The sequence below is a fragment of the Salmo trutta genome, chromosome 40 (assembly GCF_901001165.1).
Source record: "Salmo trutta chromosome 40, fSalTru1.1, whole genome shotgun sequence".
In the NCBI taxonomy this organism is placed as follows: Eukaryota; Metazoa; Chordata; class Actinopteri; order Salmoniformes; family Salmonidae; genus Salmo; species Salmo trutta.
The window spans coordinates 16,138,033-16,267,657 of NC_042996.1; the positions used below are offsets into that span (position 1 = coordinate 16,138,033).

Below are 129,625 nucleotides of genomic sequence, written 5' to 3' on the forward strand. Positions count from 1 at the left end.
CCAGGGTCCCTGCTCATCTGCATGAACGTGCCTTAGGCATGCTGCAAGGAGGCATGATGACTGCAGATGTGACTAGGGCAATAAATTGCAATGTCCGTAGTGTGAGACACCTAAGACAGCGCTACAGGGAGACAGGACGGACAGCTGATCGCCCTCGCAGTGGCAGACCACGTGTAACAACACCTGCACAGGATCGGTACATCCGAACATCACACCTACGGGACAGGTACAGGATGGCAACAACAACTGCCCGATTTACACCAGGAACACACAATCCCTCCATCAGTGCTCAGACTGTCCACAATAAGCTGAGAGAGGCTGGACTGAGGGCTTGCAGGCCTGTTGTAAGGCAGGTCCTCACCAGACATCACCAGCAACGTTGCCTATGGGCACAAATCCACCGTCGCTGGACCAGACAGGACTGGCAAAAAGTGCTCTTCACTGATGAGTTGCGGTTTTGTCTCACCAGGGGTGATGGTTGGACTCGCGTTTATCTTTGTGGGAATGAGCGTTACACCAAGGCCTGTACTCTGGAGCGGGATCGATTTGGAGGTGGAGGGTCCGTCACGGTCTGGGGCGATGTGTCACAGCATCATTGGACTGAGCTTGTTGTCATTGCAGGCATTCTCAACACTGTGTGTTACAGGGAAGACATCCTCCTCCCTCATGTGGTACCCTTCCTGCAGGCTCATCCTGACATGACCCTCCAGCATGACAATGCCACCAGCCATACTGCTCGTTCTGTGCGTGATTTTCTGCAAGACAGGAATGTCCGTGTTCTGCCATGGCCAGCAAAGAGCCCGGATCTCAATCCCATTGAGCGCGTCTGGGACCTGTTGGATCGGAGGGTGAGGGCTAAGGCCATTCCCCCCAGAAATGTCTGGGAACTTGCAGGTGCCTTGGTGGAAGACTAGGGTAACATCTCACAGCAAGAACTGGCAAATCTGGTATAGTCCATGAGGAGGAGATGCACTGCAGTACTTAATGCAGCTGATGGCCACACCAGATACTGACTGTTACTTTTGATTTTGACCCCCCCTTTGGTCAGGGACACATTATTCCATTTCTGTTAGTCACATATGTGGAACTTGTTCAGTTTATGTCTGTTGTTGAATCTTATGTTCATACAAATATTTACACATGTTACGTTTGCTAAAAAATAAACGCAGTTGACAGTGAGAGGACGTTTCTTTTTTTGCAGAGTTTATATATATGCCTAATAGCCAACATGCTTCGAAGGATGTAGGCGGGACGGCATGGTTCCAACTGTACACTGAACCGGTGATGTGCGTGCGAAATTTACTACGTTCAAATTAACTGCTTTTAATCGTTTTTTCACCAACAATTAGTTCAAATGAAAACAACCATTGCATTGTCGACTGGTTTTTAGAATAACATTATTATAAAAAAAAGAAAAAAAAAGACTTGCATGTGTCGATCACCACCCACCGAGAAAGCATGGTCCCCTCTGGTTCTCCTGCATCATAAGCAGCATGTATATTCAGACACAATTTGACCTTACGAGTACGAATGCTGCTTCTACCAGTTCGTAAAACCACCCAAAAACAATAACTACTACCACGTGACACAACACTGCTGCTGCGTCGTTCTCCAGGTCTTTGTTTTCCGAATTATTGTGCGTCAGTGCGCAGTGGGAAGGTTCCAAACCCACGGCCGGACTGTAAACACACGCACATTTCAGAGAAGCTGGTTGCTACCTACTTTTGGGAAGTTTATTAACACAAGTGTTAATTATTTAAGGATAGAAGACCTGAACAACAGTCCATGCATGCAAACAAGTTATAGAGTTGAACAATATTGGAATGGGACCAGAGGCATGTTTGGCGCTGAGCCACACACCCACCTACCACTCAAATGTCACTCACAAACGAAACCCAAAATATTTTACTCAGATTGTAATCGTAACTTGATAAAATAAAAAAAAGGTTATAACACAACGAAATGATTAACTCTTAGTCAAGTATTCTAGCCTACACTGTTTGCATTGAAGGTTTTGTTGATGCGGCGGTATGGTGTCTTTTGAAAACGAAACCAGCCTAGTCTACATAACGTATTGATGTTATTTGAAGAAAATAAAAATCAAGTAACTATTTTAAAACAGTGTAGGTTAGAATTGTGTTGCACAAAAACAAAACATTTGTAGGACTCTAGTCCTGATCAAAGAATGTGAGCGTTCATTGTCACTGGATGCCAAGCAGAAGAAATGAGCGCCCAACACGAATACCATTTCCAGGGTTTGTCATTCGCTGACAAAACACTGAAATAAACATTAATTAACTCAAAACGTTTAAAACAATTTAGAATAAGAAAGAAACGTTTGAATGGCTTTTTAGAGATATTTAACCATGTTAAATAGCCTACATCCTCGAATAACTTCAGGCATACTGTGAAGCTGGACAGACAGCCAATTCTATTTCAAACAAAGTAATGTCCTTACCTTGATTTATAGTCAATGATGAACGAGTTGTAATAGTTATACAAAACGTCTTTAGTAATCTATTTAAACTCATGTAATAATGAATACACCATTAGCGTCCACACCGTTCGGATGTTGCCGTTTTACTTGTGGGTCTGGGGAAAATCTCAATTGTTTTAGCTCGCGTCCTCTCTCCACAACTTGTTTTCAAAACCCATTGGAGGAAAATGTCAGAGGGGCGAGACCTCTGGCTCTCTCATCCAATGGGTTTTGAGAAGGAAGCGAGGACGCGAACAGGACACATTTGAAGTTCTCCCTAGGAGTATCCGAAATGTTTAGGCATGCGCGTTTGGCAACTCCACCATTTTCTGATTTTCTTCAATCAAACCAATTTACATACGGAACCGAAGTTTTGACTGCGTCTGCATTCTATTGCCCATACAAGGAGGGGAATTAGGCGGGAAATGGGGGGGAGGAACCAGTTGAAATCTGTGCGCTGTGAATCGAAGGAGGCGTGACTACTCCAAAATACAGTGCCAGCATGTCTGTAGCTAGACTACGTGGAGCACATTAGGTCGTTTTAACAGACAATTTAGTCTATTTTAAACAAGTAGTAATAATGCAATAAACACAACATTAAAAAGTTATTCAGCTAGAAAACATTCGTAAAATAACAGGTCGTACCATGTATGTAACAAGAGTTGTTTTGGTAGTGAAACAGGAATCAGAAGTTGCTCAATGAGTAAAACGTATTGTTTGTCATTGAATTCTCATGAGGATCATATGTCATCTCCACCCATAGAGGTGATCTCAGTATCACAATAGACAAGTATTTTACCCGAGGGCTGGGCGCACACACGACACTAGCGGTTCTGGGGGGGGGGGGGGCAGTGCCCCTGTGACAACAACTTTGGACCCCCTTGTGGCCCCCATAAATGTGGAGTATGAAATAATTTTTACATAACACATTTTTGCTATCATTCTTTTTTACATATTAGAGACAGTTGCAACGATGATGATTATGAACATGGTCTTTTGCCTGCTAATGCCTGCAATGCAGTGAAGAAAACGATATGACAACAATAACGTCTAATGTAACTGGCCCCTCTAACAGTACAACTGGCCCCAGCTTGACCCACCCAGTTGAAATGGTCTAGAACCGCCACTGACACATGAATCAAACATATTGAGCAAGTTTTTAATGAAGTGCATCATAAATATCAGAACAGTTATCATTTACACGGACATAGATGTCCATTCATTACACGATCTCCTCCCACTGGACATACAGTTTACACATGCACTTGTAGGAAAGTTAAGGTTCCATAGTAGCACTGCCTACCTAGTAAGGTTAGGACAGATATTCCACCCAGCGGGGGACAGCGTTTGTCACAGGTTCATGTAACATAAAGACAGAAGTACAGTACAACTGACTGAGTCTAGCTGTAGTGGTGTGTTAGGAGAAAGTATACAGCTAAGTAACAGAGTACACCACATGCAGTAGCACTTTAGCAGATGCAAAGAGGGACCCCATTCTCTCTACACTAGACCGACACTTTGCTCACAGCTACGCGCTAAACACCTCTAGAGTCGATCATCCTCCTATGTTTGTTGCTTCTTACACATACAGGAAGATAGGTTTTTTGATTTTTGGAATCCATGGATACACAAAACAGTAGGAACCTAGTAGCAGGACCAAACTGTGAATGTTATAGAAGGAAAGTCACATGGATCAACATGCAGCATGTAACTTCCAGGTATTTCACAGGTGGCTCTTTGCCCCTGTCGCGACCAGTGTCTCAAAGTTTCTTGATTACTACCACAGTTTATAGGAATAAATACATCAAATCAGGACATTAAAAACAAATTTGCGGTCCTTTTATGCGTTAATACTGGAAAAGTACTGTGGTCAAAACAGTTAAAAGTGATATTCGGAATCTGTCAGTTTTCCCTTTTGGTTGGGTTCAAATCTATTGTCTGGTCATAGTTAGCCTAACTTTAGTCAACATGTATTTTGATCACCCTTTTTAGTACACATGCATAAACACCCTATTTACACTTGTTACAGAAATATAAGAACATGTTCATCAAGGTTAATTGAAAAAGTGGCAAGAGATCTATTTTCGATTGAAAAATACAACCAGCTAGAAATAGTCCCAGAAGGAGTTAACAATCACCAGAAAATAATCACTTATCATAGGAAGGTTTGAGGCATTTATGATAAATACATCATTAGGGGTTGTATGTATAGGTTCTTATTGCAATTGTTTAATATTCCAGTGTATTTCACATGTATCACATTAATAAGGGTCTGGAACATTTCTATACCACACAGAGTAATGCAGAGTAAGTGTCCATTTGAGATCAACAAATCGCACGCACGCACGCTCACACTCACACTCATGCACGCACGCTCACACTCACACACAGTGCATGACAGAAACCAGGATGAAATTGAATACATTGACCATTACGATTTCTAATATAAAAATAACATTAGGAGAGAACACATACACTGAGTGTACAAAACATTATGAACACCAACTCTTTCCATAGACTGACCAGGTGAATCCAGGTGAAAGCTATGATCCCTTATTGATGTCACTTGTTAAATCCACTTCAAATCAGTGTAGATATGAAGGGCAGGATACAGGTTAAAGAATGATTTTTAAGTCTTGAGACAATTGAGATATGGATTGTTTATGTGTGCCACTCAGAGGGTGAATGGCGAGACAAAATATTTCAGTTTATTTTAACGGGGTATGGTAGTAGGTGCCAGGCACTCTGGTTTGTGTCAAGAACTGCAACGCTGCTGGGTTTTTCACACTCAACAGTTTCCTGTGTGTATCAAGAATGGTCCACCACCCAAAGGTCATCCAGCCAAATTGACAACTGTGGGAAGCATTGGAGTCAACATGGACAAACATCCCTGTGGAACACTTTCGATTCCTTGTAGAGTCCATGCCGTGATGAATTGAGGCTGTTCTGAGGCCAAAAGGGGGAGGTGCCCCAAATCGCAATACTAGGAAGGTGTTCTTAATGTTTTGTACACTATATAGACACACACACAGTTTGAAATAGGGTCAGGTCAATGCCTGTAATTTGTTTGGAATGTCCATGCAACCCTAGAAAAGTCCCTGCCCCCCTAGGAAAGACCTCTCCAATTCAGCGCAGTGTTTGTGTCCACCAAGATCTGCTAGCCAATCACAAAGCAGAACAAAGATCCAGCCCAACACAGTAGGTGTTTCTGGAATGAACCAACATCCAATCAAAAAGCTGCATTGCACACAACTCAGTGTAGTGCTGAAAGCAGATGAGTCCAGTTTTTCTTTCCATGGTAGTCATCTTCATCCAACTGATGAAGTTTCACCCACAGATATTCCCAGTGCAGAGACTATGGAGAGGCAGCAGGGGCAAACAGTCACTTTCTGTTTTGGTTTCCTTTCTCCTGGCCTACTATGACCCACAGGCATGCTTGCTAATGCTAACACTAGCTGAAGTTGGAGCAGGATCCAGCAGACAGAGATGGCAGACAGGCAAAGATAGGATCTCCATCACACAGGCTAAAAGTGTCCATTGAAGAGCTACCTACAGTGGGCTACACACATCTAGCACATAGGGAAACATCCACGGGTTTTCTTTAAAAACAGTCCCTTCTTATTAAATATCAAAAAGGATATTTTCAAAACCACAAGCTATGTAATAATAATACTGCATCATCACTCATCAATGATTCAAAGCCCAAGCTTCTGTTCTGAAGCAGTGGAATTGATTGCTTTGGTAGCGAACCGTCTCTGGTCTCTTTATAAAGTCCTCAGTCTTTACTTCCTCCCTATAAGACTTTTCCCAGAGTGAATCAGCTGAAGTCGACAGTGAAAGGGCAAAAGGGAACAGAGCAAGGGTTTGTGGGTAATGTAGTCCTGGACCCCCCCCCCCCCCCACAGGCTGTGTGGTAGGGGTTAAAGGTCGATGCCCTTGACGAGCGAGGCCTCCAGGGTGATGGGGAAGTCGTGGAGAGTCTGCAGGACAGCGATGAGAGCGTTGACCGTGGTCCGGTCCCGCAGCAGAGCAGACTCCTCGTACATCCGCTGGATCACTGGACACTCCACCAACAGAGGGAGCCACTGAATCAGCAGACGATCTCTGCAAAGCGAGAGGAGATAATTAGGAGTATGTTTGCTAAACATTTGGTTCCATGTCACCAATGAGACTATTTAGAAGTGTGATGTTGATTCCCAATACAGACATCTAGATGCTTTGTGCCAATAACAACTACAGCTCAATTTTTTTATTTAACCTTTAACTAGGCAAGTCAGTTAACTTTTTAGTGAGAGGGGGTAGTATTCGGAAATTCAGATGAATGACGTGCCCAAATTAAACTGCCTGCTACTCGGGCCCAGAAGGTAGGATATGCATATTATTAGTAGATTTGGATAGAACACACTCGGAAGTTTCTAAAACTATTTGAATGATGTCTGTGAGTATAACAGAACTCATATGGCAGGCAAAAACCTGAGAAAAATCCAACCAGGAAGTGTGGAAATGTGAGGGTTGTAGTTTTTCAAGTGATTCCCTATCCAGTATACAGTGACTTAGGGTTCATTTTGCACTTCCTAAGGCTTCCACTCGATGTCAACAGTCTTTAGAACATTGTTTCATGCTTCTACTGTGAATGGGGCGAGAATAAGAGGTCCTGGAAGTAGATGAGTGAGAAAATGACATGAGCTCAGTGGCGCGCACTCCTGTGAGAGTTAGCTGTGTTCCTTTTCTTTTTTGAAGACAAAGACAAAGTAACCTTTCAGTTACTGGCCCAATGCTCTAACCACTATGCTACCTGTCGCCCCATCTCTGTCTCACTGCGTGCGAGTTGTGCCCTCACCTTGCCCCCAGGCAGACAAGCAGCTGGAACTTGCCGTCCTTGCCAATGTTCCTGGGTGAGGAGTTGATGGCACTGACATAGTGACAGAGAGAGACACAGGTCAGGCCCAGGGGCTCAGCAGTCTCCTGCATGTCCCCCATCTGGTCTGCTGACTCCATGTAAGCCACCGCCTTCTCTGTAGCGGGCGAGAGGAAGAGATATGTTAGGGAGGTGGGGGCAGAGGAGGAGAACAGGAAGAGAAGAGGGGACATGGAGGTAGGGCCTACTATAGAAGAACTTTGTAACAACTGCTAAAAAGAGGTTTATAAATACATTTGATTGATTGATTGATCTAGAGAGTATGTCAGGGGTTCAAGCTCCATTATATTTGAACCTTTGATCTGTGCAAGTAAAGTGCTCTATGGAAACCATAATCTCATATCCTTTATCATATCAGTCAAAAGCTGTGTTATGAATATTAATAAAAGGATGAAGCAGCCGTTTCATATGACCGCTAAAGCAGCTACCTGCGGGGTTACTTTGAGTATCAAAGGGACTTTTTAAATGGACTATTTTATTTCCATTGGGGAAGTACAGTATGCGATATCCTAGTTTTCACCACTAGAGGGAAGCCTATTACATAGATCTATAATCATACCATAAAGATGGATAGCGGGTGCACTTTAGCACCTTCATAGAAGAATAACCCCACAATCCATCTAAATGTATCATACGCAGGGAGAATGATGTGGTATTTCTAGGTTATTCCACTAGATGGAGGCAACGGTGTGTAGGTAGGCCACTCACCCACAAAGTCCCAGACAAAGACAGTCTTCTGGAAGAGGCGGGCGGACTTGAAGCCGTTGTGGAAGAACTGCTCCAGAGCCCCGACCAGACCAACCTCCCCACACAGCAGGATGGTCAGACTGCCCCTCTGGAGAGAGGGAGAGAAAGAAAGAGAGAGGGAGAGAAAGAAAGAGAGAGGCAGATGTTCAGAAAGAGAGCTTCCGCATCATTTCATTAACCTTTGAGACTTAAAAAAAGGTACCAATTGTTGATTCTCAAACAACGAACATGATGCAACACTACCCTTTTGAAGCACCAATTAGAAACAGTGAAATGTTCACTTGAAATCAACATAACATTCCCTTTATTCTCATATTCCCCCTCACAGAGTTCACCAGCATGTGACAGTGGAGAGCATTTATACAGCACTATAAAGGCCTTTTTCCTCCGAAGGCCCTTACATTAGCTGCGGCTAATGCTATACTATACTATTTCTCCAGTGAAAGTCATGTAGATGCTGAGTTAACGGCTCTCTCCAGGGGTTTAGACTTGTTTCACTTTCATCAGTTGTATATACGGGATACGCATGGTATACATCGTCCAATGAAATGCTTACTTGCAGGTTCCTTCTCGACAACACAACAATAAGAAATAGTAACAAATAATAATACCAACATAAAGTAAATGGCTCAGTAGAATAGAATATAGATTTTAGCATAACCATAATACAGGAAGGCACAATTTATAGCCCAACACGTACACGTGTATTGGGGGAAGTGTATAAATTGAGCAGAATAATAAGTCTGGTAGCAGCAGTTGTGATATGTGCTAAAGTGTAGAGAATCAGACCAGGTGGTCAGTCCAGTTCAAGAGTTCAGCAGTCTGATGGCTCGTAGAGAGAAACCGTCTCTGAGCCTGTTGGTATCGGACCTCATTCTCCGATACCGTCCGCCTGACGGTAAGGTAGAGAACAGCTCGTGGCTGGGGTGTGTGGGGTCTCTATCTATCCTATTGTTGCTCTGACAGGGGTCTGTTAGTGACTGGGGCTACGCGCCAGCCATTTAGACATTTCCTATTACTGCATGAACTTCCTCAATAGAAACACCATTATAAACAGAGCCATAAAACAGACTCACATAATGAACACTGCCACTTGAGTGAGTGAGTGAGTGAGTGAGTGAGAGAAGCTGGAGGGGAGCACAGAGAGAGTAATTCTACAGAGAGAAGAAGAGTATATTTAAAGAGAGAGTGTGCAGACAGGGGGTTGAAGGGATTGTTAAGCACTAGAATGAGTTCATCGTGTTCATAATGAAAGAGAAACAGCATCTGCTCTCTGCCCTGACATAATTCCCCAGACAGAGCAACTCAGAGACTATTAACCTGCCAGATGAGGAGAGTCAAAAACTGATTATACAGACCCTTCACTGTCTGAACTCAAATGAACAGATTCATTGGAGAACATGCAGCAGGTGCTTGTTATTTTCTTCTCTCAGGTCGGTCTCACACTTTCTCTAACACACACACACACACACACACACACACACCTCTTTCTCAGGCTTGTGGAAGTGTTTGCAGATGATGTTCACTGCCTCGCCGATGGCCTCCTGGATTTGAGCTGAGGTGGGCTCTGCAACGGAAGAGACAAAAAGTGAATATCTATAGTTATGTCAACAGTAAATCAGGTATTGGTCATGTCATGTCATGAAGGGATGTTACTCACTGTATCCGCGTCCTCCCATCGAGGTGATGCTGGAGCGTCTGGTCTGACCCGGCGAATGCTGCATGTCGGGCGTGCGACACCCTCTCCCACAATCCTCATCTGCGTTGGGCAACGCCAGCTCACCAATCAGAACGCGCTCCAGACTGCCGTCGTCCACGCCTTTGCCAAGCCACCGCCCACACGGGAACTTGTAGGTGTGGCCTGTGATCTCGTTGCGGACCATGACACAGTCCACCAACCATTTAGCCAGCAGCCCAGAGTTATCATGACCCAACTGGACTGTAGTCAGCTTACCCAGGTTTTGACACTATAGAGAGAGACGAGAGAGAGAGAGAAATCAGCATCAAGATGTCATGTTTTTTCTATGTTAATTCACAACGATAATTCAGAAATCATTTGTTAACGACAACAGTATGACTGTTAATTCTATAACTATGCAGTGTAATCCTCTATCGAATCTAGTCCTACTTATCTAGCCAATTGATCAACTAAAAGTCTACATTAGACCAATATACAGCCAATGACAGGTGAGAATTCCTACAATATGCCCTTGAATGCCACTTAGGAGAAAGTTGCGTCCCCGTTCCAAACCCTTTAGTTGAAGGTGAGCTTGGTGCATTGAGTGAGATTTGGCATTGGTCCTGAGGATTCCTGGGTCCTGAGATCCTCAAAAGGTTCTACAGCTGCAACATCGAGAGCATCCTGACTGGTTGCATCACTGCCTGGTACAGCAATTGCTCGGCCTCCGACCGCAAGGCACTAGAGGGTAGTGCGTACGGCCCAGTACATCACTGGGGCTAAGCTGCCTGCCATCCAGGACCTCTACACCAGGCGGTGTCAGAGGAAGGCCCATAAAATTGTCAAAGACCCCAGCCACCCCAGTCATAGACTGTTCTCTCTACTACTGCATGGCAAGCGGTACCGGAGTGCCAAGTCTAGGACAAAAAGGCTTCTCAACAGTTTTTACCCCCAAGCCATAAGACTCCTGAACAGGTAATCAAATGGCTACCCGGACTATTTGCATTGTGTGCCCCCCCCCAATCCCTCTTTCACGCTGCTGCTACTCTCTGTTTATCTTATATGCATAGTCACTTTAACTATACATTCATGTACATACTACCTCAATTGGCCCGACCAACCAGTGCTCCCGCACATTGGCTAACCGAGCTATCTGCATTGTGTCCCACCACCCACCACCCGCCAACCCCTCTTTACGCTACTGCTACTCTCTGTTCATTATATATGCATAGTCACTTTAACCATATCTACATGTACATACTACCTCAATCAGCCTGACTAACCGGTGTCTGTTTGTAGCCTCGCTACTTTTATAGCCTCGCTACTGTTTTTCACTGTTGTTTTTATTTCTTTACTTACCCATTGTTCACCAAATACCTTTTTTGCACGATTGGTTAGAGCCTGTAAGTAAGCATTTCACTGTAAGGTCTACACCTATTGTATTCGGCGCACGTGACAAACTTTGATTTGATATGCATAACATCAGCATCATGTCAAGGAAATGTCAATGTAATGCTGAACTACACTAAGTGGCATTCAAGGACAAACACATAACTCTTCATAAATCTAGAACACCATCAATACACTATAACCAACAGACAGTACCCAGACCAACCCATCGTTGATGAAGCTCTCAACCCAGAGAGAGAGCTGGGTCGTATTCATTAGGCCACACCGTAGCAAAAATGTTTTACAACGGATAACAGAAAAAGGAGTGTTTGTTATTGGACAACTTCAGGTAGACCCTCCCCTGTTTCAGTCAGTTTTCTTCCGTTTGGTTCCGAATGAATACGACCCTGGAGTCTATGGTACACAGTGAACATTGGGTCTGGGATGATCCAACTGGGTCCGGTGGAGAGGGGGAGGGAGGGAGAGAGAGATAGGGAGATGGCGTTTCTAACCTTGAACATGGCGTCGATGTGAGTGTGTGGCCTGAAAGCAGACTGGGGGAGATGAACACACGTGTTAGGACATGATGGACAGCATGAGTGGGAGAGGATGGACTTGGGTTGCTGGTTTCTAGTAGACTACCCTTCACCAGGCTACAAACCAGGTGTGTACCCAAACCACCACCATTGTAGCAAAGCTCCTCTAGAGAGATGCTCTACAAAGCTATACTGAATAGTTAGCCATCACACAAACTGCTCACAAAGCCACAAAGAGCTACCACCCAACACTAGTGAACACGGCACCACTCAGATCAATAGAGACTATAAAAAGGCTCAGTAGGTAGAGACATGCACTTCCTGTGAGGAAGGAAGTAGGAAAGAGGGGAAAAAAACGAGAAGTCTGGGTCCATCCGCTCATTGTGCCCGGCAGCATCTCACAGAGTTAACTACTATTCAAGCACACTTCCAATATCTACCAAGTGGAATCAGCTACATGACCCCAACTTCTAACTCATCAACCCTGGCTCTGAGGGGAAGGTATCAGAGCAAATAGTCACGCAAAGATGAATGAATGGATAAATGAACGAGTGAATGAGATTAGTAGTAAGTATGGAATGGTAGAGAGTGAGTTAGTCAGTCTTCCGCCTTATGAGACCATGCGAGATCATGCCACAAAAAGGGAACAGTCGTCCACTTCACCCCAGTGGGCACCGAACAATGACTCAGTGACGTTCTCAGCAAAACCATCAATCAATGCTGATATAACCTTGCTGCAGAACGTCACAGAGACATGAGAGGAGGCGTGGGGGCCCTGGCTGTAGGGTCATAGTTCAGACTCACATCAAAGGTCATCTCCAGGACGTTCTTGGTGATCTGCCTGACGCCCGAGTCGCCCAGCTCACCCGACACACACACCCACGGGTTGGAGGTCGTCATGGCGTTGCTCAGCTTCTTGATGGGGATGATGACAGCGCGGTACGGGATCACTGCAGGGACAAAAAAAAAAAAAAGTATTTCAGTTCAACACAGAAAGAATAAATGTATTCTTATTTTTATAGTAAAAATATAACTAGGGCAAACTGAAATCAGGGACATTTCAGTGGCTTGCACTGCTTTAGAGTAATAATTAATTTATGAATTTTACTATAACAAATGATCCCAGTTTCCTCTAACGGCAGGCAAGGGTTCCAGAGAAAGCAAACCCAGGGCTATTGATGATGTGTGTGTGCGCGTGTATGCGTGTTAGAGAGACATTTTTTTTATGGTGCTGATCAGTGCAAACTGCTATGTGAATAATGTAATCCTGCTCTCAATCTTTGATTACATGTACATAGCCTCATGCTTTACTCAGGTTAATACCGTCTCTGCCATTGGTCCAAGTTAAAGTCCTATAAATCTACATTAACATGAACCTCCATGGAAAACAGTGATCGGCCAAGGCAAGCACACCAATTAGGACTCTCCAAAGCCTACCGTCCATCCCCTCCCCAGTGGCTGAGTGGAAAGGTTTGCTGTTGTTGACTTGTGGTAAGTTAAAGTGGTTGACTTGTAGTTAAATTGTTTTAGCTAGTGCGCGGACTGATCGAGGTCGGTCAACCGTCTTATGATGTGACTGTTCTGTATAGGTTGTGGTAAATTAGTGGTTATATTATGGTCATATTGAGGTTGAATTGTGGTTATGTTGAAGTCCTACTCACTGATGGTGGTGAAGACACTGGTGAAACAGAAGTAGTCGACAGTGTTGAGGGAGAGCAGGTGAAACAGGAACTGCTCCTTCTCCTCCTCACAGCGCAGGAAGGCGTAGCGCTTATACAACTTCCTGGAAACAACACAGCACACACGTAATACACATTAACCATGGCTTAGACACTGTCGATGTGAATAATATTGTGTGTTTATGTGTGCGTGCGTACTTGGTTAAGGCTTGGCGGGACAGCAACTGTTTGAGGTGTTGTGAGAGCAGCTTCTTCTCCAGAGACAGACGGATCCAGGCCCTCGCTCTGCCCACATCCGTCTTTATCGCCCCCATACTCTGGATGTGCCTGAGAAAGGGAAGGAGGGAGGAGTGGGGATGTGTGAGAGAAGGTGAGGTGGTAAGAATAAAAAAATAAATAACAGCATATAACAAAACAAATTGTTGACTTACATGGATAAAGTTGGGAGATAATACCATCTAACTATGTAACATCGTAATGTACAGGTTCAGTGGTGGGGAATTCGTACCTCATATCCTGTATGACGGACGCTCGCAGCGATGGCATCCCTATTGACGACTCAGACTTTCGTCTCTCTGGACCGTTTGACACTGTGGGAGGGAGAAAGCAGCACACACACCTCAGCTTTGGCAGCGCTCCCATTGAAATCAGATGCCACTGGAGTGTGAAAGGTCCGTAGATTAATTTTAACACAGGAGTAGAATTTCAAATGGAGTATTTCATGGGATTCATTGGCTATGGATAGTGTGTGACTGAATGGATTGAGGGTAGGAGGCACATGTGTTTTATGTCAATGTTGTAGATTAAATGGACCATGTAAGGTGTGTGTGTGTATATATATTCTGCTCAAAAAAATAAAGGGAACACTTAAACAACACATCCTAGATCTGAATGAAAGAAATAATCTTATTAAATACTTTTATCTTTACATAGTTGAATGTGCTGACAACAAAATCACACAAAAATAATCAATGGAAATCCAATTTATCAACCCATGGAGGTTTGGATTTGGAGTCACACTCAAAATTAAAGTGGAAAACCACACTACAGGCTGATCCAACTTTGATGTAATGTCCTTAAAACAAGTCAAAATAAGGCTCAGTAGTGTGTGTGGCCTCCACGTGCCTGTATGACCTCCCTACAACGCCTGGGCATGCTCCTGATGAGGTGGCGGTTGGTCTCCTGAGGGATCTCCTCCCAGACCTGGACTAAAGCATCCGCCAACTCCTGGACAGTCTGTGGTGCAACGTGGCGTTGGTGGATGGAGCGAGACATGATGTCCCAGATGTGCTCAATTGAATTCAGGTCTGGGGAACGGGCGGGCCAGTCCATAGCATCAATGCCTTCCTCTTGCAGGAACTGCTGACACACTCCAGCCACATGAGGTCTAGCATTGTCTTGCATTAGGAGGAACCCAGGGCCAACCGCACCAGCATATGGTCTCACAAGGGGTCTGAGGATCTCATCTCGGTACCTAATGGCAGTCAGGCTACCTCTGGCGAGCACATGGAGGGCTGTGCGGCCCCCCAAAGAAATGCCACCCCACACCATGACTGACCCACCGCCAAACCAGTCATGCTGGAGGATGTTGCAGGCAGCAGAACGTTCTCCACGGCGTCTCCAGACTCTGTCACGTCTGTCACGTGCTCAGTGTGAACCTGCTTTCATCTGTGAAGAGCACAGGGCGCCAGTGGGGAATTTGCCAATCTTGGTGTTCTCTGGCAAATGCCAAACGTCCTGCACGGTGTTGGGCTGTAAGCACAACCCCCAACTGTGGACGTTGGGCCCTCATACCACCCTCATGGAGTCTGTTTCTGACCGTTTGAGCAGACACATGCACATTTGTGGTCTGCTGGAGGTCATTTTGCAGGGCTCTGGCAGTGCTTCTGCTGCTCCTCCTTGCACAAAGGCGGAGGTAGCGGTCCTGCTGCTGGGTTGTTGGCCTCCTACGGCCTCCTCCACGTCTCCTGATGTACTGGCCTGTCTCCTGGTAGCGCCTCCATGCTCTGGACACTACGCTGACAGACACAGCAAACCTTCTTGCCACAGCTCGCATTGATGTGCCATCCTGGATGAGCTGCACTACCTGAGCCACTTGTGTGGGTTGTAGACTCCGTCTCATGCTACCACTAGAGTGAAAGCACCGCCTGCATTCAAAAGTGACCAAATCATCAGCCAGGAAGCATAGGAACTGAGAAGTGATCTGTGGTCCCCACCTGCAGAACCAGTCCTTTATTGGGGGTGTCTTGCAAATTGCCTATAATTTCCACCTGTTGTCTATTCCATTTGCACAACAGCATGTGACATTTATTGTCAATCAGTGTTGCTTCCTAAGTGGACAGTTTGATTTCACAGAAGTGTGATTGACTTGGAGTTACATTGTGTTGTTTAAGTGTTCCCTTTATTTTTTTGAGCAGTGTATATATAAGTGTGTGTGTGTGTGTGTGTGTGTGTGTGTGTGTGTGTGTGTGTGTGTATGTGTATATATATATATATATATATATATATATATAAAAAAGTGTGTGTGTGTGTGTCTTACCTGGTGACTCTGCCTGCTGCTGCTGCTGCTCCAGTTTCTCCTCTCTGGCCTGGTAGTGCAGCAGGTGGGACCACAGAGCTGACTTCCCCTACAGAGGTCACAGTCCAGAGGTTAGAGGTCAACCCACACACTGTTAATAGCCAATACACTCCCTAATACAATAGCTAATACATTCACTAATACTGCTAGACTATAGATCGAGGATTACCAGTCAATAAGCCTAATGAAATAGGGTCATATGGATTATAACACCTGATTAACCAAAGTGTTGGTAGACTGACCTCTCTGACCTATAGCAGGTTCTTCCAAGTAGAGCACTGAGCATGAGAGTGGGTTTATATTGTAAATGCAATGTTGTCATTACAATAAAACCTGATTAATGAGAGAGAGAGAGTGTGCATGTATGTGTGTTTCTGTTCAGTGCATGTGTGTGTATATGCACGTGTGTGTGTGTCTACAGACCTGTTTGACCTGCAGGCCGTGGCTCCAGATCCTCTCCAGCAGGTCACAGAGGGAGGCGATGAGAGTGTTCTCCTCCAGACCTGTGATGTTGGCCTCCCCATGACCCAGCTCCACTGCCTCCCTGCCCATCTTCTCCACCAACATACGCTTAGTCTGGAGACAGGAGACACAGAAACATGGTCAACACAACATGACCCCTACACATAGGATACAAAAAACATGTTTGTAGACAGGACCAAATCCCCTCGTAACATGAATACATTAAACACAAAATTGCACCGATATACAGTACCAGTCAAAAGTTTGAACACACCTACTGATTCCACGTTTTTTCTTTATTTTGGCTATTTTCTACATTGTATAATAATAGTGAAGACATCAAAACCATGAAATAACACATATGGAATCATGTAGTAACCAAAAAAGGGTTAAATCCAAATATATTTTATATTTGAGATTCTTCAAAGTAGCCACCCTTTGCCTTGATGACAGCTTTGCACACTCTTGGCATTCTCTCAACCAGCTTCATGAGGTAGTCACCTGGAATGCATTTCAATTAACAGGTGTGCCTTGTTAAACGTTTCTTTCCTTCTTAATGCGTTTTAGCCAAATCAGTTGTGTTGTGACAAGTTAGGGTGGTATACAGAAGATAGCCCTATTTGCTAAAATACCATATTATGGCAAGAACTGCTCAAATAAGCAAAGAGAAACGACAGTCCATCACTACTTTAAGACATGAATGTCAGTCAATCCGAAACATTTCTTCAAGCGCAGCCGCAAAAACCATCAAGCGCTATGATGAAACTGGCTCTCATGAGGACTGCCACAGGAGAGGAAGACCCAGAGTTACCTCTGCTGCAGAGGATAAGTTCATTTGAGTTACCAGCCTCAGAAATTGCAGCCCAAATAAATGCTTCAGAGTCCAAGTAACAGACAAAATCAACATCAACTGTTCAGAGGAGACTGTGTGAAATCAGTCCTTCATGGTCAAATTGCTGCAAAGAAACCACTACTAAAGGACACCAATAATAAGAAGAGACTTGCTTGGGCCAAGAAACACGAGCAATGGACATTAGACCGGCGGAAATCGGTCCTTTGTTCTGATGAGTCCAAATTTGAGATTTTTGGTTCCAACCGCTGTGTCTTTATGAGACACAGAGTAGGTGAACAGATGATCTCTGCATGTGTGGTTCCCACTGTGAAGCACGAAGGAAGAGGTGCGATGGTGTGGGGGTGCTTTGCTGGTGACACTGTCAGTGATTTATTTAGAATTCAAGGCACACTTAACCAGCATGGTTACCACAGCATTCTGCAGCGATATGCCATCCCATCTGGTTTGCACTTAGTGGGACTATCATTTGTTTTCAACAGGACAATGACCCAAAACACACCTCCAGGCTGTGTAAGGGCTATTTGACCAATAAGGAGAGTGATTAAGTGCTGCATCAGATTACCTGGCCTCCACAATCCCCCGACCTCAACCCAATTGAGATGGTTTGGGATGAGTTGGAGCGCAGAGTGAAGGAAAAGCAGCCAAGAAGTGCTCAGCATATGTGGGAACTCCTTCAAGACGGTTGGAAAAGCATACCAGGTGAAGCTGGTTGAGAGAATGCCAAGAGTGTGCAATGCTGTCAAGGCAAAGGGTGGCTACTTTGAATAATCTAAAATCTATTTTGATTAGCTTTTTTGGTTACTACATGATCCCATATGTGTTATTTCATAGTTTTGATGTCTTCACTATTGTTCTACAATGTAGAAAATAGTAAAAATAAAGAAAAAAACCTTGAATGAGTCGGTGTGTCCAAACTTTTGACTGGTACTGTACATTGGATACACACAGCAACTGCAACCACAATATATTTCACCTGTACAGACTCACCTTCATGCGACACTCCTTGAGTAGTCCCTCTACAAACTTCCAGTTGGTCTGAGCGATAACGGCAGGTGAGAGGTCAGACAGCTTGGGCTGACGGAGGTTCTTCCCCAGGCTCCGAGCCTCTTGCATGTACTTCTGATGCAGACAGACACAGAGCAACAGTCAGTTCTGTCTATAAAACTCTACACCCAATATGAACCATTACAGGTGGATGGAGGGACATTTCTCAGTTGGGTCAAACTTTAAGAGGTTGTGTAAGGGTAGGGGTGATGGTAGACATTGATCAGAGAGAGGACTGCGGTTTTGTACAGTCTTGAATACCTTTTAACAAACATTGGGTTGTGGTGAGGGGTTATGTGCTTGTAGAGAAAACAAGACAAAGTGAAAATAAAAATGTTCTGTTTTCTGGTAACTTCTCCACAGTGTTTTGAGGCGCTAAGCCCATTTCAGTGACACACTGGTGAGTTCAGTCTAGTTGACTTAAATTGGCTTGAGTCTGAAATGAGTCTGCCGTCTTAGAGTTTGTATCCGTTACGATTCAGTAATTCCTTCCTTCATCTCTCTCCTCCCTACAGAGATCATACAGTAGATACAGAACTGTAAAAGGGTGGGAGGAGGAGAGATGAGGGAAAACAAGATCCTCTGCAGAGCCATGACTCACTCTCTTCAGTGCTGTTGACTTTAACTAATGTAACAGGCACATGAGTGATCTATCAAACAGAGCCACTGTGTGTGAGCAAGCAGGGATTGTGTGTGTGTGTGAAGCAGGACTGGAGTGGGAGCCGTCTTGGGGGTAGGGGTAGTTTTTAAAGGGTTAGTGGGACGGTCCGTGAGGGGGTCCATCACTCCTCCACGTACCAGGCAGCACTCAGAGGCAGACTTTTTTGGTGGTTTGAGAGGCGGGGGAGACGCCTTGTCCCACTCCCAAAACGCCATGGAGTTCTGCAGGACTAGACACCCCTCTACCTGCTGAGAGGTGGTACGGCCCAACCCCAACACACAGGACCCACAGAAAAGACAGGAACGAGAAAAGAAAGGAAAAGCACCATGCACATGAATGCACAGGACATTCAAATAATAGAAAGAAACTAAGAAAACAAAAGTAGTAAAAGAGAAAACAAGCTACAGAAACAAACATGACATCAGTTAAGACGGACAGGCTTTGAAAACGGAACAAAGCGGAGAACAAGCTCTCAAAATAAATCAAATAAGAAGGAACATAAAGGCATGCTATGGAACCAGAGGAAGAGGAGGAGGAGAGAGGATGAAGAGGGAGGGATGTCTGTGTCGTGTCCGTACCTCTTTGAGGTCGTTATCTAGAGTCAAGTGTTCTGTTTGTTGTCTGTGACGGTCTTTCCTGCGCTGAGCCGTAGCGGTACGATTGGACCACCTGCTGACAGACACAACACTGTTAACCGTATAAACATTTATATAGACTCTCCTCACCTACATATTACAGATGGAAGATTAGGGATAAACATTAGTTAACTTGGACTACATCACCGTAGCACAACTGTAGCGTATATACAGTTGAAGTCGGAAGTTACCATACACTTAGGTTGGAGTCATTGAAACATGTTTTTCAACAACTCCACAAATTTCCTGTTAAACTATAGTTTTGGCAAGTCGGTTAGGACATCTACTTTGTGCATGACACAAGTCATTTTTTCAACAATTGTTTACAAACAGATTATTTCACTTATAATTTCCTGTATCACAATTCCAGTGGGTCAGAAGTTTACATGCACTAAGTTGACTGTGCCTTTAAACAGCTTGGAAAATTCCAGAAAATGATGTCATGGCTTTAAAAGCTTCTGATAGGCTAATTGATATCATTTGAATCAATTGGAGGTGTACCTGTGGAGGTATACCAAGGCATACCTTCAAACTCAGTGCCTCTTTGCTTGACATCATGGGAAAATCAAAATAAATCAACCAAGACCTCAGAAGAAAATTGTAGACCTCCACAAGTCTGGTTCATCCTTGGGAGCAATTTCCAAACGCCTGAAGGTACCACATTCATCTGTACAGACAATAGTATGCAAGTATAAACACCATGGGACCACGCAGCCGTCATACCGCTCAGGAAGGAGACACGCTCTGTCTCCTAGAAATGAACGTACTTTGGTGCGAAAAGTGCAAATCAATCCCAGAATAACAGCAAAGGACCTTGTGAAGATGCTGGAGGAAACGGGTACAAAAGTATCTATATCCACAGTAAAACGAGTCCTATATTGACATAACCTGAAAGGCCGCTCAGCAAGGAAGAAGCCACTGCTCCAAAACTGCCATAAAAAAGCCAGACTACGGTTTGCAACTGCACATGGGGACAAAGATCGTACTTTTTGGAGAAATGTCCTCTGGTCTGACGAAACAAAAATAGAACTGTTTGGCCATAATGACCATCGTTATGTTTGGAGGAAAAAGGGGGAGGCTTGCAAGCCGAAGAACACCATCCCAACCGTGAAGCACGGGGGTGGCAGCATCATGTTGTGGGATGCTTTGCTGCAGGAAGGACTGGTGCACTTCACAAAATAGATGGCATCATGAGGGAGAAAAATTATGTGGATATATTGAAGCAACATCTCAAGACATCAATCAGGAAGTTAAAGCTTGGTCGCAAATGGGTCTTCCAAATGGAAAATGACCCCAAGCATACTTCCGAAATGGTGGCAAAATGGATTAAGGACAACAAAGTCAAGGTATTGGATTGGCCATCACAAAGCCCTGACCTCAATCTTATAGAAAATTTGTGGGCAGAATTGAAAAAGCACGTGCGAGCAAGGAGGCCTACAATCCTGACTCAGTTACCCCAGCTCTGTCAGGAGGAATGGGCCAAAATTCACCCAACTTATTGTGGGAAGCTTGTGGAAGGCTACCCAAAACGTTTGACCCAGGTTAAACAATTTAAAGGCAATGCTACCAAATACTAATTCAGTGTATGTAAACTTCTGACCCATTGGGAATGTAATGAAAGAATTAAAAGCTGAAATAAATTATTCTCTCTACTATTATTCTGACATTTCACATTCTTAAAATAAAGTGGTGATCCTAACTGACCTAAAACAGGGAATATTTCCTTGGATTAAATGTCAGGAATTGTGAAAAACTGAGTTTAAATGTATTTGGCCAAGGTGTATGTAAACTTCCGACTTCAACTGTATTACGTTCATAGCCGTTCTATGTTCAAAACATTACACATTTTTTCCCAGAAACAATGCCCGTCATTGGTTGGCTCTTCGGTAATGGCATCATATACTCACTTGTTATTGGTGGGTCCGACTGAGAGCACGTCAGACTGCAGCTTGGGGAAGAAGCCTTGCTCATATTTGCCCTGTCCAATCTTCATATCCAAGAGGTGGGGGTGGATGGCTGTGTGGTCGATCTTCAGCAGCCGCTGTTCGATGGCCTGGGCTGGAGAGGGAGATCAAATCAAGAGAGGGAGATTTGAGTAATGCCTTCTTTTGGTATAACCATTACTTGAGAATAAATGTACTACAATGCTAAAACTAAACCTTTGAGTTCACTTTGAATGAAGAGACATACACACAAAGACACACACACCTACGCAAGCGCACACACACACCTACACACAAAGACACACACACCTACGCAAGCGCACACACACACACACACACACACACACACACACACACACACACCCCAATAAGCTGCCACTCTTGTGCTCCTCTACACAAAGCTTAGCAGGACATCAAAGCATTGTTTTTGTTCAATTCATCTCACTGCTTGCTCTGTCTTTCTCGGTCTCTCTTTTGGTCTTTCTGTTCTCTCTCCAAACCTACTTCATTCTCGAACCATTTCCTTTCTTTCTTTAACGAACACAAGGTAGAGAGAACAGACGCAGTACACCTCAACCCGAACCAACAGGCACCTGTCAATTAACCCCTGCTCGCGGTGATAAACAGCGCATCTGTTGGTGAGGTCCTTTTTTACATGGCAGATATGAGCTTTTTTTTGTCTACCAAAACCCTCTGAATTTATCTTCCAATCTCAGTCCTCTGTTTGTCAGACAGGAGAGAGAGGAGCACCGGAGCGACATTAAGCAGAATAAAATAGTTTCTTTTGTGTGTGTAATTGGGGAACTGCACACGCCACCACCTCTGAAAGAACTCTCTCTGAACAATTAGGCTTTTACAGCATTTACAATCTGCCAATGTCGGACCCTGTGAATTGACTTCTCGTATACCTGTAGTGCGCACGCGCAACACACACACACACACACACACACACACACACACACACACACACACACACACACACTTCATTGTCTGTGAGAGTGTCTGGTCAGGTCTTTTTTTAAGCTTAATTAGAACTCATTTGGCTTGCCCTTGTTAAGTCTCAGATTGCTGCTGCGTAGGCAAAAGGAAGTGAGGAAGCCAGACTCAGGACTGACTCAGTGGGGTAGGGGAGGCAGGGGTGTTTTGGGGGAAGCGTGTGTGTATATGTGCGCGAGAGAGAGAGAGAGAAAAAGAGAGCGTGAAGGAAAGAAAGAGAAATAGAGCGTAGAAGAATGAGCTTTGTGAGGTGAGGCTTTCTTTGAGACAAAGACAAAAATGGGCAGAAAAGGCAAAGGGGAGCACCTGCTGAGTGGAGAGAAGTCTGCTGTTTCTAATAAACACATGAAATAGAGGTCAAGAGGGGGAAGATGATGATGAGACGGAAAGTAATAGGATGGATGTGGAAAGAGATGGATTTAAAGTGAGTCCTGTGTGACCTCTTAAAGCATCGTTGATATGCCAGCCAGGCAGACAGACTGACAGACAGCAGTCATCTACAGCATGCTGATCAGACAGACAGCACAGAGAGCACATTCTCATTCAAGCCCAATCTTTCAATTAGTCCCTCTCCTCTACCCATATTTCTCTGTTAACTACCAAAAACTCATTTTAAACGACTATAGATTTGTCCTTCAATTCCACCTGTCCCTCTCGGTCTCTCTCTCGCGCCCCCCCCCCCCCCCCACCCCACCACCACCACCCACCCGCCCCTTTCCCCACTCATCCCTCTCTTCTGACTCACCTGACTCCTTGAGGATGGTGCACCTCTGGTAGTTGGAGGACCGCAGACTTGGGGCTCTAACGTTGTACAGACGAGCTTTATTGATGCGTCCGTCGAACACGCGGAGCAGCGGCTCCTTCTCCTCCCATTGGGACATTATCTTGTTGTCGATGAAGGTGGCGAACATCTGGGTCTCGATGAAGTGGGACAGGAAGGGCAGGTAGGGCTCCGGCTGGTCAGACAGGAAGGATGCCTGGAGAGAGGGGAGATATGTTAGTACAGACACAGATACATTAAAATGCATGCCCTCGCAGGGAAAGACATGAAGACAAATACTAGTAGGTAGGGAAAGATACAAATGTAATTACAAAATGATATAGGTGCACACAGGGATGGACAGAAATTACAAAATAAAATGACAAAATATCATAAAGATCAATGTATCGAAATAAACTACAAAATACTTGTCTTTTGAAATGTATTTAATAAAAAATACATGTATTTTGTACTTATAAATACATTTACTTGTTATGACTGTGTTATGTTGTTTATCTACCTTAGTTGAATGCACTGACTGTAAGTCCCCCTGGATAAGAGTGTCTTCTAAATGACCAACATGTAAATGTAAAAATGAACCTAAATGAACTGCAAAGCACACTGGGTATTATTATTGGCCTTGTTTCGGGGAGGAGTTCCTTAAAAGGCATGCTGTGAAATTGTTCATTTTTTCCATACACATGCACATTTAGAAGACACTCTTATCACACCATAGTACCATTCAAATTACAGCTTTCGAAAGCATCTTGTTACAAAATACAGTGCCTTTAGAAAGTATTCAGACCGTTTGACTTTTTCCACATTGTGTAGTTCAGCCTTAATCTAAAATTGATGAAATCGTTTTTTCCCCCTCAATCAACACACAATACCACATAATGATAAAGTAAAAACAGGTTTAGAGATTTTTGCTAATAAAAAAATTCATACAAAACTGAAATGACATTGACATAAGTATTCAGACCCTTCACTCAGTACTTTGAAGCACCTTTGGCAGCCACGACAGCCTTGAGTATTCTGGCGTATGACGCTACAAGCTTGGCACACCTGTATTTGGAGAGTTTCTCCCATTCTTCTCCACAGACCTCTGTCAGGTTGGATGGGGAGCGTTGCTGCACAGCCATTTTCAGGTCTCTCTAGAGATGTTAGATCGGGTTCAAGTCCCGGCTCTGGCTGACTGGGCCACTCAAGGACATTCAGAGACCTAAAGCCACTCCTGCGTTGTATTGGCTGTATTCTTAGGGTCATTGTCCTGTTGGAAGGTGAACCTTCACCCCAGTCTGAGGTCCTGAGTGCTCTGGTGCAGGTTTTCATTAAGGATCTCTGTACTTTTCTCCGTTCATCTTCCCTCGATCCTGAATAGTCTCCCAGGCCCTGCCGCTGAAAAAAATCCCCACAGCAGGATGCTGCCACCACCAGGCTTCACCGTAGGTATGGTGCCAGGTTTGCGCCAGACGTGACGCTTGGCAGTCAGGCCAATATTGTTTATCATGGTCAGTGTCTTTAGGTGCCTTTTGGAAATCTCGAAGCGGCCTGTCATGTGCTTTTTACTGAGGAATGGTTTCCGTCTGGCCTGATTGGTGGAGTGCTGCAAAGATGGTTGTCCTTCTGGAAGGTTCTCCCATCCTCAGAGGAACTCTGGAGCTCTGTCAGAGTGACCATTGGGTTCTTGGTCACACCCCTGACCAAGGCCCTTCTCCCCCGATTACCCAGTTTGGCCGGGCGGCCATTTCTAGGAAGAGAGTCTTGGTGGTTCCATTTAAGAATGATGAGGCCACTTTGTTCCTGGGGACTTTCAATGCTGCAGAGTTGTTTTGGTACCCTTCTCCAGATCTGTACCTCAACACAATCCTGTCTCGGGGCTCTACGGACAATTCATTCGACCTCATGGCTTGGTTTTTATCTGACATGCACTGTCAACTGTCGGACCTTATCTAGACAGGTGTGTGCCTTTCCAAATCCTGTCCAATCAACTGAATGTGGACTCCAATCAAGTTGTAGAAATATCTCAAGGATGAACAATGGAAACAGGATGCACCTGCGCTCAATTGTGAGTCTCATAGCAAAGGGTCTGAATACTTAAGCTATTTCAGCTTTTTTTATTTTTAATACATCTGTTTTCACATTATCATTATGGGGTATTGTGTGTAGATTGCTGAGAATTTTTATTTATTTAATCCATTTTAGAATAAGGCTGTAACGTAACCAAATTGAAAAAGCCAAGGGGTCTGAATACTTTCTGAAGGCACTGTACATTGGAGTCCAGTTCAGCCCAGTGTAATACAAATGACTAAATACTAAGAAGTAACTGAAATACATATTTCAAATACATGTAGCAGAAATACTGCCCATCTCTGGGTGCACAGCACGTAGCATAAACACACACCAACCAACTCTGTTATCTGGCTGTTTGATGATATGAATGTATTTCCCCAGTGATTTTATAAATGCAAACATTGTTATTGCCAATACCGTGTCTTAACAGCTCCGGCTGTGTTCGTCTTATTTATCAAATGGAATATTTTCATAGTGGACGGGTTTCAGGAAAGAATTGAATCCAGCATCTCACAAACATGGTAATGCTCCAGTGGATTTCCACTATCACACAACACAGGCCTCAATAAACAGCACATTACATAAAGGTAAACAGTGTGTGTGTGTGTGTGTGTGTGTGTGTGTGTGTGTGTGTGTGTGTGTCAACCCATCTCACCTTATCAAAGTTGTGCATCTGCTCTCGGTTGGTGAGCCAGGACTCCAGGTCCGGAGCGCTCTGGATGACGAAGGCCTCATAGTCCGCGAACATCGTGGTAAACCTGCTAGCGAACACCTCCCTCAGCTGTACATTCAGCTTAGCGTTCCTCAGCTCCTCCTCTTCGACTGCCGTCCTCCCCCCCTGGGCCTCTCCCTCACCCCCTACCCCCCTCAAGGCTTCCACACGGACCCCCGTTCTCTTAGCCAGAGCCTGGAGTCTTTCCAGAGTAGCGTTCCCTTGGAGAAGATCCAACACAGCTAACTGCTCCCCCCCTAGGTTCCCATTCCTCCCATCGTCCTCTAGCTCCCTCAGGGCCTGTTGGCTCTTCAGACCAGGGTGACGGGTAGAGACGGACCCAGGGGTGGTGGTGGAGGTGGGGACAGAGGTTGGAGGAGCCCCCCCCACTGGGGATATGCCGTAGCGGAGGAGGACTTCGCTGAGCTCCTGGATTAACTCTGGTTTGTTAGGGAACTGGGGGAAGTCTTCAGGCAGCTCGATACAGTGGTTGTCAATGTCCACGAAGCACAGGTTAGCCTGTTAGGAGAGAGAGAGGTTTGGAATAACATGGAAGTTTATACAACAATAGCATAGCATAGCTATTGCTCAATGAATAGATACTCAGAGGGGTGTGTTGGGGTTGGGGACAGGACATGGACAGATTGAGTATTGGGTAAGTGATTGGCACTATAAAGAGATTGGTGTTTTGAGTTTAATACTGACAGTCTCAACATCAACAGTAAAGAGGTGACTCAGGGATGCTAGCCTTCTAGGTAGAGTTGCATAGAAAAAGCCATCTCTCAGACTGGCCAATAAAAGAAAAGATTAAGATGGGCAAAAGGACACAGACACTGGACAGAGGACCTCTGCCGAGAAGGCCAGCATCCCGGAGTCGCCTCTTTGCTGTTGACGTTGAGGCTGGTGTTTTGCGGGTACTATTTAATGAAGCTGCCAGTTGAGGACTTGTGAGGCATCTGTTTCTCAAACTAGACACTAAAGTACTTGTCCTCTTGCTCAGTTGTGCACCAGGGCCTCCCACTCCTCTTTATATTCTGGTTAGAGCCAGTTTGCGCTGTTCTGTGAAGGGAGTAGTACACAGCGTTGTACGAGATCTTCAGTTTCTTGGCAATTTCTCACATGGAAGCCTTCATCCTCAGAACAATAATAGACTGATGAGTTTCAGAAGAAAGGTCTTTGTTTCTGGCCATTTTCAGCCTGTAATCGAACCCACAAATGCTGATGTTCCAGATACTCAACTACTCTAAAGAAGGCCAATTTTATTGCTTCTTTAATCAGCACAACAGTTTTCAGCTGTGTGCTAACATAATTGCAAAAGGGTTTTCTAATGATCAATTAGCCTTTTAAAATTATAAACTTCAATTAGCTAACACAACGTGCCATTGGAACACAGGAGTGATGGTTGCTGATAACAAGCCTCTGTACGCCTATGTAGATATTCCATAAAAAATCTGCCGTTTCCAGCTACAATAGTCATTTACAACATTAACAATGTCTACACTGTATTTCTGATCAATTTGATGTTATTTTAAATGGACAAAAAAATGTGCTTTTCTTTCAAAAACAAGGACATTTCTAAGTGACCCCAAACTTTTGAACGGTATACACATGCGGTGTTATAGCGTATACTTCCAGGCTCTACTGTCCTTGTGAGAGGATGGCTAGGAGTTACTGTACACCTGAATACATGACATTAGCATTTACTGTCTGGCATCTGAAACGCTGGGTTTACCACCAATTGACAACAGTTTTATAACAGCATTTGCTACGCTCCAGATGTGAATTTCAAAACTCAACATTTTCTTCTCCGTGTATTTCTGGGTCCAGGTTTGACTCATGTGCATTGCTCTGTGAGGGCTGCGTCAGCCATCTGTGCACAGATCTGACCTGACGTGGATTGGCTTAACGGAGGTTTATTTAGGTAGTGGAGAAGACCGCAGGCCATCCGCCTGATTTACGAGATGCGGAAAATGGAGCACGCACCCCGCTGGGTGATCGTACAGGCACACAATGTTTGGCCTAGTTTCAGGTTAAAAGCCATTGGTTCCTCTTTTGCATTAAAAAGAAAGGATGGAGGATCAAGAGGGACACACTGATATTAAACTGTTGGTATTCATGAGTGTATGCATGTGCATGTACTTGTTTGCTATTTGCTATGCAAACATGACTAATATGATTAGGAGATGAATTACTGTTCTGCCATTTGAAATGGAAAATTAGATTAATTCTTTCTACAGAGCCAGGGTTCAAAAAGGCAAGTCTTTCATTCATTCACATCCTCTCTCTTTTGCTTCCTCTCTATGATCCTTCCCTTCTTTCCGTTTGCTTTCAGCCCTTCTTTCATCCCTCCATTTCTAGGTCATCCTCCTCACTTCAAAGAATCATTCAGAAATAGAGATATTTCTAAATGAAAACATTTGGCACCGTGTGATCTTTAGGGAAGGATCCGGAGGAACACAAAAAGGGCAGAAAATTGGTTTGTGAGGAGGAGGCCGGAGCAGCACCAGGGAACGCCGTCGGATGCATCCACACGGAATGGGCCAGACTAATGAGCGGTGGGAGTGGGAGGGAGCGAAGGAGGGAGAGCCCTGAAGCTGGGAATCTCTTTGGGATGTTCCAGACCATTAGGAGTCTTATCTTGTCCCCACACACACACACACGCTGTGCACTGAGGGTTCCATCACTTTCACTGTCTGAGGAGGTCACTCGAGCCTTTCCAGAGAAACATCAGTTCGAGTTCCTTCTACACAGGAACAATAGGGGTCTATGCAAACACATTGGGCTGTAAGTGATAAAACCAATAGAAGTATCTCCAATAGACTAAAATAAACTTTCAATAGACGTTCCTCTACAATAAGAGTCTGAAAGCTGCATTTCCACTTCCCGCTCAGTCTGAATAGGGGCCAGGTAGTCGGTCTGTGTGCGTGGGAGGCGCCTTGTGGAAGAGTCAGGGTTGGATGGCCTTGGACAGTGTGCATTCAGCAACAATGAGCCCTTACTGTAACTGCCTATTGCATGAGACACACACTTACAAATAACAAAACAGACCCAGTTTCACACACAGACACATACCTCCTGCGGCAGCTCTAGTTTGGAGCGGTCGGTGCCCTCTTTGGACTGCAGGCCCATGAGGTAGGGCACGGGGGCATCCAGGAAGTGCAGCAGTGAGGCGGGTAGGATGGGCACGTAGACATGCTGCCACTGGAACGGGAAGAGCAGGGTGGTGATGCCCTCCGCAACTGTCATCAACCGCTGGTAGTCTGGAGAGAGGTGGGGTGAGGGAAGGAGGGGGAGAGGTGGAGGAAAAGGAGGGATGGAGTGATTAGAAAGGTGGAGGGGGGAGGGGCAATACAAGGGAGATGTTAGAGAGGGAGGAGAGAAGAAGAAGCAGAGAATAACTTTAAAATCAACAGATCGAAATTGAATCTGCGGGCAATACGGGATGAGAGAAATTCTGTTTTGATGGATTCAATTTAAATCCCCATTCTCTGTGTGTGTGTGCAGTACATGTGCGTGTTGGCCCGCAATGTCTCCTGTTCCCGATTATAGATTAGGACCAGTGGTCTCACCCTGGCTTTGGTATTGAGTTCAGGAGTTCCATCATCAGATATGAATAAAATGATCAGACCGTAAACCTGACTGACCGCCATAATAAATCAACGGCAGGCTACGCCAATTTATCCACGCAACCCCTCTCCCTCTACCCTTTTCTCCATCCCTCACTGGCTTTCACTCTCTCCCGCACTCTCTCCGCTGCTCAGGCACACAGGTTCTGTGTACTTTCATTCAAAATGCATTACACTTTTCAAGGTCGACAAAGCATTAAAACAAAGACCTAGCCAATTGACATTCTACAAGAGAACTAGGGGACCTAGCATCTTTATATTGCGCGTGTGTGAGAGACTGTGTGTGAGAGACTGTGTGCGTGCATCTACCTTGCCACAAAGTCTGTCTGCAAGTGACCATCTTGCCATAAATACACACAGACCAACGCATGTGTCACACAGATGGACATACAGACACTAATTTACCCTCTATTCCCAAATCGACCCCCCCCATATAAGCTCTCAGGTCAGGGAAAGACAGCTAAGTGCATTGGACATTACACTGGACTATACACTGCACACACAATATATTCCAATACAGAGCATTGATCCAGACTGGCGACATCTTCTCTCTGTTCCTGAGACCAATGGTCGGTTACGGTGTGTTAGACAGAGTAGCCGTAAGGATCCAGATGCTCTTTCAGAGAGCTGAAACCAGCTCCACGTTAGCATCTCCTCCTCTCGGTCTCACGAGCAACTAACCATAATAATAACACACTAACGCTGTGCAGAGAGCACATCAGATCTGGCCATTCATCAGTGTGTGTGTGTGTGCACTGCAGGAGCACCTGTGTGTATGTCCATTAGCCACGGTCTGCGCCTCAAATCCTCAATTTTGAGGCCTGGCTACAAACCAGTCATTAGGAACAGAACAGGGGTGCTGCAGTTGGAATTGTAATGATGTTATGTCTGAACAGGGGAATAACTTACTTCACCTGCCATCCTGCCTCCCATGGAGATGATTAGTAATGATGGAGAGAAGGAGGGGGTCCGGTGTGAAAAGGGGTATGTGTGGGGGGAGGGGTATCTGTAGGGGCTCGTAATTACAGGACATTTATGGAGAAAACTCAAGACACATGATAGATAGGAGTAATAATACCCTCATAAAAGACTTGCACCAGAGGACACGGAGAAAATGGAACGAGGGTCATGTAGAGACCGTTTGAGGATCATAGTAACGCATTATAGGATTGGATCCCAGATAAGAAAAGGGAGACAGAGAAATGAGATGAAGACCCACAAACAGGGAACGTGTGGTCGCGAAAGAGCGAGACGGAGTCAGAAAGAGTGGGAGAAACCGAGAGAAAGACAGAACTAAAAGGAGAGTGTGAGAGTTGCTGAGTAAACTTTCTAGCTTTATCTGTGGTGCACTGCACACCCACACACACGTACAATAACACACTGAACGTATACAAGGCAAACCCTCAAACTGCAATACTCAATTATGTATGAGGGGAAACCTAGAAGAGCTGCAGATAACTTGGGACTTTTACTTGACTTTACTTAAGCAATGCATAAAATAAAGGAAACTACACAGCAAACTAATACCCATGTATTTATATTGTATAAATGCACCAATTTGCCCTTCAGCTTCTAGTCTACCAATGAAACGCTTGCAATAATTTTACCGGTAACTACTTCAAAGTGCTGCCAACATGCCCTTCTGGCATTCCCTGTGGGAAACCAGTGTGAACAGAGCAATAGAACCACAACAAGGAACATAAGAGAGAAAAAAACGAGGATAACCTAGTTTATAACTAAATATACTCTCACAAGCCTCTGCATGTTGAGGGTTTTAACTTGACACAGCCTGCTCTGTGATGCAGAGAAAGATAGAGTGGTTCTCATTAAAGGATGAGTCACAGTACTTTACTCGTGTCTCAGCAACTCTATCCCGACTTTCCTTCCTCTCTCATCCACTGTTATGATCATATTATGTGAAGATAAGTTTAGCCCCTACATGAATATGAATACTCTGCGTCTCGACAGACTTCATTAATACATAATCCTTGCTGATTTGACACCAGCTCTTCCAAATTGAATATTCAACCCGTCACAGATGTGAGACTCCAGTTTTCCCCAACACGAAAAACATCAAAAGCACAGTGCAAAGGCTCATGGGGGAATATTATTTTCTCCGTCCGATGTTGACCTCAGCTGAACTACATGGGGGGGTTATTTCAGGCAGAGATTATGTGAGAGTGTTCAACTCTATTTCACAGGGCCATTAAACTTTCACAACACCCTCCAATACTGCTTTCCAATGGAGGGTGTTGTGTAAAATATTGTATGTTATTGCTTGATAAGTAGGGGAATGCATTGAATTGTCATCAAACGACCAATACAGATACAGTTGACCACAACGCTGCGGAGGCCAAGTGGAAAATGCGAACGGAAGAGACAAAGATCGGCATCTGTGTTTCAAGGCTGAACATATGGCACGAGGCAACTCATAGTGAAACTGTCATTGGGACTGGTCCCTATCACACAGTCTCAGAAGGGAAGAGACAAGCCAACAACGGTTAACAACAGAAACCAGGTCTGCTCATTTTCATACTAACAGTATGCTCAGATCAACCACCTTATTGCCCGCTCTGACTGACTAAGTCTCTTTGGATGAATGCAGGGAATTTTCTGCTATTGAAATCCTTGGGCAGGCCGCCTAAGCGTTTTTTCGGGTCGCCTAAAGCTCGAGATGGAAAAGCGCTTTCAGTGTCAACTTAAACCAGATATAATGTATGTTTAGAAAATATTGGAACTATATATTTTTTATTCTATAATCTTTTGAGAACTAACAATCACCAAAATAAAAGTCAGGTAGAATTGAGCTTTAAAATAGCTTTAAAAACAGCAACCTTTCTCTCAACTGCATGTCAAAATGCTAAGCTCCATGGAGAAATGTGTAGACCTGTAGGACATTTGCTTAAAAATGGCAAATAGGCCTCAAAATCTTGCTCTAAAACTGTGCTCCTGGAATGACTAAAATATAAAATGTAAATTACTGATTAATCATCTTATTAATTACATCTCAGACCCTCACCCTCCACAGAGCTGCAGGATTGGACTAAACGCCTGCTTGTCACTTCCTTCCCGTGTCTCGGCCAATGAGTGAGCGAGGATCATGGTGGGCACTGGGCAGGTTCCGTCTGTTGTGATTTCATTGGTTGTTGATGGATCATATAAGACAATGAGGACATATGGCCAAACTTGTCACATTAACACACATGCTGCATCCTATTCACAATATTGTGCACTAGTTTTGACCAGAGCCCAATGTGCCCTGGTCAAAGGTAGTCCACAATATAGGGAATAGGGTGCATTGGGACCCATCCACCGAACATTTTATAGATGCAGTTTCCGTGCATCAACCCTTCAATCAACCTGCCTCCAGGCAAATCAAGCACAGTGTTTTTATTATAGAGAAATTAGAATGCCTTTTAGCAGCCGCGTCGCAGGGTAGGAGCTAAATGGGATGCCGCCAACGCTTCGCCGTGAAAAATGAGGAACGTTAAAATGTTCTTGGAATGTTTTTCATTGGGAAAAATTGGTTTTTAATTATTTTGTTTCAGGAGCGATTCCCTCTGACCGTTGGTTTGATAAATGAAACATGGGAGATCATTTCTCAAAGGATAGATGAGTGGGGATGGATGGGAGCGAAGGGGTGGATGACTGGTAGGAGGAGGGAGAGGCCCGTCTCTGTCGTTTTCTCTCAAGCAGACAGAAATGGAATGGTGCTAGTAACAGTGGAGGAGTCTCTTTATTTGACTGCCATCAACTCAACTAATGAACTCCCATGCATTACAGATCATTCCATTAGAGACATTAAACTCCAACCAATTCTAAAACAAAACAAGAACCACTTAATGGAAACTCACAACCCATTAGTTCATTAGGCAAGACTACTTTCCACTCCAAACGACGTCAGTGGACCAGAACCACCCAATCAAACATTCAACACACAAGAAGCTCTCACAATGTCTTTGTCTGCAACAGTCTTAAGCCAATCAGATAACAGCATCCTGTAGTTTAGTGTACTGTAATCTACAGTGAAGTCTATGGCAGATACAGTCAGTCTTGGCCTGACGTCTACAGACTACAGTCTGTCTGGTCGTTTGCCCTTTGACTGACCAGGCTTCCTAATACCAGCCACTACCCTGCTGCTGTCCAGTCAGTCAACCCGCATAGCTCCAGTCCCAGGGAGAGGAACAGCTCTCTACCCCACCCAGATTACAGTAGTCTAATCCTAAACTCATTTGGGCCAGGGAGTCAAGGACAGGCCTGGACCACAGATTACACCCCAGTAACGACCCAGCCGGTTATGTTCCATTGGCTCCAGCTGAGTGGGATGTGTTGAGGAATAGGGAGGAATGACTTATCCAACCATCCCCCAACCTGGTATCTGTCATCACCATACCACCATCCCACTCAACAACCTGCTGCCAAGGAATGTAGAGGCAGAGAGGAGTGTGTTTGTGTGTGTGTGTGTGTGTGTGTGTGTAATAAGCACCCCTTACCCTGTGAGTAGAGCAGAATCTGCATCTCCAGCAGGGTACAGTTGAACAGCTGCACCAGGTTCTCTACCCCCAGCAGAGTGAAGGTCTGGCCCAGAGGGAAGTCAGCCAGAGGCAGCTCCCCAGGCCCAGGACGCTGACACACGATGGGCTCGTACACCCCGTGGAACTTCAGCGAGCGCCCCGGAGGGGGCAGGGGCACCTCGTACAGGATGTTGTGCACGTAGCTCTCCAGGGGGAGGGGCGGGGGCGCGGCGGCTGCGACGGCCCGGTGCACCTGGGACAGGAAACGGCGGCAGGCGTGCATGAAGGGCATGGGCGTGATCAGACACAACGCCTTGGAGACGTAGAGCGTGTCCCGCGACGCGTCGTAGCCGCCGCATGCCGCCGACCGGCACGATGACGAAGATGGAGAATCTGCTTCGTCGAGGCTGCTAGCCAGAGAGTCCATACTGGAGGAAGAGGAGGAAGAGGAGGAGGGGGTGGCGGAGGAAGGGTTCTCGGCCTGGTGCATCTGGTAGAGGGTCTGCATGGCCGAGCAGATCTGAGGCGACGTCACCTCCTCGTAGAAGGTGTGGACGAAGCCGTAAGTGCGAGAGCCGTCCTCCCGCGTGATCAGGAAGGAGTGGAACTGGGGCTCGCGGCTGTCTGCCTGTGTCCTGAACGACAGGCCTTTGGGCATACAGAGCTACGGAGAGAGAGGGGGAGAGGGACAATAATAATGACGATTATTAATGTGGTATTAATAATTGAGATAGTTGACAGAATCAATGTAGAGGCCTTACATCAGAAACGACTGAGACTGCATGTACCAGAATGTGTTGGTGTGTGTACATCTGCATTTTGAATGTGTGTGTGTGTGTGTGTGTGTGTGTGCGCACGCGCGTCGCGACCCTAATCAAGTCAACATAATCTGCTTTGATAGCAGACCAGTCAGCAACATAGCAGCCAGCATGAAATAAAATATGGTTGATTATCTCCATTATGTTGATTTGCAGAGCTGAGCTGAATACAAAATTAATCACACACACACACACACACACACACACACACACACACACACACACACAAATTAACCCCTGTCGCTAACACAGATAAACAGGCCTGTAGTTGGCCAATGTTCTGTTTGGAATGGATTATAAAAGTGGTGAGTGAATTATGGTTTCAACTGATCACTACTGACAAGATAATCACTCCCACACTACCTCAATCTGTCTGTTCTGTGTGGAACCCGAGAGGCAAATGAAAAACATCCGAAATGCTGCATTTTCTCCCCAGAAATGAGATTCTATACGCTTCCAAATCAAATCCTTCTTATCCCAAGAAATATCATGAAACCATATGGATCAAGGAGAAAATATTCCTCCCGGGAAGAGAGGGAGTGAGTTCAAACCTACGTTGAAGATAAGGATAAGACAACGCGATTCTAATATCCCTTTGCAACAATGGGGCCATCTGTGCTAATGAGCAATGGAGCTGGTCCCAGATTTGTCGTTTTAACCTGCACATTTTCGACCTACTGCCGGTTGAAACATCAACAGGCAATCAAAATCAGTACAACTCCGCATGCATGTTGGAGAATATTTGCCTAAACCAACACTGCTCTGAAACACACTATACAGTATCAACAACTCAACACTGTCTGACATGTTGCATACATATACAAGTGACTCTGTAGCACAGCGGCTTCATCTAATCCCATTGACACACTTCCATTGAAGTCTCCCTCAAAACTCTTCCTGTTCTAACAAAAGGGAGCAGAAACAGTTGACTGTTTACAGAAAAAGCTCCAGGCCAAAAAAAGCCCCCCTGTAACTGTGTATGATGGCCCCCCCGTAACTGTGTCTGATGGCCCCCCCTGTAACTGTGTCTGATGGCCCCCCCTGTAACTGTGTCTGATGGCCCCCCCTGTAACTGTGTCTGATGGCCCCCCCCCTGTAACTGTGTCTGATGGCCCCCCCCCTGTAACTGTGTCTGATGGCCCCCCCTGTAACTGTGTCTGGGGCCATCAACCTGGGCTTTAGCTCTGTTAGGCTCAAAATTACTTCAGATAGACATTTCAGAATTCCTCGCAGAACATTTCACAGTACTCTTGGATAATCCCAGGTAATGTTCCCATCTGTTAAACAATCCCCTTATTCCGGCACGGACACGGGAATTGTGGGGGTTCCGGGTGAGTGACGCACTGATGATTATGGAGCAATAAGCTCAACAAACTGAAGCACATACACATTCATACTCCCTCACTCATGCATATCCTCGGGCACTATCTCACACACACACAGCTCTCCTTATTCTCACACACACACACACACACACACACACACACACACACACACACACCTTCTGACTCAGGGTCCAATTAACAAGAAAATCAAAATCAGTGCCAACAGACAGAGACAGACAGACACAGATTGAGAGGGAGAGAAAGAGAGGGAAAGAAAGATATAATAATCGAGGGAGGGATTTATGAGAAAAGGATTGGGATATGAAAAGCAATCATCAGAACGGCTTTGTTGCCAGGCCCACAGGGGCAGGAAGTGTGATTACAGTAGAGATGAGAGAGGAGAGAAATGGAGAGTGGGAAAGGGGATATGGATGGTGAGTGGGATGGAGATACTGTACATAGAAATGAATGGGGTTGGGTTGAGGCAAGCAGGGAGAGGGCTGAGATTCATAATGGTTCTGCCATTGGAGCCTTCATAGCTGCACTGCATTGGTGTTCCATTTCAGACCTGGAACACACCGCACAATGGGCCATCGTTTCCATGCCGACGTAAACTGAGAACCCGATGTGAATAATTCAGCGGTTCTGACGCCAGTGTGTGATGTAATGGCCAACGCCAACGGAAAAATAGTGACCTTGCATCACGAGAGGCAACGGTCAGCCGACACCAAACGCTTCCAGGGCCTCCTCTATAGGGACTTGAGGGTTAGGTATCAATGTTAGCTACCTCTACTGTGGCTCAATATGCTGGACTAGGAAAACACACACACACACACACACACACACACACACACACACACACACACACACACACACACAAACACACACACACTTCAGTGGACCAGATCATTGAGTGACAGGTCAGCGGGACCTTTAGCAGTCTCTTCCATGACAGGTCTTCAGTGATTCAAAACATGTTTAATGTAGTCTTCTGGATGGTCATTTCCTGCAGTGTTTGGGTTATATTGGCAATCTATCACAAACCCCCAATGAGTCTTATTGCTACTATAAACTGATTACCAACGTAAGAACAGTAAAAAATAGCTGTTTTGTCATGCCTGTGGTATACGGTCTGATATACCATGGCTCAAACCACCAAGTTTATAAAAAGCTATAAAGCACAAATACAATTTCATCATCACTATCTTAACTTTTTCCTTTTTCTCATGAATGCAGATATTTGACAATATAAAGCTTTGTCTTATCAGATATTCCCTCCCCTAACGTAACCTTCCACCCTGGCACGCTTCCCCTCCCCTTGTCCCGTCAACACGAAGAAAACTCAATCTAAACCCAAACTGCAGCAAAGCAGCCACAGTCCGTTTAGCGCAGCCTACAAAACCCTCTGGGTAAATCCATAGAGACAGAGGGGATTTGGTGCCTTCGCCCCATTACCCAAGATACCCTAGAGAGAAGGCACCACATTGTGTCTTAATCCTGGGCCTCTCTGCTCCAATGGTGTGTGTGTGTGGTTTCCTAAAGCATTGATTGGAATAATCCTTGCATGCCCTTCCTTTCCACTGTCTATGATCTAAAAGGCCTTTCAATGCCTAGTTGGGGTATTGTTAGAGTCAATAGCCCCCATTTATCGTCCTTCTGTTCCCTCCATCCATTCCTTCCCCCAACCCAGTTTGGTTCCCTGCTGCCTACTCATTAGATTGAATAGAGCCTGTTTATCGTCCTCCTATTCCCCTCATTCAGGGTTAAGGTTACTTTCTAAATGTAATCCCTTACTAGTTACCTGTTCAAAATTGTAATAAGTAACTTTTGGTTTACCCAAACTCGGTAATGTAATCGGATTACTTTCACTTACTTTTGGATTACTTTCCCCTTAATAGGCATTAAATGAAGACAAGAAGGATACATCAAATGCATTTGGAGTGTCATCATAGTGGTCTCTGACTTGTGGTCAGACTTGCTCATGTGGAACAAATTTAAACTTGTCCTGATTTTCAATGCTGAATTGAATGTCACTGAGAAAACAGAAAGGTGTCATACTGTATTTTTTCCACAAACATCCTTACAAAGTCATCCAATAAGTGATCATCTAGTTTTTCAGAAGTGTCTGTAATTTGATTACACATTTTTTTGCCGATAACATAACTGATAAGTTACTTTTTTTTGTAATCAGATTATATGTAACTGATCACCCCTCAACATGATCCATCCATCCATCCATCCATCCACCACTCAGTTTGGCTCAGAACTCAGCGATGGTTCACCCACCATGTTGACAGCATCCTGGTCGAATGGGTTCCACTCCACGTTCTCAGGGTAGTGGGCCAGGACTTTAGACTTGAACGTCCTCTTCAAGGGGCTCTGCTCAAAGTTCTCCCCTAGAAAGGGAGAGAAAGAAAGAGGTCAAGTCTCTGGCCCAGTTGAGAGGTTTACCTGGACAACCAAGTTGACATCCAACTAAAGATATTGGTGCATGTCAAAGTGTGTGTGTGTGTGAGTGTGCATAAGAGGGGGATCAACGATTGGCATAAGGGAATAGAAGGAAGAAAACAAGAATGAGCACAGCTGTATGTTGCACAGCATTCTGCCCGCCCGTCCAGCATCACTACTCTGGACGGTTCTGACTTAGAATATGTGGACAACTATAAATACCTAGGTGTCTGGTTAGACTATAAACTCTCCTTCCAGACTCACATTAAGCATCTCCAATCCAAAATTAAATCTAGAATCGGCATCCTATTTCGCAACAAAGCATCCTTCACTCATGCTGCCAAACATACCCTCGTAAAACTGACTATCCTACCGATCCTTGACTTCGGCAATGTCATTTACAAAATAGCCTCCAACACTCTACTCAGCAAATTGGATGCAGTCTATCACAGTGCCATCCGTTTTGGCATCAAAGCGCTGTATACTACCCACCACTGCGACCTGTATGCTCTCGTTGGCTGGCCCTCGCTTCATATTCGTCGCCAAACCAACTGGCTCCAGGTCATCTATAAGTCTTTGCTAGGTAAAGCCCCGCCTTATCTCAGCTCACTGGTCACCATAGCAGCACCCACCCGTAGCACGCACTCCAGCAGGTATATTTCACTGGTCACCCCCAAAGCCAATTCCTCCTTTGGCCGCCTTTTCTTCCAGTTCTCTGCTGCCAATGACTGGAACGAACTGCAAAAATCACTTAAGCTGGAGACTCATATCTCCCACTCTAACTTTAAGAACCAGCTGTCAGAGTAGCTCACAGATCACTGCACATAGCCCATCCAACTACCTCATCCCAATACTGTTATTCATTTTGCTCCTTTGCACCCCAGTATCTCTATTTGCACATTCATCTTCTGCACATCTATCACTCCAGTGTTTAATTGCTATATTGTAATTATCTCCACCATGGCCTATTTATTGCCTTACCTCCCTTATCCCACCTCATTTGCACACACTGTATATAGACTTTTTCTATTGTATTGTTGACTGTATGTTTGTTTATTCCATGTTTAACTGTTGTTGTTTGTGTCGCACTGCTTTGCTTTATCTTGGCCAGGTCGCAGTTGTAAATGAGAACTTGTTCTCAACTAGCCTACCTGGTTAAATAAAGGTGAAATAAAAAATAAAAAAAATCTGGGATCTCTCATAGGTGGAATTCTTATCTGTCAGCACTTGTGCAATGAAGCTCTCCACTCCCCCCCCCTCCCACAAAACAATAAATATTTCCCCCTGCCGGCCTTCCTTGTTCCCCTCACTTTGCTAATCTCATGTGGAAAACAGCAAGGTGTAATGAACAACACATCTACATCATCATGAAGCCCCAGTCTTGATGCTAGGCTGCTAAAAGCTACAATGCTACACAAGTAACAGTTTGTATCTAAATGGGGCAGCAGCAGCGTGTCTAATGGAGTATAAGCAGGACCATGTTGACTCGTGTCAGACAGCTGCACTGACTACAACAGGACCACTGAGCAAGGAGCAGCTGGGACTGGGTCATTAGCTTAGTTTAGCTAAGCAGTTATAAGATGTGTGCAATCGGAGTCTTATCCATTTCCTTCACTACTGTGTAGGGTCGCAAAGGGTCAGAAACTTTATGGTAAATTCCTGAAATTTTCCATGCGAAGTCAGGCCCAGGAATTTTGCTTAAATTCATCAAAGTTAGCTTATAACAGTGAACCTTTTTTGTGGGATACACAAGGCAATTCTAGGTCTTGTGGCATATTTTGGTTAAACTATCCCCAATTCAATGGAATTGCAACCCTCTGCATGCACAGTGCGTTCTACCATCACATGTGCAGTGCACTCTTCCATCACATGTACAGCTGATTCTCAAGATCTGGCACACTAATGAGATGCTATTGAGTCCACACTACTACACTGTCTGAGTCAAGGACTACATGCTTTCTGGTAAGTTTTGATTACAATACTGGGTGGGGTGAATATATTTTATATGACATATATTATTTTGTTAATTAGTAAATAGCCTACAGCAAAGTGCGTTTAAATCATATCTAACTTGTTAACAATTTCTGCTAGCTAGTTTTTGCTACCATGTGGATTTTAGCTTGCTTGAGCGTGCTACCCGAGGAGTGTTAATTCACCTGTTTCCATACATGTTTCATTTTAAAACATGTACAGTTGAAGTCGGAAGTTTACATACACCTTAGCCAAATACATTTAAACTCAGTTTTTCACAATACATGACATTTAATCAGAGTAAAAATTCCCTGTGTTAGGTCAGTTAGGATCACCACTTTATTTTAAGAATGTGAAATGTCAGAATAATAGTAGAGCCATTTATTTATTTATTTATTTCAGCTTTTATTTCCTTCATCACATTCCCAATGGGTAAGAAGTTTACATACACTCAATTAGTATTTGGAAACATTGCCTTTAAATTGTTTAACTTGGGTCAAACGTTACAGGTAGCCTTCCACAAGCTTCCTACAATAAGTTGGGAGAACTTTGGCCCATTCCTCCTGACAGAGCTGGGGTAACCGAGTCAGATTTGTAGGCCTCCTTGCTCGCACACACTTTTTCAGGTCTGCCCCCACATCTATGGGATTGAGGTCAGGGCTTTGTGATGGCCACTCCAATACCTTGACTTTGTTGTCCTTAAGCCATTTTGCCTCAACTTTGGAAGTATGCTTGGGGTCATTGTCCATTTGGAAGACCCATTTGTGACCAAGCTTTAACTTCCTGACTGATGTCTTGAGATGTTGCTTCAATATATCCACATATTCTTCCTCCCTCATGATGCCATCTATTTTGGGATGTGCACCAGTCCCTCCTGCAGCAAAGAGGCCCCCACAACATGATGCTGCCTCCCGGTGTGCTTCACAGTTGGGATGATGTTCTTCGGCTTGCATGCATCCCCCTTTTCCCTCCAAACATAACTATGGTCATTATGGCCAAACAGTTCTATTTTTGTTTCATCAGACCAGAGGACATTTCTCCAAAAGTACGATCTTTGTCCCCATGTGCAGTTGCAAACCGTAGTCTGGCTTTTTTATGGTGGTTTTGGAGCAGTGGCTTCTTCCTTGCTGAGTGGTCTTTAAAGTTATGTCGATATATGACTCGTTTTACTGTGGATATAGATACTTTTGTACCGGTTTCCTCCAGCATCTTCACAAGGTCCTTTGCTGTTGTTCTGGGATTTATTTGCACTTTTCGCACCAAAGTACATTCATCTCTAGGAGACAGAACGCGTCTCCTTCCTGAGCGGTATGATGGCTGCGTGGTCCCATGGTGTTTATACTTGCGTACTATTGTTTGTACGGATGAATGTGGTACCTTTAGGTGTTTGGAAATTGCTCCCAAGGATGAACCAGATTTTTTTGCTGAGGTCTTGGCTGATTTCTTTTGATTTTCCCATGATGTCGAGCAAAGAGGGACGGAGTTTGAAGGTAGGCCTTGAAATACATCCACAGGTACTCCAATTGACTCAAATTATGTAAATAAGCCTATGACATAATTTTCTGGAATTTTCCAAGCTGTTCAAAGGCACATTCAACTTAGTGTATATAAACTTCAGACCCACCCAAAATGACCTGTGTCATGCACAAAGTACATGTCCTCACTGACTTTTCAAAACTATAGTTTGTTAACAAGAAATATCTGGAGTGGTTAAGAAACACGTTTTAATGACTCCAACCTAAATGTAAGTAAAATTCCAACTTCAACTGTATCTTACAAATGAATTATTTAATCTAAGTGCTTAACTATTTATTTGTACATGGAATTGTATTAGATTTTTTTTACTCATTTAAAAAACATTTTTACAGTGAAATGTCAAGGGCACTATCTGATTTGTGGAGACATTTCACTGCAGCTAATGTAGAAGGAAAAGTAGTGTACATTTGCAAATACTGTGCAAAATCATATGTGCAGAATGCAACAAAGATGCAGAATCATCTGGCCAAGTGCATAAAGTTCCCTCAGCGCTCACAACAAGCAACCTCTGACAAAAGTCCCTCTACTTCTATTCAAGGTGAAAATTATGAAATCAGACACCTTATCGATAGCAACAGCTCATGGTCCTCCTAGAATCAGAAGGTTTTTTGACTCAATGGAGGAACCTAGTCAGAGAAATGCTGACGGATGTCTGTCTCGAGCTGTGTAAGCAACTGGTTCACCTCTGATGCTCACAGGCAATGTGTATTGGAAGATATTTCTGAATGTTCTTCGCCCAGCATACACCCCTCCAATCAGACATGCTTTATCTACTCATTTGCAGAGTTCAGGTAAAGGTCAAGCAAATCATAGAGAAAGCAGACTGTATTGGAATCATCTCTGAAAGGTGGTTGAATGTTCGTGGGCAAGGAATAATTAACTACATCATCTCCACCCCTCAACCACTTATTATACAAGAGCACAGACACAAAGGACAACAGACACACTGGTCTCTACATTGCAGATGAGCTGAAGACAGTCATAAATGACCTTGGACCACAGAAGGTATTTGCACTGATGACAGACAATGCTGTGAACATGAAGGCTACTTGGTCTAAAGTGGAATCCTGCCCTCACATCACACCTATTGGCTGTGCTGCTAATGAATTGAATCTGCTCCTCAAGGACATCATGGCACTGAAAACAATGGATACACTCTACAAGAGAGCCAAGGAAATGGTTAGGTATGTGAAGGGTCATGAAGTCATAGCAGCAATCTACCTCACCAAGCAAAGTGAGAAGAATAAGAGCACCACATTGAAGCTGCCCAGCAACAGTGACCAATATAGCCCCCCTTATTTTCAATAACTGCCATGAGCCTTCCATCCATGGAGTTTGTCAGTTTCTTGATCTGTTCACAATCAATTTTCACTGAAGAAGCAACCACAGCCTCCCAAATGCTGTTCAAAAAGGTGTATTGTCTTACATCACTGTAAATCTCACGTTTGCGAAGGGCCCACAAGTTCTCAATAGGATTTAAGTAATGTGAGGATGGGGTCCAGGTCATTATTCAGGCATCTTTGAGGCCCTTGCTGGCTAGCCAAGCAGTGGAGTACTTGGATGTATGTGATGGAGCATTGTCCTGCATAAAGATCATGGCCTTCTAGAATGCTGAGGACTTCTTCCTGTACCACTGTTTGACGAAAGAATCTTCCTGAAACTGGCAGTAGGTTTGGAAGTTGAGTTTCAGTCCATCTTCAACCCGAAAAGGTCCAACTACCTCATCCTCAATGATAGTAGCCCATACCAGTACACCTCCTTCACCTTGCTGGCACCTGACTCAAGTTGGTGCCCTGTGTCCATTACTGATCCAGCCATGGGCTCATCCATTTGGTCCATCAAGAGTCACTTTCATTTCATCTGTCCATAAAACCTTTGAAAAATCTGGCTTCAGGTATTTCTTTGCCCAATCTTGACGCTTCAACTTGTGAATCTTATTCAGTGGTGGTCTTGTTTCAGTCTTCTTGACCTTGGCCATGTCTCTGAGCACTTGACACCTTGTACTTCTGAACACTCCAGGTAGGTTGCAGTTCTGGAATACGGTGGCACTGGAGGATAATGGCTTCCTGGTAGTTTGACGTTTAATTCTTCTCAAGTCTTTTGCAGTTAATTTGCGCCTTTTCTTCCCCATGCGTTTGTTGCGCCACCAGTTGACTATACGCAACAAAATGTTTGAATGTCCGGTGGTCACACCTCAATAGTTTAGCTATTTAAAGAGTGTCGCATCTGTCTGAAAGGCATTTTACATTTTTGGCTTTTCAGTGTTAGTTAAATTTCTTTTTTGGCCCATTTTACATGAGGCAATGAGGCTGCCTAATAATTATGCACACCTTTATATAAGGTGTTATTCACTTTCGCCACACCCTCCCTCATTACACAAATACATATCACCTGAAAATGATCAAATCCAATAAGCATTCAAGTTTATATGGTTTGGAGTTGGAAAATGTGAATAGAAACAATGATAAGATCAGAATACTCACTTGCCTAATAATTGTGCACGCAGTGTATGTTGAAAACGTTTTTGGGAGATGCGATGGATCATTGGGGATCATTCAATATTCTTTCTTTTGATGTTCAGTGAAATAATCCCATGTGAAGAGTCAACTCATTTAATTAAAGTTCAATTTGTAACTAAATTGTTTTTTTTAGTTTTTTTCTATTGGAAGGATTTAATCATTTGCAATTGTCTAATTATGATAAGGTAAAAGGTTTATGTTTCTGTCTCCATATGATATATATATTCCCGTTAATTCCCACGGAGAGTTTCCACCTCTGAATATGCAACCCTACTACTGTGTGCCTTATCTGTAGCTTCCTAGCATGGAATCACATGACCTAGTTACTACAGACATTGTCTCTTTGTTGGAGTTCAATACCAAAACTAACAAGCCATGATCATGACTGTCCAACTATTGACTGTCACTTCCAATGGAGATATTAACTCTGTATACTAAGAAGTCTCAGAGTGGGCCATTAAATCTTAGTGCTAATCCAGGCACACTAGTTATTTAACTGTGGGTAACCAGGTCTCCAATACTACAGCAACAACAGGGAGACTAACACCCATTGATTTTAGATAAGTGAATAGAACCGTTAGATGGGCTGGGGTCGTATCGATCATGATGACCGTTTCCGCCCCTTTTGATGATGCGAGTGAGGTCAGAGGGTCGTGGAAGGATGAGGAGAACGGAGGGAGGGGCAGAGTGATTGTTCGTAACGTGACACAATGATCGTTTCATGGCAAATGCAATTTTCTCAGATCAATGTAGTGTGTTTTAAGATGAATAGTCTATCACCATCAGTAAGAACGGTTCGAAGGTTACAGTGTTTCCAACACAAGATGTACACGTTGTTGATTTAGTTTGCTGTAGTAGTGGGACAATCTCATGGACAGTTACCATGGCAATCTCCTCCTATACTAGTAAACAACGAAATTATATACACACACAAACAGTTCGTCACCGGAGTGCGAGGGCTGGAAATGGTAGGAAATCAAACCTCTTTAGATCGAAAGAGCGTTAGGATGAGGTTGCACGCACAGTCCAAGGGTGAGATGTTGTGAGGATGATTGCAAGGCACAAACCAGCAGCAGCAGTCTGAGAGGTCAAACACAAGCAAGGGGGAGCAGAAAGAACCAGTGGCAGGGAGCCAGACAGCAGCAGGGGAGAAAGCTGGAAAACTGGAGAGTGTGGGGGAGCAATGGGGCGAGATGGGGACACACAGCGAGGTTAATGGAAGGAGATGGAAGAGTAGAGATGTTAGACAAGCCTTAACCTGCACTGCTTTGATGGATATTCGTGGCTGACGTGAGCTAGGGATTTGGTTAACGCTTTAGGCATTAGTGTTATTGTGTGTGTGTGTGTGTGTGTGTGTGTGTGTGTGTGTGTGTGTGTGTGTGTGTGTGTGTGAAGAGATGAATAATGCAAATGGAAGTTAACATTTTGGCAGCGTTGGTGAACTCTACCACTCTGTCATGTAGAGACTAGAGAAAAAACAAAGGTCACAGCTGGATAACCTCTGTCTTCTAGAGGGATGTCTGTCTCTGTGTGTGTGTGTGTGTGTGTGTGTGTGTGTGTGTGTGTGTGTGTGTGTGTGTGTGTGTTTCCAATTTCCAACACTAGACTCCAGATTTCCAGTGCTAAACAGATGCCATGTCTTTAGCATGTAAACACAATGCCAAGACGTTCAGCTGCTGTTAAGCACTCTGCCCTCATATTGTCTCTGTATCTCTATTGCTCTGTCTCCAAACACACAGACACACAATCCTACCATCTCTTGCCTAGGTGCCTTGTGGGTTGCAGTGCCAGTGGGTTAGCTCTTGGTTTCAGTGCCTGTGTGGAGGTGCAGTGATCTGAGCTGGCAAGTGAAGGATGCCTAAACTCTCTTAAGGCCCTTAGCTGAGGCAAACAGGAGTGGACAGGACAGAGCGAGCATAAGCCTCTTCCCTCTGTAATGACTCTCTCTTACTCATTCTCTCCCTCCCTCTGTCTCTCAAAGTTAAACCAGGACACATGTGAAACAAGAAAAAGAAAGAGAGAGAGCGCGAGAGAGAGAAGAAAGCCAAACCTCAACTATCAAAAACAGTGAGTGAAGAAGAGAGAAATAGCCTGATAAAACACTTTCATTAGAGAAAGAGAAGGAGGATGAAGTTACAAAACAGCCTGCTTCAGAGGAGAGTGACTGATTGGGAACAACAAGCTCTGAGAACCTGACCCACATACAACGACTGGGGAAGGGTCGACCGGAAGAAAGAGAGAGGGACATGGAAAGATAGATACGAGAGAAGGGGGGGGGGGGTGAAAGGGAGAAAGAAACTGGACAATGGAGGCAAGGAAGATATGATGGACCCAATTAAATAGAGTGGTGGGGTGGAGGTCTACGTTTCAGTAAGGAAGGGTCTTAAAAAGGAGGAGAGAGAGATGAAGGAAGAGAGGAGACACTATACAAGTTAGTATCTTGTACCCCTCTAGACGGGATTCAGTTGGTGGAGTTTACCTGCGGCTGCTGTATCGGGGTCTCTGCCTTGGCGGTCAGCCTCTAGCCATTGGTACAAAGCTATGGTGGAGGCACATGCAAAAAAGGGACAGAGGAAACAAACAAAAAACAACCCATGTCAAACCAAACGCAAAAAAAGCACACAAAAGCTAAATGAATCAATGATTAAAAGCATGATGAATGAGACGAGCATGAACATGAAACGTAGTCGGACACATCAAAACAGAACATGGCATCGTGGCAAAAAACATGGCAAGTCCCAATAGTCTCAAACAGCTTCCTTTCTTTCACCACCACTGATCAGACTACATTTGATAGGTTTAAACAATACATGATCAATCTATCCAGATCTTATATGTATCAGTGGTAGTGAAGGACAAGAGACAAGCTGGAGAGGCAGGTGAGTAGTGGGGACAGAGAGAAAATGCATTAGCATGTTTCAGTGACTGTGACATATGATGGCGCAGAGGCTTATGGTTAGTTAGTGAGCAGCAGGCTGGACCGTGTCATTAGGTTGACATTCCCTGGCATCATCAAAGCAGAAGCAGCCTGCACAAACCCCAGACCAGCAAACACCTTTAGTATCCATCAGCCCAATGCCTGCTGCGTAGCAGCACTCACAGCTTCAACCAAACACCACGATAAATTCTGTTTCCTGTATATTTCCTGAATAAATTCCAGTGATACACTGAGTGTACAAAACATTAGGAACAATCCATGACAGACTGACCAGGTGAAAGCTATGATCCCTTATTGATGTCACTTGTTAAATCCACTTCCATCAGCGTAGATGAAGGGGAGGAGACAGGTTAAAGAAGGATTTTTAAGCCTCGATACAATTGAGACATGGATTGTGTATGTGTGGCATTCAGAGGGTGAATGGGCCAGACAAAATATTTAAGTGCCTTTGAACGGGGTACGGTAGTAGGTGCCAGGCGCATCGGTTTTGTGTCAAGAACTGCAACGCTGCTGGATTTTTCAAATTTTTTCATGGTCCACCACCTTAAGGACATCCAATCAACTTGACACAACTGTGGGAAGGATTGGAGTCAGCAGGGCCAGCATCCCTGTGGAACAATTTCAGGAACCTTGTAGAGTCCATGCCCTGACGAATTGAGGCTGTTCTGAGGGCAAAGGGGGGGGGACCAACTCAATATTAGGTAGGTGTTCCTGTTTGGTATACTCAGTGTGTATACACTCAAACGCCAGAAACAACATCATCTTGAATCTCACACTATCAAACATTCGCTCACACAAACATGCCTAAATCATGCATGCACACTGCACAGCCCAGACTCTCCTGTTCCAAGCCGAGTCATTGGTTTGTCGATTAAAGGCCCTAGCTTAGTCATTAAACCGCTCCCAGACGACTGACTGACTAAGCCACAGAACTCTGACTGTCTCATGTCTAACCAGGTGAATGATCAGAGCAGAGCCACCAGTGTGTGTGTGTGTGTGTGTGTGTGTGTGTGTGTGTGTGTGTGTGTGTGTGTGTGGTCTCTCACTTAAGGGATCTGCCCTGAAAACCGAGCCCCACAAACACACAAGCAGAGGAGACTGAAGGGTCATTATGGTGAGTATGACACAGCGTCTCGCTCTCTGCCAGACTATTATAGCACAGCAATACAGCAGCATAATGCATCCACTGGCCGGGTTGGGGGGGGGTAGACAATGAGGTTAGCACTTTCTGAACCATACAGCAGCATAGGGCTCTGTCAACAGTCACTATCATTACTCCAACCCTGCCTCTGCAACACTCACATGGAGATCAACAACACACACACACACACACTACAGCACGTACGCATACAGGCAGGCACACGCCAACCCAACACCTCTATATCTATGTTATATAATGCCATAGCACTCATCCTATTTGTAGGCTGCAATCTCTCCCTCCCTCTCCCCCTCTATGTCCTTGTCCTTCTCTGCTGCGGACATATTATTTATCCCAGTCTCTATTTACAGAATAAACTGTCATGAATCTGCTTTGTAAACAGCTTCAAATCTGTTGCTCTGATATGTCTGCTGTAACTGAACTGGAAGATGGTTTATATTGAATGACCCTGATGAACTGGGGTAAGAGAAGATAAGAGTCCTCATGGGCACACAAACACACTGTAAGAAACACACACACAGCTGTCTGCACAACGTCCTGTGGAACACGTGAGGCCCAATGCCAACCCCTGCCTTATCTCGCAATCTATATCACTCCATCTCTCTCTCTGTCCAGGACAGTCTCTCCATTACAGATGCAGTGTGTAGACCAGTGGAGGTACTCTTATCTCCCTGTTCTCACGGCAATTCATCTTGCCAGCACCACACTATCTGGTATTACCTGGTGCAGGGCTCATGCATGCACACTCACAGAAACACACACACACACACACACACACACACACACACACACACACACACACACACACACACACACACACACACACACACACACACACAGAGAGAGATCCACTCACAGTAATGTACACACAGAGATCCACACTCACAGTAATGTACACACACACAGAGATCCACAGTCACCGTAATGTACACACACACAGAGATCCACACACACAGAGATCCACACTCACAGTAATGTACACACAGAGATCCACACTCCAGACCTGCATAAACGTATACGCGCGCGCGCGCACACACACACACACACACACACACACACACACACACACACACACCGAGATCCACATTCACAGAAACGTACACACATATACACTACCGCTCAAAAGTTTGGGGTCACTTAGAAATGTCCTTGTTTTAAAAAAAATAAATAATAATGTTCATTGAAATAACATCAAATTGATCAGAAATACAGTGTAGACGTTGTAAATAACTATTGTAGCTGGAAACGGCTGATCTTTTATGGAATATCTACATAGAGGCACATTATCAGCAACCATCACGCCTGTGTTCCAATGGCACGTTGTGTTAGCTAAGTGTATCATTTTAAAAAAGGCTAATTGATCACTAGAACACCCTTTTGCAATTATGTTAGCACAGCTGAAAACTGCTGTGCTGATTAAAGCAGCAATAAACCTGGCCTTCTTTAGACTAGTTGAGTATCTGGAGCATCAAATTCTATTTGTCACATGTGCCGAATGCAACAGGTGTAGACCTTACAATGAAATGCTTACTTACAAGCCCTTAACCAACGATGCATTTTTAAGAAAATATCTATAAAAAAAATAAAGGCAGAGTTGCAAAGAAAAAGCCATATCTCAGACTGGCCAATAAAAAGAAAAGATTAAGATGGGCAAAAGAACACAGACACTGGACAGAGGAACTCTGCCGAGAAGGCCAACATCCCGGAGTCCCCAAACTTTTGAACGGTAGCGTACACTCACACACACAGATCTACACTCACAGAAATGTAAACACACATACAATGGCTTGCGAAAGTATTCACCCCCCTTGGCATTTTTCCTAGTTCGTTGCCTTACAACCTGGAATTAAAATGTATTTTTGGGGGGTTTGTATTATAAGATTTACACAACATGCCTACCACTTTCAAGATGTAAAACATTTTTTCTTGTGAAATAAACAAGAAATAAGATAAAAAACTGAAAACTTGAGTGTGCATAACTATTCACCCCTCAAAGTCAATACTTTGTAGAGCCACATTTTGCAGCAATTACAGCTGCAAGTCTTTTGGGGTATGTCTCTATAAGCTTGGCACATCTAGCCACTGGGATTTTTGCGCATTCTTCAAGGCAAAACTGCTCCAGCTCCTTCAAGTTGGATGGGTTCTGCTGGTGTAAAGCAATCTTTAAGTCATACCACAGATTCTCAATTGGATTGAGGTCTGGGCTTTGACAAGGCCATTCCAAGACATTTAAATGTTTCCCCTTAAACCACTCAAGTGTTGCTTTAGCAGTATGCTTAGGGTCATTGTCCTGCTGGAAGGTAAACCTCTGTCCCAGTCTCAAATCTCTGGAAAACTGAAACAGGTTTCACTCAAGAATTTCCCTGCATTTAGCGCCATCCATCATTCCTTCAATTCTGACCAGTTTCCCAGTCCCTGCCGATGAAAAACATCCCCACAGCATGATGCTGCCACCACCATGCTTCACTGTGGGGATTGTGTTCTCGGGGTGATGAGAGGATTTGGGTTTGCGCCACACATAGCGTTTTCCTTGGATGGCCAAAAAGCTCAATTTTAGTCTCATCTGGCCAGAGTACCTGGATATCATAAGGTGAATGCACCAATTTGTAAGTCGCTCTGGATAAGAGCGTCTGCTAAATGACTTAAATGTAATGTAAATGTACCTTCTTGCATATGTTTGGGGAGTCTCCCACATGCCTTTTGGCGAACACCAAACATGTTTGCTTATTTTTTTTCTTTAAGCAATGGCTTTTTTCTGGCCACTCTTCCGTGAAGCCCAGCTCTCTGGAGTGTACGACTTAAAGTAGTCCTATGGACAGATACTCCAATCTCCGCTGTGGAGCTTTGCAACTCCTTCAGGGTTATCTTTGATCTCTTTGTTGCCTTTCTGATTAATGCCCTTCTTGCCTGGTCCATGAGTTTTGGTGGGCGGCCCTCTCTTGGCAGGTATGTTGTGGTGCCAAATTCTTTCAATTTTTTAATAATGGAATTAATGGTGCTCCGTGGGATGTTCAAAGTTTCAGATATTTTTTTGTAACCCAACCCTGATCTGTACTTCTCCACAACTTTGTCCCTAACCTGTTTAGAGAGCTCCTTGGTCTTCATGGTGCCGCTTGCTTGGCGGTGCCCCTTGCTTAGTGGTGTTGCAGACTCGGGTGCCTTTCAGAACAGGTGTATATATGCACTGAGATCATGTGACACTTAAAGTCCACCTGTGTGCAATCTAACTAATTATGTGACTTCTGAAGGTAATTGGTTGCACCAGATCTTATTTAGGGGATTCATAGCAAAGGGGGTGAATACTTTTTCAAGGCACTGTACACACAGATCCACACTCACAGAAACGTACACACAGAGATCCACCCTCACATGCATACACACTTGCAGAAACGTGCACACATACAAAATTGATCTGTTGTCCCAAATACAAAGCTAGTCATGAGTGATTGTAATGATTAGAAATTGCATGAGGATCAATGTGCAGCAGTATTAAGCTGATTACCCATTGGGCTGGAATGGGTTGCGGGGTCCTAATGGAATTCTACTGGGAGACCAGGCTCAATGAAAACCAAGGCTAAATCAATACACACTGGTCTGAAATGACACCTCTCATTATTGGTGCCATAAACACTAATACAATATACTGGACCAACTCATTCCAATAGTAGGACTGAATGATCTGACTACAATATCCTGTAAAGCACCAATACAACATCAGCTTTAAGCACAAAAGGAACACTACAGTATATATCAACAGCCATCAGCCATTGTAATTGAGTGGTGGTGGCCTGGATGTAATGAGGGTTTAATACTATATTAATTCTCTCTGCAGAGGAGTGTTTCCACCAATTGGAGAGTATGGACCACGCTTTGGCTAACTCCTCACACAATCATGGATGATGCGTCGCTATAAAGCAACATAGCACACACTAGGGCTGATCCCAATTAGTTGACTTGTCGATTGTTTTGTCGTTAGGCTGTTGTTCGACCGAGATTGTTTTAGTCGAGCAGTAACAACTAAATAAATATATGCGCCCATCTCAGTGAACTAATCCATTGCGGAGGCCTGGAAAAAGACAACTTATGTTTGATCCTAAAATGTGGAAGGAGGCTCCAACGTAAATGCGGAGCCTCCAGAAGCCAAATGGAGCTCATCGCCGTCCGCCTCCCAAATGGTGTAACAATACGTAGAGCTCCGCATTGACATAATTTGTTGACGGTTGGAGGGGGTGGTACATCCTGTATAAACACAAACTCACTTCCTTCACAACATCTCTGCACTGCTCTGTGAAGCGCAAGAAGTATGAATGCCCTGACTTCTGCAGAGGCCATATCACCGTAAATGCTGCACGGCCAATGCAGACGTCTGGAATGACCATGCGACCAGATGCACAATGCACTTCTCTCTCCAGAATGCACTCTCCTGCCAATTTGTGCACATTCATTGTTTCATAACTTCATTGTGTGAATTGTTTGCGTATATTACTTCCCCATTACACATCACCAGTAATTAAATTACATACCATTTCAAATCTACAATGTTTGTTACTTTGGTTATGATCATTTATTTTAATGCATTCAATATTATTGTTCCAGTCTTCCCGTTCTCATTGTCGGAGTGGACACATTATTTGCAGAGTCCACAACCTATGCTACACTTTGTTTATTTCATTCCATTTACGAGTTGACAATTTACATTTTTTTTTATTTTTAATTTTTTTGTCATTTAGCAGACGCTCTTATCCAGAGCGACTTACAGTAGTGAATGCATACATTTCATACATTATTTTCTCCGTACTGGTCCCCTGTGGGAATCGAACCCACAACCCTGGCATTGCAAACACCATGCTCTACCAACTGAGCCACACGAGACTGGGATGGCTTTAGTCTTTAGTCATTGTCTTTTGTTTGGAGCGCTCCTGTCAATGTTGAGTAAGGATGCGCACGCATAGAAGTAGGACTATAGGCTACCTGGCCTGCGTGCAAATGTAAGAATAGAAATGTTCCCATTTCAGGATCTGATCGTTTTTTTCTGATTGGCTTAACGCACCACCACTAATGAGCTGTGGAACTTCTCAAAGTAATGTTTTTACATCCATTGAGAATGACAATAGTTCCTCAATGTATTTGAAAAATCTTCCCAACTCTCCCTCTTTTGATAACCACTCAGTGTGGAAGGGAAACATGTCATGCTCTGATCCAATGGAAACGTCCTAAATTAAGCCTACCTTATTACCTCTCACCAGCGCTTGTCTTGGACTGAAATAGGTTCCAGTGCTCATTTTGATTGCTGGTACTGTTTATATTTAGGTGCAGAAGCTGGACAATACTTGTAACTAATATTCCATAGGAGGAACAGGAGCTCAAGCAGTAGAACATTAGAGGTGCCGGTACTCAGCTCAGGGGAGCTCCTGCCCAAGTCAACCACTGCTTCTTATCACTTGCGCAAATAGCCTACAGGTTGAACCCAAGTTAATAGTCGATACAATGTTTCAAGTTCGTTGCAGGCAGGCCACATGTAGCCAATCCGATTTCTAGGATATTTATTTTTAATGAGGATATTTTCTACCTGCAGGCTGCAATGTTTTTATTTGTTGGCTTTAGTTCGACTATTTTTTACATAGTTGGCCATGGCAATAAGTTACTTTTTATTTAGGTTTGTATCATTTTCATTTAGATTTGGATAGAATTTTGATTAACCACATGACAATGATTGAGGTACGAAGACGTTATTATAAATTAAAATGAAACCGTTTCATGAAAATGTGCATATGAAAGCCATAACTGGCATGCAGATCGGTAGAAATGGTAAGATAAATGGTCATTCCACATGAGAAATCTTGCCGACTCCTTGTGTAGCCTATTACCAGCAACTTCCGGAGAGTAACGGCAGGAGCAGGAGAAGAATAGTTGGGTCAGGTTGATTTTTTTTCTTCTGGCTATCTAGATCTCTGGCACCCTCGAGGCATTTGTCTTATTTCATCAAACAAGCTCAATGCATATAGTTGATTTTATCAAAAACACATAGGTTGTCTATATATATGGAAAAATACATGTTTAAAAAATGTCAACCAATCGATTGGTCAAAAGAACAGACGACTTTCAGTAGACCAAGATTTCTTTTAGTCGGGACAGCCCTAGCACACACATATGCACGAACACGCTGGCAGATACAGTTTGTGTTTGTGTGTGTCCTGTTGCTTCATGTGAGAAGTGGAACCGTGACCACAGCTAACAGGATTAGACACAGCACGCAGATTAATACGGACTCAAAGACCAGATAACAGCTCATTCATCCACTACATTAACAATAGATACACAATCACAAATGAATAAACTGAGGAGAAAGCCTCAGAAGCAATGACGCAAAAAAAATCCCATAATCACACGCAACATGCCATTACTCGCACGTACACTTACTCCTGGGAACAAAGAGCTTATCTTATTTCAAATAGCAGCTACACTTATTTCATTTCACATCAACTACATGTTTTCATAGTTTAATTCCCTCTTTTCATTTTCCTCTTTAGAGTCAGAGGCAGGAGACCACCGCTCTCCCATAGTCCAGACAGAGTGTTTGGTTGCCTTGTGAACCCCTAGAATAGGGAAAGCAGTTAGCCCCACCAGAGCAATCCCATTTAAAGTGAAGAGCAGCAGTCTAGATAGACGGTAGAACAACAAGACTATATTACCTCTGAGGAAAACCATCCCAGCACACCAAACTGTCTGCTCGTTCCAAAACAGAAGTTTCTATTAAAAACAATGTAAAATTTTGTGTGTATAGTTACTGTATCGCTAGATATTGCTGCACTGTTGGAGGTAGAGACATAAGCATTTCGCTGCACCCACGATAACATCTGCAAAACTGTGTATGCTACCAATACACTTTGAGCTCCCTCTCCCATATCCCCCCCATTCTCTCTCAATTCCCCCTCCTCCTCCTCATATTTCCCCCATTCACTCTCCCTTATATTCCCCCCCTCTCACTCTTTCCCTCCTATTCCCCCATTCCTCTCTCTCATTCCCCCATTCCTCTCTCTCATTCCCCCATTCCTCTCTCTCATAGTCCCTCATTTCCCCCCTCTCCCACTCTCATATTCCCTCCCTCACATTCCCCCTGTCATATTCCCCCCATTGAAATATGAGAGAGAGGGGAGGTATGAGAGATCTCTCTCATATCCCCCCCCTCTCAGCAAATCAAATTTTATTAGTCACATGCATCGAATACAACAGGTGTAGACCTTCCAGTGAAATGCTTACTTACGAGCCAATAAACAGTGCCTTTACAAAAAATACGGATAAGAATGAGAGATAAAAGTAACAAGTAATGAAAGAGCAGCAGTAAAAAAATAACTATATACATGGGGGTGTTGGTACAGAGTCAATGTGCGGGGGCTCCGGTTAGTTGAGGTAGTATGTACATGTAGGTAAAGTTAAAGTGGCTATGCATTGATGACAACAGAGAGTGGTGTGGAGAGGAGGGGGGGGGGGCAATGCAAATAGTCTGGGTAGCCATTTGACAATGTTCAGGGGTCTTATGGCTTGGGGGTAGAAGCTGTTTAGATGCGTCTTGGACCTAGACTTGGCGCTCAAGGGTGGCTGGAGTCTTTGACAATTTTTAGGGCCATCCCCTGACACCGCCTGGTATAGAGGTCTTAGATGGCAGGAAGCTTAGCTCCAGTGATGCACTGGGCCGTTCGCACTTTCCTCTGTAGTGCCTTGCGGTCGGAGGCCGAACAGTTGCCATACCAGGCAGTGATGCAACCAATCGGGATTCTCTCGATGGTGCAGCTGTAGAACCTTTTGATCTGAGGACCAATGAAAAATCTTTTCAGTCTCCTGAGGGGGAATAGGTTTTGTCGTGCCCGCTTCACGACTGTTTTGGTGTGCTTGGACCATGTTCGTTTGTTGGTGATGTGGACACCAAGGAACTTGAAGCTCTCAACCTGCTCCACTGCAGCCCTGTCGATGAGAATGGAGGCATGCTTGTTCCTCTTTTTCCTGTAGTCTACAATCATCTCCTTTGTCTTGATCACTTTGAGGGAGAGGTTGTTGTCCTGGCACCACATGGTCAGGTCTCTGACCTCCTCCCTATAGGCTGGCTCGATGTTGTCGGTGATCAGGCCTACCACTGTTGTGTCATCAGCAAATTGAATGGTGGTGTTGGAGTTGTGCCTGGCAGTGCAGTCATGAGTGAACAAGGAGTACAGGAAGGGGCTGAGCGCACACACCCCTGAGGGGCCCGTGTTGAGGATCAGTGTGGCGGATGTGTTGTTAACTACCCTTACCATTAGGGGGCGGCCCGTCAGGAAGTCCAGGATCCAGTTGCAGAGGGAGGTGTTTAGTCCCAGGGTACTTAGATTATTGATGAGCTTTGAGGGCACTATGGTGTTGATCACTGAGCTGTAGTCAATGAATAGCATTCTCACATGTGTGTTCCTTTTGTCCAGGTGGGAAAGGGCAGTGTGGAGTGCAATAGAGATTGCATCGTCTGTGAATCTGTTTGGGAGGTATGCAAATTGGAGTGGGACTAGGGTTTCTGGGATGATGGTGTTGATGCATTTGATGCACAAAGCATTTCATGGCTACAGACATGAGTGCTACAGGTTGGTAGTCATTTAGGCAGGTTACCTTGGGTACAGTTTTGCAAGCTCAGACTGGAATATGGGTACAGGCACTATGGTAGTCTGCTTAAAACATGTTGGTATTACACACTCATTCAGGGAGAGGTTGAAAATGTCAGTGAAGACACTTGCTAATTGGTCAGCGCATGCTCACAGTACACATCCTGGTAATCCGTTTAGCCCTGCGACCTTGTGAATGTTGACCTGTTTAAAGGTCTTACTCACATCGGCTGCGGAGAGCGTGATCACACAGTCATCTGATACAGCTGGTGCTCTCATGCATGTTTCAGTGTTATTTGCCTCGAAGCGAGCATAAAAGTAGTTTAACTCATCTGGTAGGCTCGTGTCACTGGGCAGCTCTCGGCTGTGCTTCCCTTTGTAGTCTGTAATGGTTTGCAAGCCCTGCCACATCCGACGAGCATCAGAGCCGGTGTAGTGCGACTCGATCTTAGTCCTGTATTGACACTTTGCCTGTTTGATGGTTCATCGGAGGGCATAGCGGGATTTCTTATAAACTTCCAGGTTAGAGTCCCGCTCCTTGAAAGCGGCAGCTCTACCCTTTAGCTCAGTGCGGATGCTGCCTGTAATCCATGGCTTCTGGTTGGGTATGTATGTACAGTCACTGTTGGGGTGACGTCATCGATGCACTTATTGATAAAGTCTGTGGCTGATGTGGTAAACTCCTCAATGCCATCGGAAGAATCCCGGAACATATTCCAGTCTGAGCTAGCAAAACCGTCCTGTAGCTTAGCATCTGCTTCATCTGACCACTTTTTTATGGATCTTGTCACTGGTGCTTCTTGCTTTAATTTTTGCTTATAAGCAGGAATCAGGAGGATAGAATTGTGGAATTGTTGCCAAATGGAGGGCGAGGGAGAGCTTTGTATGCATCTCTGTGGGTGGAGTATAGGTGGTCCAGAGTTCTTTTCCCTCTGGTTGCACATTTAACATGCTGATAGAAATTTGGTAAAACTGATTTAAATTGCCCTGGATTAAAGTCCCCAGCTACTAGGAGCGCTGCCTCTGGGTGAGCATTTTCTTGTTTGCTTATGGCGGAATACAGCTCATTCAATGTTATCTTAGCGCCAACCTCGGACTGAGGTGGTATGTAAACCGCTATGAAGAATACAGATGAGAACTCTCTCGGTAGGTAGTGTGGTCTACAGCTTATCATGATATACTCAACCTCAGGCGAGCAATCGCTCGAGAATTCTCTCGCTCATATCTCCCCCCCCCTCATTCCCTCCCTCTGCTTCTTGTTCTTTCTCTCACGCTCCCCTTTGTCCTTCCACTCTCTCAGACACAAAGGACACAGTGCAGATTGAGTCACACCTATTCACCAGTGTTTTTCTTGTTGTTGTGCTACCTTGTTTTCCACTATACCTTTATGTCACATGGAGTCACTGAAAGTGATCTTACTGGCTATTATACTGTAAGTGGTTGGCAGTCTATAGCTGTCCGTCTCTTTAATGTCAGGCAGTTCATCAACCTCTCGGATCCAGGGTTGGGCAGTGCTCATCAGATCTCACTATGGTCCATAAAACTAGGCGATTTTGCCTGGGAGACCATTACATCACAAGGCCTGTAAAACAATAACCGTAAAAGTGTGTGTGTGTGTGTGTGTGTGTGTGTTGGAACCTGCTACCACAAAGAGCAGCCAGCTGAGGAGGAAGATTGCTACTGTTTAATGAAGTGCATCCTGAGCTAGTGGAGATAGAGAAATGGCCTTTAAGAAAGGATGAGCAATGAAAAAGATAGCAATTTCTCATCTTTACACACACACACACACACACAGAGTAGGAAAGGGGGAGGATAATAAGAGACAGTATGACCTTTGAGCGATAAGAAGGGAAAAACATGAGATTCATCACGGTGTTCCCCTGCTGTCATCACAGTGTGAGAGGTCGACTGAAGTTCAGAGGTGGGAGGTCAAAGGGGGCAGATAAGGACAGTGGATGTTCCACAACATTCCTCGGGACAGCCTGTGCTTTATCTCGGTACAGCACACAATGGGAGCTGCGCAGGTATTATAAAATACAATCACGATAATCTACTACACTGGAATGTGTAACAGAGATGCATATATGTATAACTCAGGAGTACAAAAGAGAGACTTGGGATAATACATTGAAATCCTACATCCATTTGAGCTCTGACCAGCCAACTCAAGCCAAAACCAATGCCCTGGCGCTGGTTGTTGAAACCAAGTCTCCTACTCTGTGTGTGTACGATATTTGATATTTGGGGAAATGACAGACAGTGGTCAAAGCAGCCTGACCTGGGGCTCACAATAATTGACCGTTACTTAACATAAACATGTTTAGTGTGCCTTTGGAACATATACATTTTTAAAAAGTCAAATAAATCAATTTAATATAGCACTCACCATCACAAAATCTATTATTTAGATGTGATAGGCCTGGAAACCTGGGAATGTCTTAGAAATCACTTAGAAAAACAAGTACTGCATGATGTGAGTAATAAAGGCATGTGCTCTGATCATTGCACTTCCAGTGGAGAGAATTGCAATGCTGCCCTGCTTGTGTAGATTAGGAGATATCTAAATCAATGTGAAATGGAATTAAATGGCAGAATTCAAAGTGAAATGAGAAAGGCTACAACGACCAAAAGCCAACAGATAGGCTGCTATTTACACTATAATCTGAATGGAGTGGTTATGTGTAGGATAACTGTAGGATGGTGAGAAGTCGTTATGGCTCGCCTCAATTAGCCTAGTTAGCTAGCTTCTCTCGGTTTGATGCAGTCAAGACCGGTACTCTGTAATCAGATGGGATGATAAATAACTAGCAAGAACTTAGTCTAGAGTTAGCAAGACAAGTAGCCTCCCTTATTCAGACATTTCTGAAAGTGTCATTTTCTCATCTATCTAGAAGTAATTGTGATGAGCTGAATTCTATTGACAGGGTAGGAAGTAATGTAATTCTATCCAATGTGCTCATTCATTTCATGGCCTATCAAAGGCAGAAAAAGCCATTCTCCCTCTCTCCCTCTCTCCCAACCTCTCACATTCTCCCTCCATGACATTATAATTTGCTGTAATTATTTCCATCCATAAACTAAACCCCACCCACCCACAATTCCCAATCTAGTGCTCTGTAGCTCCAGTTGACTGTGTGATGATTGAAGGCAGAGACCAATTAATGCACCCCTTTTTACAGCTAAAATCCCCCCAGAGAAAGAAACACACACACACACACGCGTGTTCTCCCTCATTAGGAGGGAGACCCCATCTCCCCCTTCAGCATCAGCACACAAAACACTGGCCAATTACAGCAGCAATCAGCTCATCTATACAATCAGAAAGTCTCACACACACTCTCATTCTCACTCCGCAGACACACATAGACACACAGTGTAGCTCCAGACGGTGATGTATAATGCATGTGTTGTATTCAGCAGGCTGGGCTGCAGGGTGTTCATACGTGCTATACTGAGGAAGACTATAGTAGACAATACATGCAGCTGGAGATGGCGGCAACAGAGAATGATTGAGAAGCTTTGTTGCCATGACAGAGTGGGCGTCCGTCGGATGTGGATGTAGCCATAGTGTGTGTGTGTGTGTGTGTGTGTGTGTGTGTGTGTGTGTGTGTGTGTGTGTGTGTGTGTGTGTGCGCGCGCACATGTCTGTATATGCATGCATGCATGCGTGTGTCATTGGGTTGAATCAGCTCTGCTGGATCGTAGCAGACAGAGTTGCTTTGTGGATGGTTGACAACACAGTCTATCCTGATCGTCACCCAGCCCTGACAGAGACGGGAGCCTGCACTATGAATGGATAGATGTGACATTCTGCAGTAGGGCCCATCATGACAGACAATCCCATGGGCTTCTAGACTAACTTCAAAAAGCTTCTCCGTATCGGAGTGTCTCCTGAATACATTATGCCACGATCTCAGTGAATGAAGCCTGTGAAATGACAAAGTAGGAACAAAGAAATCTGAGGACAAAATATGATAATCATGACAAAGAGAAGGTTGTACAGGTTGTAAAATGAAAAACGTAAGCTTTAAGTCATGATTTAAGACTAATACAATTGCAAGACTCTAATAAAATGGGATTATTAAAGCTATTAACATTTCATTATTTGGCTAAAACTTTACTTCCCCAGCTAGGAACAGTAGCTCAGTTAGCTGCGTTGCCTCCTGCAGTGCTGGCCCTGTCCCCATTGACCCATTGGCCTTCTAAACACATTCCAGTATGCACCAGACCAGCACTAACACCTGCTCAAGCTGGGCACAGGGCCAAGTCAGGACACACACACATATATACAGAGACACAAAGCCAGGTGAATGCAGCCAAACTTTCTCAGACACAATCATGTACAACACACACACACACACACACACACACACCTTCCCCCATAACCTCCAACCACACCACCCACAGCGCTGAACCCACCCAACCAAGACTGGCAGTGCTACAGTGCTGAAATCAAATCAAATTGTATTTGTCACATGCGCCGAATACAACCGGTGTAGACCTTACCAGGAAATGCATACTTACAAACCCACCCAACCAAGACTGGCAGTGCCACAGTGACACCAGAAAGAAAGAAAACAAATATAAAATGGATATGCATTTTTAACCTTTACCGATCGCTGGCCACACCTGCCCACCATAACTACTCTGGACAACTTCAAATACCTAGGTGTCTGGTTAGACTGTAAACTCTCCTTCCAGACTCACATTAAGCATCTCCAATCCAAAATTAAATCTAGAATCTGCTTCCTATTTCGCAACAAAGCATCCTTCACTCATGCTGCCAAACTTACCCTCGTAAAACTGACTATCCTACCGATCCTTGACTTCGGCGATGTCATTTACAAAATAGCCTCCAACACTCTACTCAGCAAATTGGATGCAGTCTATCACAGTGCCATCCATTTTGTCACCAAAGCCCCATATACTACCCACCACTGCAACCTGTATGCTCTCGTTGGCTGGCCCTTGCTTCATATTCGTCGCCAAACCCACTTGCTCCAGGTCATCTATAAGTCTTTGCTAGGTAAAGCCCCGCCTTATCTCAGCTCACTGATCACCATAGCAGCACCCACCCTTAGCACGCGCTCCAGCAGGTATATTTCACTGGTCACCCCCAAAGCCAACTCTCCTTTGGCTGCCTTTCCTTCCAGTTCTCTGCTGCCAATGACTGGAACGAACTGCAAAAATCACTGAAGCTGGAGACTCATATCTCCCTCTCCAACTTTAAGAACCAACCTTTGCACCCCAGTATCTCTACTTGCACACTCATCTTCTGCACATCTATCACTCCAGTGTTTAATTGTATTTATCTCGCCACTATGGCGTATTTATTGCCTTACCTCATTTGCACACACTCTATATAGATTTTTCTATTGTGTTATTGACTGCGTGTTTGTTTATTCCATGTGTAACTCTGTGTTGTTGTTTAAGTCGCACTGCTTTGCTTTATCTTGGCCAGGTCGCAGTTGTGGTTCCCTGTGGCTCAGTTGGTAGAGCATGGTGTTTGCAACGCCAGCATGGTGTGTGCAATGCCAGGGTTGTGGGTTCGATTCCCACGGGGGCCAGTACCAAAAAAAAAATGTAAAAAAAAAAAATGCATGAAATGAAATGTATGCATTCACTACTGTAAGTCGCTCTGGATAAGAGCCTCTGCTAAATGACTAAAATTTAAAAACGTAAATGAGAACTTGTTCTCAACTAGTCTACTTGGTTAAATATTAATATTCAGGTTTTTTTTTTTTAACTAGGCAAGTCAGTTAAGAACAACTTATTATTTACAGTGACTACACCAGCCAAACCCGGACGCTGACGGGCCAATTATATACAGCAGCACAGCGTCCGTCTCCTGGCAACAAGATAAATAGATAGGGGGCGGGGTCGCCACCTTGTAATCTCTTAATTATCATGAATGATCTTTACATGAGGGGTCTTGATGTGCAGGGCCGAATGTGTGTGTGGGAGTGTGGGAGACAGAAGAACAGTGTGTGCATGAATACGGTGGTGCGCGTGTGCATCTGCTTTCTGTTTGTTTGCCAGTGGCAGCCCGTGTGTGTGTTGTCACAATGCTCATGTATCACAGCCCAGATTAGCCTGGCTCTGATGGACCTATTCAGCACTCTATTGGCCCGAGTAAAGGGACAGAACACTGGCAAGGTGATGTCACCACTCTGTCATTCCCCCAGCCACTGCTTTGTCCCCTCTCTCCATAAGGAGGAGAGAAGAGAGCGGGAGGACAGGGGTAAAACAGAGGGAAAGAGAAATGTGAGCCTGGTTTAGTGGGAGGAGGGTGAGGAGAAGGCGAGAGTAAAGAAAGGAAGGGGGAAGGAGGAGGTGTACGGATGACTCATTTTTATTCAGGCGCATGCACCACTCTCCCAAGGGTCCTTCGTTGAGCCAGGTTGAGTTCTCCCAGCTTAATGACTCACTGTAACGTGATCCTACGATAGGTCAAGTAGAAGGTGTTGCTGATCCCTATGCTAAATGTGGAGGTGTAGCTGAGGAAGGGAGTGAGTACAGGTGCAGCTTTAAAAAAACAAAAACACTTTACACTATAGGAATAACAAATCATCACAAAACAAAGGAAATAACAACCCATTAATCAACATAAGATGCATTTCCACACCTTGTAATAACTGGTGGATCTGAACAAAACCGAGGGAAAAATGACATGTTTGTGATGTGGGATTTAGGAGGGGGAAAAAGCTTCTGCAACAGATCTTTTATCCCTGCTAAGCTGGGTTCACCACAGTGGAACCTGTCCAACATTCTTTCCCCATGACACAACAGCATCATCAGCCCCACTTCTTCAGGAGAGAGAGGGGAGAGAAAGATGGCGCTTAAAAAGTATTGGAGAAAAAATATATATATATAATAATAATAATAAGATAGTTACATAATCGGTATATTATTTTTGACGATATCGGATCGTTTTGACAATGTCGCAATATTATTTTGCTCTAGTTTGCTGTAGCTGCAACAAAACTAGCTTGTTCTCCATCTTTTTAAAATAGGGAGCCAATTTGTTTTCAGCACTTATTTCCGTGACAGATCAAAACTCGTTTTCTCAAGGCTCTGTGCAGCAGACATGGTGAGCAACATGTTTTAAACAAATCACAGGATCGAATCGCAATACATATAGAAACGTGACAATCGCAGTACATCTCGTATTGGCACCTAAGTTATTGTGATAATATGGTATTGTGAGGTCCCTGGCAATTCCAGCCCTACTTCAAGGGAGATACAGAACAGAGAAACCTTAAAGTTGATGCTCCACAGCAACACCATTGTAATTCATGGTGGTGACAGCACAGTTTCAGCCAGTTTACAATTTCAGACACCGTTTCTTCCCTTATAAAACAAAGTCCAGAGACTATTTTGAATAATGACAGACATGTGACTCTTGCATCTTGCCCCAGGTGGCAGGTATATGCAAGTGGGATTTCCCAGCATGCTGTGCAGGAGGTGTGCGTGCGTGCTGTCGGCTGTAACACCGTGTGAGGGGCGGTACAGGCTGTTTCAGGAGTGATAAAAGGATAGAAATAAGACCCTCCAGGAGGGGTTTAGCACAAAGGCAGTCCCCAGAAGGGAGTTTGTCAGGGGTGCACTGGGGAGTGAACATGAAGCAGGCGATAGACAGAAAACGTCAACCAATCCTGGAAGATGTACCTGATGAAAGGGGGAAACAAACCGACCTGTGGAGAAAACTGTAGTAGGCCGGCTAGCAGTTACCTGTCAAAATTATGTTTTGAGGGCAGGAGCAACTTATAATTAAGCAATTGAATAAGGGCAGTACTAACAGCTGTTTTCATGGTAGCACTGCAATAACAAAGTGATGAAAATGATGACTGGTGACTGGTCTGAGCTGACTCAGTGTCCACCAAGCTGTGTGGTACGGAGGTGTATTCAGGTGGCCAGGTGTTCCTCTAAAAGAGTCATCTGGGTTCAGTAGGATCATGTAGGGTTATATAAAAAGTTAAAGTATGTTCGTCTAAATGTTTATTTCCACAGGGGTAAAGCCAGCTGCAGCAGTATACAGTCGTGGCCAAAAGTTGAGAATGACACAAATATTAATTTTCAAAGTCTGCTGCCTCAGTTTGTATGATGGCAATTTGCATATACTCCAGAATGTTATGAAGAGTGATCAGATGAATTGCAATTAATTGCAAAGTCCCTCTTTGCCATGCAAATGAACTGAATCCCCCCAAAACATTTCCACTGCATTTCAGCCCTGCCACAAAAGGACCAGCTGACATCATGTCAGTGATTCTCTCGTTAACCTGTTGGGGCTAGGGGGCAGTATTTGCACGGCCGGATAAAAAACGTGCCCGATTTAATCTGGTTACTACTCCTGCCCAGTAACTAGAATATGCATATAATTGTTTGATTTGGATAGAAAACACCCTAAAGTTTCTAAAACTGTTTGAATGGTGTCTGTGTATATAACAGAACTCATTTGGCAGGCCAAAACCTGAGAAGATTCCAAACAGGAAGCGCTCTCTCTGACCATTTCATGGCCTTATTGATCATCTCTAACAAAAACAGGGGATCTCCGGCATGACGTGACATTTTCTAACGCTCCCATAGGCTCTCAGAAGGCGCCAGAAAGCTGAATCGTGGCTTTGCAGCCCATCGCTGAAAAACAGTAGCGCATTTTGATAGTGGTCGATCTGAGGACAATGGGACGGGGCGCGCGTGCCCGAGTCGACTCCATGTTTACTTTCTCTCTCTTTGAACGAAAACCACCACTCCCGGTCAGAATATTATTGCTTTTTTATGAGCGCTACAATCAGTCCTGTGTCATGCTAACAGTAAAGCATCCTGAGACCATTCATGTGTGGGGTTGCTTCTCAGCCAAGGGAGTGGGCTCACTCACAATTTTGCCTAAGAACACAGGCATGAATAAAGAATGGTACTAACACATCCTCCGAGAGCAACTTCTCCCAACCATCCAGGAACAGTTTGGTGACGAACAATGCCTTTTCCAGCATGATGGAGCACCTTGCCATAAGGCAAAAGTGATAACTAAGTGACTTGGGGAACAAAACATCGATATTATGGGTCCATGGCCAGGAAACTCTTCAGACCTTAATCCCATTGAGAACGTGAGGTCAATCCTCAAGAGGCGGGGGACAAACAAAAACCCACAAATTCTGACAAACTCCAACCATTGTTTATGCAAGAATTGGCTGCCATCAGTCAGGATGTGGCCCAGAAGTTAATTGACAGCATGCCAGGGCGGATTGCAGATGTTTTGAAAAAGAAGGGTCAACACCGCAAATATTGACTCCTTGCATCAACTTCATGTAATTGGCAATAAAACCTTTGACACTTATGAAATGCTTGTAATTATACTTCAGTATTCCATAGTAACATCTGACAAAAATATCTAAAGACACTGAAGCAGCAAACTTTGTGAAAATAATATTTGTGTCATTCTCAACTTTTGGCCACGACGGTACAGCCTGACTGACCCAGCCTCCTGTTGAAAGACAAAGAGAGGAGAGAGCCTGCCAGGAGAGAACACTGAAGAGGAAGGGTGGGATTGTTAGACTGAAAAATACAGAGAGCAAGTGAGAGAAATGGTAGATGGAATGCAAAGGAAAAAAGAAAAAAGAGGGAGTGAGAGAGCCTTAGAGGACGAGCACAGAAGACCAGAGTGAGGGAGTGTGTTGATGAAAACGTCAAAGAGATAGATGTAGGGAGAACAAAGGAGAGTGAGTGAAAGAGAGAGAGAGATAAAGAAGAGAGAAAACAGCTGTAGAGTTCAGTGTAGTGTACACTAGGGAGAAGTGCCAGCTCTCAAACCTCCAGGGGGAAAAAAAAAACTCTGCCTGCCTGACATTTTCACAACCCCAAAATAACCAGCCACATCCCATATAAACATTAGGTTTATCTTTATCATTATCTTTTGAAAAAAAGCCTAGCAATCCCATTCTTGCAAAATAAACAGTCTTTCTGGCAAAACATTTTTTTTAAGTATACTGGTGTAAGGGAGGTTTTGATTCAGATGTCAAGGTTAGCAATCTCTCTACACCAGTAATCACATGGTAGATTATTTCAATAAAGTAATCACGAACAAAAGAAAAAAATGCAACGGTGGTAAAAATCCCACTGGCAGCATATTTCAATTCCTCAGAGGCAGATGAAAGGACAAGGAACAAATTGGCCATCGGCACTTGAGGAGAGGGAACTGTCATCAGTTAGAGATGGAGATAGGGGGAGGAAGACCAAAAGAGAGCGGGGGAGAGCGTAGAAGAGAGAGGAACAAAACATCTGAAACTCTCCGTCTCCTTTGATATCCACAGATAAGGCTTTGGCTTGGTTGGCCCTCAGACTAATTACGGTAGTATTACGGAGCCTTCTGTAGACTAGTTCCTCCCCACAGTGCTGTACGCACATCCATGCAGCACGGCCATGTAAGAGCCCTCTGTAGCCTTGTAAGAGCCCCTCTCATCACACAAACAGGCACATTGAAGGCCAGCGGCGGCCATCTTTGATCCATTTGTCTCTAAGAGCTGTGCATAGTCTCAGTGAGGGCTCTGAAGAAAGGAAGCTATTTCTTAAAATTACTATACTTGTGCATTGAAAAAGATGTGTTTTGTGTGTGTGGCTGTGTGAATGTGCATAAAGGGTCAAATATGTTGCTGCCTCGATGCTTCCAAAACGCCAACCACTAACAGCCAACGTAAATGATCTAAATATAATTAGGCCTAGGCAGAGTGAGAATGGGACTATAGTGGTGGAGGGGGTGGGGTCTCCCTCTACCGAACAACCCATCTACCCCTACGGCATAATATGACTTGCTTAAAAAACCTTTGGTTATCGTGGCAACCTGTTAAGCAGCCCAACGCTCTGAAGAGACTAATGGCCCTGGTTGAAGTGAGGTTACATCATCCCGTTTCAACCCTATAAAAACACATGCTAATTGCGTCGCCCTATTAGAAGCCCCACGGCCACCTCGGAGAGAGGGGCACCTGTGTGTTGAGAGGAGTGGACACATGAGTTGACTGACAACCAACAGACAACGCTAAGGGAATTTCACAACAAAGAAGAGAGAGAAGGGTCACTTTTATTACAGAGAGTGACAAAGGGTAGAAGTGCGTGAGAGAGTGAGATCTGTACTGCACAAGCTCAGGCCAACAAAGCCGAGTGCTCACTTGAAGCCAGACAAGAGAGTGTAAAGGACAGAGAGCGAGAGAAAGAAAGAAAAGAGATAGACAAGTGTGTGGGTGGTGGGTAGGGTAGAGAAGGGTGAATCATTTGTTCACCCCTAAATGTTTATAAAAACAGACAAAGAATCCCTTGTTTAATGTCAACAGTCCACAACTATCTGGTGATGCTTACCGCTACAGATGGCTTCATACCAAATACCCAGAGAGGAAACAGATCACTGAGCCACAACGACACCTGAGCAACTGGGTGTGTGTGTGTGTGTGTGTGTGTGTGTGTGTGTGTCTCTAAGCCAACATGCAAATGACCAATCTGTGTTCATCGGTTGACACGGATTGCAACAAGCTGAAATTGGATGCCACTTTACATAGAGCAGCTCTCACAGATGGAGGCCGTTGAGGAGTATAAAGACAACACCCACTGTACAACTTGACTACAGATGGATAAGATGAAGGAAAGCGGAGAGAAAAAAAAGAGAAAAGAAGCAATGGTGGATGGATAGATGGACTTCAAGGCTTTCAGAAATCAGAACCGGAACCAGTTGTAAATCAGCACATCATCCTCCACGAGCCAGCACAACAAGCCACCGTCACCATCCTTCACACCAGAGAGAGCTGTAAGATAATACAGCTGGACTTCCCCCATCATAACGCCACTGACACCTTTCATCAATCACCATGGCGTGGCGCTCTGCGTTCACCAAGGCCCCATCAGATCTCGTACAACAGTCCATCTGTCTCCATTACAAGCTTCCTGTTGTCACTCTCTACATGTCCGACCAAGTATGGTGTGAAAACACGCTTTGGTGATGAATTTTCACTTTATGTTAAAAAATTTATTATTATTTGGGTTCTGAAATGTTCAGTGGGGTCGCTCTAATATATAATTAATATAAAATTAAAATCGGATTTCGTAACCTAATACATCAGATAATAAGCACAGAGCTCTGTTGATATAGCAGTGCAGGTTACTCGTAAACCACTTTTGAGGATTTTACATTTTATGGCCGTCGTCTTCAAAGTTGTTTCCGCGGATCGCAAAAAAGCTAAATTAGCATGACGAGCTGAATTAAATGTAAAAAGCTATGAAAATAAAATGCTTGGTATGCGCTCAGTGCTCCATTGACATTTCAAATAAATAAAAATGTAATAATTTCACAGAGATACTTGTTTTTGTAAGAAATCTTTCAAATGAATATGAAAAGTGTATAGTAAAATACTACATGTCCTGTCTCCATCTTCCCTCAATATTGTTTTATGTCCTGCGGATTCGAGAAGAAAGATGGCGAGTTCAATGAGAAACTGAGCCTGTCAGGTAGCCGGTATCCTTAATGCTAGCACAGAATCCAGCCTAGCTGACAGAATGCAATTTCACACTTTTTCCTTCTAGCCTCCATTGATTATTGCTTTTTGGAGGTCAGTTCGGTTTCAGTTCAATTATTTTTTAAATAATCACGGTTATCGATTTTTAAATTAAAAAAAAAATATATATATATATAAAACAAATGCATTTGCTCCCGAGTGGCGCAGCGGTCTAAGGCACTGCATCTCAGTGCTTGAGGCGTCACTACAGACCCTGGCCGTGATTCGGTGTCCCATAGTGCGGCACAAAATTGGCCCAACGTCGTCCAGGTTTGGCGGGGGTAGGCTGTCATTGTAAATCAGAATTTGTTCTTAACCGACTTGCCTAGTTAAATAAAAAAAATGAATACAATTATCAAATAATGATATTAAAAATCGAAGAAAAAAAGTAATTTCCTATTAAATAAAATGTGCTTTTTTAAGGACTTTTGTATTCCATCATCATCTCATGCAGCAGCAACAAACAGACAGACAACGTTCTCTCTTCTCCCCATACTGTACTGTCTTCAGTCATTCTATTTAGCTGGGCTAACCTGCCTAAACGTGCAGCAGAGCTGTCCGACCATCATTTTACTATTTTATCAAAGTAGCTAAGGCATACTTTCACAAACTCTCTCTATCCCTCTCTCTCGTCGATGTGTTCCTTTCCTCTCTCATGCGGTCTGTGTGTATTTAACCGAATGTAGCAGGCGTACAACTGTATCCATCTCTGTCAAAGCCAGAAAAACAGACGCAATGGATTATGGTCATAGTAGTTAATCACCGCGTTTCTGCGCAGAACTAGACTGAATATTTGCTTAAATGAAAACTACTACTCCCTTCAGCTCAGCGTCCCACTCTCTCGTGAATGATTGGATTTCTCTCTAGAGAAACTGCAACTACGTTGGGCTCAGAAAAACCAGAATTAACTGGAATTCAAGTAATTGAACCGACATCGGTCAATAAGTTGCTTAATAACACACCCTTCAAAAAATAAAATAAAAAGTTGGTTAATCGCTCAGCATTGTTGGCCATCCTACAAGGGTAACAACACCATAAGGTTTGGACCATTGGTTTTCTTAGAGGACAATTTTACCCATTGGTCAAAAGATGCACCCTATAAGAAGGCTTCCGTGAGGAGAACAGTTGCTCCTGAACTGGGTGGAAAGTCATTTGGTGTAGTGGTTAGTGTTGAGGGTCGACTTGATCCGTGTTACACAAGCATTAGAATGAATACTATCGAAGGATAACAGTACCACCCCTAACCTTAACGAATGGGAATAATATACGTTCACTTTGAATAGTTCAGTACAGGCCTTTGCTATGATCTACTGTAACATTCATCTACATGTAACCTACAGCATATAAAACATAAAAACATGGCCCTCACAAAGAAACTGAAACAAAACGCACATAAACTAGTTGGACTACAAAGAACATGGACAGATTTGCTTTTAGTCAGTCTGACGTTTACTGACTTTATCATCACAGACGCAGCCAGGGTTTCTAACGCAAAGTGCCTTTCGCAACAACCTCAGTCAGTGTGGCCAACAGACCGACTCAAATAAAGCAAACAAGAGCAGAGTGAGGTACAACAAAATAACTTATTTTCCTGGTGGGGAAATTAGGCTTTCAGAGAACAGAGATTTACGCTTTGTGCTTCATGCAGCTCTGTGCTCTGATAAATGTTCAACAGCTGGAAGGAGATTACGTCCATCCACATATCAATAAGCTACTACTGCCATTCACAATCCATTCTCATTTTAACAGTATTGCAGACCCCAGCCAATTCCCTCTCAGTGGAGGGTGGTTTGGAACGCCTATAGCAGCGAGCGATCTGAACTCAACTCACAATGAATCAACTGAGAATGTCTCCGGCAGATTTTGTCCAGTATATTTTTCAGATAGGAAAATACCGAATCGTTCTAAAGTCTCGCTATTCATGGTAAATGGACATAGAAATGTGTTTCATCTTGTAATAGGCCTAAGAAGCAGGAGAAAAATAACTGACTGTACCCAACCCCTCCCTCCTACTTTCCTCTTGTCATTATAAACTCCCCTCCAACTCCTCAACACCAAACTAATCTATACTGTCACGGCATAGGAGTTTTTTTTCTCCCTTTCTGCTGTTGGAGTCGGGGTTCAACTTGCAACATTGTTAGACTCAGAAGTAAAGGAACATTAATTACACATGAGACACGAGGGGATCCATAATGAAGCTTGGGAGGGGCTGCATGCAGGGAAAGCATGTGACAGCACTTATAAGGGGGGAAACCGTTGAAGGCTCATATCACTTAGTTCCCTGCTTAGCAAGAATGATGCCATGTTTAGCGATAAGGAGGAGACTCCACCCAAAGTGGGGTATTAATACCTCCACGGGGGAAGCCGTGTCTGTGTCTGAATTACAGCTGTGTCGACCCTTCGGGGAGAATTTTTCTTGGTTAAAGCTTCTCTAGTGGCCGTGAGTTATTTACTCTGACAATTAGAACCTAACACTGCTGAGTGTGACTGTTACAGACAAAGAGCTTAAGCGCCATACAATCACAGTCCTCCAGCAGCGTGAACGTCTACGTCGCAAATGACACACTATTTCCGATGAAGTGCACTACTTTTGACCAAAGTCATATGGGCCCTGGTCAAAAGTAGTGCACTATTTAGGGAATAGGGTGCCATTTGAGACACAACCAACGTGAGCAAAAATAGACCCCAGTGGACTGAGGTTAATCTGTGCTGCCAGACACTGCTACTGACTGACTGTTTACTACAGGACATATCAAACCTAGACTGGGGCTTACATCAAGACGTAATCAGAAAGCTATTCCTCAGTGTTCATTTTCATCACAAGCCGAGATGCTCCTTTAATATGTCCCGCTTTGTGCACTCTACCTGCCTCATTCTCTCGCTCCCCCATTTAATGATCTGCTTTAATGAGCAGATCATTAAATTAATGATATTTCAATGGAGCAGACAGGAGAAGTATAACGTATGTTGTACATAGAAACACAATGGCTAGAACATACTGGGTTATCTGTTAGCTCTAGTCCTGCATTGCCAGCCCGTTGTCCCTCTCTGCTACATCCTTTTCCATAAACGCCGCTCTGTATGAATCATCAGCGTGTGATGGAGAAGAGACAGTCCTAGCCAATGACTACCCACAGTCTTTCAGGCTTTATGGTGGTATATCTGTAGGCCGCTGAAGAGCCCTCAGCCTCTGCTGCTCTCTCTGTCAACATGAGACATGTAGGGACAGCCTGGGGATGTAGTGGCAGACACAGTGTGTGTGCGCGGCGAGTGTCTGTGTCTTATGCAAGACAGAGAGAGGGAAAGAGAAACAGAGAGAACAATGTGTCCTATCTGATTGCGGTCACGTATTGTTTACCCAGCAGGCTTATCACAGGGCACAGGTCGCTGGATGAGTTGGAGCTCGGTCAAAGAACAAAGTCGACATTACCGGCCAGCTAAGCATCCCCAGAAAGACATAAACATGCACACACACACACACACACACACACGTTGAAAGATCGTTTCCCAGCAGCCACAACAGAGAATGTCTTCCAATTAATCCCTAGCAGACTGACCATACTGTGAACCAATTAGATACATATTCCGGTGTTGTCATGGCAACTAGATGTTCTGGAATGTTCCGAGGGCCTTGGAGGTTGTTGGTTTCCTTCTGGACTGGACAGCCAATGTGACTCAGCTTTAGCCTCTAACAAGTCGTTGAATCAACACTACTGTTGGCTGCACTGGAGCTCTTCAAATATATCCACAAACGTATCCAAACATTCATAATCTAACAAAGTACATTGAAACCGATATTAAAATATAGATTCATACATGTTGACGTTACATAAAAATGCTCGTTGGACAGATTCACAGATGAGAAAAGGGCTCTAAAAACCACATTTGCTACACCAGGCACACAGATATTGCATGTCTGTGATCATAGCAATCGCTATAAAAACATGCTTCTCTTCTCATTCATCAACTGGTCTTGCACACAGGAATGATGTAATTAATACATTTCAGCTCTTCAATGTTCTGATTTACACAACATGAATAATTCCTAACTGTCCAGTAGCATGGCCTCACACTGGACGCCGCGGCGATAGTCCTGTTGCTAGGCACCGCCAGCAGCCCTGTAGCCCACCACTGCCCTGTGCTGTAATCTGTCATGGGAGACGACCCTGGATGGCTGCCGTGGTGATGGCTATCGGGTGTTAGTTACGTAAGGAGATTTACAGCCGGCGTCCCCGATATAACAGCACAACGTTACTATGAGGAGGAGGAGGAGGCCGGGTGCTGTTCTGCTGACGGTGTGACCAGTGTTGCTAGGGATGCTGGGCGGTGTAGTATTATCATCCTGTGATTGATGGAAATGAACCAGCGTGCACTAAACCACACACAGCTCTTCATCTGAGAGGGATTTTCCCTTCGCTTTCATCCAGAAGCATCTTTCTTCTTCTACATTTCTATCCCTCTCTTGCCCTTCATAAATTCTCTCTCTCCCTCTTCTTCATCATTTGATTCTCCCAAGAGATGACTCTCTTTCCTGTCTCCCTGGGTCCCCACCTCCCTGTGTGTAACCCTCTCATTCTTTCTCCCTGTCACATATCTATTTATCTCCATCCTTCTCCCTCATTATTTCTCTGTATTGCCTCTCTCCCTCTCTTTATCCCTTGTCCTTTTTCTGAATCCCAGTCAGCCATTTCAACAGAAGCCTGGTCTCTTTGAAATGTCTTTCAGTGACACTGACAGCGCCCTCTCTGGGTCAGCCCAGTCCAGGGCAGAGACCAAACAAACAGGACATAGCACACAGACCGCAGAACCCTGGCGGTACCATTTCACCACTGGGTATAACCGCTATCCATTCTCCAGGGTACACACACCAACAACACTTGTTGCCCCTTGTATTGACAGAGAGACTGAGGGGGAGGCAAGAAAGGGATGGATAGAGGAATATAAATGAATTGTTTGAAACCAGCATACTGGGGAAAGGGGGATAGCTAGTCAGTTGTACAACTGAATGCATTCAACTGAAATGTGTCTTCCGTTCTATTGTAGGAGATGCTATTGTTGGGATGGAGAAGTCAGCCAATAGGAGGAAGTCAGAGAGAGAGTTCATGGTAGACTTTATACTATACCTGGCAACTGACCATGATGACGAGCCAAACAATACATCCTATGGGAATGGAAAACCATTATGCTACATTATTTTATTTAACCTTTATTTAACTAGGGAAGTCAGTTAAAAACAAATTCTTATTTACAATGACGGCCTACCCCGGGCAAACCTTCCCCTAACCCGGACGACGCTGGGACAATTGGGCGCAATTGTTTTTGGATTTACCATAGTCTGGATATTACCATCCTCTCCAACCCTTCACCAAATACGAACACATTCGGGCCGTCTGATTGGTGCCATAACACAACAGGTTGGGCCAGAGCCAGAACACACATGGGTGAAGCTTACTTTGATTGGTTATAGACAATCCAATCGTTGACCACTTTGTTTTCACCACAAACCGCGTCACCCAAACAACTTTAAATGCGTCAGACTCCGACTAAAGTCTGTCGCGAACAACAGAGGAAGAAGGAGGAGTCAGGCAAGAGTAGGCTACCACTGTCATATATTGTGGTTTAACTGACATTGACTTGTATGTAATATACATCAGGATTCTCATAGCTGAGCAGAGTGTACAGACTGACTCATTGTAGAAAACCACAGGAAGTCTTCTTGAAATTGACAATGGCATTCTATTCAAGTCCAGCTTCAATCCCCTCCATTAGGGACATATTCATAGAAAAATCACAGCCATAGTGGTTTTTAAGTACATCTATGTTTTGTCCAACAAGGAAAGAGTATCATACAACACTCCAGTCATTTGAACGTTAAATGAGGATTATGGAGGCTACCTTAATGATGTATAGTTATTCCAATGGTCTCTGATCTCGTCACCTAAAAAAGTGTAGAGCTACAGTATTTGGTTAGTGATTTTCAGAACATTCCTGAGGCTCTCACTTCTATTTCGGCAGCTAATTCTGTTCCTAGTCTTAGTGTTTTTACTCTGAAAATTAGAACCTATGAAAAGCTTAACCAAGTTTATTCTTCCCAGAGGATCAATACAGCTGCATTAGACAAAAACATTTCCACACAAGCACTGATATTTAACCCTTTCTCCTAGGCCGAGTTCCCGCTTATACATCTGAACAGCCAATGCATCTCTGTTGCTAAACAGAACCTTAGTGATATCTGTTCTTCCTCACTTCATCTGACCTGACCTCTCACCCCAAAGTGCTCACTCCTCCCCAACTCAAGCCTGTCATGGTGATTGGTACCAGACTGTGTGTCTCTTCTCCTCCAAGAGGATCCCTCCCATAGGATCCCTGATGGCTAACAATAACATATCCTGACAATGTAAACGTTATACATTACCCTCTCTCCCTCAGTGACATGAATAAGTATATTTCATACTCTCAGAACCCAACACTAGTCAATAGGCTTCTCTGCCAGTACTGTTTCCACATAGATAGCTGCATAATAATAACTGACAGAAACAGAGAGAGTCAAATGTCAGATAGTGACATTTCCATATACTGAGCGCCTCACAAACATATGTTGTTTGACTTTCAGAGATGTAACAATGGTGTTTTTACCACAGGATGAATAAAAGGCCAGTTCATACAAACAGCTGAGCTATTTGGAACACTACAAAACTCTACTAAAACAGTAAACATGGTCCGTAATAGACAAAAAGGTGCCACTTCAAAAAGAACCAAGGACACAGCACACATTACCTCACTATAACCATTTAGATTTCTACCTAGTGCCTATTCTGGACTGCGAGTCATTCTATTATAGAAGAAAAAGACAGTGGAAGAAAAGCAGCAAGAGAGTAAATTTAGCTTCAGAACAATCAAATCGACAAAAGCTGTAAGAGAATCTGTTAGAAGCTTATAATCACAGAAATGTGATTTCTCCAATAGCCTACTAACACTGAACACCACTATCTTAACATGGCTCCTAGGCCACCAGTATAAATAACGTTAAGCCCCTGGTTGGCATTACCAAAACAACAACTCCCTGTCCCAGTTGGGTTAAATGCAGAAGACATTTAACCCAACTTTCCTTTCCCCCCCTCACCCACTACACCCCATTCTCCCACATCTGCTGCTGCCGAGCCCAGGGAGAGAGGGAGCATATTGGAGACCGGGTCAAAGGTCACACGGGGGAGGGGTGTGTGAAATGGGGCGCACAGCCCTCAGTGATCAACTGCTCGTTTTGAGACTGGTCGGGGGGCATTCGTGTGTTTGGAGGGGGGTTTGGGGGAGCGACGGTGCTACCGTGGCAACAGGCTCCCAGCAACAGCAGCCCCACCTCTCGCCCACTCCTCCCTGAGGCTGGGTATCCATCATGATCAGCTGGGTCGGTTCCAACTCTTAACCTCTGATCTTGATCTTTAACTTAAAACACTTGACAGTGATCGATGGGGATAATGGTGGTGACAGTGTCCCTGACATTGATCTAACAAGCTTCTTGCTAGACTACGCTGTAAGGACACCTAACAAACAAATTGTTGTTTTTTTTCATAGAATTCCAGTCCGTGTCAACTTCAGTGTCTGGCCATTTTCACAGCTTTTTGGCATAAATGTTACTACTGAGTTACTACTAGTATTATCACTAGGTAATAGAGGTAAATCCCCTGACCTCCTTGGTGAAGACTAAAAACAAGCAGACAGGGTGACTCTGTGGGAGTGGAGTTGAGTAACCCTTATATCTAAAAGGGTAAAACGTTCAGGGAAGCAGAGCGCAGAGGCTGTGGTTGCATGTGCGTTTGTGTGTGGAGGATTGCGTTAGATTAGAGAGATTGTTAAAGCGTGGAGCACTGCTCAGTGTAGCCTGGAGGAGCTGTCTGAATGGATTAAACTAACAGGCTTAACACAGCCCACAGATAGATAGCCCTGCCTGGCTATCTAACTGGCCTGACTACAGATAGATAGCCCTGCCTACTGCCTAGCTAACTGGCCTGACTACAGATAGATAGCCCTGCCTACTGCCTAGCTAACTGGCCTGACTACAGATAGATAGCTAGGCAGTAGGCAGGGCTAACTGGCCTGACTACAGATAGATAGCCCTGCCTACTGCCTAGCTAACTGGCCTGACTACAGATCACACACAGGCGACGATGGTATAGAGAGATGGAGGAAATCACTACACACTCTCTCTCTGTGTGTGTGTGTGTGTGTGTGTGTGTGTGTGTGTGTGTATGTATGTATATATATATATATATATATATATATATATATATATATATATATATATATATATATATATATATACACACATACACACACACACTGTCTATGTATGTATGTATGCATGCATGCATGCATGTATGTATGTATGTATGTATGTATGTATGTATGTATGTATTACACACACACACACACACAGACACACACAGAGAGACAGAGAGAGACTTCAGTGTGTGACCATGAAAAGAGTACTCTCCCTTGGAGGACATTTAACTTCCTCTCTCCTTTGTCTAGAGAAACCTCCTTGGTCACATTACCAGAGAACTGAAGGTGTTAGCCACAATGTTTACCTATTCATATGAACTAGCATAAGTGTTAGCCTATGGTTTATGTTAACAGATTCCTACATGGTCATTAGCATATGTCAACAAGGGCGTGCGTCAGCGCTGGCCTGTGTCATCATTAGCATATTCCAGTGTTGTATTTGCTTTAGCCAAGGGACTGCATTGTGCTGACTTCCAGACTAGCCCCTGGAGGACAGATGGCCAAGGCCAGCAGTAAAGCCCTTCAAATCCCTTTGTGAGGCGCCTTCACTGGGCTTGCTGACACTCCCTGTCCCACCTCAGCCCAGTTTAGCTAGTCCCTACAGGCCTACATTCCCTTATCAACGTGTAGGTCATATCACCAGAAACACTAGTACCCTACACGTGTACACTCTTGCACTTCAGGGACACGTATAGAGTTCTAGAGACAGACACTAGAAAATATGTGCATGTATTAGCCAATACAGTTTATGGATGGGGTTGAATTCCTCGCACGGTTTCACTAACCCAACCTTAATCCGTCAGTATCAAATGTGCCGGTTAGGATAAAAGACCGGTGGGAGGAGTCTGCGGTATGAAAGAGGAAGACGGGGATGAAGGATGAATGGACAGGGATAAAAGAGGAGAGAAAGAGGAGGTCTGGGACCACTGGAGCGGATGGAGACTCTCCCCTTTCCGAAGAGACAGGATCGACTACAAAGGTAAATTCTCACCTGATGTGTACATAGCATCATTGCAGGATTGCTTACTGAAAGCTGAACACCTGTTGTTCACTGGTACAGGCTGCATCTTAAGTGTGTTTGTCAGTAAGACTTCTTCATTTCATATTTATGGATGCTTTCGTGCATGCCTTTCCCCATCAGTAGGGGGCTAGAGTGGTGTGAGGTGAGGAGAGGGGAGGCTCACGAGGATGGAACACTGACCTAATAACTTTCCCTGTACAGCTGGTGTGCCAACCTCAACTCCCAGAATAGCACACACCCTTCTCACTTTTCAGCTCCACACACACACACACACACACACACACACACACACACCCCACCAGACCACAATGCAGCTGGTCCTAGAATACAGGGAAGGAACAACACATTGGTGGCGGGCCTCTGTTAGAGTGGAACCATTTCTGGTCGCTCTAGTCACCAGCCAGGAGATATATATATAAACCACTTCAAGACTCTGATAAAGTCAGTGAGTAAGACTTCTATCATAGTGCCACCATTAAAGTGATACGAAAAGGATTTTGGCAATGAAGCCTTTTATCTACCTCCCAAGAGTCAGATGAACTTGTAGCATGCTAGCTGTTCCCATAGACTTCCAGTCGTTGCGCTAAAGCAAGCTAATTTCGCGAGCCAATGCTACCTATTAACTTCCTTCATATTGGATACAGAGACATAAAAATGGTATCCATGAGTTCATCTGACTCTGGGATAGTAGCCTTTTGGCTTCATTGCCAAATTCCCGAACTCTCCCTTTAATAGGAGTGACACACACTTCAACTCTCCTCTACTTTGGAAATGTTTCATCGCTGGAGGACAAACATTGAGGGCAAAGCCAACGAAAAGTGTGATACTACCATGCTCACTGAATGAACAAATAGGGAGATAGATGGCATCCACTGGGACAGTGACCCCCCCCCCCCCCCCCCCAGCAGCCACACATGCAGGCGGGAAGGACGGTCAAATCCACAGGAAGTCTGGCCCTGGTGCCTAGAACAATGGGCCTGGGGAAACAGGCCTACTGCCACACAAAGGGGATGGGAGGGGTGTGGAAGGAGGGGAGTCAGAGCCACATTTACAGCTCAAAATAAACAAGGCCAGGCCTGAGCCTACTGTGGATCAGACTGAAACCAGCCCAGACCAAACCAGCCACTGTAAAACAGGATACAAGCCAGGCTTGGGCTGCTATAGCGAAAGCTAATAAAGAAGAAGCTCACAGCGAGTGGCGACATGTTGATGTCAATGATATCCATCATGGCAATCTGAGGAGTGTCGTGGGGGAGGAGAGCAGTGGGCGACGAGCGGCTTGATCTGAATTGTAAATGAATGTCAGTTTGGATGTTCAGTTGCTCACTGGGGCAGATGACAAAGCCCTGGGGATGGGATGCTGAGGAGGGGAAAAGAGGGGAGTGAGAGGGGGAGGAGATAATTGTCTACAAATGGCTCCTGTAATGGATTCGACTAGACCTTTTTCCACCGTGTCTGTGGATAAACAATCCTACGTTAACGGACCACCACAACAGCCCACAATAGAGCACTCAAAGACCAATGGAGAAAATGTTGCAGCAGACTACTATGCGCAAAAAAACACACACCCAAATCAAAAAGACCCATAGACATACTGTAACATAATGCCCAAGTATAGGTATTGTTCTTCCTGGGAGACTTTGCTGAGTAGTATAATGTAGGATTAAGAACAGTAAAGTTATGATTTTGACAGGTGGTGCCGCCTCAACTACCTAATCATGTCTGAAGACAGATTTATCAAAACTAAAACTCTGTGCCACAAAGCTTTGTTAATCATCACACCAGAGATAAAGTCGCTGAATTATCTAAAATCAACAGCAACACAGACATTACCACGCTGGCCCCTCTTCTAACGAATCCCTCCGACACTCCATCTCTTTCTCTCACCCTGTCCTTTCCTCTCCTTTCCTAACAGCTGATGGCTCAACTCCTCCCGACGGTGAACTTGTGCCCCGGTTCAACACAGACACGCAGGCAGATGCTCAGAGGGTTGGGGTGATCAGTGAGAGGGCAGCAGACAGGGAGGTACATGGGCTCAGTGTGGTGGACGCTCAGCAGTGTCGCGTCTGAGGAGCAACGACGCGCCACAGCCTGAGATCAACACACACGGGCAACAAATGGTTCCGGTGCAGACTTAACCACAAGCAAATAAAGAGAAGCAGCAACATGAATTTAGTCACAGAGACAACACACACACATTTATAAAGACGAGACAGGAACACAGACAGGAACATCCCACAGTGTCATAACCTGATAGCTGTTGAACTGTCTGTGTCATATCATTCATGATGCCTCCTCACCCCAGCGCAAATTAATCATCACAGAATCTAAATATTTGCCCCAAAGTAACACCCCTTCAGCACTCTGATTGTCCCAAAATCCTGCCCCCCCCCCCCCCCCATAGAGAGGCTAAATGTGTCTGATTAAACATGCAACTAAAGGAATCCTGAATCCTCCCATTCGAGAGTCTTGTGCTTGGAAAGTACTAGAAGAGCTGTTCCGAAGGACAAAGGATTCAAATCGGAAGCAATCCCAGCTCACTCACTTCAGGTAAAGCTGCTCCATGAACACACACAGACCGTTAAGTCATTCTCAACTTCTAGTTATATAGGCTCAGCCACGGAGACATGTGATATCATATGCAACAACAGCATGACGCGACCACACAGGAACATTTTCTACTTATCCAACAGAACCACGTGCAAAGCACTCAATGTCAAAGAAAGCTCCCTTTCCTATAGAAGGACTATGTCACAGAGGAAAGGTTTTAACTTAACAGGAGAATACGAGTCTGAATCTGCCAGGTAATTTAATATGAACAGGATGCAAACTAATTAAAAACATGCTGCAACACCAGAATACTGCTATTTGGCAGTGTTCCGGTGACTCTGAATGCTACTCAGTTGGCCCCTGAACTGAGCCAAGTGGAGGCTGGCAATCGATGGAGGGACTCTGCTTTTATTCTTAGGGGGCTGTGCACTTTGTTCAGTCACTGATGCAAAACTGGAGGGGTGACCCTGAATTCAATACTGGACCTGCATGGTTAACAGAGAGTACTTAGAGCTCGCTATTGCACTGATCAAACACACAGCCTCACCAAACACAAACAGAGAGAGGACCCGAGTCCAACGCTGATTGAACCTAAAATATGCGCCGAGATATAATTTCAGTTCTTCTTAACTGAGGAAGGGTTCATGGGGTTTTAACTATTTTATTACTAAAATAACGATGATTATCCTCAGTAGCAGCCTTTGTAAACAAAAACATCCTAAAAGCCTCCACTTTTGCATCCTTCACTGTGCTTCAATGAAACACCAGCCTCATAAGAAGTGTTGGCGTTTTATCATTGAAATAATGACAGTATAGCCACTGCTTTCTTGCTCTCTCTTTAGTCCACACAATCAGCCAGGACAGGTCTGACAAACATGTAAAGAAATGTCCCCAATACCTTTAAAATACCTTTAACCCAGTTTACCAGAGACTACAAGAATGTAAACAAGGTGATATCAGGCTGCAACTGTAGCCATTGTCCTTATGTTGTCTTTAAATACAGCGCATAACGTATTACCTTCAGACTGTAAAATATGTTCCAAATAAATGATATGCATTGACAGTGTCACTAAGATTCAAGTGTATTAGTTTAAAATCAAATAGATCGTTTTTAGACAAATTCGTTGTTTTTTTTATAGTTACCTCATAGGGAAAAGGTTAATAAAAAAATAAGTAAGTAATCTTACCGGCTAATTCGTCCGGTTCCAGCCCAGTTTCGGTGTCTATTCCGCATATCACAAAGTAATGAGCAAAGCGGCAAGGCGCCGCTCCAGAAGCCGCGTTGGTCCCACTCATCTTGGATCACAGATCAACGTGCTCCTGTCCCTAGTACTCCAACCGAGACATCTACATAGCGAGAATAAAACAGGGTTTGAAACTATTCTTTAGTCTTTGTAAATGGCAGAATGATAGTTCCGACGCACGATTAAATTCGTTTTCTGTTCATCAAAGATATATTTAAATTTACTGAAAGATCGAAGATAAAACTTGCTGGTTGCCAGCTCTTGGTCGCACTGACAATACTGACCGAACAGAGTGGGAAAAGCTTGCTCGGTGTGTGTGTGTGTGTGTGTGTGCTTGCTTTACTGCCTCGCGAGGGCGGACACGTGGCAAGCGTCGCAGGGCGGGACATTTAAATCAAACCTGATGCATAAATTAGGTAAATTAGGTGCAAAATGTGCACTGTATATTAATCAACATATTGCATGCTAAAGCCTATGTTTAATTTTCTCTGAATTGATTCAGTTAATAAAAATCTTTATACAATGATGGAAAGACCTGTGTGTTGTCCTTGTTAATGCAGACAGAGAAGAGCTCTAACTTAATCATAGTGTCAAGTTTGTCCCTCACATTGAATATAGTTGTGGAGAATCCCTGTAATCCTAGATTCAGATCATTCAGGTGAGAAAAAACATCACCCAAATAGGCCAGTCGTGTGAGAAACTCGTCATCACGCAAACGGTCAGATAGGTGAAAATTATGGTGAGTAAAGAAAACTTTAAGCTCATCTCTCAATTTAAAAAAAACGTGTCAATACTTTGCCCCTTGATAACCAGCGCACTTCTATTGTATGTATGTATGTATGTATGTATGTATGTATGTATGTATGTATGTATGTATGTATGTATGTATGTATGTATGTATGTTTTAAAAGCGTTACATGATCGCCGCGCATATCATTGCATAATGCTGAAAATTGTTATTTCGCTGAACACTAGATGGTTTAATTGTATTTTTTTCAGTGAAACGAGGCTACTCAGGCAAGAAAAAAACATCACCCAAATGTATAGCCCTGTTGAAAGTCTAAATTGACTGTTTGAAAATGTGAATCACATTTTTTTTAGGCGTACCCCGGACGGCATTGCTATCCCAGTTTGGGAAGAGCCAGGCTACAGGATTCTGTACATGGCTGACCTTGCCTGGGGGATCGGAGGGTTAAATCCAGCCAGTGTTCACACAATCCATGAGAGAGAATTATGGAGTCAGCCAATGTAATAATAGCCTTTCTCCTCCTCCCTGTTCTCCCCTCTTACTCCTCAGACTCTGTGACAGGAAGACAGGTTCTCAGCAAGGGGTCATAATATCCCACTGTCCTCTGAATGGCTGTAAATGAGCTGTGTGTTTTGATCTCAGCAGGTGTCAGAGGAGAGGCACTGGGCTGTGGAGGAAAGGGCCCTTCCCAACACAGTGCTAAAACTCTCATGTTCATTCTCCTCACCTCGCCAGTCATTAACCTGAGGAAGTCCATTGTGTTTGTTACATGGGATAGGAATATCGGGGAAATAACAGGCTAGATACTGTATGTAAGGTTAGGACTTTTCAACTCCTGAAGAGATACATCTAGTATTATAAACTGGGTGGTTTGAGCCCTGAATGCTGTTTGGCTGACAACCGTGGTATATCAGATCATATATCACCAGCATGACAAAACATTTATTTTTACTGATCAAATCATAATTTTTTTTAACCTTTATTTAACTAGGCAAGTCGGTTAAGAACAAATTCTTATTTACAATGACGGCCTACCCCAATCACAGCCGGTTGTGATACAGCCTGGAATCGAACCAGGGTCTGTAGTGACGCCTCTAGCACTAAGATGCAGTGCCTTAGACCACTGAGCCACTCGGGAGCCCAATTATGTCAATAACCAATTTATAATAGCAATAAGGCATCTCGGGGGTTTGTGGTATATGGCCAATATACCATGACTAAGGGCTGTTCTTAGGCATGACACAACGTGGACCATATACCACACCCCCCCATGCCTTATTGCTTAACTATACACTACCGGTCAAAAGTTTTATAACAACTACTCATTCAAGGGTTTTTCTTTATTTTTACTATTTTGTACTTTGTAGAATAATAGTGAAGACATCAAAACTATGAAATAACACACATGGAATCATGTCATAACCAAAAAAGTGTTGAATTGAAATTCATTCCAGGTGACTACATCATGAAGCTGGTTGAGAGAATGCCAAGAGTGTGCAAAGCTGTCAACAAGGCAAAGGGTGACTATTTGAAGAATCTCAAATATAAAATATATTTTGATTTGTTTAACACTTTTTTGGTTACCACGATTCCATGTGTTATTTCATAGTTTTGATGTATTCACTATTATTCTACAATGTAGAAAATAGTAAAAATAAAGAAAAACCCTTGAATAATTTGGTTTTCTAAAACTTTTGAACAGGCCTCCACCACTCTTGTCCTTGTAGGCAGCAGTTTCTATTTGGCTTTCTCCAATAAATATACAATAAGTGTTGTGCAGAAACAGAAAATATGACTGAAGATTCCCCTCTGTTATCTGTTCTGATCCGTTCACCTATGTGAGTCTCAAGTCTCAACACAGAAGAATCGAGAAACATTGCACAAGCAAGTGACTGAAATGAAAGGAACATTGTACTTTGCTTCCCTCTGGTGGTGTAACTGTGTGTGTCTCAAATGTGGTCTTTGCCTGGTGGTGGGGTAAATAATACTACAATTATCTTCATTGGATGCTGGGTAGTCTGAGAGGACAGGTAACAACAACAACATATTTATATTAGTCCAGTGCCATAACAATACAGCAAACATCAGAGGTATATATAAAACAATAAAATAATACAGCATCAAAACTGACAAATTAAAAACAAAACATGGGATTGACAAATTTAAGACGTGGTATAAAACCAGTGACCTGTAAAGTACTCAATACCCGACACATTAGCAGCATCAGTTGAACTTAACTACAAACATCATCTATGGCCACAGATAACTATAAACCCAGTGCAAGGAACCACATCTAACAAATGACAACGGCTTTGAAATATCATTTGATGTCAGACATCTATGATACATTTATCACCGGTGTTAAAAAAACACCTGTTACAATTGGCATGTTTTGTGTATGGGACAACAGACACTCATAAAACATTCAATTCAGTCTGGTTTCTCCCCTTTAGCTTTGGTTCTGGCTGCAATAGAAAGAGTAAAAAAGAAATACTGTAAACAAACAAAATGCAATTTCCAATACCATCATTATGGATGATGCCCTAACAATGCAGGCAAACAATAATATAGGAATACGGATAACCAAACACCAATCACCCTTACATGCTGACCACACCGCTTTCTTCGCATGCGCGAGCATTGCAAAATAAATGTAAACATATATGTTATTCAATCATTGTGCGTCAGCGAGCGCCTGCGTGGCCAGCGCTAAAATAGAAATTGGTTCTATTTGCGACACTCAACGCGCTGCAAGTCTGGCCTCTCCCATCTCCTCATTGGATTTTAGGAGCATATACCCACCTGGGTGATTGAAAGATGAACTTATATCCACCCTCTGGTCGGTTGTAGTAATGCTGGAAAGTTGGTTGCCAACTGCCATATAAAGTCCAAAGAAGAAAAAGATGCCTGAAGGAGAGATGACGAGAAACTAATTCGGTTGACCGTTTTATCTGTGGATTAATTGTCAGAGTAGAGGACCTTGTGCATTTCAGGTAAAGTAACAAGCCAATGTTTATATACCAGAAGAAATTATCTAGCAACAGCAAGCTAGCTAGTGAAATTGCCATCAATGTTTAATGCTTTTTGACCTGTCCACAAATTAATCTAATCAGAGTTTGTTTTGATATTTCAACCTGCGTGTCCTGATCGCTTCTGGTGTGGGTGAACAAAATCAACTTGCACGCGATGCGTACCCACGCAAGTGGGCGGTTTGGTCAGCATGTTAGGTGTCAAGACTAACAATGTACATATTATATAATACACACTTCTGACTGTTTCAACTGCAGATAACCAACCCTATTATAGGAGAGAAATAAGACATTTATTCATTTAAAAACATGTAGAAAAGTAAACTGCATAATGTAGCCTAAATATAGGCACTGTCTGTAGTGTTTCAAGTTTTAAAAAACAGCATAGGCACGATGTCATTGTCTTTGCAGGTTGCATCAACTATTGTTCTGTCTGGCGTATCCTGTCATGGCCGACTGACTGGCTTACGAATCACGTCTGTCTCCTGACCAACGCTCGTTCCATTCGTCCATGGGAAAGCCATGGTGCCTGGCCGTTGGCTCAATTCTTCTCCCTTGGCTGGAGGATGAATGGTGACCACGAGGGGGGCTTACATTCTGAGAGGAACCTGAATGATGACCGTGACGGGGACTTGCATTCAGAGAGGAAGTTGGATGGTTACCGTGAGGGGGACTTGCATTCTGAGAGGAAGCTGCATGGTTACCGTGAAGGGGATTTGAATTCCGAGAGGAACCTAAGAGGCAAGCATAAGCAAGCAGGTGAGAAATAGCCGACCCCCAGCTACTGGCTTTCCAAGTGCAGATGAAGGATCAGTAAGGCGACTTTTCAGTTCAAAAGTCTATTGAATGTACACGTCACTTTTTGACTGCACCCCTTTTGATTTGAACAAAACGTTCCATACATGCAAGTGGTCAGCAAATGTATTTTTGGACCTGAATGCCAAAACATGTAGGAGTCAGAGGTGCTCAATGTTAACACATTTTGCATATCCCTTTCGGGATATGCAAAAACGTGTGAACACACACACACACACACACACACACACACACACACACACACACACACACACACACACACGCGTTCAAACGTTTGGGGTCACTTAGAAATGTCCTTGTTTTTGAAAGAAAAGCAATTTTTTTTCTCCATTAAAATAACATCAAATTCATAAGAAATACAGTGTAGACATTGTTAATGTCGTTAATGACTATTGTAGCTGATTTTTTAAATGGAATATCTACATAGGCGTAGAGGCCCATTATCAGCAACCATCATTCCTGTGTTCCAAAGGCACGTTGTGTTAGCTAATCCAAGTTTATCATTTTAAAGGGCTAATTGATCATTAGAAAACCCTTTTGCAATTATGTTAGCACAGCTGAAAACTGTTGTGTCGATTAAAGAAGCAATAAAACTGGCCTTCTTTAGACTAGTTGAGTATGGAGCATCAGCATTTGTGGGTTCGATTACAGGCTCAAAATGGCCAGAAACAAAGACCTTTCTTCTAAAACTCGTCCGTCTATTCTTGTTCTGAGAAATGAAGGCTATTCCATGCAACAAAATTGCCAAGAAACTGAAGATCTCGTACAACGCTGTGTGCTACTCCCTTCACAGAACAGTGCAAACTGGCTCTAACCAGAATATAAAGAGGAGTGGGAGGCCCCGGTGCACAACTGAGCAAGAGGACAAGTACATTAGAGTGTCTAGTTTGAGAAACAGACGCCTCACTGGCAGCTTCATTAAATAGTACCCGCAAAACACCAGTCTCAACATCAACAGTGAAGAGGCGACTCTGGGATGCTGGTCTTCTAGACAGAGTTCCTCTGTCCAGTGTCTGTGTTCTTTTGCCCATCTTAATCGTTTATTTTTATTGGCCATTCTGAGATATGGCTTTTTCTTTGCAACTCTGCCTAGAAGGCCAGCATCCCGGAGTCGCCTCTTCACTGTTGACTTTGAGAGTGGTGTTTTGCGGGTACTATTTAATGAAGCTGCCAGGTACAGTGGCTTGCTGCCAGGTACAGTGCTGCCAGGTACAGTGGTATTCATCCCCCTTGGCATTTTTCCTATTTTGTTGCCTTACAACCTGGAACTAAAATTGATTTTGGGGGGTTTGTATCATTTGATTTACACAACATGCTTACCACTTTGAAGATGCAGAATATTTTTTATTGTGAAACAAACAAGAAATAAGACAAATAAACTGAACTTGAGCATGCATAACTATTCACCCCTCAAAGTCAATACTTTGTAGAGCCACCTTTTGCAGCAATTACAGCTGCAAGTCTCTTGGGGTATGTCTCTATAACTTGGCACATCTAGCCACTGGGATTTTTGCCCATTCTTCAAGGCAAAACTGTTCCAGCTCCTTCAAGTTGGATGGGTTCCGCTGGTGTAAAGCAATCTTTAAGTCATACCACAGATTTTCAATTGGATTGAGGTCTGGGCTTTGACAAGGCCATTCGAAGACATTTAAATGTTTCCCCTTAAACCACTCGAGTGTTGCTTTAGCAGTATGCTTAGGGTCATTGTCCTGCTGGAAGGTGAACCTCCGTTCCAGTCTCAAATCTCTGGAAGACTGAAACAGGTTTCCCTCAAGAATTTCCCAGCATTTAGCACCAGTCATCATTCCTTCAATTCTGACCAGTTTCCCAGTCCCTGCCGATGAAAAACATCCCCACAGCATGATGCTGTCACCACCATGCTTCACTGTGGGGATAATGTTCTCGGGATGATGAGAGGTGTTGGGTTTGCGCCAGACATAACGTTTTCCTTGGTCAAATAGCTCAATTTTAGTCTCATCTGACCAGAGTACCTTCTTCCATATGTTTGGAGAGTCTCCCACATGCTTTTGGCAAACACCAAATGTGTTTGCTTATTCCTTTCTTTAAGCAATGGCTTTTTTCTGGACACTCTCCCGTAAAGGCCAGCTCTGTGGAGTGTACAGCTTAAAGTGGTCCTATGGACAGATAATCCAACCTCCGCTGTGGAGCTTTGAAGCTACTTCAGGGTTATCTTCGGTCTCTTTGTTGCCTCTCTGATTAATGCCCTCCTTGCCTGGTCCGTGAGTTTTGGTGGGCAGCCCTCTCTTGGCAGGTTTGTTGTGGTGCCATATTCTTTTAATTTTTTAATAATGGATTTAAAATGGTGCTCCGTGGGATGTTCAAATTTTAAAAAAAAAACAATTTTTATAACCCAAACCTGATCTGTTCTCCACAACATTGTCCCTGACCTGTTTGGAGAGTTCCTTGGTCTTCATAGTGCCACTTGCTTGGTGGTGTTGCATTCTCTGGGGCCTTTCATAACAGGTGTATACACTGATATACACTGAGATCATGTGACAGATAATGTGACACTTAGTTAAATAAAGTCAACCTAAGACCATCTAATTACGTGACTTCTGAAGGTAATTGTTTGCACCAGATCTTATTTAGGGGCTTCATAGCAAAGGGGGTGAATACATATGCACCCACCACTTTTCAAATGTTTTTATTTTTTAGAATTTTTTTAAACAATTTTTTTTTCATTTCACTTCACCAATTTTGACTATTTTGTGTATGTCCATTACATGAAATACAAATAAAAAATCAATTAAAATTACAGGTTGTAATGCAACAAAATTCCAAAATACATTTTGGACACTACAGTTGAAATGGTTAACTTTGTTAAAGCAAGGCTCCTGAACTCTCGTGTATTTTCTGCATTATGCAATGATATGTGCAGCAACCATGTAACGCTTTTACAACATACAGAAGTGCGCTGGTTATCAAGGGGCAAAGTATTGACACATTTTTTTTAATTGAGAGACGAGCTTAAAGTTGTCTTTACTGACCATTTTCACTTGTCTGACTGCTTGCATGATGACAAGTTTCTCACACGACTGGCCTATCTGGGTGATGTTATTTCTCGCCTGAATGATCCGAATCTAGGATTACAGGGACTCTAAGCAACTACATTCAATGTGCGGGACAAAATTGAGGCTATGAATAAGAAGTTGGAGCTCTTCTGTCTGAATTAACAAGGACAACACACAGGTCTTTCAGCCATTTGATTAGCTGTTCAGGAGTCTTATGGCTTGTGGGTAGAAGCTATTTAGGAGCCTTTTGGACCTAGACTTGGCACTCCGGTAACGCTTGCCGTGTGGTAGCAGAGAGAACAGTCTACGACTAGGGTAGCTGGAGTCTTTGACAATTTGTAGGGCCTTCCTCTGACACTGCCTGATATAGAGGTCCTGGATGGCAGGAAGCTTGGCCCAGGTGATGTACTGGGCCATACGCACTACCCTCTGTAGTGCCTTGCGGTTGGAGGCTGAGCAGTTGCCATACCAGGCAGTGATGCAACCCGTCAGGATGCTCTCGATGGTGCAGCTGTAAAATCTTTTGAGGATCTGAGGACCCATGCAAAATCTTTTCAGTCTCCTGAGGGGAAATAGGTTTTGTCGTGCCTTCTTCACAACTGTCTTGGTGTGGTTGGACCATGTTAGTTTGTTGGTGAAGTGAACGCCAAGGAACTTAATGCTTTCAACCTGCTCCACTAGAGCCCCGTCGATGAGAATGTGGGCGTGCTCGGTCCTCCTTTTCCTGTAGTCCACAATCATCTCCTTTGTCTTGATCACATTGAGGGAGAGGTTGTTGTCCTTGCACCACACGGTCAGGTCTCTGACCACCTCCCTATAGGCTGTCCCATCGTTGTCAGTGATCAGGTCAACCACTGTTGTGTCATCAGCAAACTTAATGATGGTATTGGAGTCGTCCCTGGCAGTGCAGTCATGACTGAGCAGAGGGTACATTAGGGGACTGAGCATGCACCTGAGGGGCCCCCGTGTTGAGGATCAGCGTGGCAGATGTGTCGTTAACTACCCTTACCACCTGGGGGCGGCCGTCAGGAAGTCCAGGATCCAGTTGCAGAGAGAGGTGTTTTGTCCCAGGGCCCTTAGCTTAGTGATGAGCTTTGAGGGCACTATGGTGGTGAACGCTGAGCTGTAGTCAATGAATAGTATTCTCACATAGGTGTTCCTTTCGTCCAGGTGGGAAAGGGCAGTGTGGAGTGCAATAGAGATTGCATCATCTGTGGATCTGTTTGGGCGGTATGTAAATTGGAGTGGGTCTGGGGTTTCTGGGATAATGGTGTTGATGTGAGCATTTCGTAGCTATCGACGTGAGTGCTACGGGTTGGTAGTCATTTAGGCAGGTTACCTTAGTGGTCTTGGGCACAGGGACTATGGTGGTCTGCTTGAAACATGTTGGCATGACAGACAGACTGGAAGAGGTTGAAATGTCAGTGAAGACACTTGCCAGTTGGTCGTCGCATGCTCGGAGTACACGCACTGGTAATCCGTCTGGCCCTGCGGCCTTGTGAATGTTGACCTGTTTAAATGTCTAACTCAAATCGGCTGCGGAGAGCGTGATCACACAGTCTTCCGGAACAGCTGATGCTCTCATGCATGTTTCAGTGTTACTTACCTCGAAGGGAGCATAGAAGTTATTTAGCTCATCTGGTAGGCTTGTGTCACTGGACTGCTCTCGGCTGTGCTTCCCTTTGTAGTCTGTAATAGTTTGCAAGCCCTGCCACATCCGAAGAACATCAGAGCCGGTGTAGTACGATCCAATCTTAGTCCTGTATTGACGCTTTTCCTGTTTGATGGTTCGTCGGAGGTGATGGTTCGTCGGAGGCTTTTTGAAAGCAGCAGCTCTACACACTTTAGCTCAGTGCAAATGTTGCCTGTAATCCATGGCTTCTGGTTGGGGTATGTACGTACTCTCACTGTGGGGAAGATTTCTGGATAGGGCTGTGCTCAGAGTTTCTTGCCTTGGCAAATCACGCTGTTAAGACACTGCTGCCCTTTGCAACCACGTACCTATGTGATTGTGGATTCTCGGCCCTCACTAGCATGAAAACTAAATACAGGCACAGACTGTCTGTGGGAAATGATTTAAGACTGAGACTCTCTCCAATCCAAACCAACATTGCAGAGTTATGTGCATCCCTTCAAGCACACCCTTCTCATTAACATGTGGTGAGTTATTCACAATTTTGGATGAACAAATAAGGTTTTATATGTAAGAAGGCTAAATAAAGAGCAAAATTATTGATTATTATTATATTATTATTTGTGCCCTGGTCCTTTAAGAACTCTTTGTCACTTCCCACGAGCCGGGTTGTGACAAACTCACACTCATTCGCATGTTTAATAAATGTAACGTATAGTGTTTTTGTGGCAGGCTTACAATGATGGCAAAAAACAACATTTGTGAGTGCGCTGACCCTGGTGCTAGAGGGGGTACGCAGCTGGAGGTTGCATGTTTGAAGGGTAAGGGACGATAAAAAGTTTGGGAACCACTGATCTAGATGATTCCAATCAGAACCCAACATCGAACTGTCTAGGTCTGACATTTTTCAAAAAGTAAAAATACATATACAACAGTTTGAAATACTGGGAAATCATTGGTGCAATTGTAAAAGTAGCCTACGATGTGAGGCTAGCATAGCCCACGACTTACCTTCAATTTCATTTGGCCTCTTCTGCTTCTCTGACCACTTGTAACCAACTCCAGTTTTTTTTGCTGTAACCAGAATAACTTGTCAATGACTGGAAATCCAACAAAATGTATCTAAATATTGACCTCTTTTTTCATGCCAACGCTAGCTATACATATTACACAAAAACTTTGAGGGAATACATGCCATTTACTTTTGCCAGTGGCTTGTGATTGGTGTCCTTACCCGAGTGTCTGAAGTCTTTTGGAGGATCACGATGGAGAGACTTATTCCAATGCTTTGCCTGAACAATGCTCTTCTTCATCAAAATGGCAGCAGGCTCCTGCATTTCCCACTTCCATTTGAAGCGCTTTTCACATAAACCACTTGGTCCAGGCTTCAGCTCCCCTATATCTTGCCGCTTCTCTTCCATAACGGGGGGCTGTTCCTTCGTGTTCTGGCAGTTCACAGGAACATCTTCCTCTTCATCATCAGAATGCTGTGCATCTTCCGGATCTGTGTAAGACCTGTTGAACATGACGTCATTTTCATATTCACAAGGCTTGAAGTAGTGCACGTTTCTCGGATTCAAAGGAAAGCTGATGTTCCGCTTGGGTTTCGGCGGAGCATTGGCGCGTTTTAGAATAGATCGGGTGATCCTGGTCTCCGAGCTGGACCTGGGACTGGCCTGTGGACCTTCCACTTCCTCTGGAGGACACCCTGATCGCCTGCGAGTTGGGACAAAGCTGCTCTCCCAATTTGAGAACACCTGCTGCCTCGCAGAGACTTTTGCCCCAAAATGTCGGTTGCCATGTTGCGGTGATACCATGGCCGGATTAGGGCAAGCATGACTACCTGGGCTATAACCACTGGGACTGGAAGGCTTGATAAAAGGTTTGGGTTTGTGTGCCACTCTTGCAGGTATGTTCAGCGTTTGTGATTCAGGTGAAGCACTGGGAGATGTCTCTTTCCTGTTCTCTCTCTCACGCCAATCCTTTGAAACCTCTGGAGTCCTCGGAAGCTTCGGAATCCTTGGCAGCTTTGGCTTGGGGGGCAGTGAGTCGTTCTCACACTCACCTTTTGACAACCTTCCTTTCTCATTCTTTTTCAACACCTTCGGAATCTTTGTCGACGTCTGTTGGGATGTCAAGTCACTCTCTGCCTTACGTTTTAGTTTCTTGGATGAGTCAGGATTCTTAGAGACCATTATCCCTAAAACCCCAGGCTCTCCTCTATCCGCCACCCTCTTCTGCCTTGGTGGAGAACCTTCCTCTCTCCTCTGGCTTGGTGGGGAACCTTCCTCTCTCTTTCGGCTTTGTGGAGAATCTTCCTCTCTCTTCTGGCTTGGTGGAGAACCTTTCCTGACAAGATTTTTTGGAAAAGATAGATTTTTCAATCTGACTTTTTGGCGTTTAATTTTTTGCTTGTGTTTGATGCCGTTCCTCTGCCTCCCTTTGACAACAGGAGACACTGACTTTGCAGGGGAGCGGTGTTTGCTAATTTTGTTCTGGGCTTTAGTCTTTGGCATTCTGGGGACTTCAGTATGTTTTGAGGGTGAGGTGTTTATGGAAGGCTTTTTGGGGATGTTTATGGAGAGTTTGAGAGGAACGGTGGTAGTTGAGGATCCCTGCACATGGAGGGTTTTCACCCCAGGGCACAGGAGTGAGTTTCCACTGCCCCTCTCTCTGTCCACCAACTGGCACTGTAACTCTTTGGAGTCAGAGTTCCTGCCTTCAGTTTCAGTTGAATTTCTCCTCTTCTGTGACGTCTTGTCCCTACTTTGATTGTCCTCTCTCTCTTTCTCAGTGGAATGTCTCCTCTTCGGTGGCTTCTTGTCCCTGGTTTGACAGCCCTCACGCTCTTTCGCAGTTGATGATCCCCTCTTCTTGTCTTTACATCGATTTTCATCACTCTCAGTTGAATGTCTCCTCTTGTGTGAGGCATGTGGCTTCATGTCCCTGCATTGATTATCCACAGTTGCCTTCAACCCAGAGCACTTAGCGGTTTGGGATGGTGACCTTCTCCCCTCTGCTTTCCCATGGCTTTTCTTGTGCTTTTGCCTGTCAGATGACGTTGGATGAAGGGTCTTCTCCTTTTTCATTTTGTGTTGTACTTTTTTCTTTGACTTGCATGTTTTGTATTGGGTGACAAAGTCAGCAACTTTGTCATACTTTTCTACAGGTGAACCACAGTCCTCTATAGGTGAACACCAGTTGTCTGTTATGATGTTAGCTCTTAACCTAGAGGGGTTTTCAACCTTGGGAAGTGGTAATGTACTCGTCCTACAGTCTTGGTCTTTCTCTTGCCATCTTTCCCTATTCTCAGAACCAGGACTGACTTTGCTTTGGGTCGTACGTTCTTGGGCTGACTCACATGGTGCTTTGGCATCAGTTTCAGGCTCTGTCATTTTAAAACTAGAAGCCTCAATTTGAGCCTGTTGTTCATTATAGCTCTCCTCTGTCTCCTGATCTGAATCCTCACTTGCATCTGACCAGAAAAAAAAGTCAATGATCGGTATGACGCCTGTACATTGCTGCATTTCACCCTGTGTCTTATTGTCACTGGATTGATTGTCATCACCCTCTTCTTCAGTTGAATGCATCTGCTTCTTGTCCCTGCATTGATTGTCAACAGTCACCTTCCCCCCAGCGTCATTAGGGACCTCTGTCTCCTGATCATTTGTTTCTGACATGGTAAAGCAGTGAGCGATTGTTATGCATCTTGTACCTTGCTGCAATCCTTTCTCTCTCTGACAACTGGAGCATAGGCCCATTTCAAACCCATTGTCAGTTTCAATAATACAAGGACAATAGCAGGATTTATCTAAGCTGCCACTTTCTATATTCTCTAGTTGCTTTGTCTGTGTCTTATCTTTGTTTTCAGAGCATGGATCAGGGGACGCGAGTTGGAGGTCAGAGCCATTCTCGATCTGGCAAAACAGTCTCAAGGCATCCTCAGATGTCAGGATGGTCAAATTCATTGGGGAAAGGGGTTCTGTGTCCGAGTCTGTTGTGAGGTCTGTGACCGTTTTGAGGTCTGCATCTGGTGCCTCTGTTTCAGCAAGCAGTTTCACAGCATCCTCTGGTGTGAGGACGGTCAAAATCATTTGGGAAAGGGTTTCCGTCTCGGAGTCTGCGTTTGTTGGGGGGTCTGCGTCCATCGTGAGGTCTGGGTTTATTGGGAGATCTGAGTTTGTTGCTTCTTCTACAACAGGTTGTCGTGCAGGCAATTCCACAGTCTCCATCTTGCTGTGGAAGGTGTCATCCATCTGGACACCCCCAACCACTTTGGAACTCTCCTCTGCTTTATCTGGTATGAACCATAGAGACCAAGCTCTTCCAGAATATTTGTCAATGTCATTCAGCTTCTCATTGACATTTAACCATGATGACCTGTAACCCACTTGGGAGGAGGTGTCAACATGTGCTGGATTGGGAAACTCCTTGACCACTTCCCCCAGTGATATACCACTGACTGCAAAGAAAACCACTGCCTTCTCATCCTCTGCGGCCCAGGCAGACACATCCTGCATGATTTTCTTATCCGTTTTCTCTTTTAAAGCTTCTACCAGGTTAGAGTTATCCCCGCCCCAATACAACTCCAATATTGCCTCTAGACAACCATCCTTTGCCTCTGTGACTGTTGTCGCACTCTCCAGGTAAGTAACCAGTCTCTGCAGCGCACATAACTTGAACTGAACTTCAGCAATTGTGGACAAATCAAGAGTTCTCTCATAAGCGCCAATAGTGCTACCTTCCACGATTGTCTGGGCACCACCGATGCATACAATATCAGTTGCCTGAGTGGTGGTGTGGACAAATGGTGAAGGTGATCTCTTGTCCATCTGTGTGATGACCTGAAGGACCTCATTGTCCTCTCCTGTAGATGCCATTGAACTTATTGCAGATGCATCTATAGGCTTGTCATACTCCATAAGACTCTCAACTTGAACCGTCTCATTTAGGACAGAGAGAGAACTTGCATCATCTTTAGCTCTTTCCCACAGGTTTTCTGCCTGTTGTTCGTTGATGGACCAGGCTTCTAAAATCTTAAATGGCAGCTCATTGCCTGCATTCTCTGTCTCCATGGGCTCTGGGGACTGCTGTGGACCCATTGGAGGGACAATAGCCACGGGGGGCGGAGGAGCGGTGGCAACTGCCGCCAGGGTCATGTACCTGGGGGTGGACTTAATCTCCAGCCGTATAGTGGAGTCCTCAGCACTAAACCTCTCAGGGGGCCTCGCCTGGTAGTCTTTGGTGTTTAGATGTAGTTGTGTTTTGCCTGCTTGTAAAACTTCCATCTTCTCTGTGCTAGATTGTTGGGACTGAGAGGGGTCTTGTGTTGAGTTATTCCCATTTACAGGTCCATTTTTAGATCTTAAAACACTCTGGGGCCAGTGCTGTATTTCCTTTAGTGAGATCTTATGTTTATGAGGAGGTTTTTCCTGAGGTGTCTCAGTGAGAGAAGGAGAGGGAGCATGTTGCTGTTCAGGGGTGGTAGAGGTCTGTGTGTGAGAAACCAGAGCTGCATTGCCAGGAAGATGATCTGTTTGTTGAGTTATGGCTTGGGAAGGAACACTAGGTCCTAGTATACCATGGGTGTCTGCATTTGTTACCTGGGCTGCTTTTAGGTCAACAACACCAGATTCTGTACCTCCCGTGGAAGGGAAATCCATAAAAACACACTGCTGTGCAGTCGTAGTAAAGGTCTGCACAAGTGATGTAGAATCTCTCGCAGGACCTGTTGTACGTCCTGATGTTGTAACAGTTGGAGTGATGTTGGCGTTCTGAATGTCTGGAGAACTGTTGGTCGTAGTTTGAAAAGGGTTGACATGCTTAGCCTGGAAGTCCAGCCTGGGAGACCTGCTGGAATGGACCCTAGAACTTCCACTAGAGCCACCCCTAGAACATCCACTAGAGCCACCCCTAGAACGTCCACTAGAGCCACCCTTAGATTGTCCACTAGAGTCACCTCTAGAACGTGCACTAGAGCCACCCCTAGAACGTGCACTAGAGCCACCCCTAGAACGTCCACTAGACCCACCCCTAGAACTTCCCTTTGAGCATTCAGTAGAATGAACCCTGGAATAGGAATTAGAATGTCCCATTGAATGTTCATTAAAATGTCCTCTAGCATGTCCATTGGAATGGGTGGGATCTAACATCTGCCATTTGCTTTCCAAGTAATGGAGATTGTTATGATTCACTATCCGACCAACCATATAATCCCGGTCAGCTTTATGGTGATGGGTTATATCCTCATGCCCTCTTTCAACAATGAGCGGGGGCAAAAACTCATAGCTGGGGAAGTGGGGTTCATGCTTAGCCCATGTTTCTGTTCTCTCTCCACTGTGGTGTGAGGTTACATTAGGGGTTGCCTGGCCTCTCAAGGGTCCATAGAGATTTGGCCAATCCCTTTGGTTCTGACTCGGAGCCATTCTGTGATGGTCCTGATGATACAGAGGCGGCGGCTGGGTCTCTTGTGCCCCATGTCCACGGAAGTCCATTGGAGAGTTTTGTCTATGGGAGTTGTAGTGGGCCCGTATGGCAGCTTCTTTCGCATGGTTCAGCCACTGGCGTTCCCTTTCCTGTTTGGTGAGGTACTGTCTTTCACCAGCAGGGGGAGCACTCCCCCACTGAGCCATACTATGGCGGCTGTATCCATCACCATAGCTCCATTCTCTTGATCTGGCATTTTCACAGGCGTTATCCATGTTGTGTCACCTCTATCTGTCCCAGCACATTGAGTTGGGCTGCATTTCAAGCATATGGGGTACCATCCTCAAAAGTTCAATTGGGATAGGTCAATTCTGGAGGAAAAAAAGAGGGGGAAAAAGAGAAACTATTGTGAAAACTATGCAATGGTTATCCATCAACCAAGTTATTGATTTTTCTAACATACACTGCAATATGTTTTTGATATGTGACTGCTGGTTCAGACATTATGGGCTGAAAGTTAGAGTTAGAGTGCAGCTCACAATCAACTAACACCCTCAATATAGTACCCGCTCATATAGGAGGAGCCTGTGCCCCACAAATAGCAGTCTGGGCAGGAGTAGTTCCACCTCAGGTCAGGTTGACCCTCCAGAGGAACCAGAGAGGGTGTTGTTTGGTATATAATATCGGCATTGTTGATATCCAAGGCCCTTTCTCAGGATTAAACCAAGGTACCTTGTCTCAGGCTAATCATTATTATAACGATTGACCACAAAACAACTGTCTCCAGCCTTGAAATGATGCGGAGACGCAACCTTGAAGTGAATGAATCACACTGGTTAAACGGTTAACATAACAATGGAGCCTATTCATTCTTAGCTATGTAGACAACTTCCCTAGTCACACCAGGTTTCAAGCTATTGGCCCCTCTCGGGTTTGGACCAGAGTGGTATACTACAATCACAATCAATTAAGCCAGCTAACTTTAATAAGCAGCCAGATACAACTACTGATTTTCTGGTTCATAAAAAGCTCAACTTTGATACGTGTTTCGTTTGTTGAATCTATTAGACCCATTAAAAATGTAGCTTTCTAAAAAATTAAGTTATATCATAATATTTAGGCAAGTTAGCTGAAATGCTTACGTTACTAGCTCCTAAGAATGCAGTAAAATGTCAAACGAGTAGAAAGTAATTTTTTATTAGAAAATAATGTCATAATGAATCAAATTAACAACCCAAATAGGACTGTAACAGCAGTCTAAATGTAATCTATATGTATATACACTGGAAGAATTGACACAACATATAATAAGAATTATATTTTAGAGTGAGTTATGGCAAGAATATATATTTTTGTTGTTGTCGTCATTTAGCAGAGGCTCTTATCCAGAGAGACTTACAGGAGCAATTAGGGTTAAGTGCCTTGCTCAAGGGCACAGACAGATTTTTCATCTAGTTGGCTCGGTGATTCAAACCAGCGACCTTTCGTTTACTGGCCCAACACTCTGGCTACCTGCTGCCCCAGTATATAAATAAATATGCAGTGTGTATTGTTGGATTCTAGCTTAAAATAGACTTATTCAGGTTACGATATCTTATTGATAACATGTCTAAGGAAGGTTGGGGTCAATGAAGGGGGTAATAGGAACGTGGTGTATGGAAAGTTAAATGAGTGAGACAAGTGGAGTGCAGAAAGTTTACATTCTGTCAAAAATGTTATGATTGAATATCAAGGCTCCTAAGGAGAGAGGCAACGCAAAATAATCTGGTTTTAGTCACTGATAATGGTAGGACAGGGAGGAGCGAGGAATTCAGCCCGAGGTCAAGTAAACTGATGATGTGAGAAAAAAACGGTCCTATCCCACACACATATCCTTCCACGCCAACAAAGGTTATAGCATCCGGCAGGGCCATGACTACACCAGTGAGAAGAACCAGTCAAGTTCCTGACTAGCAACAGAGATTTATTGGCTGTCTAGATGTGCAAGGAGTTGACTCCGCCTAGTAGGAGGTTATAAATATTTGTGCTCGTCTTTTGCAGCTGTTTGACCCAGTGGGTGATTAAACTTGTTTGCACTTTTTCTAGTCGTCCGTTTGAGTTTTTACTCTGTTTGTTCAGAACCTTTTAAATGTGTATGTATGTATGTATGTATGTATGTATGTATGTATGTATGTATGTATGTATGTATGTATGTATGTATGTATGTATGTATGTATGTATGTATGTATGTATGTATGTATGTATGTATATATAATTTATTTTTTAAATTATTTTATGTAACCTATATTAAACTAGGCAAGTCAGTTAAGTACAAATTCTAATTTACAATGATGGCCTACAACGGCCACACCCGGACGACGCTGAGCCAATAGTGCACCGCCATATGGGACTCCCTATCACGGCTGGTGGTGATACAGCCTGGATTCGAATCAGGGACTGTAGTGATGCCTCTTGCACTGAGATGCAGTGCCTTAGACTGCTGCGTCCATGTGTTAACTATTTAACTGTACTAGAATGCTTAAAAGGCTGCTATTTTTTATATTGGTTATTGAATTGTTTTTTTGGGCGAGGAAAATATTGGATATTGGTATCGGCCAAAAATGTCATATAAAATCTAAATTTTATTTGTCACATGCGCCGAATACAACAAGTGTAGACTTTACCATGAAATGCTTACTTACAAGCCCTTAACCAACAGTGAAGTTCAAGAAGAAGAAAATATTTACCAAGTAGACTAAAATAAAATGTTATTTTAAAAAGTAACACAATAAGAATAACGAGGCTATATACAGGGGGCACTGGCACCGAGTCAGTGTGCAAGGGTACAGGCTAGTTGAGGTAATCTGTACATGTAGGTGGGGGCTAAGTGACTATGCATAGGTAACAAACAAACAGCGAGTAGTAGCAGTGTACAGGGTGGGGGGGTGTCAATGTAAACAGTCTAGAAGTTGGGTGACTGGAGTCTCTGACAATATTGGTGCATCACTAATAATAATAATAATGTCCCCCTCACTTCTAAAAACCAAAGTTGCGCCCCTGGATATATGTATACTATGGGCTAAGAAAGCAATACTAAGTGTATGTTGTGTAGTAAGCTGTTAGTAGCCCATGTGCCTCACTCTAATAATTTGGTCCTTTTATCCCTCGTAGCTTAGCCCACTGTTATGACTTGGTGGTGAAATGTCTTCATCGAATATTGTAAGAGCTTTTATTGTCTGCTTATATGCTCCCTTTATTTATCCTATGGTTCTGACTTGGTGTACAGGGGGAATACTGTAACAACGGCCCATGATCTGAATTGCTGTACATTTCAAAAGTGCTGAACAAATATTTATATTGACTGTCTTAGCTCGCTCATCAATTTCTTAATAAAATGTATGGATGGCCTCTTATCTGCTCATTGTTCCATAGTTTGTACATCTCAATTGTCAGTAGAAACCAAGAAACCACATTTGTTTAAGCAAGTCAGCCATATCAGGCAGTAAATGAGGCTGAATACACTTTCGCTGTCAGACAAGGCTCAGTGGTAAGCAGTGGTTATATCAGTTGTAGCAGTGGTAAGGATTCATTCCATGTTGCTGAAAAGAAAGCTCTGCTTTTGGGACAGGTTTATGTAGGCCCTAACAGTTCCTGGGCACCGTTTGTCACCGTTATAGTGCAATTAATGTATTGTTAAGTGCTGTGCCTTTGATGTCATGCATAAAAAAATAAAACTTGTTTGCCCCACCAACATTTACATGCTAAAATCGCCACTGACTATATAGCCTCAAAAGGTGGTTAAAACTATAATTTTGATATCATGGATGGTCAGTCCTTGCATCCACAGCGATGTATATGAATTTTAGAGTAGTTACATTTATCCAGCCCCATCCCTCAGCTTTTTACAGAAACAATGGCAGGGATTCACTTCGTTATTGTTTCCTCTGCTGATTGCCGCTTTATGATGTGTTACAAAGTGACGAACAAACATATTATAACGGTCCCCCATGTATTTACTTGGATAACTCCTGGATTATGAATATCCATGCGTAAATCCGATGCTTTTTTTGGATGCACAAATATGAACTACTGTTCAACATAGATAGCATTGTTGTTCATGTCAACCATTGGATTTTCCTTGCATACTTACAGAAAGTCTGCCCCGCTCCTCTCTCTTTCACATACGGCAGATCAGCTGAAAACATGGATATCGCCAACCGAGATCTAGCAATCAACAACTCGCACTCTTCTTCTGTGTGGTTTATCAGCATCCAACGTTATAGTGCATTATTGTCAAAAACACTCCTCTCTTCTGTTAGAACTTCTTCAAATGTATCTGTGGGAGCGCGCTTGGCTGGTACCAGTAGATTCAAGTTCCACGCCCCCAGTTTTCTTCAACTGATTGACAGTTCTCTCTATTTTAATGAAGCAAATGACAAAAAACATGACACCAATAATACAAGACAAATTAATCTACAGAAATACGTTAAAATTTCTCTGCGGTTTTAGGTTTCTGCTATAATTTATTCTTTTTTTTTTATTCCTGCTATAAATTGACCGTTGATCAAGCTCAAAAAAATAACCAGTTTTATTACTGAACTAATGCTTAGTGACATGGAAGAAATGACTGTAGATCTGCTGCTATTTAGAAAGCATATTCAATGGTGGAATTCCATTCATTGCCAAAAGATGCTGTAATAGAATGACACAGCATTGAAATTGTCATGCATGTCAACTGTGTTAGACAACTGTACGATGAGGTTTAAAGATGTTATCCAAGTAGAAAGAGACAAATCAGCATTTCAGAAAGGGGAGTATGAAAAGTGGCAATCCCACATGTGTGTCTAATAGATAAGCTTGGCAAGAAAACTCTGCAGAAACGACAAAACTGAGCAGTCTAAGGCACTGCATCTCAGTGCTTGAGGCGTCACTACAGATACCCTGGTTCCAATCCAGGCTGTATCACAACCGGTCGTGACTGAGAGTCCCATCGGGCGGCGCACAATTGGCCCAGCATCGTCGGGGTTTGGCCGGTGTAGGCCGTCATTGTAAATAAGAATTTGTTCTTAACTGACTTGCCTAGTAAAATCTCAAATCTTGCCTATATAAGGTCAAATGTATGTCTAAGAAAGTCCAGAAAAGGTCTCCCCTGCGCAGGTCACTATTGAATAAACCTTGGGTGAATGCTTAACAGTTAGCTACAGGAGCTGATTTTTCTACACCACTGTAACCCATCAATCACCATACTTATGATTGGGGTATGATTATGAACGCCTCTTCACACAAATTACTAGTAATACACCACTCTGCCAGTTCATTTAACATTTACATGAGCTTTAATACCGATCAGAACATTTACAAAATAAACCAGTGTTCCTTGGAAGTGTAGTGGAATATTGACTCAGAAATATAACACTCTTACTGGAACTTGTGAATTCAAATGAGACTTTAATACAAAGTAGCACAGCCGTGCTGATCCACGGAACAACCAACTTTCTAAGCACGGAGCTCTGCCTTTATAGCTTCGCAGCCTCCCATTCAGCAAAAGGGTACAGCCCCATATGTAAATGAAATGACTCCCCTTGTCCTTTCGCCACCATTATCTTTCAGTCTGAGTTCTTGCTTGTTCACGCCCAGTAACGCCCACATCTGCTTCGGGGTATATTAAAATGGTGGCGGGACCCCTTATGTAATACAAAAAATAATACATTTGATTGTATATGCATGTTTCACCTTTTGGTTATTCTGCCATCATCCCGTCCCCATGTTCCCTGACATCAGTATGTCAGATGCATGTGCATTAGCCAATGTAACCATATACATACATTGGCTAATGGGATCTTTAACCTGAGCTTTCCCCAGAACCAGCTAATGCACTTGGTAACATCCTTTTTATCTTAGTCAATCGATTTTTTTCTCCCACAGAAGTTGGAGGATCTAGAGAGAAACCACAGAGCAGAACAGTGCAAGATCCTTAGTGCGATGGTCAACCTCCTCCATTGTTTTGTACTGGAGCGGCAAAAACTTGCCTTTCCTCTTGCTCTCCTTCTAGATCACCTTCCCAACCTTTAGCTTGTTCCCACTCCCTTTACCAACCCTACTCTGGGTGGTGTGTGTGTGTGTGTGTGTGTGTGTGTGTGTGTGTGTGTGTGTGTGTGTGTGTGTGTGTGTGTGTGTGTGTGTGTGTTCACACGTTTTTGCGTATCCAGCGTATCAGTCCAGACAAGGCTGTCAAATATACAGCCTGTGGCCCAGATCCGTCCCGTGAGGTTTGAATAATGTAAAAATACAAATATTTGGAGAAAACCTCATTTGACATTTAATATGACTGAAGCCAAATCCAAACTGTGTAGAAATGATAATGAACCTACATTTACAGTCTCTTCACTCTTTCCAGTTTGCTAACAGTCATCAAAACAAAATCTAGACCGTCAGGGAGCAGAGAAAACTCCAAAAGTTATTTAAAAACAATTTCTTTGCTAATTTTGATGAAGAGGAAATATAATACATTTGAAGTGCGATCCTCTGGACCTCAGTAGGGATCGAATGCAGCCCACGTGTCACGTCCTGACCAGTAAAGGGGCTGTTTGTTATTGTAGTTTGGTCAGGGCGTGGCAGGGGGTGTTTGTTTAGGGTGTTTCGGGGTTGTTTGGGTTATGTGCTATGTTAGTGTATTTCTATGTTATTTCTAGTTGGTCTATTTCTATGTGGTGTTTATTGGGTTGACCTTCAATTGGAGGCAGCTGCTTCTCGTTGCCTTTGATTAAAGGTCCTATTTATAGGGGTGTTTGTTCTATGGGGGTTTGTGGGTAGTTATTTCCTGGTTTAGTGTTTGTTGCACCTGACAGGACTGTTTGGAGTCGTTTGTTTTGTATACGTGTTTATTTTGTTTTCCTTCTTCAAATAAAAAAGAAGATTTTCCCGCTGCGTTTTGGTCCACTCCTTACGACAATCGTGACAGAACTACCCACCACAAACGGACCAAGCAGTGGAGGAAGGAGCAGCAGGAGGAATATAAGGATTCATGGACATGGGAGGAGATCCTGGACGGGGCAGGACCATGGCACCAGGCTGGGGAGTACCAGCGCCCTAAGGAGGAGCTGGAGTCAGCCAAGGCGGAAAGGCGCCATTACGAGGCGTTATACGCGCCGATTGGCAAGTGCGAGAGGCAGCCCCAATATTTTTTTTTGGGGGGGGGGGGGCACACAGGGAGAGTGGCTCGGATCATGAGAGCACCGGTGTATGCGGAATTGCACACGATCTCGCCCATGCGCACGCACAGTCCGGTGCGAGCGATCCCAGCCCCTCGCAAGTGCCGTGCTAGAGTGGGCATCCAGCCAGGTAGGAGTATGCCTGCACAGCACATCTGGCCACCAGTGCGCCTCCTAGGCCCAGGCTACCCTACGCCTGCTCTACGCACGGCAGCCATCAGGCCTCTGCACAACCCAGTTCGCCCTGTGCCAGCACTCTGCTCGTGCAGGGCTACTGTTACCATCCAGCCAGGACGGGTTGTGCAGGTGATGCGCTCCAGACCGCCGGTGCCTACTCATGACCCAGTGTATCCAGTTCCCACTCCTCGCACTAGCCTTGAGGTGCGTGTTTCCAGTCTGGCGCCTCCAAAGCCAGCACCACGCACCAGGCCACCAGTGCATCAGCCCAGTCCAGTACGTCCTATTCCCGCTCCTCGCACTAGCCTTGGGGTGCGTGTCTCCAGTCTGGTATCTCCAGTACCAGCCCCACGCACCAGGCCTCCAGTGCGTCAGCTTCCAACAACAGTTCCCCGTCCAGAGCTTCCGACGACAGTTCCCCGTCCAGAGCTTCCGACGACAGTTCCCCGTCCAGAGTTTCCGACGACAGTTCCCCGTCCAGAGTTTCCGACGACAGTTCCCCGTCCAGAGTTTCCGACGACAGTTGCCGTCCAGAGCTTCCGGCGACAGTGCCCCGTCCAGAGCTTCCGGCGACAGTGCCCCGTCTAGAGATGGCCCACAGTTCGGAGCCAGTCCGGAGCTCCCCAGAGTCGCCCTCCAGTCCGGAGCTCCCCAGAGTCGCCCTCCAGTCCGGAGCTCCCCAGAGTCGCCCTCCAGTCCGGAGCTCCCCAGAGTCGCCCTCCAGTCCGGAGCTCCCCAGAGTCGCCCTCCAGTCCGGAGCTCCCCAGAGTCGCCCTCCAGTCCGAGGTCTCCAGCGACGCGCCTCAGCCCGAGGTCTCCAGCAACGCGCCTTAGTCCAGAGACTTCGGGAGGGGTAAATAATAATAAGCAGTTAGCAGGGGTGGACAGGTTACTGTCACGTCCTGACAAGTAAAGGGGCTGTTTGCCCTGACCAAACTACAATAACAAACAGCCTCTTTACTGGTCAGGACGTGACAGTACCCTCCCCAAAGGTGCAGACCCCGGATTAACTCCCACAAAGGTCAGGGGTTAGAGGTCATCATGAGACCTGAGTGACAAGGCACTGATCAGCCTCATCCAGGAAGAGTGTTTGGAACATGTAGTCGTAGAAACCAGGGTGACAGAGGCAGGCCCAGGTGCAGTCTGGACTAAAGTTCACCTCTAGGATCTGAGGCTTCATCACACATTCACCTGATCTAGGAACAGATCATAGAGGGTTAGATCATACACTGGATAATATTAGCAGGGGTTAATAATGGATTACATTTAAATGGAACTTATATTATATAATATAACTAAAATTAGGTTTATGAGAAATTAAGAAATACAAATTATGTGTAAGAAATTTGATTAAGTATGTAGTGTACAATGGTCTACACTGGTAATACTCCATAATGGTATAACTATTGATTTATAGATGAACAGTGCCATTGTACCTATCCCCCTGTGTCACCTAAAACCCTCAAACTTTTACAGATACACAATCGAGAGCATCCTGGTGGGCTGTATCACCGCCTGGTACGGCAACTGCATCGCCCACAACCGCAGGGCTCTCCAGAGGGTGGTGCGATCTGCACAACGCATCACCGGGGGCAAACTACCTGCCCTCCAGGACACCTACAGCACCCGTTGTCACTGGAAGGCCAAAAAGATCATCAAGGACAACAACTACCCGAGCCACTGCCTGTTCACCCCGCTACCATCCAGAAGGCAAGGTCAGACTGTTAAACAGCCGTCACTAACACAGCGAGGCTGCTGCCTCCATACAGACTTGAAATCATTGGCCTTTTAAAAAAATAGATCACTAGTCACTTTAATAATGCCACTTTAATAATGTTTACATACCTTGCATTACTCCTCCCATATGTATAAACTGTATTTTTATACCATCTATTGCATCTTACCTATGCCGCACGGTCATCGATCATCCATATATTTATATGTATATATTCTTATTCCATCCCTTTACTAGGATTTGTGTGTATTCGGTAGTTGTTGTGGAATTGTTAGATTACTTGTTAGATATTACTTCAGTCAGATCTAGAATCACAAGCATTTCGCTACACTCGCAATAACATCTGCTAACCATGTGTATGTGACCAATAAAATGTGATTTTATGATATATAGCCATTTTCCTATATGCTGTTTGCAGTTTAGTGAAACTAAACCTCTGTAGGGATCAGTATGTGTTATAAATCACTAATTAACTGTTAAACCCATGACCTTTGGCATTCCAAGCGCCATGCTCTACCAAATGAGCCATACAGGACCACATTTTAAATAACAGAAGACTGGCTCCGGCCTTACTCCCCACTCTCACCCTCCTAACCTGTTGGGTCCTAAATTATTCATGCCCACTAAATGAAGTTGTAGCATCTGGGTGACCTCATCACCATAAAGCAGAACTTGGTATCCTAGGTGACCTTCCTGAGGCTAAGGCTGATAGCTGTAACTCAGCAATGGGCTCATTCAAACGATAGAGTTTACTCTGACCCAGAGGGTGGAGATGTTTTGAACAGGGCCTAGGCACTTGGAGAGCCAACAGAGATAAGATGAGTGGTTTGTTCTTCAGTAGATAGGTACAGACCTTCCGAGGAACATGTGTCTCCCCATGTGCATGTGTCTATTAAACCTTTTAAAATACTAAAACGTGTTCACTTTATCTTTTTATCCAGCATTTTCCACACCTTGAAAAAATGTATTATTCCCAACAAGCCCCAGTAGCCATACAGTTTTAGGTCTGTAAATGTAGGGACCCAACGAATACAGAGTAACAACCTTAAGCCAATGCATGTGTTACTTTACACAAAAATGTTTTATGCAGCTGCTGCTGGTCCTCCGCTGCTCCCCCTCCTTTCCTTACAATGGCGGTACCATCCATCACAGTACCATCCATCACAGTACCATCCATCACAATACTTACAAGGCCTCATTTATCAATCACGAGTAAGCACAAATCTGTGTGGAAACCATGCGTGGGACCATTTCCACTCAAAGTGTGAGATTATCAATAAGAACGTGGACAATAACAGTTAGCCTATCTATTGTTTGAGACTGTAGCCAGTTCAAGGCCAGACTAACTGTCCTCCTGTTCCCACAGTGTATACAGTTCACCCATCCTGTGAATGTGTGAGGAACTCAGTGAGGAATGTAGAGTTCTCACGCATACTGCTGTGGAAATATTGAGTCAAATATTTGCACCAATACTGGAATTTGTAAATTCAGTTAGACTTTATCACAAAGTAACATAGCCGAGCAATTCCATGAAACAACTAACTTTGTCACAGAGCCCTGTCTATTATAGTTTTCCCTCTTTACATACCACACAGAGTCACTTCCCTCTATATGGATAATAACTCCCCTTGCCCCTTCACCACCATTTTCTTCCAGTCTCAGTTCTTGTTAACGCCCACATCTGCTTCAGTCTAGATTATAATGGTGGCGAGGCCCTGGTTACTAAACAAAAAAATGTATACATTTATTGCGTACATATGTCCCCAGCACAACCATGAGTTTATCTTTTCTGCCTACGTTCTGTTTTTACATGAATAATATATTTATCACATACGTATGTACCCAGTACAACCATGAGTTCCTTGTTACACCTACTGCCTACATTTACCAATCTCAGCAGACATTCCGCTCACATGTCATACTTGTTATATATGTTTTTGTCTCAATACTTCAGGGTGATCAGTAATCATTGGCATGAGTATTTGCTCCCACAATACACACACACAATACACACACACTTGGAGGTATAGAAACATACACATGATAAGTACGCATTAATACAGCAAGGCCTCACCTCTGTCCCCAGTGCCCCACTTGAGCATAAGGTCTACAGCGTAGATGGCCCGGGAGGAGGGGTACGCACAGAAACCGTAGGGGACCGGCTGGGACGAGGCTTCCTGGAAGAGCTCTGCAAATGCCTTGAAGACCGGCTGGGACGAGGCTTCCTGGAAGAGCTCTGCAAATGCCTTGAACGCCTCCGAGAAAGAGGGGAGGGGTGAAGTGTGAGAAGGGGGTAGAGAGAAAGAGGAGGTAGACAGGGAGGAGGAGGTAGACAGAGAAAGATGAGAGGTGAAGATAAGGACAGAGGGAGAGGATGGGAGTAGAGAGAGAACAGTAACTGTATTACCTACAGTGTTGGGGGTAACGCATTAAAGTTACCAGTTTTATTAGTTGTTTGTGCAGGATACACATTGTCTACACCGTCCAACTAAATGCTTACTTGCAGGTTCCTTCTTGACAATACAACGATAAGAAACAAAAGAGTACGAACAAAGTAAATGGCAGTAGAATAGAACAAACATTTTAGCATAAGTATAATACAGGAAGGCACAATTTATGGTCCAATATTTACTCTTGTTTTGGGTAAGGGGTGATTGGGGGCAGGTGTTTGATAAAGGTGTTAGATTACTTTTATGATTAACGGAGTAAAATAACTTTTTACTTTGTCAAACAACACACATCTCTACCGGGAGTGTTTCATTGATCCGGTCTCGACTTGTTTCCTCATTTAGTTCTCCAGCGAGTGGAGAAAGGCTGCTTGGAGAAATGTCATGACAGCTGCATTAGCAACACCGTCCTAATATTGAGGTTCACCTTTTTCCCTCAGAACAGCCTCAAATCGTCAGGTCATGGACTCTACAAAGTGTCGAAAGCGTTCCATATGGATGCTGGCCCATGTTGACTGCAATGCTTCCCACAGTTGTGTCAAGCTGACTGGATGTCCTTTGGGTGGTGGACCATTCTTGATACACACGGGAAACTGTTGAGGGTGAAAAACCCAGCGGTGTCGCAGTTATTGACACACTCAAACCGATGCGCCTGGAACCTACTACCACACCCTGTTCAAAGGCACTTCAATCTTTTGTCTTGCCCATTCACCCTCTGAATGGCACACATAAACAATCCATCTTAATTGTCTCAAGGCTTAATAATCCTTCTTCAACCGGCCTCTTAGCTAGTCTCCTCCCATTCATCTACACTGATTTGAAGTGGATTTAACAAGTGACATCAATAAGGGATCATAGACTGACCAGGTGAATCCAAATGAAAACTATGTCATGGAAAGAGCAGCTGTTCTTAATGTTTTGTATACTCAGTGTATATGCTTGTGTGACTTGTATGTTATGCTATTCAGCTGAAGCATCCAGTTGAGTGAGTGAATAAATCTGGTTTGAGCTTTAATCAGTGTCTGTCTGGTCTGTACCTGGAGTAGAACCTAACAGTAAACAACGTTGTTTAATATACCTTCATTAACTTTAGGTAATAAAGATGTTGGATTCGCTCTGAAAAATACTGACTTGCTGTTGTGTCAGATTGCATATCTGGGGTCCTCGGTCCCACAGACACTTCCCCAAACATGCAGCAACCTTTTTCTCTTCTCATACTATGACTTTATACATCAAAACATCCCAAAGGCTTAAAGCCTAATTGCACTTAAACTTAAATCACACTAAAGCAATTATTTACACTATGAGTATATATGGCTAATTAAGCATCCCATATATAGCACAGCACTTGTAGACTAGCACAGGAAAGCAGCGCCACAGATGAGATGGGAAACTAGTGATCATGAAACCCGAGTTAGTAGTTCTGCATGCTGACACCACACACACACACACACACACACTGCTGCTACTGTCTATTATCTATCCTGTTGCCTAGTCACTTTACCCCTATCTATTACAGTGGCATCGGAAAGTATTCAGACCCTGTGGCGGAAGAATCAGAATTAGCTCGGTAACATCGATAATTAAGATGTCTTATCTGCATAAAATGCATATATGATTGAACTGTTGAACTATTGTAATTAGAATGTATCCCTTCTCTTAGGTTCTAATTATCAGGGTAAGAACTCGACGGACACTGTGAAAGCTTAAACCAAGTTTATTCTTCTCAAAGGATCGAACAGCTGAACAGACAAAGACATGGGAAATTGAGGCAGTGGGAAATTGAGGCAGCCAAGGCGGAGAGGCGATGGTACGAGGCCAGAGACGCGCTGAGGGAGAAGCACGAGAGGCACCCCCAAGAAATTGTTTTGGGGGGGCACACGGGTAGTTTGGCTAGGCGAAGGAAGAGCCGGAAGTCAGCTACCCGTGGTTATATGGAGGAGCGTATGGGGTGGAGAGCGCTAAGTTTCGCTGAGAAGCGCACTATCTCACCCATACGCACGCACAGTCCGGTGCGAGTTATTCCAGCCCCTCGCAGGTGCCGTGCTAGAGCGGGCATCCAGCCTGGTAGGAGGATGCCTGCGCAGCGCATCTGGTCGCCGGTACGCCTCCGAGGACCAGGCTAACCAACTCCCGCTCTACGCACGGCTACCATCAGGCCCCTGCACAGCCCAGTCTGCCCTGTACGAGCACCCCGCTCGTACAGGGCTACTAGTTCCATCCAGCCAAGGCGGGTTGTGCAGGAGGTAAGATCTAGACCGGCTGTGCGCCTCCATAGCCCTGGGTTTCCAGCTCCTGTCTCTCGTGCGGACCTGGAAGTGCGTCCACCCAGTCCGACTCGTCCTGTTCCCGCTCCCCGCACTAAACTGCAAGTGCGTAAACCCAGCCTCGCCAGTCAACAGTCGTCAGAGCTGCCCGCCAGTCAACAGTCGTCGGAGCTGCCCGCCAGTCAACAGTCGTCGGAGCTGCCCGCCAGTCAACAGTCGTCGGAGCTGCCCGCCAGTCAACAGTCGTCGGAGCTGCCCGCCAGTCAACAGTCGTCGGAGCTGCCCGCCAGTCAACAGTCGTCGGAGCTGCCCGTCAGTCAACAGTCGTCGGAGCTGCCCGTCAGTCAACAGTCGTCGGAGCTGCCCGTCAGTCAACAGTCGTCGGAGCTGCCCGCCAGTCAACAGTCGTCGTAGCTGCCCGCCAGTCAACAGTCGCCGGAGTGGTCAGACTGCGCTGAACTGCCGGAGTGGCCAGACTGCGCTGAACTGCCGGAGTGGCCAGTCTGCGCTGAACTGCCGGAGTGGCCAGACTGCCCTGAACTGCCGGAGTGGCCAGACAGCCCTGAACTGCCGGAGTGGCCAGACTGCCCTGAACTGCCGGAGTGGCCAGACTGCCCTGAACTGCCGGAGTGGCCAGACTGCCCTGAACTGCCGGAGTGGCCAGACTGCCCTGAACTGCCGGAGTGGCCAGACTGCCCAGACTGTCCCGAGTTGCCAGACTGCCCAGACTGTCCCGAGTTGCCAGACTGCCCAGACTGTCCCGAGTTGCCAGACTGCCCAGACTGTCCCGAGTTGCCAGACTGCCCCGAGTTGCCAGACTGCCCCGAGTTGCCAGACTGCCCCGAGCTGCCAGACTGTCCCGAGCTGCCAGACTGCCCAGACAGCCTGGAACGGCCTGAGCCGAAGCCACCTCCAGAAATAGGTGGGTTGGGGAGGGGGGGTGTAGCACAGTGCCGTCGTTGACGGCAGCCACCCTCCCTTCCCTCCCTTTAGTAAGGGGGAATTTTTCTTTTGGGTGTTGTTTAGGGTTATTTTTTGTTAAGGTGCTTCCGGGGTAGCACCTTTAATGGGGGGGTACTGTCACGTCCTGGCCAGTATAAGGTTAATTGTTTTTGTAGTTTGGTCAGGGCGTGGCAGAGGGTATTCGTTCTATGTGGTTCGGGGTGGTGTGTTTTGGTGAAGGGTCATTTGGTTTAAGTATTCCGGGGTTTTTGGGCACTGTTTGGTTTTCAGTTATTCTATGTCTAGTCTAGTATGTCTGTTTCTATGTCTGGTTAATTGGGGTTGGGACTCTCAGTTGAAGGCAGGTGTTGTCTATCTGCCTTTGATTGAGAGTCCCATATATGAGGGTGTGTTTGTGTTTGATGTTGTGGGTGATTGTTCTGTGTTGAGCTAAGGCTTTGCCAGACTGTTTGTTGTCGTTCGTTCGTTTCTAGTGGTTTTGTTATTTTTGTATTCAGTTGTTTTTGAAAATAAATAATCATTCAAGATGAGCATATACGTACCTGCTGCATTTTGGTCCTCATTCACCGACGACAGCCGTGACAGGCCCAGAGAGGGGAGAAGTCAGGCTTGTCTATCACATGTCCCTGTTGCTATGCAGAATATCAGAAAGATAATAGGGCAAAGGAGGACAAGAGGGAACACTGTCTTCATAAGTGAATGTGTCTTTACCTATTGCAAACCATGTGAAGGGATGGCGTGATTAATGGGGAACCAAATACTTGTCTCCACAATGTCTGTGCCCAGTCACTCCCTCCTTCGGCCTTGATGTGGGGGGGTAAGGTCTGAGACAGGATGTGTGGGGTAGTGTCTGGAACCATTGTACGTCATCTCTGATTATATTATTAGTTAACAATTATATATACACTTAACAAATAGTAAAACATTTCTGTTCTACTAAGGCTGTGTTTTTGCAAAGGGATGGGTTCTACTCCTAGTCTAGGCGTGTGGTCAAGACATGGGTTTTACTTGAGAAAGGAGTATCTGGAGCTGACAATTGATTTATGCAATAGAATGAGCTGGTGTTTCTGTACTGTGAGGTACCAGGGACGAGATAAGAGCCTTGTCTTAGGGTCCAAACTCTGTACAATAAGAACAGTCTTCATAGCAAATGCTATCTAGCTTGGGGATACTCCTTTCTTATATATTGTCACGCCCTGACCGTAGAGAGCCTTTTTATTTCTCTATTTGGTTAGGTCAGGGTGTGATTTGGGTGGGCATTCTAGATTATGCATTTCGATGTTGGCCTGATATGGTTCCCAATCAGAGGCAGCTGTCTTTCGTTGTCTCTGATTGGGGATCATATTTAGGCAGTTTTTTCCCACTGGGTTTTTGTGGGATCTTGTTTTTGTATAGCTGCTTTGAAGCCTGCCGAACTTTACGTTTGTTTTTGTATTTTCTTTGTTTTGTCGGTGTTCATCTAATAAAGTGAAAGATGTACGCTTACCACGCTGCACCTTGGTCTCCTTCTTACGACGAACGTGACATATATCAAGAATTACCTTGTGACCCATTCCATACAATCGGGGGAGAGGGGCTTTGGTCAGGGAAGTGAGCAAGAACCCGATGGTCACTCTGACAGAGTTCCTCTGTGGAGATGGGATAAACATCCAGAAGGACAACCATCTCTGCAGCACATGTGATAGAAAAATGACATATTTACCTGATTTGTTTGATATTAATAGTTAATGATTATATGCTTAATTAATAGTAAGACATTTATGTTCTATTAAATGTCTGTGTGAACTGAGGGAAGCCTAAAATCCTACAGCTGGCATTCTGTAGATAAGATGTGGTGGGTGTAACCAAGATAAGGATAAGCCTGGGGAGTAGAATATAATCCTTATTGTGTCTAATCCTTCTTGCATCTGGGAAACAACACCAGAGGCAGATGGATAAACTATATAAAAACTGTGCATTGTCTGTGAAGTGTAGTCTACTCGAGACTGTTGGGTTGACTTGTCTCATTATTGCAATAATTAAATCGATATTAACCTCTCTAGGGTATGTGGGACGAAATCGTCCCACCTAGTCAACAGCCAGTGGAATCGAGTGGCGCGATATTCAAATACCTTAGAAATACAATTACTTCAATTTCTCAAACATATGACTATTTTACACTATTTTAACTTGTTATGGATAGGGGGCAGTATTTTCATGGCCGGATAAAAAACGTACCCGATTTAATCTGGTTATTACTCCTGCCCAGAAACTAGAATATGCATATAATTAGTAGCTTTGGATAGAAAACACTCCAAAGTTTCTAAAACTTTTTGAATGGTGTCTGTGAGTATAACAGAACTCAAATGGCAGGCCAAAACCTGAGAAGATTCTGTACAGGAAGTACCCTGTCTGACCATTTCTTGGCCTTCTTTGTCATCTCTATCCAAAACAGAGGATCTCTGCTGTAACGTGACACTTTCTAAGGCTCCCATAGGCTCTCAGAAGGCGCCAGAACGTTGAATGATGACTCTGCAGTTACTGGCTGAAAAACAGTAGCGCATTTGGTAAGTGGTCGATCTGAGAACAATGACACGGGTGCGCGCGTACACGTGAAGAGTCCATTTTACTTTTTCAGTCATTGAACGAAAACAACGACTCCCGGTCGGAATATTATCGCTATTTTACGAGAAAAATCGCATAAAAATTGATTTTAAACAGCGTTTGACATGCTTCGAAGTACGGTAATGGAATATTTAGATTTTTTTGTCACAATACGCGTCCGCGCTGGTCCTTGTTGTCTCTAATTGGAGATCATACTTAAGTAGGGTTTTTTCCATCTGTGTTGTGGGCAGTTGTGTTCTGTTTAGTCTTCAGTACCTGACAGAACTGTGAGCTGATCATTTTCGCTTTTGTTATTTTCTTTAGTGTTCTGTGTTAAAATAAAAAGTCATTATGAGCACTCAACACGCTGTGTTTTGGTCCCCTCGCTACGACAGTCATTACAGAACTGCCCACCACAACTGGATCAAGCAGCATGCTCAGGAGGACATAGATACCTGGTCTCTGGAGGAGAGGCTAGAGAGGATAAACTGGACTTGGGGCCAAGTATTGGACAGATATAGAAGCCTGCCGGGGAGGCACGAGAGGCTACAGAAACCCAAAGATTTTTTTGGGAGGGGGGCACATGGAGCAGTCGGCGGAGCCGAGGAGTATACCAGAGACAATCCAGGAGAAGAGAGAGAATTTGGAGAAGGGAGAAATGGGAGAGTTTTTGAGTTGGTGGAGGACGCACAAGTTTTTCCCAAAGGAACGTGTCGTCAGTTTGGTGCCACCTGAGTCAGCTCCACGTACTCGTCCTGAGAAGTGTGTGGAAGTTCCAGAACAAGTGATACCGGCTATACACACCAGGTCTCCAGTACGTCTCAACAGCCCGGTACGCCTGGTACGTCCTGTGCCTGCTCCTCGCATTCGCCCTGAAATGCGTGTCACCAGTCTGGTGCCACCTGTCCCGGCTCCACACACTAGGCCTCCAGCGACGCTCCCCAGCCCGGACGGAACCTCCTGAGACGCTCCCCAGCCCAGAACCTCCTGAGACGGCCTGCAGCCCGGAACCTCCTGCGATGATCTACAGTCCGGTTCCTTCGACGACGATCCACGGTCCGGTGGTACTAAAGCAGAGGGATCAGCAGGTGGAGAGGGGGTTACGCCCCGAACCGGAGCTGCCTCCTCTGCTGGAGGATAAGGCTATGTGGACTTCACTAGAGCCGCCATAAACAGGTGTTACCCATCCTACCCTCCCTTTTTTGTTTTTTAGGAGCATTCGGAGTCTGCACCTTTGGGGGGGGGGGGTACTGTCACGTCCTGACCATAGTAAGATGTTATTTTCTATGGTAGAGTAGATCAGGGCGTGACAGGGGGTGTTTTGTGTTTTTCTATGTTTTCTATATCTATGTTTAGTTCTAGTTTTCTATTTCTATGTTGTTGTTTTTTGGGATGATCTCCAATTAGAGGCAGCTGGTCCTCGTTGTCTCTAATTGGAGATCATACTGAAGTAGAGGTTTTTTCCACCTGTGTTGTGGGCAGTTGTTTTCTGTTTAGTCTTACCTGACAGAACTGTGAGCTGATCATTTTCGCTTTTGTTATTTTCTTTAGTGTTCTGTGTTAAAATAAAAGGTAATTATGAGCACTCAACACGCTGTGTTTTGGTCCCCTCACTACGACAGTCGTTACAAATACATTAGCAAAAATTTCTATAAACCTGTTTTTGCTTTGTCATTATGGGGTATTGTGTGTAGATTTATCAGGGGAAGAAAACAATTAAATCAATTTTAGAATAAGGTTGGAACGTAATAAAATGTGAAAAAAGTTAAAGGGTCTGAATATTTTCCGATGGCACTGTATGTACAGTACATGGCTCAGTTACCTCGTATCCCTGCACATCGACGCGGAACTGGTACTCCCTGTGTATAGCCATGTTATTTTTACTCATTTCAATTAGTTATTCACTGTTCATTTCTTTCTTGTGTCACTATTTATATATTTTTATTTTATCTTATATTTAACTCTGCATTGTTGGAAAAGGACCCGTAAGTAAGAATTTTACTGTTAGTCTACAGTCGTGGCCAAAAGTTTTGAGAATGGCACAAATATTAATTTTCAGTCTGCTGCCTCAGTTTGTATGATGGCAATTTGCATATACCCCAGAATGTTATGAAGAGTGATCAGATGAATTGCAATTAATTGCAAAGTCCCTCTTTGCCATACAAATGAACTGAATCCCCAAAAAACATTTCCACTGCATTTCAGCCCTGCCACAAAAGGACCAGCTGACATAATGTCTATGATTCTATCGTTAACACGAGGACAAGGCTGGAGATCACTCTGTCATGCTGATTGAGTTTGAATAATAGACTGGAAGCTTCAAAAGGAGGGTGGTGCTTGGAATCATTGTTCTTCCTCTGTTAAACATGGTTACCTGCAAGGAAACACGTGCCATCATCATTGCTTTGCACAAAAAGGGCTTCACAGGCAAGGATATTGCTGCCAGTAAGACTGCACCTAAATCAACCATTTATTGGATCATCAAGAACTTCAAGTGTGGGAGAAAGGAAGACGTGCTGAAGGAAGGAAAGACATAGATACATTAACTAGGGGAAGAGGAGATTAATATCTAACCAAGTAAAGATAACAAGGACGTTGGGGACCACGTAAGGGCCAGGCAGCCTAACTACAGAGCCATGGCAAAGTGCAGCCAGGTGAATGAACCTATGTTAAGTACACACGGCCTGGGTACACTTAGAGAAGTGCATGAGAGAAGATAACAAGTTAAGTACATATGGCCCTGGTGCACTTAGAAAGAAACACACGAGAAAGGAAAACGGGACAAACAACCAAGAGTAAGCATGCGATGCATGCATTATTTTTATATCCACGTGAGGAGAGTTTGGCCACCATTATGTTAGAAATAAGAGCAGATATGGGCGTTATCCTCAGATGTGGGCGTTATCCATAGGATTGAAAGATAATGGTGGCAGAAAGCACAAAGGGTTTTTCTTCATTTACATAAAGGATGGACCTATGTATTGTATGTGCATAAAAGCAGAGCTGGGGCCTGAGAAAGTCAGTTGTTCCGCGGACCAGCTCGGCTTTGCTACTTTGTATTAAAGTCTATATTGAATTTACAAGTTCTTGTAAGAGTGTTACTTTTAAGACAATTTTCCACGACACAAGGAGAGCGGTTCAATTGTTGTAAAGAAGGCTTCAGGGCACCCAAGAAAATCCAGCAAGGGCCAGGACCGTCTCCTAAAGTTGATTCAGCTGCGGGATCGGAGCACCACCAGTACAGAGCTTGCTCAGGAATGGCAGCAGGCAGGTGTGAGTGCATCTGCACGCACAGTGAGGCAAAGTCTTTTGGAGGATGGCCTGGTGTCAAGAAGGGCAGCAAAGAAGCCACTTCTCTCCAGGAAAAACATCAGGGACAGACTGATATTCTGCAAAAGGTACAGAGATTGGACTGCTGAGGACTGGGGTTAAGTCATTTTCTCTGATGAATCCCCTTTCCGATTGTTTGGGGCATCTGAAAAAAAGCTTGTCCGGAGAAGACAAGGTGAGCGCTTACAATCAGTCCTGTGTCATGCCATCAGTAAAGCATCCTGAAACCATTCATGTGTGGGGTTGCTTCTCAGCCAAGGGAGTGGGCTCACTCACAATTTTGCCTAAGAACACAGGCATGAATAAAGAATGGTACCAACACATCCTCCGAGAGCAACTTCTCCCAACCATCCAGGAACAGTTTGGTGACAAACAATGCCTTCTCCAGCATGATGGAGCACCTTGCCATGAGGCAAAAGTGATAACTAAGTGGCTCGGGGCACAAAACATCGATATTATGGGTCCATGGCCAGGAAACTGTTCAGACCTTAATCCCATTGAGAACGTGAGGTCAATCCTCAAGAGGCGGGGGACAAACAAAAACCCACAAATTCTTACAAACTCCAAGCATTGATTATGCAAGAACGGGCTGCCATCAGTCAGGATGTGGCCCAGAAGTTAACTGACAGCATGCCAGGGCGGATTGCAGAGGTCTTGAAAAAGAAGGGTCAACACTGCAAATATTGACTCTTTGCATCAACTTCATGTAATTGTCAATAAAAGCCACACTTATGAAATGCTTGTAATTATACTTCAGTATTCCATAGTAACATCTGACAAAAATATCTAAAGACACTGAAGCAGCAAACTTTGTGAATATTAATATTTGGGTCATTCTCAAAACTTTTGGCCACGACTGTACACGTGGTCTACAAGGCATGTGACAAATAACATTTGATTTGAGTAAGTATCCTATCTTTGGTAGCGTGTCTCTGACAGTCGAACAAATGAGTGAGATTTAGATTTTTTTCATGAACGTAATATGACGCATTTACTATCCACACAAAGTAATATTGCAAAGTAGCGGGCTACTTTGTTAAATGTGTTACTATATATTACTTTTCCAAGTAACTCATCTCTGATTATGTAAAAGATTTTCAGAGTCAAGCCGGGTGTACACTACACAATTTTGGCCACGATTTACCTGTCCTAGACAAGTTTGAAATCAACTTGGACAATATGCCCATGTTGTCTTCTCGGGGTGCGTGGCCGTCACCGTCGCTCATTTAAAGTGAGCGGGTCAAAGACGCAATCTAAGGGTTACCGATCTAGTCTTTGAGCAGTCCCAGAAGTCCCAATATTTTCAAACATGTTTGATTTTATCTGCACAAAATCTGCAATGCTCTTGCAGTGCGAGATGTGCAACGACAATTGTTGAGAACGATGACCAGCAATAGCCAATGAGAGCTCACCAGAGAAGACCCCAGTGGGATGACGTTGTTTCACATCACCCAGAATGTGTAGACTCTGGGGCAGGACTACTAATAGTATGTGTTTTAATGTATGTGCCTTTAACCAAAGCGTCAAATCGTTACAGCTCTGAAGTTCACAAGCAAATGTTACTCAATTCAAAATGCTGCCTAGATATTTCAACTGAATGTCTGACTGAAAACGTTTGTGAGGCTGCTTTGACCCACAGCTCGTTGTAGCTACATTATTAAATCACATCATTGTTTTCGCGAGACAGCGTGGTATCAACAATCCTCACCACCAAGTGAAGAATCTTGTAGTGTGTGACCCCCCCCTTCTGTGCCACATCGTTTAGTGTGCGCACCACTACGTTGGTAACACCCCAACAAAAATACAGGAAAGACGGTCGTTTAATGTGAGGCTCAGCGACGTTAGGATGTTGAAAGTCGTAAAGTGTTAATTCACACATACAGACAGACAAGTGAAAGATTAAAAGTGTGTGTTTACCTCAACCTCTTTCCATGGATACTGAGGATACTGCTTTTCAAACATGGGTATGAATTTGTCGTAGTGAACCTGGGGCACACAGAGTATCAGAGAGAGAATACAGTAGACGGCATGTGTCCGAAAGTGACTGATGACCTATTTTATGGATCACGTGGTTATGCCCATTTATGTACATCCTGTCTGGATGTTCTCACGCTATCGAGTGAGTGCTTATGTAACCTGTCCCGTCCCAGCTGTCCTGGTGATTGATGTGTAGTGACGTTGTTGAATTGTGGAATGTGTTTGAACATTTGAAAGAGTTGGGAAATGTTGCAGTGAACTTATGGATCTTCTGTTTGGGGAGAGTGTATATGAAACAGTAATTTCCGGGGTAGATATACCTCATTATAAGTAAGGTCTGTGAACACTACGAGCAACAAGAAACCTCAAGAGAGATAAACCACCGAAGACTCTAAAGAATAAGAAATGAAACATGGCTCCTAGACCAAGACCCTAAAGGCAAGAAGGTTGATCTATCATGGAAAAGAAAACATACGAAACCTGGAAAGCTCTGGAGATACGTCATGGAAGAGACAATGTCTGAACTGGTCACATCTTGACGGTGGTGATTTTGAGACTGATGGAGGTGTTGGTTTACCATAGATCCTTCCCCATGCCTTTTTCTCTTAGAAAGGAATTAAAGAATAATTACATATAAATATGTACAGTTCAAGTCGGAAATGTACATACACTTTAGCCAAACACATTTAAACTCAGTTTTTCACAATTCCTGACATTTAATACTGGTAAAAATTCCTTGTTTTAGGTCAGTTAGGATCAGCACTTTATTTTAAGAATGTGAAATGTCAGAATAATAGTTGAGAGAATTATTTATTTCAGCTTTTATTTCTTTCATCACATTCCCAGTGGGTCAGAAGTTTATATACACTCATTTATTATTTGGTAGCATTGCCTTTAAATTGTTTAACCTGGGTCAAACGTTTTGGGTAGCCTCCCACAAGCTTCCCATAATAAGTTGGGTGAATTTTGGCCCATTCCTCCTGGCAGAGCTGGTGTAACTGAGTCAGGTTTGTAGGCCTCCTTGCTCGCACACGCTTTTTCAGTTCTGCCCACAACTTTTCTATAGGATTGAGGTCAGGGCTTTGTGATGGCCACTCCAATACCTTGCACCTTTCGTTCTCAACGTAGACTTTGATCTGAAGCCATTCTTGTGATTATTGTGACTTTGCCATTGTAATTGTTTGTAGGCTTATGTAGTCTAAATTGAATCTATGATCGTATGCTAACCATTTGTTTTTTGTATGTTGTTCTTTGTATGTCATTTCAATATTTGAGAATTAACCAATGATATTAGGCCATACTTGGCCATGATTACAGACACCTGTGTGTGTCTTTTGACACTATATAAACGAGTCACCCTGCAGCGTTTGTGATTATACCCTGATGAAGACAGCTTGCCTGTCGAAACGTTGGACATTACATTTTTGGATCTGAGCTCTTAGAGTGTGCGGCTCTCCTTTATTTTCACGTTTTCCACTCCGCTAGCCAGCACCTCGCCTAAATAGGTGTGCGTTTCTTTTTCCTCTAGATTGTTCCGTTACCCAGTAAACAGCACCCTACCGACAAAAAAAGCTCTAAAACGATGCCGAATGATAATTATTTTCCCGACACTGGTCAGAGACCCAAACAAGATTACTTTGAATATAGCCAAAGGGATCGTGATAAGATCATTGTTTCCGAGTCCCTTTTTGACATGCCGGGGGGGTAATTCCGACCTCTCGAAAAAACTGTTAAATTGATCTAAGCGCCAGACGAGAACGCATCTACATATAGTCACTCTGTCGCGTGGCAGCGCAGACATGCAAATCAAATCTTATGCATTAATTAGGTAAATTGGGTGCAAAATGTCCACTGTATGTAGTATACATATTAATAAATATTTTGCATGCTGCAGGCTATGTTTAATTTTCTCTGAATTGATTTAGTTAATTAAAATGTTTTATGGATATTATCTCATGAGAATTAACATACAGTATTTAGCCTGTTATTTCCCCGATATTCCTAATCCATGCAACAGACACAATGGGAAGGGCCCTTACCTCCACAGCCCAGTGCCTCTCCTCTGACACCTGCTGAGATCAAAACACAGCTCATTTACAGCCATTCAGAGGTCAGTGGGATATTATGACCCCTTGCTGAGAACCTGTCTTCCTGTCCATGGAGTAAGAGGGGAGAACAGGGAGGAGGGTGGAGGAGAAAGGCTATTATTACATGACTCCATCATTCTCTCATGGATTGCGTGAATATGTCGTGGAAATACTGAATCAAATATTTCTCAGATATCGGAACTTGTAAATCCAAAAAGACTTTATTAGAAAAGTAACAGAAGCCGAGCAATTCCATGGAACAACTGATTTCTCTTGTTCAAAACATCAGTATTTATACATTTCCACCAGATAATGACACTGCTCTTTTTGTAGATTACATACATGTTCCCTCCTTTCTATGAAAATGATTAACTCCCCTTGGCCTTGCGTCACCATTATCTTTTGTTTTAATTCTGGCTTGTTTACGCACACATCTGACTCAGTTTAGATTATATTGGTGGCGTCACCACCGGTTTACTATAAAAAATAATACATTTATTGCATACTGTATATAGGTTCCCATTATAAGTACATTTCCAATAGCTTTGATTAATACAACCATGTCTTCCCAATACATATACATAGCTTGTGGCCCCTGTTGTGGCCCCTGTATTGGTTGGTAAAGATGCACAGTCACTGTCACACACCAGTTCAGGTTTATGTCACTTGGAAATGATTAACGCATGTACCTGTCTAGTAGCCTTAACTAGATTATGTGTGAGTCCAAACAGTCTGGTCTATGTTGGCTCAGTTTAGCATGTTCACATAGACACCTCTTAGTTCTGTTTGTTCATGTCTAATAGTTAACTCTATGTTGGACCACTCCTGCACATTCACATGGTTTCCACCTTTATTTGCTTACACATCTAATATTTAACCTTATATTGATTCTTTTTCCTACCTCAAAAGGAAATAGTATAGGTACTGGAAAATCACCAGGTGACTGGAGACTCTCCAACATGGGTACAGGAAAATTACCAAAGAGCTGGACATTTCCCCAACAAATACTAGCTGGATTGTAACCCTCCGATCTGCCAGGCCAGGTCAGCCATGTACATAATCCTGTAGCCCACCAAGTAGAAAAGGGGGCGGCAGGTAGTCTAGTGGTTAGAGCGTTGGGTCAGTAACTGAAAGGTTGCTGGATCAAATCCCCAAACTGAGAAGTTAATCTGTTGTTCTGAACAAGGTAGTTAACTCACTGTTCCCCTGTAAGCTGTCATTGTAAATAAGAATTTGTTCATATCTGACTTGCCTAGTTAAATAAAAAAGACACAAAAACCTGCATTGAGGAAAACAATAACAGAGTCCAAGGCATGCTGACCTCAAGTATGTAAGATTAGGACTTTTCAACTCATGATGAGATATACAAATCTCATTTGTAAGCAGTGATGTTGTACTATGCATTCTCAACAGACCTCCACCACTCTTGTCCTTGTAGGCAGCAGTTTCTGCTTAGCTTTCTCCAATAAATATACAAGTGTTCTGTAGAAACAGAAAATATGACTGAAGATTCCCCTCTGTTATCTGTTCTCAAGTCTTTAATTTAAAGACCCTGTGGGAGTTAATGTAATGAAACTAGGTGCAGCTGCTATGCTGTAGAAACATAATTGAATAGCAGGAAATAGTATGGACAATGAGTACATTGACCGGATAGAAAGGTGGGGGCATGTAATACAATTACCATCTCTGAGTAGGATGGAGAGGAGTAATTTCATTAACATAGGGGATGTACCCATATGCTGTATGTGGATAAAAGCAGAGCCGATGCTCAGGGAAGATAGATGTTCCGCAGACCAGCTCGGCTTTGTTACTTTGTATTAAAGCCTATATTGAATTCACAAGTTCTTGTAAGAGTGTTATATTTTTGAGGCAATATTCCACGATACTCCCTTCGGTCTCAACATAGACTTTGATCTGAAGCCATTATTGTGACTTTGCCATTGTAATTGTTTGTAGGCTTATGTAGTCTAAAATGAATCTATGATCGTATGCTAACCATTTGTTTTTTGTATGTTGTTCTTTGTATGTCATTTCAATATTTGAGAATTAACCAATGATATTAGGCCATACTTGGCCATGATTACAGACACCTGTGTGTGTCTTTTGACACTATATAAACGAGTCACCCTGCAGCGTTTGTGATTATACCCTGATGAAGACAGCTTGCCTGTCGAAACGTTGGACATTACATTTTTGCATCCGAGCTCTTAGAGTGTGAGGCTCTCCTTTATTTTCACGTTTTCCACTCCGCTAGCCAGCACCTCGCCTAAATAGGTGTGCGTTTCTTTTTCCTCTAGATAAGTCTCTCAAGTCTCAACACATTGGAGAAGCCTTGCACAAGCAAGTGACTGAAATGAAAGGAACATTGTACTTTGCTTCCCTCTGGTGGTGTAACTGTGTGTGTCTCAAATGTGGTCTTTGCCTGGTGGTGGGGTAAATAATACTACAATTATCTTCATTGGATGCTGGGTAGCCTGAGAGGACAGGTAACAACAACAACATATTTTCTGTATTTATATTATTTCAATGCCATAACAATACAGAACAGAGGTGTATATATATAAAAAAAACAATACAGCATCAAAACTTACAAAAACAGAGATATTATAAACAAAACATGGGATTGACAAATTTAAGCCGTGGTATAAAACCCATGACCTGTAAAGTACATACATTCCTCAATACCCGAAACATTAGCAAATGGCCACAAAACAACATCTATGGCCACAAAACTATAAACCAGTGCAAGAAATCACATCAAACAAAGTGACATAATGGCTTTCAAACATCATTTAATGTCGATATCCATGATACATTTACCCACTTTACCACCAGTGTCAAAAAATAACATATGTATAAAAAAAAGTTGTCTGGTTTCTTCACTGAAGCTTTGGTTCTGGCTGCAATAGAAATTGTTTACAGTATTTTTTTAAACTAACAAAATGTCCAATCCCATCACTATGATGGTACCCTAACAATGTAGGCAAACAATACTATAGGAATACGGGTAACCAAACACCCTTATGTGTCAAGAGTAACAATAACACATGTACATAGGATGTAATACAAACATCTGACTGCTTCAACCACAGCTAACCAAACCTATTTATTAGGGAGAGAAATCAGACGTTTATTCATTTAAAAACAGATGAAAACATGTAGAAAAGTAAACTGCATAATGTAGCCTAAATATGTAGGGTTTCAAGTTTTTTTTAAAAGAACAGCAGAGGCACGATGTCAGGTTTGAGGTAAAAGTATTGTCTTTGCAGGTTGCCATCAACTACTGTTCTGTCTGGTGTATCCTGTCATGGCCGACTGATATGCTTACGAATCACGTCTCTCCTGACCACCGCTTGTTCCATTCATCCATGGGAGCGCTATGGTACCTGGCTGTTGGCTCAACTCTTCTCCCCTGGCTGGAGGATGAATGGTGACCACGAGGGTGGCTTACATTCTGAGAGGAACCTGGATGGTGACTGTGACAAGGACTTATATTCTGAGAGGAACCTGGATGGTGACCGTGACGGGGACTTGCAATCTGAGAAGAACCTGGATGGTGACCGTGACGGGGACTTGCATTCTGAGAAGAACCTGGATGGTGACCGTGACGGGGACTTGCATTCTGAGAAGAACCTGGATGGTGACCGTGACGGGGACTTGCAATCTGAGAAGAACCTGGATGGTGACCGTGATTTGCATTCTGAGAGGAACCTGGATGGTGACTGTGAGGGGGACCTGGATGGTGACCGTGATTTGCATTCTGAGAGGAACCTGGATGGTGACTGTGAGGGGGACTTGCATTCTGAGAGGAACCTGGATGGTGACCGTGAAGGGGGCTTGCATTCAGAGAGGAACCTAAGAGGCAAGCATAAGTGAGAAGTGTGGGAGTTAATGTAATGTAACTAGGGGCAGCTGATATGCTGAGCCACTAATGTAGACAATGAGTACATTGACCGGATAGAGAGGTGGGGGCATGCAATACAATTACCATCTCTGAGTAGGATGTCATGTCAAAGATTGCATTAGCTGAGAACATAATAACATTTCCACCTTCTAACATACTATTGTCAGGAGGAAACAGGAGAAGAATGGTGGCAAATTGACCAACATGTGAACCATATGCAATAAATGTATTATTTGTTGTATAAGCTAGGGGGTTCTGCCACCATTGTAATCCAAACCAGAACAGATGTGGGCGTTATCAGGCGTAAACAGGCAAGAAACTCGGGTTGGAAGATAATGGTGGGGGAAGGACAAAGAGGAGTAATTTCATTAACATAGGGGATGTACCCATATGCTGTATGTGGATAAAAGCAGAGCCGATGCTCAGGGAAGTTAGATGTTCCGCAGACCAGCTCGGCTTTGCTACTTTGTATTAAAGCCTATATTGAATTCACAAGTTCTTGTAAGAGTGTTATATTTTTGAGGCAATATTTCACGACAGAAGGTGAGAAATATTCACATTAGCACTGTAGGAAATAGCCGTCCCCCAGCTACTGGCTTTCCAAGTGGAGACGAAGGATGAGTAAGGCAACGTTTCAGTTCAAAAATCTATTGAACGTACACAGGATCCTGAGAACACTACCTCAGAATATACTCAGAACACAGCTAGAACATGTTCCAACCCAGTCAACACAAGTTACACTTACATAGGTTTCAGTTACCTAACAAGTTGGTATTGACGTTCTCATCGATAAGGCTGATTTTCTAGTGAAGTTTTTGTACACTTTGAACAAGTTTATCTTCCCCAAGCTTTCCCTTTACTTTACGGGTCGTTCCATTTGATTGCAATCACTTTTTGACTGCACTCCTCTTGATTTGAACAAATCTTTCCATACCTGTTTGACCGGTCAAAACGTGATTGAAATCAAATGGAATGACGCTTATCAATTACATATGGTAATGTATTAAGTCACATCCTGTGAGATTTGGGAAATACACCGGTCTGTTCACCCCTATTCTCTGTCACCCCTCTCACTTTGACTCCCAAGTTTGCTTAGGTCATATTGACCCAGACTCACAGGCCTGTGTAAAATAGCATGATACATTTGCATTCACTACTCAGCTCCTATAAATAACATAATACCCTTTCATCTAGATGATTCCAATCAGAACCCAACAGTCAGTCAGTGTAGGTCTGAGATTTTTCTAAAAGGAAAAATACATATACAACAGTTTGAAATACTGGGAAATCATTGGTGCAATTGTAAAAGTAGCCTACGATGTGAGGCTAGCATAGCCTGCGACTTACCTTCAATTTCATTTGGCCTCTTCTGCTTCTCTGACCATTTGTAACCAACTCCAGTTTTTTTTGCTGTAACCAGAAGAACTTGTCAATGACTGGAAATCCAACAAAATGTATCTAAATATTGACCTGTAGTGTGTTATTCTGTGTGTTCGTTTTTCATGTCAATGCTAGCTATACATATTACACAAAAACTTTGAGGGAATACATGACATTTTCTTTTGCCAGTGGCTTGTGATTGGTGTCCTTACCCGAGTGTCTGAAGTCTTTCGGAGGTTCACAATGGAAAGACGTCGTCAAATGCTTTGCCTGACGAATACTCTTCATGAAAATGTCAGCAGGCCACTTCCTTTTCAAGCGCTTTTCACATAAACCACTTGGTCCAGGCTTCAGCTCCCCTATGTCTCGCCGCTTCTCTTCCCTTACGGGGGTCTGTTCCTTCGTGTTCTGGAAGTTCACAGGAGCATCTTCCTCTTCAGAACACTGTGCATCTTCAGGATCCGTGTAGGACCTATTGAACATGTCATTTTCATATTCACAGGGCTTGAAGTAGTGCACCTTCCTTGGATTCAATGGAAATCTGATGTTCCGCTTTGGTTTCGTCGGAGCATCAACACGTTTTAGAATGGATCGGATATTCTTGGTCTCCGAGCTAGACCTGGGACTGGCCTGTTGACCTTCCACTTCCTCTGGA

The 129,625-nt window shown here is 44.1% G+C and overlaps 3 protein-coding genes across 11 annotated transcripts in view; all 3 read right to left on the reverse strand.

Moving 5' to 3' along the window:
• LOC115180298 (SIN3-HDAC complex-associated factor) overlaps window positions 1-2,606 on the reverse strand; it is a 9,744-nt gene extending 7,138 nt beyond the window's left edge. Inside the window, exon 1 of the mRNA XM_029742274.1 lies at window positions 2,459-2,606. The gene's annotated coding sequence lies outside the window, so the exon portion shown is untranslated. The remainder of the gene's footprint in view (window positions 1-2,458) is intronic.
• Window positions 2,607-5,610: 3,004 nt separating this feature from the next.
• Window positions 5,611-83,559, reverse strand: LOC115180476 (DENN domain-containing protein 5B). 8 transcript variants are annotated; one of them, XM_029742599.1, is made up of 22 exons: window positions 83,190-83,559; window positions 47,377-47,436; window positions 38,710-38,819; window positions 34,260-34,944; window positions 29,213-29,400; window positions 26,084-26,659; window positions 23,341-23,572; window positions 21,564-21,714; window positions 19,600-19,690; window positions 18,304-18,435; window positions 16,425-16,577; window positions 15,963-16,050; window positions 13,932-14,013; window positions 13,622-13,750; window positions 13,406-13,527; window positions 12,549-12,694; window positions 11,721-11,762; window positions 9,802-10,108; window positions 9,626-9,708; window positions 8,103-8,229; window positions 7,317-7,491; window positions 5,611-6,580 (listed from the first exon to the last, which is right to left on the reverse strand). In XM_029742599.1, exons 1-22 carry the CDS (start codon window positions 83,296-83,298, stop codon window positions 6,397-6,399), a joined length of 3,972 nt encoding a protein of 1,323 aa, XP_029598459.1. In that variant the 5' UTR covers window positions 83,299-83,559; the 3' UTR covers window positions 5,611-6,396. The 8 variants fall into 8 exon arrangements, with proteins under 8 accessions (XP_029598459.1, XP_029598460.1, XP_029598458.1 ...); XM_029742600.1 differs by having other exon boundaries at window positions 18,304-18,432; window positions 19,600-19,693; XM_029742598.1 differs by having other exon boundaries at window positions 19,600-19,693.
• Window positions 83,560-86,025: 2,466 nt separating this feature from the next.
• On the reverse strand, window positions 86,026-103,240 carry LOC115180343 (uncharacterized). 2 transcript variants are annotated; one of them, XR_003873059.1, is made up of 5 exons: window positions 103,060-103,240; window positions 93,739-99,301; window positions 93,516-93,578; window positions 86,797-87,757; window positions 86,026-86,459 (listed from the first exon to the last, which is right to left on the reverse strand). XR_003873059.1 is itself a non-coding variant. In XM_029742359.1 (4 exons), exons 2-4 carry the CDS (start codon window positions 99,203-99,205, stop codon window positions 87,489-87,491), a joined length of 5,799 nt encoding a protein of 1,932 aa, XP_029598219.1. In that variant the 5' UTR covers window positions 99,206-99,301; window positions 103,060-103,240; the 3' UTR covers window positions 86,026-87,488. The 2 variants fall into 2 exon arrangements, 1 of the variants encoding a protein (XP_029598219.1); XM_029742359.1 differs by having other exon boundaries at window positions 86,026-87,757.
• Window positions 103,241-129,625: the final 26,385 nt, after the last annotated feature.

Coding starts and splice junctions, on each gene's coding strand:
- LOC115180476 (XM_029742598.1), bottom strand. CDS start 83,298: ATGAGTGGGACCAACGCGGCTTCTGGAGCGGCGCCTTGCCGCTTTGCT. Junction 19,694..21,563: donor GTCGGACCCACCAATAACAA/GTGAGTATATGA, acceptor TGTGTCTGTCAG/CAGGTGGTCCAATCGTACCG. Junction 13,528..13,621: donor TCCCGCCAAGCCTTAACCAA/GTACGCACGCAC, acceptor TGTTGTTTCCAG/GAAGTTGTATAAGCGCTACG.
- LOC115180343 (XM_029742359.1), bottom strand. CDS start 99,205: ATGGATAACGCCTGTGAAAATGCCAGATCAAGAGAATGGAGCTATGGT. Junction 93,579..93,738: donor AAAAGACTTCAGACACTCGG/GTAAGGACACCA, acceptor TTCTGGTTACAG/CAAAAAAAACTGGAGTTGGT. Junction 87,758..93,515: donor GAGGCCAAATGAAATTGAAG/GTAAGTCGTGGG, acceptor CTTGCCTCTTAG/GTTCCTCTCGGAATTCAAAT.